At 40.5% G+C, this 118,030-nt stretch overlaps 10 protein-coding genes and 1 long non-coding RNA gene across 20 annotated transcripts; 4 read left to right on the forward strand and 7 right to left on the reverse strand.

Moving 5' to 3' along the window:
* Positions 1 to 2,824: 2,824 nt before the first annotated feature.
* Positions 2,825 to 11,522, reverse strand: sh3bp5lb (SH3-binding domain protein 5-like, b). The gene is made up of 6 exons (XM_028400889.1): positions 11,262 to 11,522; positions 10,916 to 10,978; positions 9,273 to 9,401; positions 6,263 to 6,424; positions 4,660 to 4,833; positions 2,825 to 4,097 (listed from the first exon to the last, which is right to left on the reverse strand). Exons 1-6 carry the CDS (start codon positions 11,520 to 11,522, stop codon positions 3,495 to 3,497), a joined length of 1,392 nt encoding a protein of 463 aa, XP_028256690.1. The 3' UTR covers positions 2,825 to 3,494.
* Positions 11,523 to 12,985: 1,463 nt separating this feature from the next.
* Positions 12,986 to 22,328, reverse strand: gtf2h4 (general transcription factor IIH, polypeptide 4). Its single transcript, XM_028397755.1, has 14 exons — positions 22,209 to 22,328; positions 21,939 to 22,057; positions 21,761 to 21,865; positions 19,612 to 19,743; positions 19,190 to 19,372; positions 18,547 to 18,655; positions 15,249 to 15,317; positions 15,077 to 15,160; positions 14,225 to 14,408; positions 13,931 to 14,061; positions 13,759 to 13,806; positions 13,587 to 13,665; positions 13,422 to 13,483; positions 12,986 to 13,214 (listed from the first exon to the last, which is right to left on the reverse strand). The coding sequence occupies exons 2-14, from the start codon at positions 22,052 to 22,054 to the stop codon at positions 13,104 to 13,106; spliced, it is 1,413 nt and encodes a 470-aa protein (XP_028253556.1). The 5' UTR covers positions 22,055 to 22,057; positions 22,209 to 22,328; the 3' UTR covers positions 12,986 to 13,103.
* A 518-nt stretch (positions 22,329 to 22,846) lies between these two features.
* polr1h (RNA polymerase I subunit H) lies at positions 22,847 to 26,267 on the reverse strand. Of its 2 annotated transcripts, none has more exons than XM_028398216.1 (5): positions 26,182 to 26,267; positions 23,925 to 24,044; positions 23,733 to 23,836; positions 23,259 to 23,368; positions 22,847 to 23,180 (listed from the first exon to the last, which is right to left on the reverse strand). In XM_028398216.1, the coding sequence occupies exons 1-5, from the start codon at positions 26,231 to 26,233 to the stop codon at positions 23,156 to 23,158; spliced, it is 411 nt and encodes a 136-aa protein (XP_028254017.1). In that variant the 5' UTR covers positions 26,234 to 26,267; the 3' UTR covers positions 22,847 to 23,155. The 2 variants fall into 2 exon arrangements, with proteins under 2 accessions (XP_028254017.1, XP_028254018.1); XM_028398217.1 differs by lacking the exon at positions 26,182 to 26,267 and adding an exon at positions 24,196 to 24,327.
* mgat1b (alpha-1,3-mannosyl-glycoprotein 2-beta-N-acetylglucosaminyltransferase b) lies at positions 25,554 to 36,228 on the reverse strand. 2 transcript variants are annotated; one of them, XM_028398215.1, is made up of 3 exons: positions 35,699 to 36,228; positions 29,911 to 31,046; positions 25,554 to 27,859 (listed from the first exon to the last, which is right to left on the reverse strand). In XM_028398215.1, exons 2-3 carry the CDS (start codon positions 30,772 to 30,774, stop codon positions 27,158 to 27,160), a joined length of 1,566 nt encoding a protein of 521 aa, XP_028254016.1. In that variant the 5' UTR covers positions 30,775 to 31,046; positions 35,699 to 36,228; the 3' UTR covers positions 25,554 to 27,157. The 2 variants fall into 2 exon arrangements, with proteins under 2 accessions (XP_028254016.1, XP_028254011.1); XM_028398210.1 differs by lacking the exon at positions 35,699 to 36,228 and adding an exon at positions 35,037 to 35,485.
* A 233-nt stretch (positions 36,229 to 36,461) lies between these two features.
* Positions 36,462 to 46,798, reverse strand: vars2 (valyl-tRNA synthetase 2, mitochondrial). Of its 3 annotated transcripts, XM_028399951.1 has the most exons (30): positions 46,577 to 46,798; positions 46,260 to 46,451; positions 45,950 to 46,031; positions 45,753 to 45,853; positions 45,458 to 45,579; positions 45,286 to 45,352; positions 44,611 to 44,708; positions 44,444 to 44,525; positions 44,003 to 44,122; positions 43,714 to 43,822; positions 43,543 to 43,631; positions 43,228 to 43,318; positions 42,995 to 43,122; positions 42,766 to 42,869; positions 42,238 to 42,319; positions 42,069 to 42,145; positions 41,795 to 41,882; positions 41,584 to 41,677; positions 41,200 to 41,270; positions 40,997 to 41,122; positions 40,778 to 40,882; positions 39,904 to 39,972; positions 39,733 to 39,811; positions 39,306 to 39,436; positions 38,542 to 38,694; positions 38,252 to 38,464; positions 37,837 to 37,948; positions 37,516 to 37,718; positions 37,225 to 37,374; positions 36,462 to 36,895 (listed from the first exon to the last, which is right to left on the reverse strand). In XM_028399951.1, exons 1-30 carry the CDS (start codon positions 46,604 to 46,606, stop codon positions 36,818 to 36,820), a joined length of 3,246 nt encoding a protein of 1,081 aa, XP_028255752.1. In that variant the 5' UTR covers positions 46,607 to 46,798; the 3' UTR covers positions 36,462 to 36,817. The 3 variants fall into 3 exon arrangements, with proteins under 3 accessions (XP_028255752.1, XP_028255755.1, XP_028255754.1); XM_028399953.1 differs by lacking the exons at positions 36,462 to 36,895; positions 37,225 to 37,374 and having other exon boundaries at positions 37,522 to 37,718; positions 37,841 to 37,948; XM_028399954.1 differs by lacking the exons at positions 45,753 to 45,853; positions 45,950 to 46,031; positions 46,260 to 46,451; positions 46,577 to 46,798 and having other exon boundaries at positions 45,466 to 45,579.
* A 239-nt stretch (positions 46,799 to 47,037) lies between these two features.
* Positions 47,038 to 53,566, forward strand: ppp1r11 (protein phosphatase 1, regulatory (inhibitor) subunit 11). 2 transcript variants are annotated; one of them, XM_028399981.1, is made up of 4 exons: positions 47,038 to 47,156; positions 47,232 to 47,345; positions 48,223 to 48,331; positions 49,579 to 53,566. In XM_028399981.1, the coding sequence occupies exons 2-4, from the start codon at positions 47,268 to 47,270 to the stop codon at positions 49,761 to 49,763; spliced, it is 372 nt and encodes a 123-aa protein (XP_028255782.1). In that variant the 5' UTR covers positions 47,038 to 47,156; positions 47,232 to 47,267; the 3' UTR covers positions 49,764 to 53,566. The 2 variants fall into 2 exon arrangements, with proteins under 2 accessions (XP_028255782.1, XP_028255781.1); XM_028399980.1 differs by having other exon boundaries at positions 47,043 to 47,345; positions 49,579 to 53,565.
* Positions 53,567 to 57,372: 3,806 nt separating this feature from the next.
* Positions 57,373 to 61,774, reverse strand: c2h6orf47 (chromosome 2 C6orf47 homolog). Its single transcript, XM_028400090.1, has 3 exons — positions 61,433 to 61,774; positions 59,788 to 61,166; positions 57,373 to 59,560 (listed from the first exon to the last, which is right to left on the reverse strand). Exon 2 carries the CDS (start codon positions 60,686 to 60,688, stop codon positions 59,795 to 59,797), a length of 894 nt encoding a protein of 297 aa, XP_028255891.1. The 5' UTR covers positions 60,689 to 61,166; positions 61,433 to 61,774; the 3' UTR covers positions 57,373 to 59,560; positions 59,788 to 59,794.
* A 357-nt stretch (positions 61,775 to 62,131) lies between these two features.
* LOC114432215 (uncharacterized) lies at positions 62,132 to 64,258 on the reverse strand. Of its 2 annotated transcripts, none has more exons than XR_003670234.1 (6): positions 63,963 to 64,258; positions 63,800 to 63,860; positions 63,554 to 63,594; positions 63,015 to 63,080; positions 62,784 to 62,824; positions 62,132 to 62,452 (listed from the first exon to the last, which is right to left on the reverse strand). It is a non-coding gene; the product is annotated as an uncharacterized LOC114432215 (long non-coding RNA). The 2 variants fall into 2 exon arrangements; XR_003670233.1 differs by having other exon boundaries at positions 62,784 to 62,821; positions 63,963 to 64,256.
* Positions 64,259 to 64,608: 350 nt separating this feature from the next.
* sacm1la (SAC1 like phosphatidylinositide phosphatase a) lies at positions 64,609 to 76,176 on the forward strand. Of its 2 annotated transcripts, none has more exons than XM_028400171.1 (20): positions 64,609 to 64,720; positions 67,578 to 67,675; positions 67,823 to 67,897; positions 67,978 to 68,105; positions 70,524 to 70,673; positions 70,844 to 70,903; positions 70,989 to 71,022; positions 71,138 to 71,239; positions 71,454 to 71,539; positions 71,611 to 71,697; positions 71,776 to 71,844; positions 71,920 to 71,999; positions 72,416 to 72,514; positions 72,594 to 72,732; positions 72,959 to 73,028; positions 73,127 to 73,199; positions 73,299 to 73,395; positions 73,608 to 73,700; positions 73,776 to 73,833; positions 74,291 to 76,176. In XM_028400171.1, the coding sequence occupies exons 1-20, from the start codon at positions 64,692 to 64,694 to the stop codon at positions 74,425 to 74,427; spliced, it is 1,764 nt and encodes a 587-aa protein (XP_028255972.1). In that variant the 5' UTR covers positions 64,609 to 64,691; the 3' UTR covers positions 74,428 to 76,176. The 2 variants fall into 2 exon arrangements, with proteins under 2 accessions (XP_028255972.1, XP_028255973.1); XM_028400172.1 differs by having other exon boundaries at positions 73,302 to 73,395.
* A 1,516-nt stretch (positions 76,177 to 77,692) lies between these two features.
* Positions 77,693 to 84,686, forward strand: LOC114428346 (tRNA selenocysteine 1-associated protein 1-like). Of its 3 annotated transcripts, XR_003669576.1 has the most exons (10): positions 77,693 to 77,840; positions 78,811 to 78,908; positions 78,971 to 79,085; positions 79,292 to 79,341; positions 79,470 to 79,601; positions 82,092 to 82,208; positions 82,284 to 82,485; positions 82,564 to 82,704; positions 83,932 to 84,245; positions 84,321 to 84,457. XR_003669576.1 is itself a non-coding variant. In XM_028396681.1 (9 exons), the coding sequence occupies exons 1-9, from the start codon at positions 77,817 to 77,819 to the stop codon at positions 84,479 to 84,481; spliced, it is 939 nt and encodes a 312-aa protein (XP_028252482.1). In that variant the 5' UTR covers positions 77,693 to 77,816; the 3' UTR covers positions 84,482 to 84,686. The 3 variants fall into 3 exon arrangements, 2 of the variants coding, with proteins under 2 accessions (XP_028252482.1, XP_028252491.1); XM_028396681.1 differs by lacking the exon at positions 83,932 to 84,245 and having other exon boundaries at positions 82,564 to 82,603; positions 84,321 to 84,686; XM_028396690.1 differs by lacking the exon at positions 83,932 to 84,245 and having other exon boundaries at positions 78,986 to 79,085; positions 82,564 to 82,603; positions 84,321 to 84,686.
* Positions 84,687 to 91,551: 6,865 nt separating this feature from the next.
* tmem200b (transmembrane protein 200B) lies at positions 91,552 to 92,799 on the forward strand. Its single transcript, XM_028396669.1, has one exon. It carries the CDS (start codon positions 91,558 to 91,560, stop codon positions 92,797 to 92,799), a length of 1,242 nt encoding a protein of 413 aa, XP_028252470.1. The 5' UTR covers positions 91,552 to 91,557.
* Positions 92,800 to 118,030: the final 25,231 nt, after the last annotated feature.

The raw sequence follows: 118,030 nt of genomic DNA on the forward strand, positions 1-118,030 counted from the left end.
GCAGTCTGGTCTCCTCAGGACAGTGTTCCAGGTGTGGGACAGTGTAAAAGTTCCCTCGTCCCGGTTCATTGTCCTATTGGCCCGCTTCCTTATTTCGATGGCTTCCTTAATCCACCGTTTGAATTTGTTGTCCTCGTTTCCGATCACTTTTGCCCCATCCCAGTCCATAATGTGCCTTTCTCTTTTGCAATGATCCGAGATTGCTGATTTCAGGTTTTCTTGTTGTGCTTTTTGTTTTGTTGCCCTTGTGCTCATCCCAGCTGATTCCTTTTCACATTCTGTTTTATGTTCTTTTTTCCGTGTGCTGAATGATCTTCCTGTTTCGACGATGTATGTTTTATTGCAGGACAGGCAGGGTATTGGCGCCACAACCTGCATAAGATCAGCTGGCAGACACGTCACATAACATCATGTGACTTCTGAGGAAGACTGCAGGAAGTAGTCGAAACATGTCAAGGTAAAACACAAGAAACACTGGTCTGACTAAAAAGAATTATATCATAGTTCATAAATAGGTGAAGACCAAATGAACCTTATCGAAATACATAGACAAAGACTCTGAGAAGATTCTGGCAAACTGTCAGGCAGCTCCTTGACTCTTGTTGACCTTGACTAGTGATCAGACAGTGGAAAGACTACTTTTAGGATCTTCTCAATCTTACAAACATAAGTTCCTCTAAAGAAGTGGACTTGGGTTGATTTGGCAAGGCCTGCCTATAACTGGAGTCAGTCGCTAAGATAAAAACTAGCACCATTACCTCTTCCTCAGCTCTGGATGTTGTGAGGCTGTCTTGGTCTATGCAACATTGAGTTGACACTAAGGGCAGTGCCTCTGGATTGGCACACCAGGGTTGTGTGATACAATACAGAACAACAAAGTGAGTTTTAATTGTGTCAGCTATTTATTGTCCCATAAAGTAACATTTAAATGTTAAATAAGATCCGATGCTTAGCAGTATTATACATTGTTCACAATACATTCACTCTGAACCAAATGTTAATAAACTCTTAATAAATTTACAGAATATCTCTGTAAAAACAAGTATGCCTAATATACTGATCTTGTAACCTGTTATAGTTTGCAGTTATTCTACATGTAGTAAGTAACACATTTGTGAAACAAGCACATCTTTTTTGGAAAATCACAAAAGCGATACTGTTGTAATAACTAAATGTCATTTTTATTTATTAGGATAACACTAATGTTTCGGCTTAGAGCAGCAGAACAGACTGACAATGGACAGTCAGGGCAATAAAACCAGTCAGCATCATCCACCTCTGTGCAGCACAATTCAAAACCTGCATCGCATCCTTTTTAAAAAGGGGCACATTACTGGAGACACACTCACCCTGTACTTTTGGGGACACAGCTGGAGTCACACACAGCCTTGGCATCACAAGGAAAACCTCTAGGTGGAAACAGCTTTGCAGCTGGCTCTGTCCAGTGTACACAAAGTAAATGTGTCATTATGTATAGCAAGGTAAAAAGAACGTGTGGTTTTAGAGGAATTATACGGTAGATGTACATATTTCAGTGTACCAAGGCAAGACTCTCACAGAGAATAATGGGTTTACCCTACGAAGCTAGATCCTTGATCTATGACTGGATTGACCTGCACTTGATCATTACACAGAATAATTGCAGAAAAACACTAACATGCTTAATTTTTACTGATGAAAGCCAACATGGACTAAAACATATGCGCTCCGTTCTTTTTTCTGTACAGACGTGTAGAGTATTTAATAGAAACATCTAAAATCCAGGGTGTAGTGTGTAGAGTGAACTTGAGTCTGCCCTTGCTGCACCATTCAGAGCACTATACCACAGAAGACCAACAAATCACAGTTTATTTTAAAGTGCAGCTCAACTTTAGAACAGAAGGACAGTTTAACTGCTGATATCAGCACTGTTGTAGAAACACTGATCATCCTGCCCTGGCACTAACCTGAGAAAAATACCAATGCACCTTAAACATTTCCAGAATAATTCCTGACTATTAGCACACTCCAGTTTCAATGGTTTTCAGCAGTAGTAATGACAGAGGCAAAAAAAAACACAACCCAATTCTAAACTTACAGGCACTTTACACAGAAGAAGATAAATCACCTTCTAGAACATTTGGCTTTATCCCAGTCTAACTCAAAGAGCAGTAGTGTTGTTTAAATGTGAAAATAAAGAAGTGAAAACAAAATACTAAGCACACAGTAAGAAAGATCCTTTAAATTAATCTTATCTAAATTATCTTCATTAAGTTTATGTCAGCCGAGGCCTTCCTCTGTTTAGAACATGTGATTACACCTGAGTTTCATTAGATTAACAGGTGTCCCAATGTGAAATAAATGCACATCCACAGTAAAATTTAATGGATCCCTGTTTAAAGGCATGGGTGAAAATGTCCATTCTCAGGTTCATCAGATATTACCTTCAGCAGCTAAGGGTACATCACAGCTTGTCTGTAGGCAGACAGATCTCAGTCTCAGTCTTAACAGAATCAGCTAAAATGGCACATACACCTCATTATTTTAACAGGCCTGAGCTTTAATTAGATTATTTACTGGAGGTCCTGGTGTAACAGCTGATTCTGTGAAACCTACAGCTTCACCTGACAGATCAGTATCTTTGTGGCCCAGCATCCAACTACACAGTAAGTGACACGAAATGTATGTGCTGTAACTAAAGACAGCCCAGTCACTTCATAAGGCATTGGAAATCTTACAATAAAATCACTTGTATAGTGGCAGGTAGGAAATGGGATAGATAGTAGTATTCATTATAAAAATTATATTCTATTTGCTTGTTTGGTTAACAAAATCAAGAAGATGATGACATTTTTAAATCTTTTATTTTCTCATCTGTTCTTTAAATCATTATTTTTAATGAAAGGCTGTGGAATGGATCCTAAATTGATCAAGATCTAGGTCTCTTTGAGAGAGAGAGAAAAAAAACACAGCCATTTACCTAGCTGATAGGTTGATATAAAAAATGACTCCATGTTTTTGAGTAATGAGGGATGGAGGCTGTTTCAGTAAAACTCACAGTTCTGGACAAACATAGGCTTGTTTAAACTTTTCTTACCACCTTGTTTCCGCATGCGTTGGATCAAAATTTGCAAAGTGACCCTCTAAACAAGAACCAACATTCCATCCTAAAAAAGCATATTTTAGATATATTAATGAAACGATAGCTTGTGTATTTGCACTGCTGTTAAAATGCATATTAATACTCTTCAGTAATTTGCTTCTCTCAGCTGCAAAGCCACACGCTGGATCCACACTACAATGTACAGAGTGGAGGTCAGTGCTTTCTCCGGGGCGGCTCTCTCTAGTTATTGCTGTCACATAAAGATTCAGCGTGTGCAGCTGATGTACCTGTCACCCTTGCCCACTATTCTTAAGCATAGCATTGGTGTGGTGCTGTGTCAATCACTGCTTGCCTCTGCATTTCACAGCTGCCTTCCACCTGTGATCATACACTCACTGTGATCTGCCAGCTGTCATAGACTCACACTTCTGTGGTGCTGCTTAACAAAACTCTCTTGCTTCTCTTTACAAACTGCTCCCTTCTCCTGGGGGGTCTCCACCTGCTGAGGCCCCTCAGTCACCCCCTCCTTGCCGACGGGCCTCTCAATGGGCTTCTCACCATGGTCCCACTCTTCACCCAGCATGCTTCCAGCATCACTAAGATCACCCAAGTGTTCAACAGAGTCACACTTTTCTAGGTCGGAGGCGATGGTCTGCAGGCTGAGGACTGACATGCAGTCTGAACCGGCCTGCTCTGCCTCCAGCCGCTCCCTCTGGCCCCAGCCACTCTCTCTGTGCCTCTCCACCCAAAGCCGGGTTTTCTCACCATCTGTCCAATTGCTCTCTATACCACTGACTCCCACACAGGTACTGACGTGAATCCCGATGGCAGCCTCAGCACCTACAGGGGAGCTCCGCCCCCCACAGACTGCTGGACGCCCTCTGTTTGCCCTGTTTCGCCCCCTCTGAGCGTGGATCTGCTCACTGATCTGCTCGAGGTTCCGCAGGGCCACAGAGTATCGTGTTTTTACTTTGGCCACCTGCTCCTCAAGCTGTACTACTTTAGCCTTTTGTTCCTGAAACACAAAAAACATTGAAAGCAGCACAAATAGATCAACAGACTTATAATATTAGATGTAAGTTGCTATTGTGTAGCCTGCATCAGTATGACATAGCCTTTAACATGCATAATTTTGTAAAAGTAAAAACTGAATGTAAATGAATGTGGTGCCTTCATGTCAACACCATAACTTAATATCATAAAGTATCTATCTGAAAAATCACATAACATTCAAACCCATTTAATTACCTCAACTAGGTTAAAATCTATAAACTTTATCTGAAAAATAACAAATTCCTAATCTGCAGAACAAGTGAGATGTTTATAAAAGACACTGAGGTTGACTGCTTGGACTAGCAGTTTGTGATACCTCTGGGCCATGTGTGAGAACATGTGGATGTGTCCATTGTCCATTTTGCAGACTATGCATAAACATAGCTGCTGAAAGTAGCCACGGGTTAAGTACAGCAGTGTAGGCGCTGCAAAATCAGAAGCTGTGTCCCTGTCAGAAAGTAATCTGTGTGTGGTGGGAATGCATGGTGTGTTGTACATATATAAAAACAACAGATTATACACACCTCCAAAATGTGATTGAATTGAGCCTTGACTTCAAAGTAAGGTTTGGATTTGAGGATGACCTTTCTTAGGGTTTTCTGGAGTGTCTGGACTCGAGCCTCTGCTTCCTGGCAAAGCTGAGTGACCCGCTGATGCTCCCGCTCGCTGCGGAGACGCTCTTCCTCTGCCTCATTCACCTGACCGACACCAGAGCATCATCACATAACTCATATTTCATTTATTGCTCATACCTGCACTGGTATATGGTATATGTGTCTTTTCTTTGTCTTGATGAGATATATCAACATCTCATGACATCCAATACATAAAATCTTTTTATTCACAGGGAAAATAAATTTTTTGTAATCTTATTTATCTCATTTTTGTATCTTATGTTAATGAAAGCTAATTCCATTTGCCACAAATTGTGGCCATATTTTGTTGATCTGGTGAGGAGCCTGTCCTGAGTGAATGCAATAATCATACAAATGAGGATGATGCTGCACATTTTCAGACATTCTCTCTGCATCCTCCAGCACGTTTGCGGTGTTGTACTTCACAGAGAAAGCTTCAGATTCCATCTGGTTTCACACAACATTAACAGGTGGGCTTCTATCCACTTAAGCACAGAAGCCTCAGTTATTGTGAAGTCCAAAACCATTTGAAGCTACCTTCTTTGAGTGGCCATCTGTCCAAATTGAGTAACTGAGTGGAACCTGAGACTGAGGACCTTGCAATCAGAGCTTCAGACAGACAGGAGAATGTTTCAGAAGGACAACCATCTCAGCAGTTCTCCATCATTCAATCTTTATGGTAGAGATAAACAGAAGTATCTTCTGATTGTTAAGATATTAGACATGTGGTAACCCCTGGGGCTGACAAATGGTGTCAATCCCCACAGAGCTTCATGTCAAAATGTCCAACTTTACAGCAAATATAAACATGTTTACAGCCTGGTAAAAAAAACTGTTTTATCTTGATAGATATTTGATATAAGTTTTGATACAATATACAGATTTGTATATCGTTTACTGCTGTATATGATTATATTAAGGTTTAATTAGGGGTGACTGCTTTAGGTGCCAAATAAATGATGACTCTGATTGTACACTGCCAAGGACTGCTAAGATGATCCACCTGGATGTTCCTAGCTTGTTTATTACCATAAGTCATTTTTACAAAGGAGGCCCACCACACTAAACCAGATGAGGCAATTACAGCTACAAGTGCTTCCACAAGAGCCTCCACATACTCAACATTTCATGCAAGATGAAGCAGGTAGCAGGCAGGTCAGCTGCTGAGGGACTACAGCTCCAGTTTTGGTACACAGATTTACATGGAATGAGAATGTTATCTGGAGTCCCAAAGGAATATATTGAACATGCATCCTTCTTCAGTTTATATATATATATATATATATATATATATATATATATATATATATATATATATATACATTTTTTTTTCCAATTAAAAAAGATACTGCCACAGCTAATAAGATGTGAATAATATCCTCACATTCTGTTCTCTCTCTTGAATGATCAGATGCATGTTTCCTACAGGTTTCATGCATGTTTCCTAAGCTGCCTAAAATGCATCACAATTTCAGTGAGAAGGGGAGTTTACCTTGGCAGTAGCATGGTTAAGCATCTCCTGCCAGGTTGGGTCCATAGTGTTCCTGTCAGCCAGCAGGCCCTGCTCTGCCACATACACCATCTCTCTGGCAGCAGTGTGCATGGACACAGCCCTCTCATACCTCAGAGCAGCCTTCTGGGTCTCCTGTTGTGCCTGGGGGGACACACAAAAGCCATTAAAGGGTCTAATCCCAAAAGCCACTACAAACGATGCCCTCCATGTGTGTTACAAGTTGATACAGAGATTCTTTCAGCATAAATGCATACACACACGTGTGTGTATTGGAAATGCTATATAACTCCTGATTAAATAGGAAGAGTTCTGTAAATAATGTCTATACTGTTTAGTTTACAATTAGAAGTATATGTTTAGTATGCTGAGGGCCTGTATATTGCTGCTGCAAATTAACCAGGTTGGAGCGAATAAAGTATTTCTATTCTATATTCTATTCTATTATATTATTAATGGCACACTCCCAACTTCACTCACATCATCTCGTATGTGTTTCATTCCACATTCAGTGTGGTGGTTTACCGAGGCCAAACACTAAAATACTTATTACTGTTCCAATATTTATGAACCTGACTGTGTGTGACCCTAATACACCATTGTAATAAACCAGACATCTGCATTGAGATCAGGTGAGAAAAGCCAGAGTCAGATCTATGGATACTACATTTATAGACTTGTGTGGTTCTGATGGATAAATTGCTTTTCAGAGGCTTAACCAGATTTGATGTTACATTTCACCTTTAATTGCAAACAGCAGCCTGCAAAATAAATATACTTAGCTCAGAAGCAGCTGTATTTTTTTTCTATTCTCACTCATAATCATCTGCATAGGAAGATAAAGATAAAGTGACAATAACTGAACTTTTTCTCTCCTCATCAAATATCATTTTGTTGTATTTTAGAAACATTGTAAAATTCATTTATTCACAATATTTAAAGTACGTTAGTAAAAAAGTTCCAAGTTCAAGGTGCCATGTAAATAGTCTGCACTTATATAGCTATCTACAATAATCAAAGGCACTCCAAGTATTTTACACTGCTTCACATTCACCCCTTTGCCCACACAATTACACACACATTCATACACCAATAACCACTGGGAGCAACTTCTGGTGCCTAACCCAAGAACACATCAGCATGCAGCCAGGCATTGAACTGCCAGCCTCACAGTTTATGCCTAAAACTGTTGTACTACCTGAGTGTGCATACAACTTGACATCACAGAGTGACTCAGCTGTATGCAAACTGCATAAAAGCATGAATGAGTAAGTGAAATCTTTCTATTGAATTTTTGAGAAACACTTTAATCTCTTCTTTTATGTTGCTAAATCAATAATATATATTGATCCCTGTGTGTCCCTTCAAAAAAAGAACAAAATCCTTTCAGACATGCAGTTCAGTATGCACTGTCAAAGCCTGTAGAGAGGGTGTATCTGTGTTAGTTTGCAATGTGCTGTTGAAGTGAAGGTGTTCTGATCACATGAAAAGGTGTCTCTGTATGAAAAGGCAGCAGGAAGGCCCAGCTGGATAGATAAGGACACTAAAAATGTAAGGTCAGTGCTAAAAGAGTAATGATGGAGTGGATCACTGTGTTTTATATGGAGTCCTATCACCATCAATGTGTCAAGGGTGCTGTGGCTTACATGACTATTGGAATCTACATATGAAGACCATGGCAATCCAGATATTTTTTTATAATGCCACACTAATGTATTTAATATGTCATAGGTTATTCATTACTGAAATGGCTTCTTATATGATGCAGCAATGTTTTGTCATTTGCAGTTTTATAACTGCAAACGTCAGAGCCTAACAGTTTATACTAATAACTTATTATTTGCTTTATTGCTTTCAATCAGACCTCTGCTCCCTCTTCTCACAATTTTCATTAGTTCAAATGACTGATTAAACATAACTGCCTCTGGTGCACCATTCCTTTAAGGGTTAAATCGTCTTAAACGATTAATTAGCTTTCACTGCACACCAGTCATTTAATCTCAGCCACCACTTGCTGATGCTCAATAGACAGCATATGACAGCATATTTACAGTAACAACCAGACCTGAATAAATACTTAATCCAACTCTCTATTCTAATGTAACAATATTAGTCTTTACAACTCTATATAATTCCTGTCAATCTGTATTCCTAAAAAAGGCATGTGTGTGTAGTTTTGAAACTTCTGCATGTTTATGTGCTGAAGGAAATGCGTTTGGCTGAAAATGCAATCTGCAGGTAAATTCAGTTTATAAATATAATATTAAAAATATATTTAAAACTGTACATGAATGTCTCTTTCATCATACTCATTTCCAGGAGTTTCAATCTAAGCAACTGGTCCCCTGAAACATTGAAAAAAAAAATCCTCGAGTCCAATATCAGGTAAATGCTTAGCTTATCTTGGAGGCCAACGCTAATGTGTAGGAATCCATACAAATATATTATTTAAAACCTGTTCAAAAGATGGATTGGAATCGCTATCGGCAGATAAATAAATTTTGTAGTATCGGTATCAGACATAAATAACTGGTATCGTGCCATCTCTACTATAAACACACTGTAGCAGTGGTGTATTTTAAAAAACCTCAGTATAAGTTAGCGCAGTATTTTCTTCATCAGTTTTAGCTGCAATAAACATCAAATATGTCATCTTTACTATGGTAGCATTTGAACAACATGCTGTTATTCAAATGCTAAAAAGTTCAGTTGTCCCACTGTTTACTAATATTTTGAATGTGCATGTTAAAAATAAATCATTTCTGTTATGGGTCCCAAAGGGAAATAGTCTAAATACGTACCACACTAGTAGATCAAACCAACCTTGAAAATTGGTAGGGAACCCACTCTACCACCTGAGCCACAGCCACAGTGCCTTTCAGACATAATTACACTGAATGAAGTTGAACAACACTAAGTAAACATTGCCAGATATTATATATAGGTGTTATAGTAATCCATGCAGTCTCCCCTAACCCACTACAACACGCACCTCTTTGGCAAGTCTGCGAGCCTCGTAATAGGGCCTTGCTTTCTCAATGCAGGCGCCGAGCTGGGATCCCTGAGCGTTGAGCTTCCTGGCAGAGTCAGTAAGAATCCTCCTGTAGCTGGACCTAGCATCCTGCAGCGAGCAAACACAAAACACTGCAAATCACATACAATTTGCAAAGCAATTACACTATGATAAGCTAATGATAGGACAACCACATGTCAAGTATACACACATTTTGAGCAGGGTAATTCTTTTGGGTCTAGTGTGACAGCAGGTGGACAATGTCCAAACGTCTCTTTTGATGAATTAGTATTAACAAAGGAAGATGTTGCTCACAGATTGGTGGTCTTAGATGACTTACTGCACTGTGAGAATGACCAGCTGAGCCACAAAACATACAAAAATCTGTGTTTGGTATTGTAACTTAACTAGATGACAGCAACAGTGAAGTGCAGGGCTTCTTTTGTGGCAGGAGACTGATTCCTGGGCCATCTTAAAGTGATAGCCTTACTGCTGTAACGTCAAGGATCCTTTGGTCTTCCCTGTTCATTACATCTGTACAGGGGTACGTTTACATACAACTCACCTGATATATTTATAATAAAGTTAACGTTTTGCCTTATTAAGGGCATGACTGCTTTGTGTCACAAGCCAGTGCCATCTTAAATCAGAAGCCTGGACAGCCGCCCACACACCTCAGCACCACTCACACGAATGGACACAGGCACTGTCAGGATTATGAGGACAGAACCATATAAAATTTGTTTTTCAATATTATATCTTTAGACTACAATAAAAAACATGACATAAAAGCACATGATGTGCATGTAATAGAACTGACTGAAGGATGACTCCCACCAGGAGTTCAGTGAAGCTCAAAAGTTACATATCAAATAAATCACTGTTAACATGCAGACAGTTCTGAGGATTCATTTAGGTTAAGGCCTCACTAACTGAGAACAACAATGGCTTTGTTTTCTTCAGAGCATTTGCACCACCACCACCACTACACCATTGTTTGGCATCAGTTTCCTTTGAACATCTGGTGATTCTCTCTATTGGGTCATTTTAAACACCATAATTAATATTGATATTATGCCAGTAAAAAAGATGTGAGTAACTTTTAGTTTACGTAATAAATCAACCATCGAACTAAATTCCATCTATTAAATATGTCCCACAAGTGTGTCAAGTGAATTTGGGGTTTGGGATTTTCTTGATGATCCCCTAAACAGTGGATCGTCCCCTCTCTTTGAGAAGCATGACTTCTGTCATTGAGGGCCCAGACACTGGAGCCATTCCTGAGCTGCTCAGTATAAATGATAGTTGTATTAGTGACACATCGTTTTATGTTTTTATGTTCATGAACAACCACAGACCTACACTGCTTTGCATGGATAACATTCACATCATTAACAAATAATGAAGTAAAGATTATTATTACTAAAGCACTGTTGGAGGTGAAGCAGATGACTGGATGGACAAATAGACATTCTAAGAGCTGTAAGAACTATAATCACTTCCAGCAATACCTCTGCTAACAGATTCAGAAAATATCTCACATCTAAAAGTGCCTAATCATTCTGAGGCATGTGATCTATGGGAGCCCCTGATTTCTGACTGGACACAAACAACTTGCTCACATCCAGCTGCAGCTCCAGTTTGTTGATCTCATCGCTGGCCACATTGAGATGCTCCAGCTCCTCCTGAAAACACAGAGAGGTGTGATGTGTTACAAACAAGAGCAGAGCAGACAGGATGGAAGGCTGCTGGTTATAAAGCAGCTCTAATGTTTCCATGCATTAGGACAGGGATGTGGGCGTGAGGCGGTCCATCCAGCCGGTCGGTCCCTGTGGAGGGAGCAGGCTGCTGTCTGAACTGGCATGTTTGTTAGCTGTAGCCCCGCTAAATAAACAACGCATGGCAGCAGCTCCTTTGATGAAATCACACGCTATATACATGTAGATATTCCCAGGTTTGATAATATACCTGAATCCTTGGGTCTAACTCCTCCTCGTATTTGCCGTCCTCCTCGTCCTCTCCAGATGTAATGTTGTTCTCCGCCTCTCCGTGACCCTCACCATGCGCTGGTACTTCCTCCGCGGTGCCCTGCTCCTCTCCTTTCCGCTTCAGCATCACGGTGCTCCCCTCTCCGCCCTTTGCCTCCTCTCCTGGGGTCTCTTCCCGCAGACCGGCAGGTTTCAGGCACCCCGCACCCTTCGGAATTTCACGCGAGGTCCCTGGCTTCATCTGCGGCCTGTTGTTTCTCAACTGTTCCGTTACATTAGGCCCCCCGGGACGACATTTAGTCAATGTTTACGTTACTAAAAAACTATAAATCACATAGTCGTACTTTGAGAATCCAAACGTTGCCTTGTGTCTACAACACCAACACCATCCTCAGGCTAACGCTACTGCGTAGCTCCGCTGCTTCAGTCATCCTGCTGCATCAGAGCTGCACCTGACACGGCGCGCTGCTGCACTCTCCCCTGCACTGCTTTGGTTTTTGTTTTCTCCCCCCTAAAAAGTCATTTATTTCATTGGTATGTCTCGAAATGTAAGACAGGCTAAAGATAATTCTATGTTACGTAAAATGTTTGTATGCAGGGCTGGACCTAGGCTTCCAGGGGTCCAAAAGCCTGACAGTGTTTGCCCCCCTGTGAGGTGGCCAAACACAGCTTGTAGCTGAAGTGAGTGTTAATATGGAAAGTGTATTTTATGGAGTTGTATATGAAATAATGTGCAAGACGTTTTGTTACCAATATAACATAACATACATACATACATATATATACATATATATACACACACATATATATATATATACACATATATATACATATATATATACACACATATATATATATATATATATATACACACACATATATATATATATATATACACATATATATATATACACATATACACATATATATATATATATACACATATATATATATATATATATATACACATATACACATATATATATATATATACACATATATATATATATATATATATACACATATACACATATATATATATATATATATATATATACATATATATATATATGTTATAATGCAAATGCAATACACTGCTCAATTTGTTGAGATTTACATTGATCATGTTTTTGTTATTTTGCTCTCAACATATTCCACTATGTAATGAATGAAAGTTACTTGGAATAACTGGAATATTTCATTCATTGAGATCCATGTGTTATTTTAGTGTTCCCTTTATTTTTTGAGCAGTGTAAATTTGCTTGTTGCTTACCTGAGAACATCAGGTAGGGATATATGGAGATTAATTTGGGCAATATCTGATATGTTGATTTTTTTAGCCTATGCTGTAGTGAACGTAACATATTAGGATGGCTAAAAAAATGTGTGGCAATGAAGACTGGGTGATCTTATTTGCTGATATCTTACTCTCACTGCCCTCTGCCAGTGCTTCATCTTAAAGCCAGTTTCTGCTGATCCTGCAGGTTATACAGTACATCCTTAACTTGCAGTGTTATGTGCAAACACACAGCATGGAGGTCACAAAGACCTCCATATGCGCATGCCTCTAACCCACCAATTCCAAGGTCATTTATATAGATATAGATGTTCCATCAAGGAACTTAACAGTGTAGTTGTAAACTAAACTAATGCTGCATGGTAGAAAACATAACTGTCCTGCAATGTAAAGAAAGACACAGTTGCTCACTTATCCAAAATACATGTAATTCAGCATTTTAAAAAACATACACATCCATTTCCACTCAGTGCTGCCAGCAGTGAATGCAGACATCACAGGAATAACAGTCTTTTTCTCTTCGGGTTACACGTGTGACCTCTGTCTTTTCCAGAACCTCTTGACCTCACTGTGTCCTTGGGGTGTCACCACCATCACTCGGTGGGCCACATCCTGCCAAACCAGACAACCAAGACCCTGCAGGAGAACAACTGCATTAAACAGCAGCAGGCTAAACGAAAATACCAACCTGTCTACATTTGTCGATAGTGTTTCAGTAGTTGTGTAGCATTAATAGGATGTTAAACAGCACTGATCAGTCACAGCAAAAAAACAGTCTTAGAACTTTGTCAGATATTTACGTTATTTATCAAAATGTATGATCATAAAAAAACAATATCAAACCTGAGCTCTGTCTCGTAGCACCTCAAAGTCAGCCTGGGAAAGGAACTGATTATAGAGCACTCCTGAAAGATACATTCAGGTAAACAGGTGAGAGTTACTTTAAGGGCCAGCCAAATACCAATACTCATCCTCTCTTTCACAGTGTGAGTGTGTGTGCATGCTCACCTTCTGTAAAGCGCAGTCGATCTCTCTCCAGCTCCCACAGTCTGATCTGATCTGTTATTGTTGGAGGCAGCACTGGAGTCTGGAGCACAAAGATTCAAGATGAGGAAGCTGTGCACAAAATCATGTGATTTATTTGAATCGAGTGTCAGAGGGTTTGACGAGGTTTCTGTACCTGTTTAAGCATTATGGGGTGAGCTCTGGTCCTCAGAAAGTGGATAATCTGGATAACAGATAATAACATACTTTCCTGTGATCTACATTGAGACTGAGCACTGTATATTAATTTAGAATACTGTGAACTTCTCTCCACCATTTGTGAGTCAGTGTGTGTAGTAGCCAAGTACCTGTTGTGCAGCGATGCCATTTGCAATGGCCTGTTGAACTGACTCCCGTGTTAGCTGAGCGACCACTACATTAGGGAAGCGATAGAGCATTTCACTGAAGAGAGCCACCAGAGCGATCTGCAGCTCTGAATCTGAGAGGGGAACAGAGACAAGTCAGCAAGGGTTCTGTCAGCAAGTACCAAGCTGTGCATGATTATGCAAAACCACAAGAAACCTCTACAAGGAATCCACTTTCTACAACTCTTTTTGTCTCTTTTAAATAGGAATGTGGTGCAGCGTGTTTATCAGACATACTTGTGTAAGCATAGATACGGTAGTTGGTTTCTACAACGATAAAGCCTGTGTCTCCGGTGCCAGGAGTGGATGCCAGGCTGGAAGTGGTGGAGGAAGAGGAGGGTGAGAGGGAGGAGGAGCTAGTAGTGACTCCTGCAGCCAGCGTGATTGCCAGTCTCGTGGGGTAGTACCGCCGTGATTTCCTCTGAGGACACAAACACACTTTTTTTGTCAAGAAGCCATCATATTGAGTCAAATAATGGCTTCTCCAAGTGCCCATTTTCCTTTTTGTCGGAACTCTCTGAAGATGTACGGCATACACAGCTGCACCCTGCCGAATCCTTACAGCTGTAATATAGCAGGAACGCTTACGTTCCTCTTTACTGATTTCTAAAGTAAAAGAATCAGAGTAGTAGCTCAAAGTAATATAAGGTCAAACCAACAAGTAAACTTGTATAACAAATACATTAAGATCTGATTGGATTTTGTGTAAAGGAATTTATACAATAGTGAAATATTTTTGAACACAAGCCCTCATCACACAAAAAAAAACAATTCAGTGTTGACAGGAATAATAAGTAGCTGCTTATGAACCTGTGAGTTGAAGAATAATTTTATATTAGAAATAATTTGTGCACAAACTGGTAGAGAGCAGTTACTTTAGTAAAGTTGGAAATATGTACAAACTTTTTGAGAGTGAAACATGTCTTCAATATACTGGCTGTTCTCTCTATAGGACCCTGCCATGGCCCCAATGACATGCCCCCCGTTACTGCCATAATCTACAGTATATGAATACATAATTGACATTTTAACATGATCTAGAATTAAATGTCAGTTGTATATTAGGACAAAATCACTTTGATGTCTCACCTTCCTCTGGAACACCAGTCCAAACTCTCGCAGGTGCTGCAGAAAGGTGAGCAATGACTCACTCATACCCTCCACTGAGTAATCCTGAAACACAATTTTTTTTTATGCATGGCTTCATTCATATGCTGCATTCACACGCTGATGCGAAAGTTTACTAATGCTGTGCACTTACTCTGCCTAAAGTAGAGAAGCTGAGCTGGAATAAGAAAGACAATATCTCCACCAGGTCCATCCCTCGGGACTGCAAGAGACAAACACATAAAGTGTGTCAAGTAGGCAGCCATTCACAGCTGGAGACAAAATTACTAGTCCCACTATGGAAATGTAATTTATTAAAAAAAATATTTACTATGTTCTCTTCAGTACTACATGTGTGTGTTTTGAATTGCTAACAACACCTCCCGATGTCACATGCCCTGTTTCTCTGACTGGCTGTATGTCTATCCAAAAGTATCCAGAGGCAAGTTATTCTGTATCAGGTGGCACTGCCCTGTGGCAATCCAACTCACAGAGACCAGACTTTCTTGTGTAGTATAGAAACAGTATTAGGAAGGCTGACCAGGCTATAGCTCCTCCAGATTTGATGGTCTCCTTGTATAGACCCTGGTGTTTAGTACACTCCTCAGATTTTTAAATCAAATTTAAGTCAGGACTTTGCAGTCTAGTCAGTAACATTCACTTTGTTCTCCTAGAGGTACCATAGTTATTCACTAGAAGAGACATACAGTCATGTGAAAAAATTAGGACACCCTTTGAAAGCATGTGGTTTTTTGTAACATTTTTAATAAATGGTTATTTAATCTCCGTTTCAACAATACAGAGAGATTAAAGTAATCAAACTAAACAATGAAAACTGAAGAAAAGTCTTTTCAAGATCTTCTGTAAATGTCATTCTACAAAAATGCCTATTCTAACTGAGGAAAAAGATAGGACACCCTCACATGTATTCCCTCTTAAATTGGCTCAGATCTCACGCAGGTATATCACACCAGGTGCACATAATTAGTAGATCGTTACTCTGCATGTTGAATGAGGCTTGCCCTATTTAAACCTCAGACATTTAGTTTGGTGTGCTCCTGACTGTTGAAGTGAGAGTGAGCACCATGGTGAGAGCAAAAGAGCTGTCAGAGGACTTCAGAAAAAAGATTGTAGCAGCCTATGAGTCTGGGAAGGGATTTAAAAAGATCTCAAAAGATTTTGAAATCAGCCATTCCACTGTCCGGAAGATAGTCTACAAGTGGAGGGCTTTCAAAACAACTGCCAACATGCCCAGGACTGGTCGCCCCAGCAAGTTCACCCCAAGAGCAGACCGCAAGATGCTAAAAGAGGTCTCCAAAAACCCTAAAGTGTCATCTCGAGAACTACAGCAGGCTCTGGCTACTGTTGATGTAGAAGTACATGCCTCTACAATCAGAAAGAGACTGTACAACTTTAACTTGCATGGGAGGTGTGCAAGGAGGAAACCTTTGCTTTCCAAGAGAAACATCAAGGCCAGACTGACATTTGCCAGAGATAAAGTTGACAAAGACCAGGACTTCTGGAATAATGTGCTTTGGACAGATGAGTGCAAAATGGAATTATTTGGACACAACAGCAGAGGACATGTTTGGCGTAAACCAAATACAGCATTCCAAGAAAAGAACCTCATACCAACTGTGAAGCATGGAGGTGGAAGTGTCATGGTTTGGGGCTGCTTTGCTGCAGCAGGACCTGGTCAGCTCACCATCATAGAATCCACCATGAATTCTACTGTGTATCAGAAGGTGCTTGAAGAACATGTGAGACCATCAGTTAGAAAATTAAAGCTGAAGCGGAACTGGACCATGCAACATGACAATGACCCAAAACATACTAGTCAATCAACCAAAGATTGGCTGAAAAAGAAGAAATGGAGAGTCCTGGAATGGCCAAGTCAAAGTCCAGATTTGAATCCCATTGAGATGCTGTGGGGTGACTTGAAAAGGGCTGTACGTGCAAGAAACCCCTCAAACATCTCACAGCTGAAAAAGTTCTGCATTGAGGAGTGGGGTAAAATTTCCTCAGACCGATGTCGGAGACTGGTAGATGGCTACAAGAACCGTCTCACTGCAGTTATTTCAGCCAAAGGAGGTAACACTCGCTATTAGGGGCAAGGGTGTCCTATCTTTTTCCTCAGTTAGAATAGGCATTTTTTGTAGAATGACATTTACAGAAGATCTTGAAAAGACTTTTCTTCAGTTTTCATTGTTTAGTTTGATTACTTTAATCTCTCTGTATTGTTGAAACGGAGATTAAATAACCATTTATTACAAATGTTACAAAAAACCACATGCTTTCAAAGGGTGTCCTAATTTTTTCACATGACTGTATGCTGTGTGTTGTTGTCAAGAAGGAAGAGAAAAAAAGTCGAACAAGATCCAGCTTTGCTGCAGATTGCTTTAGATTTTTGTTCAAGCCATTTTCATGATTCTGATTCATACTGCCACCACCATGTCTGACTGCATGAACCATGTTCTTTGGGTTATACGTCTCTCCTTTCTTTCTCCAAATGAAGACAGCATCTCTCTGTGACTAAAGAGCTCTTTGGTTTTTATCTTTAAAGGACACACTTCCAGTCTGTGTAATCTGTCTCCAGGTTGTCTCTAGCAGACTTCAGTCTGTCTTGGAGGTGTCTTTTCTGCAGATGTGGAGTTATTCTTGCAGTCTGGCAGTCCATTTCTGTGCAGGACTCTAGTGACTGTCTTCTCTGACTCGTCAGGTCCAGACCTGGTTAAATCCTTTACTAGTGTCTAGGCTCTTCAGACTTGTATCTCACTAGTTTTCTTTCCAGAACCTTCCACATGTTTCTCTTGCTGTCTCTGCCAGTCTTGTTCCATTTGCCTCTCTTTGAACTTCTTGATAAAATCTCTTCAAACTTGAAGCTCTTTGATATACTTGTAGATCGTCTCCTGCTTTGTAGACATTAACAATCCTTTTTAACAAGTATGAACTTATTTCTTTACTTTTGTCATGATGCTTTCACAAGTGTTTACACAAAATGTTATACTGTGTGAGTGCTGTATGATACCAGTCCTCACTTTTAACTGCAGATGTTTACAGGGTCACTCAGTTAAAGCATGAAACACAAAGTACATTGTACTAGGACCAAACAAAGAGGACAGTTCTTAAGGGGGATAATAATGCTGACTAATGCTGAGTTTGCCCGGTGTACTGTTCTGTGTGTTCTCATTAGATCTGTTTAACCCAGTCCTAGCTGTACTTCTTTAAGTGTGACTGCCTCAGTTGAAATGTTTCATGCCAAAATCTACGCAGTTTCCCCATTGTGATACAAATAAAGGTTTTTCTTCTTCTCCTTCCAATTCTATACAATGGATCTCTGCGTCATCTCTACTAGACTGTGTGTTAATGGAAGTAATGATCAGAGCCTAAACTATAAAGGTAAATACCACTTGTTGAACTTATTTAAAGCTAATCAGGTGCAGCAGATTTACCTGAGCGGTTTTGAGGTACTGCAGGGTGAAGTACCACAGCTGAGAGGCTGTGTCCAGTAGCAGGAACTGGAATCCAGCTGAGGTGATGTAAGGTGCCTCTCCTGCCTCACTGACAATCAATGAAGACCACAGGAGATACAGTCCACAACACAACAATCATTCAACATACAGCAACAAATAGCTAAAATTATCAGTGTCTAGTTGAAATTACAGCTTAGTGATGTTATTTTGTGATAGCAGTACCTTCATTTATGATGTTACAGCTGAAGGAAACTAAAAACATTTACCATATATTTACTCTGACTCGGATATGTTAGAAATGGGTTCAGACTTCCAGTCACTATACTGACCACTGACCGCATCCTTTTCCCTGACGTGTGACTATGCAAGCATAGCTAAGCATCAATTGTAGCAGAACCTGGTAAAGGTTGGTTTGCAGCCAGATCATGTATAAAAACAATAATCAACAGCATAACTAAACAGATCTAATTACAGCGTGTTACTCACTGGTGTGAGGCTGGAATTTATTTCTGTAATTTTATTACATAATACATTATATCATAAAAGCATGTAGAAAGTAATGCCCTAACTTCAGAAGCATTGGCTGAGGACATGTTAAAGTGTGTTAAAGATTAAGGTGTACCTTTTCATGAGGCCTGCTTGGACCAACAGCTGAGCCAGGTCCTGACTGACCGCACTGGGAGAGCCCACCATGAACTGCAGGATGACCTCCCAGCGCTCCATAGCATAGCGGTCGAGACTCTCAATGTCCCGTGCGTGGCGGTCAGGACCCAGACTGCTCCCCTCGTCAGCCCACACTCTGCCCCTGTGTGTCAGAACAGCAGTGTGTGGGTTCACTGGGCATACATTTTCTAACTCCAACCAACCACCTTACTGTAACATGTTTGATTTACAAGTATTTACAGCTGTCATTCCAAACATTGAACAGACAACAAACTCTCCATCTTCATTGTGTAGCTGCATCCCCACAGCGTTTCTGTAAAGACAGTGAGACAGAGAGACAGGGGCGAGCAGGCGTATGATGAAACACAGCAGCAGACGTACCCTCCGAGCAGAGCTGTCCTCAGGTTGTCTTTGAACACTGGGTTTAAAATGTATCCCTGCAGACCACCCTGCAGCTGCTGGCTGTGCCAGAGACGGAGTCCTGCCAACACTGAGACACATTCATCATGGTCCCTGCAGGAAGAAGCCAGAAGATTCTAAATAAATACCACAGCGCTCCACAGGAAACATTATATTAACACATTTCTTTTATGTTTTGCACCAAACAAAGTGTTCTTATTTTTGCCCTCAATTCAATTCTGTTTATTTATATCAATCTTATGTATATCTTAAAAATATACACACAAGGTTGAGAACACCTTTATAAACATAAAGAGAAAAATGTTTCAGTCCACAGCAGCAAGAAAAATTAATTTTTGAATTTGAGGACATTAAAAATGCATACTTATCATATATTTAATTACATTTAAAAATACTGTAATTATATTTACATAGTTCTTTGTATGTCTACTGGTGAGACTGCTGCCTTCTTCTGTCCAGCATTTGTTTGTTAAGTATGTATTCCATTTAAAAACTTAGTAACTGTGTATTTTTTTAATGTATGTATTTTATCAGTTACGCCACTGTTGGTGACCAGGATGCAATGTTATCTGTGTCATGTGACACACCTTCCTTAGAGAACTGTGAATCTATACTGAACATATGATGTAATATATTACGTATTATATATTATTATAATATCTAACATCCTGCACACTCACAGCAGAGTATCTTTCTTATTGTATTTTTTTTAATTTCTGTTATTATGCTCCTAATGTACCTGTAAACATAAGTGGCAATATGTCTCACCACTTCTTACTCTGAATATTGTTTTATCCAAATTTAACACTACATCCTGCTTTCAATGACTCGAAATTATTCAGTCACACGTTTAAATCAGGTGTGGTCTTAGGCACAGCTGTAACTAATGGGCTTCATTAGTTGCACCAGGCGTGCTTGAACACCTCAAATACCTGGACTGTAGATGTGATGTTTGATTGCACCTTAGAAACACAAGTCAAGAGATCATTGCTTTGCACAAACAATGAAAAGGATACAAAAAGTGTTTCTAGAGATGCAGTCACAAGCATAGTTCACAAGTTTAAAGTTAAAGGTCGAGTGGCTGCACTACCTGGATGTGACAGAAAGAGGACGCTATCAACAACTGTCACCAGAGTCCTGAGGAGGCAGCTGGTCAAAAATCTTGAACCGACTGCAAAAGACTTGCACCTGGTGGCAGCAGACACTGAGGTTTCAGTTCCCACAGTAAGGCGCATACTAACCACTGAGGGGGCTCCGTGCCCGAACCACAAAACATACACCACTACTGATCCAAAAGCACAAGAGAAGTCAGCTCCAGTTGCTAAGAAATATTTAAATAAGCACACATGAATGAAGCATACACTAAAACAACATCCTGCCTACAGTAAAGCATGGCGGTGGCTCAGTGATGCTCTGGGCCTGCTTTGCTTCCTCTGACACTGAAATCCTGCAGCATGTGGAGGGCAAGGTGGATGCTATCATCCATCCATCATCTGGACACCGCTTTGTGTTGCAGTGCAGGGTCACGGAGGGCTGGATCCTATCCCAGCTATCTACAGGTGAGAGGCAGGGTACACCCTGGACAGGTCATGGATTCTATCAAGTACCTTACTTGCAGCAGGGATTGAATAATCTGGATAAATTTGACTTTTAACTATTTAGCAATTAGTTTGCAGTTATCTTAGCTCAGCCATTTTATTATTATTATTATTATTATTATTATTATTATTATTATTATTATATGTGTAGTAGATCAGACTGCTCCTTGAGCCTGAACAGCCATAAAGTGTAAAGGTGCCTGCGCAAAGTCAATAAACCATCAATATTGGTTAAAGACTACAGCATCTCCCAGTGTCACCTGGAAGTTTGAACTTCACAGATGTTAAGGATCATCTTCAAAATGATAAGTACTGTGTGTCCTTTATCTAAGTCATGACAAAATGCTATTGTTGCTAATGTTATTACTTCATGCTATCTTTGTCTTCAATCTCTGTGGCTCAGTCATGTGTCGCATTCCCTGCACAGAGGGAGGGAAGTTACACTGTGATACAGTAGCAGTGGATTAGTTCAGCCCCCTGCAGGAAGCAATAGAGACACAGCAAAGACTCACTTCTGACTTTCTTTCTTCACCCACAGAGCCACTGCTGCCTGGGGGAGAGGCTGATCCAGGAACAGCATGCGCATCATATAGTTCTTGGCCAGAGAGGGCAGTTCCCTGTGGAAGATGACACACAGTGTAAAACAAAGTACTGTGCAGTCATACTCAGACTGTGATGCAGCCATCATACCTGTAGACAGCCAGACATGTCGCTGGATGGTTGTACAGTCTGTCCAAAATATCAGGGCTCAGCTCTCTCAGGTATTCATGCAGATTTTTACACTGCAGCTGGACCCGCAGCTTCATGTTCTGTCAAAAACGTCACATCATCATCTCACGTTCACACCAAACGGATGAGCGCAGCACTAAAAACGAATGTTGCTTAGTTTATCCCTAAACACACACTCCGAAATCCAAGGTATACATACTATAGCGGAAATACATAAAACGTGTTTTTTACCGTAAAGACAGATAATAAATGTCCACGAACTCCAGATTATTACTTTGCACAGAATACAGGCACTGTGATGTTCTGCATTATTGTTTAAGTGGCCATGTTTGCAGGTCATGTGACTTTAACACTAACGTCCTTATTGGTCGTCTGCTTCTTCGCCTATTTGCTACTGGGACAGTTGGACTCCTTGAAGGGCGCAGTACCGCCACCTTCTGCACCGCGTCTGCAATAACATGAGGTAAAGTTTTAATGTGAAACCAGTGCAGTCTCATACGAAAGTTCTACAAAATTTGGTAGTTTTGGTAGGTCAATTTTTATTTAAAATAACATTTTAAAATATTTACATTTTATTTTTAAATTTAATTTAAAATTTTATATTTTTTAAATGAAATAAAACACTGGCTTGACCAGTTCAGTTACTTGGATTCTCTCACTTTACTATTCTAACTTTACCCATGCTAGTAATGTCAAAAATGAGTTCACAGGATGTCAGAACTGGACCACCGGTAAAAGCTCTACATCTCAGGATGCATGGGAGCCCTGACTTGTGCATCCAACGCACAAACACCAACCTAAAACCACCATGACTACATTTAAGACATAATGCCAATGATTTGTTTACAGCTTGTGTGATAAGTCAAATATTACCAAGACTCAAAATTGTTTTATTAACACTTATTACCACAAAGTAGTATAAATGTAACACAATAAATAATGTTCATTCTGATTATGTATAACAGTATACAAAGACAGAAATTGAAATCTGAGGTTCTTTACAAAGGCTTTTGTAACATAAACCTGTATATAAATCATTCATCTTTTCTTTGAAGACCCGAAGCTGTGAAACAGCAGCTCTGCACTGCACAAACTCAAAAGACTCGTCTGAAGAGCATGCAGGTGACGTATCAGCAGCAGAACGGACAAATATGGACAGTGGGAGTGTACATTTCTTCTCAGGAATCCTCCTTCTCCTGATACCTACAAAGCCAATGTACAACAATCAGCACACAATCACATACAACTGGCACAAAAATGCAAAGCGTTCATACACATTACCTGCAGTGTATGCATGTGAAGAAAACAGTCTGTCCTTCATCTGCTGATCTCATTTGCCGTGTGTGGTAAATCATCCCCTCTTTGTTGCAACGAGAGCAGCGTCTGTCGATCTGGATGGAAAAGGTGGTGTCAGGATAGATCACATGCAGCAGTGTTGTGATGAGAGACTCCAGGTTTATAAACACACTGTATACGCTATTCAGATTGCAGCTGCCATTGTACACATTTTTCTAATGTTATGTTATAAAGCAGCACAAGACTCCTGTTCACTTCACTTCCATTTATTTGAACAGGATTCTTTCATAGGCTTTAAGGTCACTGCGCCCTGACATAACTATTATATGATAACTAATAACTATAAGTCAATAACTTGACGTGTCTCTAAAACTGCTGTAGTGGCAACAGCCTTTGGACACAAACAGTAGGTCTTGTACAGTGTCTTGTAATGTCCCCTTCTGTATCCCTGCTCCTTACCACAGGCCCCTTCAGCTCAGAGTCCTCCTCATCCTCCAGAACCACTGATGTCTGCTCCGCGGGGTTAAACACCACAGTAGAACGAACCTGCTGGCCAGCAAACTCTGTGACAATACATATTCCACGTTAGGTATCAATCAATGTATGGTACATCTATCACGCAGTGTGTACACCATCAGAGGTTCAGCGTACCTGCTACAGGGATACTGAAGGCGCAACGGGCGCAACGCACGATGTCCAGGAGACCTGGGAGAGGAAGGACGTTCCCACATTCTGGACAGAAGTATGGATCACCACCAAAACAGGACATCTCTGTATGAAGAAACCGACTGTCACCAAGTTACCTAACGCCACCAAGACTTACCACGTGAGAATAACCGCAGCGAATAAGCAGTTAGCTAACGCCCTTTAAACTTCGTCACATTTATAAACATTAGTTTTCAGAACAGAGATTAGTGCTCACCGAGTACCGTGGAACAGTCCACCTTAAACTGTGTGTGTAATGTTAGTGTGTGAGGGCGGCAGCTGCATGGCCATCCACTGCGAGGTCCTCACAGTCAGCTCAGCGCAGGGGTGACGTCACTGACATGCGACCATTAACGCTTTGCATTGTGGTCCATTCTGCGAACTGCAGTCACACACTAATGTGGGCAGTCTTTACAAAAATAAATCCCTATTTTACAATAATAAACAAATAAAAAATAAACGGAGGGAGACAGCATTGACATTTAAAGATTTCAATAAACTTTAAAAGTATCAATTCAATCAAAGTTTCTTTCATATTTATTTAGTAATTAGATTTTTTTGTGTCTTTAATTTTCCCATGTTACCAAAAGCTAAAGAGTTCCTTTTAAACGAATTAGTTGTATATAGCATATTCTTGTTTAAATGTATTATAATTATTATGAAATTATGAAAAGCAGAATATTACCAGGCAGGGGGTACACCCTGCAAAGGGGTTGCCCTTATTAGCAAATAAATAAATAACTTTATCCTTGTACTATAATATTTCTATTAAATACTACAATAATATTATTCCTAAAATAAGAATTAAAAAAAGGGTCCTGTTTTTTTGGTCATTTCCATAACTCATTACATACTGTTTGCTTTACTACTAATGCTACTCAAACTAAGGTTAATAGTACATTCGTAGATTTGTAGGGGAATATCTTCAGTAGCTAATTAACACCTCTGTTAACCTGACCATTTCCCGAATGATTATCAATAATAATAATAATAATAATAATAATAATAATAATAAAGGGTTCATTTACCCACTGTGTTTATGACATGAATCTCATTAGACTCTTGGCAATCCAGGCTATCCATTCACAAGGTAGATGTCGGGCTTTTTGTTACCCAGGTTTGATGATGGTGTAGGAGTACATATATGTGCTGGAGCATCAGATAACACCTCTCCAGTTTCATCTGCTGTACTCTTGTCATTAAAATGGTTAGTATATTAGTTTATAGTAGTTTTTATGTTTAATTGACTGCAAGGTGAGAATGGAACTAAAGTAACTAACATGAAAAAAGCACACCTGTAATCACTGCAAACACTAGCATTTTGCTGACAGGACATCCTCCCTTGACTAGACTGCTGTCAGAATTTCTGTGGTTATATAATTAAAATAGAGAATGCCATAAAGTGGTTAATAGTACATGATGTCACCAATAGATACAGGCTATTTTACTCCAATTAAAAATCCAAAACAAAATAAAACAAACAAAACAGGAAGTGCATATATTGACTTTGGTGTGCTCCTGTGTTCATTGTTCACCTGATCAGTGAATTAACTTCTATGAATAAAGAGAGACTCCTTCAGTATGTGGACGAATATCAAAATAGTTGATTTTATTTATAGTGTATTAAAGTTATAAACACATCAGGCAGTGGTTTTACACATCACCATACTGAAATGGGACTCAGTCCATCTTGTAGATATTAATCTCCAAAAGCTAATTACAGTACAGTGATAATCATCTCTCCTCAGCCTTCTCACAGAAACATTGGTTTTTCAACAAACCTAAGTTGACCAAACCACAGTTTGGATGTCACATAATTACAACGTATCCTGTCTCAGGCAGTTTGTAGTACTTCATCTTTTGTCCATCGCTAAAATGTCAGACTAGGTGATGTCTGCAGCTTTACAAACTGGTTAGAATTTACAGTTCAAGACACTAAAAATCATTTCAAACCCTTTCTGTTATAGTTTCATCCTTCATTTTTTTTTAAACAGCCATTTTTTATAGACACTTCATAATCACCCTACACATTTAGACAGCATTCACATGACAGCGCTGTGCTGAAAAAGCAGAAACTCCGAGAGCTGGGTTAATGTGCCATTTCCTTCAGCAACTTCAAATTCACCTCTCACACTGGAGTTAATCTGGGCTGCTCAGATACTTTAACAAATAATGTGAAGAAAAATTTGACTCTTTTCAATACCTGGAAGTCCCTCTGTGTGCTGGACTTTCTGGAGGATGACAAGGGAAGCCATTAATCACACGCACGCAGATGTGGTTAGAACTTCCCTCTAATGTTAATGTTCACATTTTCACTATGTTTGTCATATAATCTGACTTCCTCTTAAACTGTGTGTAATTCCTGCTCTGTTATTTGCCATTTGTCACAGAGTCTCTTCTGACTGTACCTTCATCTGTATTTACTCATCATTTATGAATGAAAAGTAATGTTTCTCCCTGTATAACTCTAAACAGCATGGTGTCTGTTGAATACAGCAGATCACACATTACTAGCCAGACAAATCTGGTTATTTTAAACCTCATTTGTCCCCAGTTGGAAAGGTTTCTTAAAACCGGGAAGAATTTCCAGTCTTCCTGTGAGAAACGTTATGAGGTGCTCAGTTCTAGGAGACAACAGAGCTCCTGGATCAGAATACACAGCACTGAGTGTTCACTTTTCTTTACACACAACTGCTTCTAATTAGTTTTTACAGGATCTGAGCTTCTTTCAAATTTCACTAAATTTAAAAAAAAAAACATTGACATAAAAACAGGTTTTATACATAACACTGATCTACAGATGCTTGTGTTTGGCCCTCAGTATCATTACTGACACTGTTAAGACAATCTTGTGTCTTCATCTACAGCTGCTGCAAATGTCTGTGATGTGAAGTCTACATTTGGACAAGATTTAAAAAATACAACAAACAAAACGGGCCCAGAAAGCAAGGCACATCGCCAGTAGCGGTTTTCTTTTCCTAAAGACTCTTTGTGTGGCTGAACCTTGCTGATCCTTAATGGGCACTCTTTGTGATCATCCTTCTATCCCTATCTGTGCTGCTTGACCTTCTTCGTGAACCACTGTGTAAGTGATATTCTTTGGTCTGAGAGGGTGTTCCTCTGAGTAAGGCTCTCTACCCTCTTCGACACCATTCAACTGTACAGTCTGGATCAGTCATTCAGCTCCAGCTGGTGTCGTACTGCGTCCAACCCTCTGGGGGAGCCAAGAACACCCTCCGACCACGGTAGAGGAAACTGACTACACCCCTGTAACCTGTACGAGGAACTCCAGATTTTAAGTCGTCCATCACCCCCAGATTCCGAGCGAAAACTTTGAAACTGTCTCTGCTGGAGTACTGCACTCTGTATGGTCCAGGTCCTCTTAAAGCACCCTCTTGTTGCAGTTCCTCCATCTTCACCAACGGGGTCCTATAAACCTCTATGATAAATTTTTCTTCATACTTATCTTTCAGCAAATAAGACAGATCTTGTTTGGTAAAAGGCACAAATTCAGTGTTTAGCTTAATATAGCGAAGGTACTGGTCAAAGAACTGACCTAAACTGACACCTTTCCGCCCAAAGGTAATAGTCCGAGAAATTTCGGGTCGGATGCAGGAGCGGTCCTTGCGCTGTTCTGGTTGACGCATCCAGTCATCCCAGAAGGCTGAGGGCCATTTGGGTTCCAGCTCGTCCCACATCTCTTTCAGCAGCATCCATCCCAGACCAGGGAAGAAGTCTGTTCTGTAGAGCAGCCCAGCTTTGGAGGGATCCACCAAAGCGTCTCTGCCATTATCGTTCCAAGCTGACACACACCACAGGCTGGGGTCAGAGCGCAGGATGGGGAACAGGGCTCGGAAATACTCAAAGAAGTCCGGTGCCACCTGATTAAACAGAGATTAGATTGTAGCAAACACAGCAAAATCTTAAAAATCATCACCAGAAGTTAAACACTAATATTACTATTCTCATGATCATATGACTTAAACAGCAATGTATTTTATGTAAAGGTATAACAGGTAAAAATCTAATGTTTGTCAAATCACAGGCTTAAAATTTGACTCATTCAAAAACACACTAATTTCACCATAAGGGAACCAGGAGTGTTTTCTGTGTTTTGGCACTGATTACTGCTTAAGGCATTGCAGTTCATTTATATGAGCAATCAGCGCTATTGTTATGGCTGCTCAAGGCAGTGCAACTTTATCCTTTGTCATGTGGTTCCACCAGTGTCAGGAGGTGTGACAAACATTTATTGTGCTACCCAAATTTGTGAGACTTCTTCATAACTGACAAATATTTGAACCTTTGTGTATTTAAATTATTTAAATAAAGAATTGGAGCAAGCAACAACTGAAAAAACTCCAGACATCTTGTTTTTATAGGTTTTGGAATATGAAAAAAGAGTCCCCTTTCTAAAATCTCTCTATTGTATATTAAAAATGCACCAAAAAACAATCCTGTGCATTTAAGCAAGTTGGCATAAGGTTCTAGAAGTGTATTGAACAGCTTAAATAAACTTTAAGTCTATATGCTTAGACAGAGCAAATGGCCAAACAAACAGGAAGAGTCAGTGCCTGAGTTGTTCATAATAAAAAAGAGGAAACCAGTGGAGTGGTTACATAAGTAAACCCAGATTTTCCCTCACACTGGCAAAATAATTGCTGACTTACAGGGCAGTTTTCCCCTCTAGCTGCTGTTCCAAGTTACTCTGAATTTCCTGTAACTGTTGAGGCACTGCTCACTGGTGTTTTGATCAATTCAGAGCCACTCATGATGTGCCAGCATGTCTGATAAGTGTACTCATGTCATCGTGTGAAGTGGATGTCCTTTCTGAATGTCTGATATTCTCTGTTCTTATTGTTTATAAGTTATCATACAGCATACTGCTGCACATTATGAAAAAGCTGTCTATGATGAATCCATGAGAAACATCCAACCAGTGTCTGCAGCTCAAACTACTATTAAATCTAAGCCACACATAGCTGCACTTTTACCATGAAAAGGCTATCCAACATCTTCAGACCAGCAAAGCAAGTTTATTACAAACAGCCTTTGATTTAATGTGACATCACTGCAGAGTTCCCAGACTTACCAAATACGGTAAGATTCAGAGGAAATGACTGTTCAGTCTATGGGGACTAAAACACATCTGTTTGTGTCACTGCTTCACTTGATCTGTTCTTTAGTATAGCACTAAATCAAAGAAAGAATACAGGACAGGTAAAAATCTTGTCTCTCTGTAGCACAGAACTGCTGCCTGGATGCAATTGGCCCAGCTTAGCATAAGCAAAACTGCAGCAGAGTAGTACTAGTCAAACAGGTTCTGTCCAAAGGCCAAAATATAACAAAGCCTTGACCTTTGCACAAAGAAAAATGTAGGACTGATCTGATGTTGTAACCGTCGGCCTGTGCTAAAAGGGCTGTGTCTGTTGCATCTGTATGTATGTATGTATAATATGTGTAATTTCTGTGTCTACAATGTCAATAGATGCTGCTAGATTGTGAACTATGAACTTCAAACAAGAAATCATAGGTGCAGGTGTTGGTGGCACATCTGAAAGTCTGAGGTCATCTTAACATAGATGTTTTTACAATGGCCACTTTAATCTCCATTCATTGTTGCCTCCAGTGTTCATCTAAGCAACACCTAACACAGAAACCCACAGTAAAAGTGGGGCTCTTGTTAACTTTGTTTACACAATGCATGATGTCATCTGCTCTGTCAATCATGCTTTGACCTTAGCTGTGCTCAGCGTTTGCTTTGTATGTTTTGTTTTGCTGTTTAATATGTTAAAAGTGAGCAGACCACGAACTACCCTACAACCTATCCTGTCCCCTGAGGACTTAAGACTCCTTGCCACCGCTGTTGTCTTTTGCATTGTGGATGATAATGCGTACTGTAAAGTGTAGATTTATTCCTGAAAATACTCACCTCCAGGTCATCCTCCACTATGACCACGGTCGAATGGGAGAATACATTGAACACTTGGTTGAGGGCCCAGCGGTAGTGTCTAGCAATTTTGTAGTAACCTTGAAACTTCCTGTGCTCTGGTCGGACTTTGATGTCCGACAGGTCTGGTTGGCTTATGTGTGTCAACTGATCTCCGTATGATGCAATCATGCGAGCTGTCTCTGCATGGCCACAGTCTTGGCTGACAATGATTGGATGTAATTCTGGAGAAGGGCGGTACTGTATGAGTCTGTCCAGGCTCCGTTTTACTGTCACTCTGTCACAAGCGATAACTAGAACAGGAATGATGACGTTTGGAGTGGAAGTGGAAGTGGTCACTTTGTTCGACTCGCTGATCTCCTCCTTTACTCCAATGGCCTGATCCTGTTCTAACTGCGAGCCTGGAGCTACTGTTTGAACAGGCTTGGGGGTGTGTTTTATTTCAGTCTGGTCCCTGACTTCCACACTGTTTTTAAGAGTAGGTAGAGATTTTGGTGGCTGAGGGACCACGCCGCCTCCATTCAAATCATCAGTTTCCCTTTTCCCAATGTCTTTCTGCCGAGCCCACACAGCCCTGTGGCTTTCAATCTGCTTTAGTAGCTTTTTCTGGGTCTCGAGCTGAACTTCCACCTCCTCTGCCAGCCGGATCACCTCACCGGCAAGGTTGGCAGTGCCTCCTTTTCCTCTGCCCGCGCCCCACTCCTCTTTTCCTCCTGGTTCAGCTCCACCACCTTCTCCAAGGCGGCCAATGGGAGGGCGACCCCAAAGATACAGAAGAAGCAAGGCATTCCAGGCAACAAACAGAAATGCGCCACATAGTATAAGAGACCCTTTCTTGCGAACCATGGCCCAACAATACTGGAAAAAGGGATGGGGTTGATAGGGAACCACAGTGAGAATCCTATTTCATTCTGTCTTTTGGTCAAGAGGATGTCAGAGGACTGTCCTATACAAAAAGCTTTTATATAATGATACTATGGAATGTATGCATTCCATGAAAACCCATAGAAACAGGTCAATGAGCAGATAAAGGACTGGAAGTAAAGAAAAGGGGGAAGGTGAAGTCACACTGGGTTGAGGGAATGAGGCTCCTTGGATGTTATCCTTCAGCCATCACACTGAAAACAGAAGGAAGAGAGACAGTTAATGCTACAGTCCAAGAAAAGGCAGCTCTGCTGTCAGTAACACTGCCAACAGGATTATCACATTATCTGCATTATTAATAATAATTACATTATTGCAATTTGGGATGGCCGAAACAATACAATTGAATTTATAGAACAAACTTTCAATGAATTCAGCAGGGAAAGATATTATTAAAACTGGTCTGATCACCAAACGGATCCACAGTTAACTGGGAGAATAACTACTGGATATTGATATACTCTATGGGTCTGGTCAGGTTATTAGTTTGATTGCTGTTGCTAGGCAATTAAACTATTGTTCTTCACCCTCTTTCTTCTTTTTTATTTTTCCATATGTTTTTTGGCACAGCGCATCTTCAGCATACATTGACCGATTTCAGCCATTCAACTATCAAAATGTTAATCTCACTGAGGACATTCCAGGTCACCAAAAAGTTATAATTTTTCAAATATTAAGCAATTTCGGTGTCATTTTTAACATGGGAGTCGAGCCCTTCAACGAGAGTCATCTTCCAATTGTATCTCCTACAAATTTCAAGCTACAGACTCCATTTTAGTCTTAAAACGCTCATTAGATGCTGCAGGCTCTCAAAGTTGGAGTGGTTTTTGAGGTCTCCTCTGCTGTTACCATGGTGACAGGCTGACACACAGAGGCATACAAAGCTCTGAAATGCTCTGATTCTCCAGCAATTCAGAGCAATCCTTCACATCAGCATTCAAAGTAATGCTTCAGCTGCAGCAATCAAACTTGCATTTTCTTCAGGAAATGCCCTTTTCTAGTGCATCTTGTGCTCTTAGTCTTCACACACCTGGAGCAGATTCTTTTACTTGTGACTTCAGAAAAAACAAATATTCTTTTAGACAGCTTTTAACTTAGCTCCTAACCTAAAAATTCCTAGCCAGGAGTCTGGGAAGAGAAACAAAGTACACAAAAGCACATTCATTGAGAAATATGTGGTTGCATTTCCATTTATTTATTCGCGTTGCTTGGTCAAATTTGCATTTTGTTGCATTATACTTGTGATGACAATAAAGTTGGATCTAATATAATCTTGATGTTTTAAAGAGCCACAGGTGCACACATTTACTGTCATTAAATCTATTCCGATTTTAAATCTCAAACCTTCACAACAAACGAAACATTAACAATACCAACATAAAAACTAAAATCCTGAAACCAAAACAACTAAAAATAAACATTTCAACAATAAAGACTGACCTAAAAAAATGTTGATCTGTAATGCTTCATTGTAAGGAGCCTATGTTTTATATGCCTGGACTTCTGTGGGTGGATCTCTAGTGAAACTAACATAACAAGTTGGTTGCACTTAAGTCCCTTTTGTTGGTTAATTGAAGTTGCCAGGGGGCGTGTGTTGAACTAGTTAACGGGCCATTGCTAACACTGTGTGAATTGGAGTAAAATCTTCTAGAAAGAGATACAATGACTGGCTTGTAAGAAACCCTCTTCTGATTGAAGGAGGGCAGCTGAGGCATCGGCTCTCACCTGCTTACAGCTCAGTTCTTGTATCTCTTCCTCGGAGGTTTCACTTCCATTATCTAGTTCCACACACTGCCCCTTCATAGTTTCAGGCTTTAGGTGTCCCTACTGTGATTATATGTATTGGTAGAACCGTGTGTCACAAATCACAGTCAAGAACCATCATGGGATTTAAAGTCAGATGATCCCTGCTTTTACACTACAAGCTGTCATTAAAGGTGTTATTTGTCATTTTTAAAGCATGTTTTTTAAGCCAGGCGGCAGGGTCAATACTACTGTCAAGTTTAAGGTTGAATCACCATGCCGTTTTTCCACTGTAGATACCAAACACAAAGTCATTACACTATCAAAGAGACAGAGCCAGAGATGGGAGTGAGAGAGGTCACTGTGCTGACAGGACTTCAGCATACAAGTTTCTCTTGTAAACAAAGATATCAAATGTTTCAGCAGAGCCTTCCTGCACAGCGCACTGCTTCATTTACCCTACACTGATCTTGACGGATTTGCTTTGGAGGGACTACTACTTTCTGTTTTTCCATTTTAACTTTACAAAAGTTCTGAATGTTTTAATGGATGTGATTCAGCACTCCTCACTGAAGCCAACAGAGGGAGATTACTGCTATCTGTTCCTGCCTACTGGTGTGGAAAATGACATGTGGCAGTACCAGAACTCACTGAAAATATATACTGAATGCTGATTAGTCTATTAGTCAATTAGTCTTCTAATAAAATCACAAGAGCATGATAAGATTAAGTAATGTAGTATAGAAAAATGAAGAGTTGATTTACACGTAAATATACTGTATCATAATCATTAATGTGAGAAGTCGGTTAAATACACATGTCAGGTTTTGGAGAACATTTAGAAATCAGCAGGTATGTACGGTCTAGTGTCAATTTGCAGTCCCTCATTGTGTCAGAAAGAGATTTTATATACGGTCTATAGCTTTCTAACAGTGTGGCTTGTCCTTGGTACTTTGTGTTCATTGTGATATAGTCACACTGAACTGCAGAACTAAAGAGCCACTGCAAATCTGAGCTTTCTAAAAGACCTGGATCCAGGAAAGGAGCACACTTTTGTAATTTGGATGAACTGCCATTTCAAATACGTTTTCCATTTAGTGTCTTAGTGGCTAAGAATTAACTGATGAACTAACACAGGCAAAATCAAAGTTGGATTGTTGAGATCCTGACCCAAGGCTGTCCAGTCCAATGAATCTGTTGCGTGTCCATATTTTTTTGTTGATGTAAATTGATGAAAGTTTCTGTGTGTGTGAGTGGAGAATCAAGGTTACAGCAGCTCCTATACAGGAGCTCCTTGGCTTGAAAAACACCTAAACCAATTAGTGTTGGTAAATATAGGCCCATGGTAATCTTGTAAGGAGGGATGAACAGATCAGTAATGGACCGGGGGTGTGGCTGTGTTTCATGGCTCTGGCTCAGGAATAACGGTTAGACCAGTTCATGCCCTCATCACCATCACCTTACTAACAGCACCATTCCCCACTGACTCACATTCCACAGACACATAGCTTAAAGAGCAGTCACAGGATGGAAAAGCAACATGGTGTGTGGGCACGGGGGCTGGTTATGAACCCCCTGCCACAGTATTATACCCCAACTCCCTATATCTAAGGCCTTTCAAGAAAGTAAAATATAGAAACTCCTTTGAAAAAAATATGAATAGTTTGTATGGCATCAATAATTTTCAGTCTACAATATTCTACATCTGTTTGAATCACTGATTCATTTTTTTAGACAACTGGATCAACTATTTAGCCTGTAAAGTTAAAAATAATTAATTAATATGCCAATCCCAGCTCCCTTTATCTACTTCTGTTTTGTCCAACCAACAACACAGTACTGCAAAATAATGAAGGTGAAGCTGAAAATATCATCAAAAATTTTTTTAAACAATGTAATAATCAATTACCCGACTAGTTGTTGCAGCTCTGATGTAACAAATGCAGAAATTCTAGTTATTTCCTTGTTCATCTTTGACATGGAAACTAGTCTCTCTTGTTATAGACATAAAAGACTCACACCCAACAAAAAACAGATGTGTGTCATCGGGTGTCTTTTTTCAGGTGTGTTCTTTTCAAAATGTTTTTCATTCTTCCCTCTACATTTTGCAGACAGAAGATATTAAAACACTAACAAGGGGGTTTAATAACAACATCATTCTAGGGTAATTTAAAAATGCACCTCAATGCAAAAATGCAATGTAGATTGACTACATGGTGTATTGCAGGAGGCATGCAGGGGTTGTTTTAAATTAGTGAGCTCAAACAGCAACGAACGTGAACATTGTGCCGACAGGTCTTTACTAAACACAAATCGATCGATCAAAGAAGCAAAGTTCAGTTATGAGGAAAATGGAAACGATCCAGTAAAATTAGCACTTTACAGAGATAAAAGTAAGTTTAATCCAGATTAAATTATTTTTTTAAATTAATTAATCGTACCTTGAGTAGCAGAAATCCGTGGCTGTGCCAGGCCTCCTTTTCAGTATAAAGTTTTGCAGAGAAGAGCTGCCTGATCGGGGGAACTGTTGCTCTCTTCTCTAACAAACTGTACCAGCTGTAACTCTGCTCTGGAATCCCCTCCTCCCTCCGTCAGACAACGTGGAGCTGACTGGTAGGATCACAGGAGAGCCTGCGGCAGGAGGCTTTACACGGCAGCGACCCAGCTCACATAATTATACCGTGACAGGACTGAGTTTACCATCATTACTACATATTATTTACTTTTTAGCTGATATTAGCTGATACACTGCGCTCACTCCCCAGTATGGAAGCTATGTGTACTGCTGAGGTTACACAGCTGTCATGCTTCACGTACTTCTCAGCGTAAAAAGCTGTTTCAAACTATCAGCCAGCTGAATTAAAACACCAGATAAACCTGACGTGAACCTGAATTGAACAGGAACTGAACAAAGACCAATGCTTCGACATTCCTGCAGAGATGTCTGAACATCTGGGACACGAAGAACGTATTGATACCCTGCTTACCCGTAATGCTGACATGCTACTAAGCTAGCAGGCTAACGCCGAATAGTAGCTATGAAGATTATTCATTCTCCAGTTATCCTGAGCGAAGAAAGGGGTGCAGCAACAGACTCACTCACCTCTCTCATGTAGTTCTGAGCGAGTGGATGCGACCTGCATCTCGAAATAAATTGAGGGTCATCAAGAGGCAGCAATGACCGGCTAGCTTGCTAGCTAGCTGACGTTAGCTAGTCGAACCACCCTCTCATTTCCTTCGATGTCACATTCTTAGCACATCTCTGTCTGTTCACAGTGGCTCCAGTAGTGCCTGCACCACCACCTCTTCTTCCCATTATTTCCTGCTTGGCTCTCTTTATCCAGCAGCTGCTAGCGTTAGCAGCACCATGTCTGCTCCACTGCAAACGTTACACTTCTGCATCCACGCTGACACTTTGCAGTGGTCGGTCTTCTACTCCGGTTCACTTTCTCTTCTCCAGCTGGTTCCACCACAGGCGGCTGTCTCTGACGTACAGACACGGCAGTTTGTATTTGACTGCACAAAAACACACTTCCGGATTACAGTCTTACACTCACATGTCACCTTTAACTTTCCATATACAAACAGCTGGAAGTCTCATGGGAGGCCCATTATACTGTAGTAGTCATACAGTCAGCGCCTGGTAGAATGACCTATTCGGTGTATTGTGAAACTTTATGATCCCACCACCTTGTAGAATGTTGTCCAGTGTAATTTATTGCAGGTTTCAGTAAGGCTGTTATTTTTACTTAATTTATTTTACTTATTGTGTCTGAATATGACACATGTATCTTCTTTTTTTTTTTTTTTTACAATCATTGTTTTTACTGGCAGAGTAGACTGAAAGATCACTGTCCACACACTAATTCCACCTTATATGATTCATTTAAGACCCTGGATACATTTATGGAAACATATAGAGACATATATTACCATTATTCAGGATTAACAGAAAAAACATTCTGTGATTGTACCTCTTAAACTAACAGGTTACAAAAAGCAGTGATCAATGAATTGCTGACAACATCGTTTGCACCACCATGTTTTATCAGAACAATATATTTAGGTATCCACAACTCCTGCAATATCACAGTTGGCCTGTGAGATACTGCATTACGTGACCAACAACTGACAATGTGCATCGTGTTATACCAGTGCGGAGAGTACAGACTCAGTCAGCATCATAAATACCGGTAGTTCCTATTTTGTCCATTCGCTGGAGTTATTGTGTTGTTTGTGTGTCGTGCAGCACCTTTAGCTGATCCTTAATGGTCTTCAGTTCCTGCTGCAGAGCTGACACCTGCACACACACACACAAGGCAGTGGCAACATGTGTGTAACACATGGTTACACACATTTTGTTTTGATAATTACTGGGCCACATAATCTACTAAATCCTAAAACATTGAAATATTGCTACAATGTGCCTTTATATTTTTTTCCCTCACAGTTTCATCAGGATATTTGCCATAAAAGTCATGACAAATAACCTGACCAAACGTTGTGGTCTTTCTTAGTGACAAGCCCTTGAAGTTCCTTTAGTGTGACAAAATGTATATCTTTACCCAGATCCGTCTGTCTCTAAATAATCAACTCAATTCTAAATAACACAGCGGCTCCAGTTCTCACCTTATTGTCCATCTGCTGTCTGATGTGGGCAGGAACTTTGGTCAGGTAGTCTGGGGATCCGACCCTGTAAAGGATTTCATCCAGCTTTGGAATGATCTTGTCTCTGCGCTTACAGAGCTGGAGGATTTGGTTGTCAACGTTCATCCCACTCTGACAGGAAATCATACAGTATTTTCTGTCAGACACAGCCAGCAAAAACGACTACACTGTACCACACATGACATCAGGAAATCTCCCTTTATAGCTGCATTTCAGAGAATGGCTAAAGAGCTGCAGCAGATGGATTCATACCTGAACATGAAGGTGTAGCTGACACGTGTGGTCCACCAAACCTACAAGGCTTCCTTTGGGTGGAGAAGCAGAGTGGGCAGAGAGCAGAGGGTCTACTGTATCAGGACAGTAGATTTGGAGGCTGGAGATACGGCTCAATGTCCAAACAGCTGATCCAAAGTGAAGGAGGACCTTGGCCTGGCTGGGTGTACACACTGCCCAAACTGTAAAACACACAACATGGAGATAATTGTGTCTGTTGTTTAACAAGAAAGCACTTCATGCTTAAATAAAAAAGATATTTAAGCATCCATAGTGTCATATGTTTAGCTGTTAACTTACTAACAGGTTTTTCTTTGGTCATGCCACACTGAGAGCGCAGAGAGCGGGCCACACGGATCACTTCCTGGACCAACAGGAAGTCTTTTTCCTCTTCAGGGAAATGCCAGTGCACCTGGCAGGATGGAGAGATTACCAAAATAACATCATCAGCTAAAACACATAGAAAGTGCAAAGTCCAGCAGAAAACAACATTTTATGAGTAAAAACAGACCCGACCATGAGTGCATGAACAAAAAGCAAACGGCCTTGATTATTTTGCCAGGTCTGCAAATATTTCTGAATCTGGTATATTGTGTAATGTACAGCAAGGTTTACCCATATGTCTAGTACACATAGTGGAACCATAGTGTAAATATTTCTATTAAATACTGTGAAGACAATATAATTGTTGTGGTATTGATGTGTTTTCTGATACCAGCTGAGAGGAGCGTGGATATGGCTGTAAACACAGGCTGCTTTGGGCAGCAGGTTCAGGGCTGAATGGCTGAAGTCTCTGCCATAGCTCCTCTGTGATAAACGGCATGAAGGGGGAGAGCAGGGCCAGGGACACAGACACGCAGTGATAGAGGACAGAGCGGGCCACCACTGCCCCCTCATCCTCTTGGACCAGCACAGGCTTTACATGCTCCTACAAAGAAAGGACAAACTGTATTTACATTGATTATGTCTCTACCCCTCATGCGCAGCATCAGCCATGCTCCCTACCATATAGACATCACACAGGTTGTGGACCCAGAAGGAGTACAGGGCAGCTGTGACAGCATGCAGCTCATACAGCTCAAATGCCTGCTCACATCGCAGTACTGTGCTGTAGAGCCTGGAGCAGATCCACCGGTCCATGCTGCTCAGACGAGTGGTCTGAAAGGAAAAATGTTGAAGTGTATCCTTAAATACATGTCACCTTGCACTTGTTGAATTATTCATACTGTTTTTGTAGTTTGTCAAACCTGCTGTTTTAGTGTTTGTTCAAACACACACAGCAACGCACACACACAAACAAAGGAACTATTATATTATAATAGTAAGTAAGTGTTACATTGACTGAGTGATAGAGCTAATACTAACCATGAACCATTGGTGATATTTTAAGACAGCTACTGAAAGCATCTAAAACTGCTTCACATCACAAAGTAATAGATTCTATAATACATGAAACGAGCTGTTAAACACATCCGTTGTCCATTTAATTGTGCATTGGTGTTGTGTGTTGGTACATTAGAGAAAGCCAAACTATGAGGACCAACTTCAAACTCAGCACTGCTCTTTCTTAGTTTGTCTAGCTTGCTGTTTTGCACCATTAAGTCATAAGCAACTCAGCACATTTCAGCCTTCAGCCATTTCTGCCCCAGTGGATGGCAAACACTGTCAGCTGGCAGGGACTGACAGATACACAGCTCCTCTCTGCCAAATATCTTTATTTGGGACATGCAGCCTTTTTACATCTACATAATTAAAAAAACATGCTGCACCTCTTCCAGCTTTTCCACTGGTGTTGTGTGTTTGCCCAACACTCCCAGTGTGAATCTCAGGCTCTGCCACATTTTATTACAGAAGTGTCTGTAGCTCAGGACCTGAGAGACGGAAAGATTAATGTCTTCTCCTAAAGAAACACAGAGAGAGAGGGTAGGAAGCAATTAACATAATACACACAGGCTCACAGCAACCATACTGTTACCGTATCTTGGATTGTGTTTCAGTGGTACCCTAAAAAACATGACATGGCTAAATTTGGCCTAAAACCTGATTCAGATAAGTAATGTCTTCTGATGTTCGTCATTACTCATCCACCTCATTTTTTTGAAGTTGCACACCATCTTCATTCCTATGTTTTGATTTCATTCACATTGAAAAATGGTTCTTTCCTGTCAAATACGGGGAGGAAGACAAAAGAGTTACCCTGCATCTTGTGTAAGCAGAGGGCGAATCTCAGAGCATCAGTCCCACATTCGGGGATTCCCTCAGGAAAGTCTTTCCTCTGTTGGGAAGCAGATGGGGGAGACAGATAAGAAAGACAGTAACAAGTGTGCAGCCATAAAAACAAAACAGACAGGAGAGAAACAAGCTGACTTGTGCTTCCATGGCAACCAGCTGCTCCCTTGGGTCAAGGTTTCCCTCCTTCACCTTCTCTTGAAGTCTCTAGGAGAAAAACAGGAGAAGAGATTCATAACAAATTGAAGCAATGAACTGATCATCTCTTATTTACTTTTGACGTAAAAAAATCACCCCTTGCAAAGTTAGACCAAAAAAATAATCAAACAACCATTTCTGCTAAATTTGAGGAAATGTCCTCAATGTGGACACATGAGATAAACACAAATGAAGTTTCCTGAGGTCACCACAATAACCTTTGACCATTAATTCCTGAGCAGTTTGTCCTTGAGTTAATGTGTACACTGCTGCTAAATTTTAAGTAAGGCTGTCAACGACAGAGAGGCATGAAAACATTCCTACACTGGGGGAAATAATTAAAAAAAGTTGACATCTGTGCTGTTTCCTTGAATCATTTGATTGCCTGTGTGTAAAGTGCCTCTCTGTGGCAACAAATAACATCTAAAAATAATAATAACAATGTCATTTTTCACACCTGGCCACTCTCATACATGAATATACAAAATGTAAATGTGCCAAATTTCTTTGTTGTTGACAAACACAAAACATACTAAGTCACTTTGGTAAACAACTCATTACCAGTTATATTTTTTTTATTTTTATTTTGTATTGTATTGTATTGTATTGTTGTATTGTATTTTGTATTAATCCCATAACGACTAGCAAGGCGCGCCACAGGCTACGGTGAAGTGTCTTGCCCAAGAACACACAACAGTGACTAGGAGTTGGGATTGAACCACCAACCTTCCGGTTACTAGACAACCCTGCTATACCACTGTGCCACTGTTGTCCCCCTTATATGTCTTCTGGACCCAGCTACTGTGGCACTCACCTTCAGAGAGACTCCCTGTATAACATCTAATGGGTCGATGACATTTCCCAGAGATTTACTCATTTTTCTTCCATATTTGTCTCTCACTAGAGAGTGAAACAGAACCTGAGAGTCATGATGGAAACAGGAAACAGAGAAACAAAAACATGAACTGACACTCTTCATCAATACTGTATGTAAAATACTATTACTTTAGGTTTCCTATTATTATAAATATACCTGTTTAAAGGGCAGCTGCCCAATTAACTCTGTTCCCAGCATTATCATCCTGGCCACCCAGAAGAAGATGAGGTCACTGCCTGTCTCCAGAATGGAGTTGGGGTAGAACTGCTGCAGATCTGGGGTCTGTGAAAAATTAAGGTTTTTTGAGGGATAGGTATATTTATGTTTATTTTCATGTTCTGCTAAAGGTAGGGCAGTACCTGCTCTGGCCAGCCGAGCATAGCAAAGGGGAACAGCCCCGAAGAGAACCACGTATCCAAGACATCCGGGTCTGATGCAAGGAAAAAACCCTAGTCAGACTCTGGGTGTTTTTTCTTAATGCAGTGTAACACAATTAGAGAGGTAGAAATCATATCAAAAGAAAATATTTAATATCTTGTTTTTAATTATTACAAAAAAAGTGCTGGAAGTATATTATATCTCTGTTGGCCTTGGATCAGCTGGGGATCCCCACAGACAAACTGGAGAAGGCTGTGCGGAGAGGGACGTCTCACTCCTACATTAAGCACACTTCTCCACTTGTGGATAAATAAGCTTTTCCCAATGTGAATGTGACAGCAATAATTAAGATAAAGGTGCAGTACCCTGAGTCAAAGTGATGGCTTCTGGCTTGACCCCATATTTGACAGCAGCTCTTTGTCGAGCCTCGCCCTCGCTCTCTCCCCAAACCCACTGCTCCTACAAGGCAATACATAAACACAGAAACATAAGCTGCAGTCTAAAACACAGCATGAATAAGCATGGGGTCCCATTTCTCCTCATTTCACTAATAAATGAGTGAACAGAGAGACAGACCTCTTGTTTGTCTGTAGAATTAGGAAGCTCCACTTGGTAAGCAGGGATCTGATGACCCCACCAAAGCTGCCTGGATATACACCAATCACTGTGAAGCAAACAGGCCTACATTGTTGACAGCCCATATGTCGAAACAACAGCTCATTCTTTATCAGAGTGGTGTCATTTCACGCACATGTCACACTATTAATGATGACACACAGTCCCATTGTTTCTCCTCACAACACTGTTCAAACACGTGACCTCTGTCCAGGTCAGAGCTCAGCTGATCTACCTGATGTTGGACAGCCAGTTCTTCCACGTCTTGGTGTAGTAGTGAGGAATGATTTCCAGCTGTCCATCCTCCACAGCCTTACAGGGACAGAAACGGTCATTAGAGTGTGATGACATGACCTGACTTCTCCCCTTGACCCATCATTAACATTTCACAGCCTCAAACTTACTTGTATAGCTTTTTTAGCCATTTCCTCACAGTGGACAAACCACTGCTTCTTCAGAAGAGGCTCAATGATATCTCCTGAGCGACTGACACAGGGAGGAGAAAAAAAACAAAGACACAGGGAGAGAGAAACCCCAACCGTGTTAGCAAAACACCACTTTAGAGCTGTTTCATTTCAGAAAGAATAAACAGAAACACTTGTGCTCCCACTGTTGGAAATACTTCTGGGGCTGCATATTCACCTGTTATTTCAATGTAGGAGTTTCTATACAAAATAGCGGTTGGAGGGGTGGTTGGAGGAATTTAGGCCTAAGGTATCATTTGAGGAAGATTGTGTTTTTCATTAAGCATTAGATAGTATGTATTTCTAATATCACCGGAATAGTAATTTTTTATTTATTAGATTAAATTATAGACCAGGACTAGATGGGCTATGGTGAGTACACGTAAGTACAACTTTTGAACTGAAGAACTGAAGAGACAATGCACCAAGAATACCAGTTTCAGTATGTTTTCCTGTGTTTTCCTCTACCTGCAGACGGGTAAAGTTGTGGCATGACTCTTCTTTCCTCTGAAAAGGTTTTTCTCAACCAGAGCATCCACAACAAGGTGTCTAGCATCAAAGCGTTTTACCCCCTTCCAAGAGACACAGTAGAACAAAGTGATGACTACAGACAGGACAAAGATAGATTGACCAATTAAGCAGTGCCTAAGAAGTTCTTGGACAGAGTTTACATATAATGACAAGGACGATCCTGCACCTCCAGCCACTGTCCACAGGATGGTGTCATTGTCCCATCTCCTCCAATCACAGTGAGGCGTGGTAGTGAGTGTCTCTGTGACAACAGGAAATCTGTGTGGTCATGAGCAGGAGTCACCTTCACTGCACCTACAAAAAAACAGATGATAGCATTTGCTGAACAAGTGGGAAATTCACTAAGATCAAAAGGCTGCTAGTGCATGTTTGCTTTGTTTAAAAGAGTGCTGCTGTCACCAGTTCCTAGTTTCATATCCACCACTGGATCAGTGATGATGGGCAGAAGTCTGTTGTTGAAAGGATGTCTGCACTGCTTCCCATGAACAGCCTGCAACAGAGTGGACAAAGCAGAGAGCACAGCTATCTATAAATGTCAGGATCAGCAAATAAGGTTACAGGGAAATCCTAAAATAAGGAAACAGTCAACGACTTCAATGACTGATGACCACCTGACTGGATTTTTTACAGTGAGGATAAGTGACCGTGATAAGTGATAAGTGAATACACTAACGTTAACACCGATTTCAGCTTACAGTTATAGAAACTACTAGCCTGATATCGAGGATCGTCAGGGTGAACAGCTACAGCCACATCTCCCAGCATCGTCTCAGGACGAGTGGTGGACACCTCCACCTCAACATCTAAAACATAAGGAAAGGCAGAACAATTTTACAGCATAAAGCATAATCCACACACCAAAACACGTGTCTCCCTCATACTCACTGTGGCCTTCAATTGGGTATGCAAAGCTAAACATTGTTCCAAACTCCACCTTGTTTTCATAACCAGGAACAGACAGCATGGTTTGCCCTGGCAGCTCCTTGGAGTCAACCTGATGACAAATCCACAACTTTCAAGTTTTACACAGACAGAGATGAAACACAATTCATAAAGAGCTTCAACCCTGTATCTAAAAACAGAACAGAATGCAATGATAAAGCTCATACTCATAACGTGGAGTGACCTCAAAGTCTTGTCCAGTCACTCCAGTATATGCCACAGGTTTTCTTACCTCTATGTCAGAGATGGCAGATTCAAGAGCACAGCTCCAGTTAACCAATCCCTCTGAGCGGTAGATCAGACCAGAATCACACAGCCTAACAAAGGCCACAGTCACCGCCCTGCTAAAATCCTGAAATCAAAATCAATTTAAAACTCAATGCATATAGTTCCAATGGGATCCTCTTGACATTTATTCATCATTCTTTATAGGCAATTCTATACTTCCGTACACTCCTACATACGCCTACACCAAACTCATATTAGGTTGGATCAATGTTGTATATTTGTTCAAATCTATAAGATAAATAATTTACCTAACTAGTAATATAAACAGTTCATTTATTATAGGAATCACACACTTAACAGAATAATGTGCAACACTCTCATTAAAGCTCTGCCTATATTACTTTTACTCAGATGTTATCCAGGTGGTATAATAATGGAGTCTTACTGGGTCCATGGTGAAACAGGCTCTGCTCCAGTCTAGAGAAGCTCCAAGCTTCCTCAGCTGGTGATAGATCTCGTCTCCTTTTCTGGGGCACATAGGTGAACGCATTCACAAACATGGTGCAGAATAGACACTAAATGTTTAAATATGATGTGAAAGTAAAGACTCACTCGTTCTTCCATTTCCACACCTCCTGTAGAAACTCTTCCCTTGTGAAGTCCTGTCTGCGCTTTGCTTGCTCCCTCCACAGTCTCCTCTCCACCACTGTCTAACACACACATTGGGGTAAATGTGTCAAATGCAGCTGCAACTGCAGATGTTATGATGAAGTATTAAACAATAGCTTCATTTTAAGTAGACATTATCTTTAAATTACTCGGTTTAAGAAAGCAACAATAAAACAATGTTTATTGTGAGACTGGAAAAGCTTTCAAAAGTAGAAAGAAAAAATCTGATGTTGAGTTGGAGCTACAGACAAAAAGTGTGACATGGCAAGTTTGTGCATTATTACGCACAGATTATGATAACATGAAGCTTTGAATTTGTCTTTGATTGGAGTAAAAATATGGTCTATAGTTGTTGTGTTTATTACAACAAGGAAACAGCCAATAATGACAGGCTGATTGCTGCATAACACAATCAGGGGACATTATAAAGTGTTTTTTTTTCTTCAACAACTAGTAGACGTCATTGAACTGCATGACTCCATGGTCCAGACAATGTGTGTGTTTTCTGGTTGAGCCTTCAACATGGTCTCAGAGTCCATGGGAAACTTAGTGATACTTGGGAAAATGTCATTTATTTGTTATCAAACTCTAAAAGACAAAGTAGTGAAGCCATCATACCTGTGTTGCAATACCTGCATGGTCACATCCAGGAACCCATAATACCCTGTGGCCTTGCATCCGTCTCCTGGTCATTATAAACCAACACGTTATTTCTCTTTAGATACTATTTTTCTCAAACATTTGAGCCTGATGCTTCACACAATATTTAGCTTATGTTGTTGGTGGTTACCATCTAACCAGAGAATCTTCTATGGCAACAGTCAGAGCGTGGCCCAGGTGCAGAGTACCGGTCACGTTGGGTGGAGGAATACATAGTGAGAAGGTCTGATCCACAGCATGAGACAACCTCTCCTGAAAGTACATCAAACATAGATCCTGAAAAACATCTGATTTGAAATGTGTGTGATTGATGTAATGACGTGAGAATATGATGGATAACTTCAAATCTAAAACGTGACCAGCTCAGTTTTTTCATAATTCTAAGAATTTAAGAAGTTATAGTGTGATGTCATTTTCTTGCTCACGTGTTGCTCGGGACTGAAGAATCCCTCTTTCTCCCACCACTGATACCAGCTGGACTCCACATAGTCTGGACTGTAAGAGGCTGGGAACGGCAAGCTTGTGTCTACACACAGAAAAACAAAATTTCAAGTCTGCAGAGAGACACTAAAGATAGACAAGCTGGTACCGGAAAGGTTGAATCACAGAAATAGTCAATCACCTTTCTTTGTACCAGGAGGTGTTTGAGCACTGTAAAGTATCCTCTGCTTGCTGCTCCAATTCACCGCTTTGTTATCAGCACTCTAGAACCAAAATATGAACGACTGTTCCATCAACTTTGATTTATTCCATAGTAACAAACACTTTAATAAGATAAAACACTTGGACAAGTGTAGACATAGGGTAGTCACACAATCAGTGACTATAACAGTCTGCAGTAGTATTTACCAGTATAACATTACATATTAAACCAAACATTTTTTGAATGTGAACAAAATAATGCCAAACAACTTTCCAGATTGTAAACTTACTTTAGTGTCTTGATTTGACAATATGGCCTCTTCCCTCTCTCGCCTCCGCCGCTGTTTCTCAGCTTGGTGCCGTGAAGAGTGACCTGAGGAAGACGGAGGTTTTGCTGCGTTGGTGGTACACAATCTGCCTGTCCCTGTTAGTATAACAGTCCGAACACGACACGACCTCCACATTTTCAGTAACGCAGTACGCTACAAAAAACACACAAAGGCACAGCCATGTCATATGAAAGTCACCACAGAAGCTGCTTTAATAGACTGGCAGCACACGACAGAGAGTTATTTGCGATGAGAGTTGACAGCACTCATGTACTTACAGTGGTTCCATTCATTGAATGTTCAAACATGCCAGCCAGGACCTTTCAGCTTAGCTACTTCGTTAAATCCGTAGGGTGGCTATATCATATCACATTACAACGCTATACAACATTTCAGAAAAGTGTGCGACTTCATAACACTATTATTACCATTTCCCCTGGTATTTTCAATATAGGAATGCTGTGTTAACCGGGAAAAGGAAATAAAGGAGGTCCGTCTGCAAATATCTTCCCAACAACACTAACTGCTGTGAAGTTAAACTAAAAAAATCAAACAACTTACGGAAATTAAACTGCTTACTGAAATAATTACAAGTAATTACAAGTAGTAATAATTACAATAATTACAAGTGCAACCCCCAGCTAAGTATTATTTCACGTTTTGCACGTATTGCACGTTTCAGTTTTTGAGAGACAATGGTTCCGGTTTTGACGTGAAAACATTACACTTCCGCTTTGAGCCTGGCTAACTCGCTGTGCAGGTTTAGTTGTGTGTGTTCATCTCATCACTGCTGGACACCTCGTAATCTTCGGATCATCATTTGTCTATTTTAAACTGCTTGTGTGTTAAAGGGCCACGGTCAGTGATTCTACCTACAATACCATTAACTTAAACATCACTGACGTTCGACAACGGTAATTTTGTGTTTTAAAGCTAGCTAACGGTAGCGTTAGCATAACAGCTTTAGGGATGGCTGAGGTTCCCGGGACATCGAGTGAGACGATAACGGAGACAGTTCAGACGAGCACACCGCCTCCGCCCCAACAGGTAAATGATAAGGAACTTGTCGCGAAGACATTTTGGCTGCTGCTAACTGGTGGAAATGTGTAATAGAGGGCCATTTATGTAGGCCGCGCTGCTTAAAGACAGTGTTCATGTATCCAGTCTGAAATTAAAATATGGCTTGCATCCCCACCCTCAGGAGCTTTGCGCAGCCAGCTGTTTTACTTACATCGGTCTCATTTTATTAGGACTACTTGTTATGACGTGGACCAGATACTCTTTACAATACGGTATCTGCAAATCAGGTAATGTGTAAGATGCCACCGCTTAACGTTATGCAACTCATAAGGGCAGGTGCGGGTTAGTGCTTTGACACACAGTGGGCATGAAGGTTTGGTTTTTGTGGACAGAAAAGCTATTTTATAGTTCAATCACAATCACACGAGGCAGTTCTACAATATTAATACTTAATGAATTATGCATCCTACAAATCTTTAACTATATACTTTAAAGTATGTGGACACCACATACCATAAGAATATTTGAATAATAATGTGATAATGTACTAATGTTCTTCCATCCCTATGCTCTGTTTCACCATGGCAATACTTTGACCGCCATCATAGATCTGTCCTTATTCTAGTGACTGATGATTTTTTTTTCTCTATTTCTTTTTTAATTTTTTGGCAGTCTAGGCCTTATTACTTTAGTAGTTCTAAGCCCTCATGTCAAGGCCAGTCCCAGACATGAAAAAAATCCAAATGACGCTGTTGAAAGAGCTTTAAAACAATTTTTAGGTTGAGCTTAGTATGGGTAAATACCTGTTTAAAGCTGGTTAAAGCCACCATTTTTTCATTTGTAATAGGTTTCATGGCATTCTTTTTTATGACACAGCTACCAGCAGATGTCTTATATGTTGCAGGAGGGACGAAGCCTGACAATCAAGCTGAGGAAGAGGAAGACCGAGAAAAAAGTGGAGTGGTCTAGTGACACTGTTGACAATGAGCACCTGGGAAGGAGGTCATCAAAGTGTGAGTTGATTTTCTCATTAGGACGTGAACTTTACCAGTTATCCTATCTGACACTAAAATATGCCCACTTCCAAAATTAGGTGTTTGAAGAAAGCACAAAGGCCTACAAACAATGCAGATTTAGAAGCTAAAATAATGCAATAGAAATGCACGGTTTGTTGTTTTTTAAATGCATTTTAATATGTTTATTTTGACTAAATCCTAGCCCATACATGTAATTCCAAAACATAATACTTCTTTGTATGACAATTTCTCAAGAAGATACTAAATCAATAAAATGTATGGTCAATTTTTTATGTTACATTTCTAGTGCTCAGAATCACAATCAACAGAAGTGATACTGTAGTAACCATATTTATGTCAGAAACATGTGTGAGGCCAGTTGGAAAGCTAATATTTATTATTTGAAATTGTTAAAAAATTCTAGAAACTGTACTAAAATTTGTGAAGTACAAATAACATGTCACATGATTGCATTCCTTAAGCCTGTGCCATGTTTCGCTTCTGATAGTTCTATTTAGTACACTTACCTGTAGTACACTGTGTACTCTGTCACTGAACTTATCAGGGTAGTATTGTCACATATCAAACGCAGCAGCTTGTGCACATGTGTAGTCAAGAGGAAATCTTGGTAGTATTCCCCCAGGGTAGTCAGAATGCACTGCAGGTCATCATAGTACCTGTAAGACTGGAAGTGCAAGTTTAAAATATAACAACCAAGCAAAACTGTTACCTTTAAGGTTTAAGTTGTCAGCATCTCTCGGAACACTCACACTTGTGTTCCATTTCTTTCAGAATTAATTCATATTAACACTCGTTTTTTTATAGTCTGAAACATTCTTGCATACACAGTAGGCATTCAGTTCTGCCTCTTCATCTTTGCTGCAAATGAAAAGCTATTTTTATCCCATTTTTTTCTATTTCTAGACATATGATTAGTCAATACAACTGTGTCTGTGTCTGTCTACCTCTGATCTGTCTAACTCAAGCAGTTAGACATAGAAGAATAGAGACCTATTCACACTGGTTCCAGGCTGTGATTTCAGTCTGAGGTTGACATTATTTATTAATTGAGAAGTATTACTATAATATGTAAGAGTTTGTTGTATTTTTTTGTCAAAAAAGCCAAACAATATTGACCAAGGTTTTATTTCTAAAAGAATAAAAAGGGAAAAACATCCAAATGAATACTTTCATAGATAAGTAGGTCACCTGGGTCAGTTGTAATCCTGCATGTTGTGTTCCAGGCTGCTGTATTTATGAGAAGCCCCGACAGTTTGGAGAGTCGTCCTCTGAAAGCGAGGGAGATGAGGATGACGAAGGGTGTGGAAGTGCTCACTGTATCCTGGGTCATGGGAGGAGAGGCCATGGACAGAGGGGGGGCGGAGGGCCTGCAGTGCCTCCAAACTCTGAAGGGGCACATGGCCACTAACGAGCGTTGCAGGCTGCTCATGGGGTTTGAGCCATTTTCTCACCATGACAATGACACATTTAAAAAAAAAAACTGCACTCTTTAGTTTAGTTCCATCATTGAGGTACAGGCAGGCCTGTTGCTGTGTTTTAGGTGTGAGTCAAGAAAGTTCCAGCTGCTAGGGCAGGATTATAGCCTCTGTACTGCTGCAGTATTATGGATTATTGAATTAGACTAATTGAAACCCCTGCTTTCCTTTCAGCAGCTGAAAGCTTGCTCGGCATAGTGCCATAACATAAAATGATCTAGTCTCAAATCACAAAGGGGACATAATGGATCATTTAGTTGAATATCTTTGCACATTTTAGCTGTTTTACAGCAAATAGCATACAGTGTGCATTACTGCTGATGCTCCAAAGCATGCTGTTGAATGGTAAACTTTATGGCCAATGATCTGTTAATCTGCCAAATGTTTTCTCAAATAATGGATTATTTATTTTTGTCAATAAACTTCCCAGTGCTTGGTCCTCCTAAACATTCTCACCAAAGTGATTGCCAGTAGAAAAAGTAAATGTATTAATGAAAACAAAACAATGACACATTAGTTTCACTTTTCAGTTATTTTCTCCACAATTATCACAACTGCTCAAATGCATTAAGAATGTCAAACATTCCTGCTTTGGAGCAGCAGTAGTAATGTGGATTTGTCACAATTTGGCTGAAACAACAAACCCTAATTGCAGTGTAACTGTAATTAGGTTACAGCAGAAGTTGTGTCTGTCATTCCTGCAAAAACAAAGCAGTAATGAGGCCACTCTTTCCCCAGCAGCATGGATTTTCAGAGTGTGAGGCATCTCTGGAGCACAGTATTCAGCATTTTATGTTATGAGGAGAGGTTGAGGCAAAAAATGCTGTCCGACTATGTATCTTCCTTGTGACAAAGCGACTGAGTTAAATGTATATAATGGCAGCATTTGTTTTTTTTTTTCATTTTTTTTTCTTTTGTTTTGTATTTTAATTTATTTGCTGGTCTTAATTGTGACCTTGAAGAAATTTGACATGCAGTCATCCACTGTCAATGGCATAACATTGAAAATTACAAACCAATATGAGAATTCTAATATGTGTCACTTTTATAGTTAGTTCAGTACATGCCTCTTTGGATTTGTACCAGTTTTAAAGTTTTGTGAGTTGCTATTCAAAAACAGTATTACAGGACCTGGGCCATGCTCCTCATATGTGGGTAGATCCATTAACTTGATTTCTTTTAAGTTGTTATCTAAGCTATTAGTACCCTTAAACCTGAAGTGTGCAGCTTAACTACAGTTAGCTCATACATTAGATCTTTTAGGATTAACCCAAAACAGTTTTCATTCATTCTCAGATAATGGTGACTGATTATATTGCATATTCAGTTTGAGAAATGCAGTGGTGTTTGAATGAATGTGAGCACTTTTTTTCTGTATTTCTGTAGTAATATGACCCAAAACATCAGCTGATTTTCACACCAGTCCTGAAAGAAGATAAAGGGAACACGATCAAATGAACCAGATATTATTCTTGTCATTCATTTTTTAAGGAAAATGGTCCAATATTACATAACTGTGAGTGGCTAAAGCCAAAATTAGAGTCTATCTAAGTTTCCAATCAGGTGTCAGTGAATGAACTGTTTTATTTAAACAAAGATCTCTCAAATTCTGGGCAGCAAGTGTATCGTGTTATGAACAACAACAAGGAAATTTCTGTGCACCACAGAAAAGGAATTAGTTCTTGTCAGCCTAGACAAGGTTACTAAACGATCTCTAAAGAGGTTGGACAAATCCATAGTTTAAAAATGTACAAATGGGAGAAATCGAAGACCATTATTACCCTCCTCAGGAGTGAGGTCACAAAGGAACCCACAGTAACTTCTAAGTCACTAAAGACCTCGCTCACAGTGTCTAATGTTAGTGTCCATATATCCACCATCAGGACAAAGCCACTGCTCTGAGACACATTGCTACTGTTTGCAGTTTGGGTTTTGTGAACAGATGATTCAAATTTTAGGTCCACTGTATATGTTGTAAATATCTAGTATTTAAGCATTAAAATGTTAAGAACTATTTATAGCCTACTTCTTTCAATTTTACACAAGATTTTAACTTAACACACACAGCACATTCTTTAGCAGACTGGGTGTAATCCTCTCTAGTAATCAGAACAGTCAATTCAGCATATTGCTGGTATGTTCTTCAGAAATGTTCTATCAATTACCCTGTAAAAGCCACAGACATACAGGCTCATTGAAGATCAAGTTAGCCACATGGTAAATTACTCAGTTTAGTACTCAGCCCTTTTGTTTATGTGCACACAACTGATGACTGATGTGGAGCAAATCCTGGCCTCACTATAAATTCATAATTCATAAATGAATTATTTGTCATATCCAAATGATGCTGACAATCTCTTTGTTTTTAACTATTATTTTTTGAATGTTTCCTGTCACACATAAGCTGAGCATACTCACAGTACTCTAACAATTATAAGGAGGAAAAAGTTTGATTTAAACATGGATTTCCTTTAAATAAGAACACTATGGTTCCATTAATATTCTTGGAAAATTCCTTTGATAATACTAGGAAATAATAAAAATAGAAAGAAGAAGCAGAATGTAAAAAAAATAATAATAATGCTTTTTCGGGATGGTGAAAATGCGGACATACTGTAAATCTGCTAGTGTAATAATAACAATTCCAATAAAAATATGTACACATGCATGCTAACATACAAATAGACTTAATGATTAAATAAAAAAAGCAATTGCTTCAAACTGCCACTGTATGAGTCCAGGTTATAATTTGCTCTCTTGTACATTTAGAGCAGACATGCTGATAATTTGGCCAATGTGTTCAAATATATAACTGGCAAATATGCCCCGAATTAGGTTCTCAAATCCAGTACATTAAGTTACTTATGCCAAATAATGATTTAACCATTTTGTTGCCATAACACTGTGCTATCAAATCAAGCTTCATGTTGCTTATAATTCAAAGTTGTCAGCTGGTGGATTACTTTATCCGAGATTGAATTATTTATGGGAGAATGTATAGCCAGATTGTCCTGTCTAATAGACAGTATATAAATCAAAATGACTTTGTGGTGAGCTATGTGAGCTTTGCAAACAAAACATACATGCAGATCTGTTAAAAGCAGATTCCCATTGAAGTTCAGACAATCTTACAACTCTTTTTTGCATGGGATGTTAATTTGGCAATATCATTGGTGACATGAGTGAGAAAAGTCCTATTTCATAATCCACTTTACTCACAGGTTAAATGAAATTCTGTACCATGGTGGTCAGAAAAACAATTCTATAAGTTGATCTTTTGAGCTTCATTTAAAGGTGATGGGTGTTAGTGCTTTTCTTGCTGTGCTCTGCAGTGTCTGACATGTTAAAGTCAGTGAGGTAAATCAATAAAGATGCAGTATTCTATACCTGGAGGTCCATTCCTTGACCAGAGTGTACATATGTAACTGGATCACAGCTGAGCTGGCAAACAACAATGGTAGAGTTGAAGATGCATGACTGCTGGCCTATGCTTTGTGCAGTTGTACCACCTATGACCCAGAACTCACTCGATACAGACTCTATCACATCACCACCACCACCATCATCATCATCATCATCCTCTATAGTTTTAGACCAAGTTTGATATATGACCGTTCTGTGGATTACCTTCAGCTAATGTATTCCACCACTATCTGTGCTATATTCACACATTGTTACATATGTACATTGTTCTTGTACTGGTAATGCACCTTTTTGTACATACTGTTAACATAATTCTAGCAGATTTAATGTGAATTAAAGTTTTAAACTGTGTTTAAAATGTCTTCTGTTATATATGTCATATAGTGTACAGAATCTTCACTATGCATTTAGGACATTGTGCATTTGATCGTTACATCGATCAATTTGGCTTCACGCAGCACTGGCAGACAGCTGTTTTCGATGCAAAAGCTCTTACAGTATTAGCAACACCACACAGCTGAAGAGCCAGGTGCCTAGGAGTTGGTGAGCTAAAATGAGACAGAGTCCTACACGCTCCGGATAGGAGCAAAGATGAATGCTAATTATGCTGAAATGCAGGGCACAGCTAGAGGTTTTAGCTTGATTCACCACTAGTGTATAAAAGAACAAATGCTACCTTTTTAGGCTCTTATTTATTACCTGAAAAGAACCTCAGTGTCATGATTGAATAGCAAGATTAGAATCACAATGCTTCATCATTCATAGCCTAAATACCCATAGAACAGTATATGGACAAGTAAAGTGCCAGCATATACAGATACATACACAACTACACAAATATGATTCAAAAACAGAGTGAAAGTTGTAGTTCAGTTGCAACCACTTCAAGGTGTAACATACCTGTGATGTGTTTAAGCTGCTGTAGGCTTGCCTAGACAATAGAATAGAATAGAATAGAATAGAATAGAATAGACTTTATTAATCCCTTTGGGAAGGTCCCTCTGGGAAATTCGGGTAAGTACACTCAACAAAAATATAAACGCAACACTTGTTTTTGCTCCCATGTTTCATGAGATGGACTTGAAGATCTAAACTTCATTCCAGATACACAATATTACCATTCCTCTCAAACATTGTTCACAAATCTGTCTAAATGTGTGATAGTGAGCACTTCTGCTTTGCTGAGATAATCCATCCCACCTCACAGGTGTGCCACATCAAGATGCTGATCTGACATCATGATTAGTGCACAGGTGTACCTCAAACTGCCCACAATAAAAGGCCACCCTGAAATGTGCAGTTTTGTCTCACAGCAAAATGCCACAGATGCCACAAGCATTGAGGGAGCGTGCAATTGGCATGCTGACAGCAGGAATGTCAACCAGATCTGTTGCTCGTGCATTGAATGTTCATTTCTCCACCATAAGCTGTCTCCAAAGGCGTTTCAGAGAATATGGCAGTACATCCAACCGGCCTCACAACCGCAGACCACGAGTAACCACACCAGCCCAGGACCTCCACATCCAGCAGGTTCACCTCCGAGATCGTCTGAGACCAGCCACTCAGACAGCTGCTGAAACAATTGGTTTGCATAACCAAACAATTTCTGCACAAACTGTCAGAAACCGTCTCAGGGAAGCTCAACTGCATGCTCGTCGTCCTCATCGGGGTCTTAACCTGACTCCAGATCGTCGCCGTAACAGACTTGAGTGGGCAAATGCTCACATTCGATGGCGTCTAGCACGTTGGAGAGGTGTTCTCTTCACGGATGAATCTCGGTTTACATTGTTCAGGGCAGATGGCAGACAGCGTGTGTGGCGTCGTGTGGGTGAGCGCTTTGCTGATGTCAATGTTGTGGATCGAGTGGCCCATGGTGGTGGTGGGGTCATGGTATGGGCAGGCATCTGTTATGGACGAAGAACACAGGTGCATTTTATTGATGGCATTTTGAATGCACAGAGATACCGTGATGAGATCCTGAGGCCCATTGTTGTGCCATACATCCATGAACATCACCTCATGTTTCAGCAAGATAATGCACGGCCCCATGTTGCAAGGATCTGTACACAATTCTTGGAAGCTGAAAATGTCCCAGTTCTTGCATGGCCAGCATACTCACCGGACATGTCACCCATTGAACATGTTTGGGATGTGCTTGACCGGCGTATACGACAGCGTGCACCAGTTCCCACTAATATCCAGCAACTTCGCACAGCCATTGAAGAGGAGTGGACCAACATTCCACAGGCCACAATAGACAATCTGATAAACTCTATGCGAAGAAGATGTGTTGCACTGCATGAGGCAAATGGTGGTCACACCAGATACTGACTGGTTCTGAGTCCCCAGACCGCCAATAAAGCAGAAACAAAATGCACATTTCAGGGTGGCCTTTTATTGTGGGCAGTTTAAGGTACACCTGTGCACTAATCATGATGTCAGATCAGCATCTTGATGTGGCACACCTGTGAGGTGGGATGGATTATCTCAGCAAAGCAGAAGTGCTCACTATCACACATTTAGACAGATTTGTGAACACTGTTTGAGAGGAATGGTAATATTGTGTATCTGGAATGAAGTTTAGATCTTCAAGTCCATCTCATGAAACATGGGAGCAAAAACAAAAGTGTTGCGTTTATATTTTTGTTGAGTATAGATAATGTTGAGCGAGCACTGCAGCAATTATATGTTTTTTAAGGTTTGACTGCTGATACTTGACTTGTTTATACGCTTGACTTGTTTATATGCTCAAAAAAATAAAGGGAACACTTAAAGAACACAATATAACTTTAAGTCAGTCACACTTCTGTGAAATCAGCCTGTCCAGTTAGGATCAACACTGATTGTGAATCAGTTTCAGCTGCTGTTGTGCAAATGGAACAGACAACAGGTGGAAATGAGGCAGTTATCAAGACAGCCCCTATAAAGGAGAGGTGCTGCCCAGAGACCATTTCTCTGTTCTCATCCTTTCTGCCTGATGTTTGTCAGTGCTCTCACCCCTAGAGGTAGCATGAGGTGGTGTCTACAACCCACAGAAGCTGCTCAGGTAGTGCAGCTCATCCAGGATGGCACATCAATGAGAGCTGTGGCAAGAAGGTTGCATGGAGGAGATACCAGGAGACAGGCCAGTACACTAGGAGACGTGGAGGGGGCCGTAGAATGGCAACAACCCAGCAGGAGGAGCGCTGCCAGAGCACTGCAACATGACCTCCAGCAGGACACTAATATGCATGTTTCTGCTCAAACTGTCAGAAACAAACTCCATGAGGGTGGTATGAGGGCCGACTTGTGGGGCTTGTGCTTGCAGACCAACACCGTGCAGGGTGATTGACATTTGAGGGTGAGAACACCAAGATCGGCAGATTCACCATTGGCAGTAGAGAATATTTTTTTTCTGTTATAGTTTTTCCATGCCACTGTCAAATCAATCGCTGCTTGCTCAGAGGTCAGGCACTGGGTAACACCCATATATATTCTTTTACTACTTAAAGAGCAGGGCCAAACTCATATGGGTGAAGAGAGGGTGTCTGCCTACCTGACTAAAACAAGGAGAACATTTTACAGGAGAGGTGTCTATTTAAGATTATGTATACCAGCACTCCGAGAGAGGAGAGTTCTGTTTATACAGTCTATGAAGGCCTTACAAGTGAGGATAAGAATTTTAAGATACAGGTAAAGGATGATTGTGATCTCACCAGGGTTGCACAGGTGAAAGATGGCCTTCTTAAGATACTTGTTGAAACTTGTTGATATGCGAGTAAAATGACATCCAAAATTCCTCACATTACCAAGGGAAGCATGTATAAGGTGAACAGGACCATCACAAGCACAGAACCCTGTGAAACTCCCATGACTGAGCCCTGTATATGAGGGGACCCTTCACGAGGACAAACTGCAATCTCTCTAGTACATAAGATATTAAACATTTATCTGGGAGACATTTTATTTCCTGTCTTTTAACATCTTTCTAAATTAGAAATCTATTTTAACATCCTGGTCACATTTTCTATGCCAGGTGCATCCCCTTTTAAGGACGCTGGAAGCATTTGCGTTTCATTGTGAGGACATGCGTTCAGACTTCAAACTCACTGTACAAAAGCAAGACAAGCAGACTACCTATTATAAACACATCCTCTTTAATTAGCCAGTGGGTGTACATCATAAACCTCAGTGTAATGTTGGCTTCCAAGTGGTGAAAAATCACATTGTGACAACAGGTGACAGCAGATGCTTGCTTCCTTCTTACTAGGGCATAAGTGTATCGCTCCTATAGTGACCCAGCACTACATGTTGGTTGTTTATATAAAAATATCTTTCCTTACAATAGTTTTTAGTGTAAATATCACTGCAGACGAGCATATAAGCAGGCAATGCAGGTAACACAGAGCTGAAGACACTTTTTATTGATTTGCAGTCATGGCCAAGACATTTTCAAAGAATCTCAAATAATATGGCTGCCAATATTGTGATATATTATTATTATTTAAAGATACTGTGATAAATAATTTTTGTATACTCTTAAGAGCCAACCAATACTGACAAGGAATGTGTCAATTTCCCTGACACAACCATTCCATTACAATTTAGTGTCACCTTGGTGGGATCACAGTATACTAATAATTATTTCTCAATAAGGTTAACTTGTCATACTACATGTGCACCACACCTGCACATTTCAGCTCATTTAGTTTTGACGTGAGGCACATGTCGCAGGCTGTCACACAGGTAAGTGAATTCTAAATTCATCATCTGTTTGAATACACAGATAAGCGGTACATGCATGCTTGATGCAGGTCAAATGTGTATATAACAGGAGTGCTGAGTGGGAAACATGCTGTTGTGCTTGTGCACAAATCCTACAGTGTATTGTTCCTCAGATTACCCTGCCTTTAAATATGTATCCACACGATGATGTATAAATTAAAAAAAAAAAGCAACACACATTTTTGGAGTGTAACCAACCAAATAATATCATGGCACAGGAACTGACATAAGGCAGAATATGAGTGTACAATGAATACAGTAAACTACTGGTATTGTGTTGTAAATCTCTAAAGGTTGTAGTTTCAATGTATCATGTGCAGGTTGTAGCTTTTAGGACATGTCATTATGCATACAATCATTGTTTAGGCCACATGTAAAAGTATATAAAGTACAAAAAGTACTGCTTCAACTCACATTTATGAACAGTTGGTGTTTCGCAGTAGAGAATGAGCAGCAACCATCTCCGCTGAAGCCACTTCCTCTATAACTATAAAACACAGTGCCAACCACTGATTTCCATTCTCATAGTCTTTATCTCAAAATAAACTGTTTTATTACAAATCTGAACTCTTATGGCTTTAATATAATATATTCTACATGTGCTTTTGTATGTGACATTATGGGTCTCAACCTTTAGTTCAGAGGTGGTTATTAATAAGAGTGTGCCTCCTGTCACTTGAAGACATTTAGATTTTCACAGCAGTACTGTAAATAAAGGCTGTTACACTCTATTCAACAAGATAATCCTGCACTCTGGAAATGTGATGTCACATGTACAGGTAATGAGCAGGAGAATCACACACTCTACACAGTGAGTAACTATCTTATTGTCTGGGGGCATGACATTTATATGGTAATGACGTGATTTAGTTTCATTTAATCAGACTTAGCATAGATTGGTTGCAGACAGGCTGAACACAGTCCTCGCTATCTGTAATGTGTTTTTTTTTTTGCATTTTGGTGCAGCTGGTCATCAGTAAAAGTGGTAATTCTGTAGCACTAAGGTTTAGTTATGTCTGTGCCCTTCTATCCTCAGCTGCTGAGTCATTCAAGGTCTTTGCTTTTCATTGCAATCATCATATTAGTTATTTGTTTTCCCTGGTGGAGATGATTTAAGTCTAGTTGTGTCTGGATCAAATGTAATTTGAACATTTCTTAACAAGGTTACACTGAAGACAAACAACATGTCAAACCCAGCGACTGTCGCATAGTAACCCAACAAATATAGTGTCATAGGAAATGAAATAAATGATAAAACATTTAGAACCCTTATTGTTTCTAGTATTATAACAGTTACATATCTCTGTAAGGCTCTCAATGCCAATGCCAATGGTCTAGTGACATTAGGATTGATCAAACAATCAATCTGTTAAAGGTTGATTGTTGTAAAAAATAAAGTGACAAGTATTACTTTAATGTGCTATGAACATTTAGCAAGTGAGCAATACAATTCTGAAGTCACATTGCAGAACACACTGGGTTAATTAAAATATCTGTGTGGTTCCACTGTTGTGATGTCAGCGTGGAGTTCACTTCTCACCATCTGTGGAAAAGACATACACTAAATAAACAGCAGATCACAAGACAGTAGACTGACCTACAGTCAAAGAGTACACAGCAACTGGATTTCACCTCACACTACAGTCCAAGTATGAACCCATCAGTACTCTTATACTAAAGGTCCTCTTTCAAGATAATGTAAACCTTTTTGTTTTGTTTTACACTGCAACTTATCAATTTTACCAGGAGAAAATGAATGAGGTGGCTCACCTTAACTTTAATTTGTCTTCTTGTCTACAGCTACAGGCCTTTCTTGATGTCCCCTATTGTCTCTTGTTTCATCCAGTTCCTTCACCTCCTCGTTATTTTCTTCTTTTTCTTCTTCCACGCCGAGGATCACACTCTGTTTAACGCTGACAGAGATCACTAACGCCTGAATGATGCCATAGATCAGAGCAAACTGCGGGAGATATTCCTGAATCAACCAGAGTAATCCAGCCATTCCAACTGTGGACACAAAAAACATGGCCATGCCATGAAGCCACAGTCTTAGAGCTCCCTGGACCCCCAACACCTCCAGGATCAGCTTAGTAGGAGGGGACACAGTCCACAAGAATCCAACAACAAACAGGTCAAACAAATGACGAAGGAAGTTGAAGCAAATCTCATAATGCTCTGGCACGATTTCCACCTTAAAGCTGTCTGCGAAAAGTCGAAAGGGAGATGTCAGATGAGAGGGAGGTGTAGGAGATGGAGGAGGTGTTCCGTAGTCAGAAAAGTCCCCGTCAACGTCATGGTCTTTACTCCGACCATCACACTTCCTTCGTCTGAGTCCACCTAACTGTGTTTTTCTTTGCCAAGGGTAGGATATTGGTAGATATTTATTCCACCACCTGGAAACTTGTACATTTGCATCTGTCTCGTGTTTTCCAAGATCTTCAATTTCCATTGTCTGAAGCTCCTGCGCCTCCCAGTACTCCTCTACTGGACTACTGTTGTCACTTTGACGTCTCCAGCCACCCCAGATCCAAGAGGTCCACCCGCTGATGCCCCAACCCCCGGTGCCTTGCTGCTTTTGGCCCTCAGCTTTTAAAGTTGTGGTATTCACTGACACTGCATTGTTGCCCCATGAGCGCACCCACCCCCAGGCTCTGCCTACCACAGCTGTCATGCTTTCTCACAATTTGCGGGAACTGATTTAAAATCTGCAGATTTCAGCTTTACTTGTTTGTGTGTTCCCAGCAGCTTTATGATTTGATGGGAGAAGCATGCAGAAGTTGAAATACTTGTTCACAGGGACTCAGGCCTGGGTGCAGTGAGTCCTCAGGCCACAGACACACCTGTGGGTGTGATGAAGCAGTTCAGCAGACAATAGGGGCGACCTGTCCCTACGAACATTACTGACTAAGGCCTTGATGAATTTAATCTTATTATTCACGTCTTTGGTTTAACCTGCTATACTTTGGTGGTGCCAACTCAGTATTACATTCAGACATGCCCAACACGCAACTTAGCACTGGCTACATGAGAAAAGTGGTTGAGTTGACTGAGTACTCAGCCCAATAATAGCTAACACTTGATCTTCTTCGGGACAAGCATAGTTGAACTTTTTCCTAATCCCCCGCAGAAAATTACTTCATTCTTCACACCTGCAAAAAAAGACATGTATATGGTTTAAACATGCATCTCTCTTTTCCATTCCATGTCAACATCAGTGCGAGTTAGCTAATGTTAAACAGGCTTTTAGTAGTTAGCTAACTGGCAGGCTTTTGCTACACAACAATTTTTATCTTCGCTTCCTGACATCGGCTGATATATTGTTAAAGGTAAGTAAAACGTGTAAGAAATTCTTTTTTGCATATTTGGGTGTCTCCATCCAAGCAGTTAATCAGATAAAGGACAGCTGAATGCTCACCTTCGGCGACGTTAGCCGGACTTGGGTCTGTCAGATTGTCGCTAGCCTCCTTATTAGCATCAAATAACTTGACACACGGTCAAAGTTACACGACTTCGAGATACCATTATGTAATCCTCGTGTGACTGGAGTAGAAAGTCCGCATCCAGCCAAAGTCAACCTACGACAGGTATAATAATTGCTATAACTGCTAGCCAGCTCTGACCAGAGTCAGGTCGGATGAAACGTTTCCTTCATAAGAGAACAAAAGGAGACGCACTACCGGTCCAACCTTCAAAATAAAAACATGGCTGTATGTACGTCCCAACACTCCTGTACTAAGATTTTCCTCTTCGATTCCTACTTGCACATCCAGTGAGTCAGTCTAACGCAAAGCTTCACCTTGACACACTTCCACAGGGTATTGGACATATATTAGTAAGATGGGTGGGGCTCAACTGTACAGATGCAGCTTAGCTTAATATGAATTACTCACATAGGATGTACACCTGTAACCAACACTGAAGTGCATGTGTTCAACTGACAAACATCTCACAGGTAAAGTGTACTTTATAAACTGTGCATCAAGACTTTAACAGGCTTGCACCAGAATCTGCTTCCCCAAAGTAGTAGTACATCATTTGTAACTCCCTGCAATTAGGCTCAAGACACTTTCAGCTATTCATTTTTATTGCATTGAACATAACTGAACACAAACAGTCATTTTGTTAAACCTTTATTTGAAACGGTGAATACATGAATATCTGAACAGAGAAGAACCAAGTCTTTATTTAAGAAAGTAAGCACCTTCACAGTGACAGGCAATCAACGTCAGCATATGGCACAATATTAAGTCATTACGCTTAGACTTTTGTCTTAAAGTGTAGTGTTTATCCAAATGTGAGAACTTATTTTTCAAGTGTAACATAATGCTCAAATGACAGACTGAAATTAAAACTGCAAAGCAACATTGTTCACAGCTATACCTACCTGGTCCCTGCGATGGGCATAGATGTTGTCCAGCCAGGCTGTCAGTCATACCTGACAAGAAATAAAGAGTTAGCTAAAGAGTTGCTTTAACACTTCCACAATGTCAACAGACTCCCGACAGTCCGAGTGGTCTCAGTGCGCTGCGAGTAGACTTCAGTTAAAAATCAGTCGAACCGAATAGTGAATCATCACTGACCAACTCGTTCACCTTTTAAGAAATTCATCTAATGAGGTGCAATCTGTAGATCACGCCTCATACTTAATTTCCCCACAAGGATCAATAAAGTAATTCTTAATATGCGTGGGACCCCCCCCCCCCTTCTACACTTAATTTTGATCCTTCAAATTATTATACAACTCAGGCTTTTACATCCAGACTTACCCTGAAGGGCTCTGCCAACTTCTGCCATGCGTCAACACCTGCTGAGTACAGAGGACACTGTATTAGAAACAATTCTAAACACTGCAGTTTGTACTGAAAAATCAGTACTCTGCATGTTCAGTGCACTGTGAAAGAGCTTCATTGTATAATCAGAGACTCTAGTCTTGTGAATCATCATAGTTACATGCTGATCATTACAGCGTATCAGTGGTGTTCCATTCTGACACTCACCATCACATTGTGGCTGCACACTCAGCGCTTCATTTCGATCAATCTACATCCATTTTTGGCACAATCCTGGTAAAAAAAAAACATTTTACCTTCAGTAAGGTTTTATTCTATACCAGGGGAAAAACTAGACATGTCTGCAGTGAACATTTGCAGTATACATTTCATTTCTTAGATGAGGTCACACTGGAGGGCCTTAAGAACATGCTTAGCTGTTGAATTAAAGCACTCACTTTTAATATGTTGACTTACAGTTTATCAAACATTTAATGACCCCCACTCCTACATCACTGTAAGTGAGCTACACTACATTGTTGACTAAAGCAATTTCTGCATCAACAGGGCAGGACAATGTCTTAACCTTTTCCATTGACTTTCTCCTTAAAAGTTACAAAGTGATAGAGTACAACTTGACTAGAAGAAAAAAAAAATTGTAGTTTTAATTTACCAGATCTGTACCAAATTGATTACACATACCACATCATTTGTGTGGTTTTCTTGTCAGTGGACTGTAAAAATCCTCATAAAAGTGAAAATCTTACCCTGAATTGCGCTCTCGTTGTCGTCTGCCACGTTTCAACACCTGCAGTGTACAGAGAAAACTATTAGAAACAATTCTAAACACTGCAGTTTGTACTAATAAATCAGTACTCTGCATGTTCAGTGCACTGTGAAAGAGCTTCATTGTATAATCAGAGACTCTAGTCTTATGAATCATCATTGTTGCATTGGGTTTTTTTTTTTTTTTTACATTATATCCTTTAGTGGCGTTCCATCCCAACACTCACCTTAGCTCCTGATATCTGAACTCTTCACTCTGATCGTTCTACAGCAATGACTGGTGTGATCCTGAAGGAAAGGGCAAGTATGCGTTATGATGTGTAACGTGCTCAAGTGTTATGGAATTATGATTAAACCAAAGCACTTAATCATAATTTAATAAATACTCACTTATTCCGCCATCTCCAACTGTAGTATCAGCAGGCTCGGAAAACTCTGCTAGCGTCACTACAGTAGTTCTGACGCCACGTGCTGAGCACGGAAGAGCCGCAAATACTGCTGCGTTTAGCCTAAAGCCTACTACATGGTCCCAAACTTAAAATGGGGTTCCACGTGTATTACCTTTACCTTTCCCTCATTCTTTTTCAAATTCAAATTGTATCAAATTAAGAACACTCCGCATACAAGCAGCCCAACATCCAGCCTGTCGTGTAGACACGCCAACCAGAGGCCGAATAAGCGTCCTCACACGGCTTATATATATGAGGGTCCTTCACCAGCAACGTGCTGGCGCTTTTGGTGTCCTAGATATTGCCTGTTTTGCAATTCACCGAAACGTTAAGTTCAAAATGTTAAACGCAGAAAATGCGCGTTTCTGTTTATTTCTCTGTTCTCAGTTTTTCATAATAAGTGCATCGTCCCTATTATTATTATTATTATTAGTAGGAGCACGTTATAATTAAGCAATACCACACACATACGCTAGTCGCGCTTTTGTGGCGATTAACCCGGAATGTACTACAAGTACCACCCATCAAGCCTTTTAAGGTTGCCAGGTTGCTTTGGGCAGGCAAGCTACATTTTAACAACAGACTTTTCTACGGGTTCTTCTTGTATCTGGCAACACACACAGAGCCCACTCACTGCTTTCGTCACTGAGGTCAGGTAGACAGAGCGAAGATGGCGACCGCCTACGAGAGATACAATTTGTAAGTAGCCCGACTAATGCTGTTAACCGTTTTCCTTCGATGCTGTACTGACTTTGGACTGCGTTAAAGGGGGAGCCTAAGGTCAGACAGGAGCTGCAGCCCCGAAGCAGCGTTAGGATAGATGACACGGCGGCTAAAGTTTGCTGACACGCTCAGCTGGTAGAGCTGGAACCAGAGTTTCACTTCACAGTAATTCATTATAAAGAATATAGCATAGCATCGTTATGTAGACAGGCTGTGTGTGTATATGTGTGTTTGTGTGTGTGTAAAAACCAGCAGCGAGACAGAAAGTTAGTTTACCCAGCTAGCAGCGGTAGCTCCTTGTTGTAAAAGGGCTGTTAGTCATTTCCAATTTACACAGCAAGTACAACAGTAACAGATTTGTACTTTTCCAGACACACCCTTGTTCATAAACATAACTTTACTAGCCACAACCCAGTTCTACCAGTCCTGCACCTGCAGTGTGTCCATTCACATGAATGGAATGCACAGTTGGTGAGGATGGACAGTGTCCCTAAGCCTTTCAGAATCCAAATTATTAGTATTAAATAAATGGGTTAAATAAAAACATATTATGTGAAAAATACTGTTATAAAACAAAACTGACTTTTGAGAAAAGATATTTAGAAATAAAAATGACTCAATTTATGAAGTAAAATAAAACTTCACAAAGTCAATTATCAGTGGTTGCTCTATTCCACAGTTACAGATGTGACTATTTGAATTAATTCCTTATATAATTTTGCACCTCCACTCTGATCATTAGTCTCATTTCTAAACTCTAAAATCCCTGTCTTCACCTTGGAACATGGAGAGTGCTCTGAAATGAGATTTGTGAAAATCACAGGAAAATGTGTAAAGAAACAATACAGGCTCAGCATTTCTTAAAATCTTAGCCATTCAGTACAGAATGTAATGACTGTCACAAATAAATTGGCAAGATGGACATTCCGCTCTCCTCTTGCATGTGAATTGTTTGTTGAACTAAAATCTTTTTGTAGCATTTCGTGTTTCATAACTCTGCATCGTGTTGGTGTCGCACAAGCATGGTTGAGATTATGAAAGGCCAACAATAGAGTGGCTGTGTCGTTACAGCAGCTGACTGTTGCACTGCCTCACCCTAAGCTCCGAACGTCACTGAGACTGAATAGGAGGTTTGCATTTTTCTGCTTCAGGGACCTAATGCTATGTGTTAATCAAGCTGTTGTCGCCAGCTCTACACCATTTTGAATCAAGAAGTTCATATTAAAACATATCATACAGGTCTGAAGTTTAAGAATGAAGAAGAATCAAGAATCTTTATTGTCATTATACAATGCACAACAAAACCTTGTTTAGCAGCTCTTGGCTTAAGACACACGTGTGATTTAAGTATTAACACGTGGTCTTAGTTAAGTTAGGCTGGTGTTTGGTTATACCTGTTCTATACATGATTTTGGCTGTTTTACTGTTTAGGGTGACAGGGAGAAAGTCCTTGTGCATTTAACAACAGCAAGTTTTGCATTCATTCCCCTAAAGGAGTTTGACGTTCCAGCTGCATTCAAATGTTATACATTCAGATGTAGGACTCGGCGATATTGCCTGAAATCAACACCGCGATTAATTGACGCTTTGCCTCGATGATCGGTTATTGTGCCTGGCGCCGTGTGTGTGGGACCTATTGCTCCCAAACCACTGATAATTGCCGCGCGTTGCATTGCATCGCATCAGTTACTGGGCATAAATGTCGGTTTTGATATATTTTCGGTTAATTGCCCAGCCCTATTCAAATGTTCCTTCTGTGCTTCCTGCACAGAATCTCAGTAGGTTGTAGGCAGTTTGGAGTTGAAACCTGTATCCTATTGCCTTTCAAGTTCTCAGTTGAATTATATTTTTAATCTTTCCTCACCACCAACGTTACAGCAATCGTTTTCATCACAGTGAACAATGTGCAAATTCCCACAGCTTTGGTTTTCTTTGGGACCAGATAAGTTATTTGACAGTTTCATTGTGCCTTGCAATTTGTTGTAGAATGGGTGTGGTTAGCTTTAGGACTTCAAATTAAACATGTCTCAACTTGGGCAGCTCAGTGGGGCTAGCTGTTATGGCACACAAAGTTTCCCTGTTTCTCCACATTTCCAGTCACTCTACACTGCCAAAAAAGCAATAAAGATGTCCCAACTTCAGACTAAATTGAACATGACATTACTGAAAAAAAAACGTGTTTTTATTTGAGTGGTAAGTATTGTGATAGTCACTCCCACCAGGGGTAATATGTGCACCTGAGAGAGCTCGAATAGCGAATATCTTGAAGCTTCTAGGGTGTGGCAGTAGACACTCGAGAGTACCAAGGGAAATGTTGACTCGGTTGTCAAACTAGATTTAGCCTTTCACACCATGGTCCACACAGACGTTTTGTTGTGCATACAAGATACAACAACATAGCACTTCTGGTCTGTGTTTCTGTCCTCACCACACATCATAGTGCCATATCATCATTTTTGGTAATGGGCCAGCCCACACACACGTGTAGAGGCGACTGTGATAGTCTTAACATGACTGTTGTAAGACAACAAATTCCTAAAAATGTCGTAGGAAAGATTTTGTTTATGTATTTAGTGGCTGAAGTATGTTAAATGTCAGGCTACATTAGCTGACATGCATACAGGAACTAAGGTGAAATGGGAAGAGGCACAGTCTCCTGTTGTAAAGCTCTCCCATCTGCATATGTTGTGTTATTGGTGGTACCTCAAGACAGTAAGAGTGATACAAGATGTCTTCTATCATCTGGTATTGTCTCTCCTTTGATTGACAAAAGCTATAGATATTTTCCAAAAACTTACTTGTACAACCCTATTCCCTTTGTGTTCTCTGCTAGACACACAACCCCTGAGAAGTTCTTCATTGAGGCCTGTGATGAAGGAGCTGATGCTGTGCTGGCTATTGACAGGGTATCCAATGAGATGACCCTCACAGGTAGGGGGAATACATCCTGTACACCACTCAGAAAACCACACAAACAACACACACACAAACCAAACTATTGAAGTGTCAGCTATTGCGCTAGCTAATTACTAATAATAGCTCCTAATTTTATAATGAGTTTTTGTGATGATTTTACAGGTAGAAAGGATGTTCCACCTTCAGCAGTCACCAGGCCTATATGTGGTATCATGGGAACTATTCGCCTAGTTGCAGGTAGAACCACCGCAATGCACCATTATGTTGTTATTGTTCTGTTTGAACCTAGACGGTAACAGCTATGACTTGACCTATAGGGATGTACTTGATCGTCATCACCAGGAAGAGGAATGTAGGCAGCCTACTGGGACATGCTGTGTGGAAGTGTGTGGATTTCGATGTGATATCTTATAAGAAGACATTGCTGCATCTCTCTGAGGTCCAGGTCAGTAAGACTGTCGAAATAAATATATAATATAATATATAATATAATTTAATAATAAAAGCAATAAGAACAAAAAGTTAAATTATGTCCTGTGGAATTTGCAGTTAATCTTCAACCTACAGGACATTTACATTAAACTTAATTACACTTTGTTGTAATGCCAGGCCTCAACTTTAATTTCACTGTTTTTAAATCAGAAGGAACTGGGTGGTAGTTCTTACCCAAACTGTTAAGAGTTCCAAAGTAATGTTAGCATAGCCTATATACTACCCTTGAGCTGACTATTGCCATCTCCCAATGCAAGTTTCCAGTTGTTGCCATGTCAGAACTGTCATAGTCCACATAAACTCCTGGTTAATCCAAATACAGGCACGTGGTGGAGCATCAGTCAAGCTAAGGTTCACGGGCCCGTGCAGAAAAAGGAAACCCACAATCTCGGCACTGGCCTGTTACTCTAAGCAGTCATACCCCCTAGTTATGCAAAAAGTCCTTCTGTAATCAAAACGAATGATTCATTTATCCTCCTTTACCATTTTACCAGGCTGTACACAAGTTTATTATAATGTATTATAACATTGGAGAGTGACTGAGAATTGCCATTGAGATCTAGAGAAGGCTTCAGAGTCAGAACAATAAAAAGTTGGAGTATTTAAAATACTTCTGTTTGGGATAGATTGTTCCTTCTTTGTTCTCTTTTCCTTACCCTATCTGATCTGGCAGCGCAACAGGGTTTATGTGACATATTTTTTAAAATACTGTTAGTGGTACTTGTTTGATAGCTTAAGATGACTGGGAATCCAGACAACTTGTATGTGCATCTGATGCATGTAGCCTTGGTAAATGAGACCTCATGTTTCAGGATTCAGGACTGTGATATCTCATTTCAAGCAGGCAGTGCATTATTAATCTGCTTCTGTTTGTGGTATACTAATTGGAAGAGCAGCCTTTGCTGTATGATAGTTTGTGCAGAACAATTGGTATGAAGAAGACAATATTTTTTATGGTATTGGAAATCATAAAATAATCACAGATATGATTACAGGTAAAACGAGATAGAGCAGTGGTAACTTGGTGAGAAGGTAGTAAGAAAGCAGATGGAGTTAGTGAGTAGTTGAAGGATACAGCTGTAACATCTGGCATCACTCCCTGAGCTAAATGGCTTAGCAGCTTGATCCTATTAGCCCAGCGGAGATGCACGAAACTTAAAAAAAATAAAAATCTGTTTTAGTTGCCGTGGGTGCTGCCTTTGTCAGACAGACATCAGTCTGTCACGTTATTGTGGAGGAATTTTGGTCCATTCTTCACCACAACATTCCTTCAGTTCATTGAGGTTTTGGGGTATTCGCTCATGCACAGCCCTCTTAAGGTCCCACCACAACATCTCAATTGTGTTAAAATCTGGACTTTGACTAGGGTCATCCTAAATATTCTGATGTATATTTGCTTCTGTGCTTTGGATCATTGTCCTGGTGCATGGCCCAGTTTCCACCAAGATTTATTATTGAACACATGCTTTGGCTTTATTTTTGCTAAGTGAAGTAATGGCACAGTAAAAACTTAATGTTGTTTGTCGGAACTTGTATTTGCCTAAGACCCACTACCATCAGATAATTTTGTTTATTGTTTATATATATATATATATATATATATATATATATATATATATATATATATATATATATATATATATATATATATATATATATATATATATACACACTCAACCAAAATATAAACGCAACACTTTTGTTTTTGCTCCCATGTTTCATGAGATGGACTTGAAGATCTAAACTTCATTCCAGATACACAATATTACCATTCCTCTCAAACATTGTTCACAAATCTGTCTAAATGTGTGATAGTGAGCACTTCTGCTTTGCTGAGATAATCCATCCCACCTCACAGGTGTGCCACATCAAGATGCTGATCTGACATCATGATTAGTGCACAGGTGTACGTCAAACTGCCCACAATAAAAGGCCACCCTGAAATGTGCATTTTGTTTCTGCTTTATTGGCGGTCTGGGGACTCAGAACCAGTCAGTATCCATCCCACCTGTGAGGTGGGATGGATTATCTCAGCAAAGCAGAAGTGCTCACTATCACACATTTAGACCGATTTGTGAACAATGTTTGAGAGGAATGGTAATATTGTGTATCTGGAATGAAGTTTAGATCTTCAAGTCCATCTCATGAAACATGGGAGCAAAAACAAAAGTGTTGCGTTTATATTTTTGTTGAGTATATATATATATATATATATATATATATATATATATATATATATATATATATATATATATATATATATATACACAACTTTTAAAAATGATTGTATAAGTTTGCAGTTCCCAGCACAAAATGTATTATATAAGTTTTTTCTAAAAATGAAAAGTTTTTCTCTTCTTTTCTCCTCTAGTCTCAGGAGAATAAGAGCTTCCTGTCCATGCTTAACAATGTGCTGACTACAGACGGCTTTTACTTCTGCACTGACTTTGACCTGACACACACACTGCAGCGGCTGGCCAACACCAGCCCTGACTTCCAGGAGATGAGTCTGCTGGAGAGGGTGAGACAAAACACAAAAGTATTAAGTTGAAATTTCAAAATTATTTATTCTTTATTATATGTATAAATCAGTTGTTTTTTTTAGCAAAACTTGTTTCACAACCACGTGAGATGGTCATTAAAGTGTCCCTGTCAGAGATGCACTGACATCTTACATGCTGTGTCCTACAGGCAGATCAGAGGTTTGTGTGGAACGGAAACTTACTCAGAGAACTGGCTGGGCAGCCGGAGGTAACACTAATCAGCTGTGGCTTAGTCATGTAAATAGATTTATTTGCACTAAATTTGTTATCTAACTGCCTGTATTTCTTCTTAGCTTCATAAGTTTGCACTTCCTGTTGTCCATGGATGTATCCTTAACACATTTTCAAATGGAAAAAAAAACGTTTTTTGCTTTTTTTTTGTTTTACACTGCACTGGAGATGAGATCTTGAGCAAAGCCTTTCCTTGACCCTCCTGGTGCAGACATTGTCATGAAGCCATGCCGTATAAACGGGAAGATCTTTGAGTGGATCCTCATATCCAGGAGAAGCTGTTTCCGGGCCGGTGTCAGATACTACGTAAGAGGTAGAGCATTCATGCAGTGTCTTTATTGGAGCACAGTGTGGTGTTACATCTTGGCTAGGGGTTAGGAGCTGATATCCAAAGCTGTTCAAGGTTATTCTCAGAGGCCTCGCACTCTGAGACCTAAGATCAGCTTCTCTTGCTCTGTTCAGCAGTAACGGAAGGAAGAGCTTGTCCGACTCACTGCTGACTTCACATGAATGTTTTGTTTCCACAGGCATCGACTCTGAAGGCCATGCTGCTAACTTTGTAGAAACTGAGCAGATAGTTTTGTATGAGGGGGCAAAGGCTTCATTTGTACAGGCAAGTATTGTTTAAGTAAAAAAAAAAGATTTTAATGAGCTTTTAAAGATCAACTTTTTTTCCATCCATAGACACGTGGTTCGATGCCTTTTTACTGGAGTCAGAGGCCCAACCTCAAATACAAGCCTAAACCTATAATCAGCAAAACCATGACTCATGTAAGAGCAGGCAGTTCAACATGTTGGTATTTTAAATGGTGATAATTCAGATACTAATTTTTTAAAAACATTGTGTAGCTGGATGGGTTCCAGAGGCATTTTGACTCGCAGCTCCTCATCTATGGAAAGCAAACCATTCTGAACCTGGTAAGGACTCCTTCATCATTTATTTAGAAGCACATTAATGATGTGGGAAACTTACCTGTATGTTTGTTCTTCCAGGTGAATCAGAAAGGCTCAGAGAAGCCTCTCGAGCAGGCCTTTGCCAAGATGGTGTCTGGCATGAACAATGGTATGCTCAAGTAAGTGGAATCTAGTGCCTTTTCCACTTCTGTTGACTGCAATCACATTTAAGACTCATTTTAAGAATATTTTATGTCATTCCCAGACATGGTTTAGTCCATTTACGACCCTCTAAGTGGCCCTGCCTACCCACTATATGCAGCTAAACAGTTTTCATACCACATGGTCAAACAAAGGAGAGCTGACATTTGTGCATCTGTTTTAAATAGATCAGATCATCATCATTTTAGGCAGTCACGTTCGGTAACGCGCTAACTTTCAGTAACTTTCAGTAAGTCTTCTTGAGAAGCATTTGGACTGAATCTATATCTATCTATTTCTGGCAGCTCAGAAAGTCTTGATCAATAAATAAAGTTGAATCAGCATCAAACCCTGTAGGACGCTCACACTGTCACAATGCATCTCCTGTCCCCAGCTACATTGCCTTTGATTTCCACAAAGAGTGCAGCCACATGAGATGGGACCGTCTGCAGATCTTAGTGGATGCTGTTGCAGAGATGCAAGATGAATACAGGTAACATGACATGCAGTTGCGCTGAGCTAAGGTTTAGCCAAATACTGTGAAGAGCACTCAGTCTTTTCTCTTTGTCTAGTTACTTCATGGTGAACTCTGAGGGAAAGACGGTGGCCCAGCAGAGGGGAGTCTTCCGCAGTAACTGCATGGACTGCCTGGACAGGACCAACGTCATCCAGAGCCTTCTGGCCCGACGTTCTCTGCAGTCTCAGCTTCAGGTATTTTTACACCAAGACTGCTACACATCTTAAAACAAAACAACCCTTACTTGCCCCCCATCCTGGCACATATAGGTGTGCAATAGTGTCCAACATGGAAAATACCCAGCAATGTCAAATATTTCATTGACACTGACTCGATAACCACAAAAATGACAAGGAGTTGGATGTTAGCTCAAATTAAATGCAATGGACGAGCACAGATGTTGTTCCTGTCTGTCCACAGAGGATGGGGGTTTTGAATGTTGGTCAGCGGATTGAGGAGCAGGCTGAATTTGAAAAGATCTACAAAAACGGTAACTTCATCTATTTAACTATTAGCATGTGTCATATGAATAGTACAAACTTAGTACCTGAGTGTCCCCTCATGTTTTTGTGTGTGCTTTCTAACCAGCATGGGCTGACAATGCCAATGCATGTGCTGTACAGTATGCAGGAACGGGAGCCTTAAAAACAGATTTCACAAGGTATTGTAACATGTTATACCACACTAACTAACAAGTACCATATTATTTGCCATTATACTGTTACCATGACAACTGTTTATCCTGAGTCATGTCTCCCAGCAGGACAGGGAAGAGGACCAGGTGGGGGCTGCTGATGGATGGCTGGAACTCCATGATTCGTTACTACAAAAACAACTTCTCTGATGGATTCAGACAGGTATGCCATCTATGTACATAGCCAGAACAAACATGTTCTCAGTCTTATTACAGACTGCTTAGAGAATATTGCTCTAAATAAAAAAAACACAGTGCTTTCTTGAAATTTGCATGGCTACACACATTATAATTTAGTTAAACAAACAGAAATATGGTTTTGGAACAGTGTCTGTGATCAGTGCAGTAAAGGTGTGAGTGTGGTGTTGGTTTCAGGACTCGATTGACCTATTCCTGGGTAACTTTGCTGTGGATGACTCAAATGGACCTACTCCTCTTCGTGTCCAAAAGGACTGGAAGTTTCTAACAGTCAGTATATCAATGTTCTCTCTGTAACTGGCAGCAGTGAATTGCATTGTTCTAACACTTGAGTTCATTTTACAGCTTCCCATTATTATGCTGGTGGCATTTTCTATGTGCATCGTCTGTCTTCTTATGGCTGGTAAGTGACTTTCCCACACAATTTAGATTAATTAGAATGGTTTAAGCAGTTGTTTGTTTGTGTATGTTTCCCTGTGATGGACTGGTGACCTGGCCAGGGTGCACCCCCAGGGATGATTGTGTGAGGTGCTATATAAATTGAATTGAAATCACTTGTAAGGCATACCGTAGTTGTGTGATCAGTTACACCTCCTCACATCTGATTGGACAGCTTTTAATATCTGAGGCTACACAGATTGTGTGGTGAATGGAGGTCACAGCACCTGTGTCTACACTCACACTACATTGTCGCTGCATATGTCAGAGCCCACACATGTCCACACATGTAAAAAAAATCTTGATTAGGTTTATGTATTGATAGACTGAGAAGAGATGTGTGTGAGGCAACATCTGGCAACAACGTCTGTTGTGCCTGGTGTTTTGTGAAGCAGTGTAAGTACTTGTTGTTTGTCTTCCAGGTGACACATGGACAGAGACTCTGGCTTATGTGACATTCTGGGGTGCTGCTAGTGCAATCACAGCCACAATCATCCTATTTAACGGTCAAGACTTTGTGGATGCTCCCAAGCTGGTTCACAAAGAGAAGATGGACTGAGTGTGTGTGTGTTTATGTGGGGAGCAGCTGCATCTAGCTGACACATATACCTCATCTTCACCATCTCCTTCTGCAGGTCTGGACTCTTGAATGAACTGCTGTCTCCATACTGCCCTCTAGACTTGCTCATTCAGTTTTTTGTTTATCTACAACAGGCCTCATCTTCTACAGTTGTACTGCACACTCTCCTTCTGGTTTACATTGAATTGCCAATGTTCACCATACTGTATCTTTAGATTGATTTTATTTGTTGGTGTGTTGGTCTGACCCTGCCTACAAAAGATATATTTTTTTCAGTTACAGTCTTTTGTTTTGTTTGTTCTGTTTTTAGTCATTACACCCCTGTAGTCAAACTTAAACACTTACAGCAAAGCCACCAACAACGATGTGGCACTTAGAGATGCACATATTCAAACATACAGCATATAAAAGGATCACTCTTTACTGTATGCACATTGAGTGTTGAATGTAATGAAACGTACAGTGTGTGGAAGAAATATAGTTGTAATCTATACTGAGTTAGCGTGTCTTCCTTTTAAGCTAAAGTGGGAGTGTATCTAGAGTAAAGCAGTTTATGTGCTGCCTTCACATAGATGCATCTCTGAGCTCCTTGGCTACATCTATGAAAGATGACTGTGTGGATAAAATGTACCAAACTATAGTTTTGGAACATCTATATTTGTCATAGGTCATTTTAATTGAGGAATGAGATGATTTTTTGCATACCGTCAGTGTTGGTCAGCCTTCTTTAGGTTCAAGTTCCCCCATAGGATAGTTCCACAGTTCACATCTGCCCTAGACATTTGCACCTTTGATATCGTCACACGTCTGCCTGGGTTCGGAAACCTTCTTCTTTAAAACAGGAGTGATATGTAAGGGGGGGATTGATCACAATGCCTTCTAATTTCTGATTCTACATAGTGTATACATGAACTTTGTGTGACCAAACTGTGCACACAACACATGAATGTGAAACTATGTTTTGGGAGCTTGATCACAATGATGTAGTTTGTGTACAGGATGATGACATGTATGTGATAATAGCTTGAGCACACCAGAGCCTTTGGCTTGGCTTAGTATTACTTTATATGCTCAGCTCGTGTGCAGTTGCTAGTGAGCTTCTAAAGTCAACTGACTTTAGAAGATGAAATGTAATTGATAAACTGTAGGTGAATATTTTTTGTGGATGTAAATCCTACAGCATATGCATTTTCATATGCAGATGTAACAGATATGACAGAGCAGGAACAGTCAGTCAGCACCTTACTTGCATTACATACACCAATAAATCCAAAATAAGTCTCTTCTTCTTTCTATTGTTTTGATTTGGAAGCTTATGATCACGGAAGTTTTGTCATTTAAGGAAGTATAGAAACACAAAAAAACACAACTATAACAATAGTAAGAAACAGTTTCAGATGTAAACCTGTCAGTGTCATGTCAGTCACTGTTGATAAACTAATAGAAATGGGATCTAACTATGAAATCACTGGGAACTCATCTCATTGTAACAATAACAAACAAATGGAGCACATGAAGAAAAAAAATGTTATTTTGGGCTTGTATGTCTTTTCCACTCTACATTAAAATAAAGCTTAGATAAGGAAACACATTTTTCTAATCATTAATGATGGTTGTATGCTTTAGACTAAATGTCCTATCTTTTTCCTTTTGAGTCTGTTTAAAAAGGTTTATGAATCAAGACCATTTATGACAGAAGCATACAAAATAAACCTGAATGAATTCAAACCTGTCTCTGACGGTTCCTCTTCTGAAAGAATGTTTAGTTTAGTGGGACAACTTTGCAGCTATATGCTGCTGCTGACTTGTACTGCACAGAGACGGGCTTCAAAAGGTCCGGACAAATATTTGTGACGACATATGGCAATATTGTTTCAACAGCACCTCAAACTGCAATGGTTGAATAATGGTTTTCTTTTAGAGTTGACAGCATTCAATTAGATGTGTGGACCTAATAAGTGCTTATTACAGCTCTGATATTGCAAAAATTTAATATGAAGGAGGTGAATCCATTATTATTTCCCAGGATGCCATTTGCAATGGCAGCACCAAATGAAACACCACTACCAGCTCGTTTCATGAATTAAAGATGTTATTTAGCCTCACATACTATAACCACAGACAGAAAGATAGAATGTATGTGAGAAGGATTGCTCAGTGAGGTCAGAGTCTGCCTGTCTGACATTGAAGAAACATTTGTTTTTATTTCAGACAAATACCTTCTAAATAAAGACACACATTGAACTGTCACATGTGAAGGGTCTGCCCTTTCATGCCACTTTGGTCACTGTTTTGACTGACTCAGAGATAAGATGGGAAATAATTCTTATTTTTATATGTGTTTATTCTGATGTTATCAGTTGTGTGAAATAACCCTCTCCTGCCTGCCTGTTCTTTAATAACATTAGGATGCAGTGGCAATATTAGCCACCTCGGGGAATGGGTAGATATTACTGATGTGTGGTGTTGCTTCTCTGGGGTCAGATCTGCTGCCCCTGCAACCCAATCCCGGATAAGGAGAAGAAAATAAAAAGATGGAAGGTAATGCAAAAATATGGTCTGATAATTGATCTTGATTTTCATTTAAATGGTTGGAGCAAGGCGTCTGGACTTGTAGAGTTTTCTTAACTTTAGAAGTAAGGACAAAGAGGGCTGTATGATGGAGTATTAGGATCACTGTGAAGAAAAACAACAACTTCACGTTTACAAGAAAAAAAGTTGTAATATGAGAATAAAGTTGTAATATTATCAGAATAAAGTCATCATTTTACAAGAATAAAGTCGTAATACAAAATGAGGGATGTGGAGCATCTTGTGGAGTTGTATTTCAGTATAGGTTTTGTGAATAAAGAAATACTTCATCTTTTGGCACATCAGCACCAGTGTCAACTATCCCAGAAATGCACAAAACTCTTAAAAAGTCACCACACACACACAAATAGCCTACCTTATTACAGACACATCATTTGATGTTTAAATGCAAAAAAGTTAGTGTGCATCATCAATCTTAAAAACTGTGGTTCTGCAGTGCACGTGTTCATTTTGGGGCAGATTTTAGCAGTGGGGCAGTTTTAAAAGTCCCCAAATTACAACATTTTTCGCGGAAATAAATATGCCTACGAAGTTTGGTGAGTTTTTGAGCATGTTCAGGCCTCCGAGACTCCAAGACTCCAGTCCAATGGGTGGCGCCACCGCACCTTTGAGCTGCGAAAGAAAAAGAAAGCGTCATCGTGACGTAGGCACGTAGTGTTGATTTACCTATTTCCGTTGCTACCGTGCTAGTTCGTTTGTATGCGTTTGAAGCTTTAGTTCAGTGTAAACTGAAGTAATCGGTGATTTAAAAGCTGAGTATTTAGACCAGCAGCACAATGAGCACGCTATGGATGGGGAACGTGAGTTTTTACAACTTTCTTTTATTTACAGTGATGCATTTGTCGTGTGTCCAACACCGAGCTTAACTAGCTAAACACGAGTCGCAGACATTCAATGAAAGTTGTATAGTAAAAAACTTTATACCTGCTAACTTAATATGGCGTCATCCGCTGTATAGGAGCCTCTGTAGTTTGATTAGTGAAAAGATTTCAGTGTTTTTTTAGGGAATTTCGTTTAATATGTGCTGGAGGTAGGGCGGTCCAGCGCGCCACTGCGGCCAATAAGCTAGCTTCACCTTTTTTTAAAAAAACCACCTGTATATATTAGGCACAAGAAAGTAAATTATATGGTGGACTTCATTAGTGAGGATTATTCTGCCTTAACCAAACATGTTGGTTTTTTTCCTGCAATAATCCAAGAGGAAACCTTTTAGACGCTGGCCCTTACAGGACAGCATTATTTATGAAGTACCGGGTAAATGATGTCACATACAAACCTGTTATTAAACACACATTATTTGGGATTAATCATGCACGTAACCACGCTGAAATCACTCTTAACAGAGGATTTTATTTGCAGTTAATAAACTGTATGTCTGTGGCCGCTCATCAGTCTGAAACAAAGAATTGTTTTGATTATTGTTAGGGATAATTTAAAATAGATACTATAAGATGTTGATGAAGATTCTCAGTCATCCAGGTCATCATACGTAGAGATGATTGAAGCAAGGCGTCTGGACTTGTAGAGTTTTCTTGAAGACGCTTTGCTGCTCATCCAAGCAGCTTCATCAGTAGATACTATAAATACTGTGAAGCATTGATTCTGTTTGAGAACAGCACAATGCCCCTTTTCATATGTATACAGGTTAAAGGCTTCACACAGAATAGAGTTGTAATTCCATTACTGAAAGCATTATGGAGGAGAGTCAGTCAGAACAATTGTCATTTAACTTTAACTGCAATGTGCCATATGTTTTTCTTTGCTCTGCAGCTGGAAACCTACATGGATGAGAAGTTTATCACCAGGGCCTTTTCCACCATGGGTGAGCAGGTGGTTAATGTTCGGATCATCCGTAACAAGATGACAGGGTAAGTGCTAAATCCACAAGCCATTGTTGTTTTTGCAGATACTATATTATGACGTTAAACAGTGTGTCATCACCTAGGGGTGCTCTAGGCTACTGTTTTGTGGAGATGACAGATGAGGCCACAGCAGAAAGGTGTCTCCGTAAGATCAATGGAAAACCCTTACCAGGAGCCAGTCCGGTATGTAGATAGCAATTTGAGTGTATGAATGAGCAGTCTGATTTTCAATAACTAAAAACTATAAATACAGAATATATGTATTTTATTACTTTCTTAAAAAGTGATATTCTAATTTTTTGAGATGCACCAATATTATTTATGACAGGCCTGTTTAATGGAAACAACTAAGGAATGTCATTATGGTTTTCAACCTCTCTTTCTTACAGCCCACAAGATTCAAATTGAACCGAGCCACTTTTGGGAAACAGGACAGTGGGTAAGTTGTGTCAAAGATGATTTTGTCCTCTTAATGAAAAAAATCATTGATTTCTCTTGTCATTTTGCTACATCGTTGACGTCTTCCCTGTATAGGAATAAGCAGCTTTTGTCTTTTTTTTCTTGTAGTCAGATGTATTCACTGTTTGTGGGTGATCTAACTCCTGAGGTGGATGATGGAATGCTTTACGAGTTCTTTTACAATCGTTACCCTTCCTGTCGTGGTGGAAAAGTGGTGCTGGACAGCATGGGCAACTCCAAGTAAGTTTGGACACATTTCTGCACAATATTTAACATTGAAGTAAACACAGTGGGTGTTACTTATTATGTTGAGTGCATATTGAGTTTTATGATCTGAGGTCATCTAAATCTCTAAATGAGGTCATCTGGTGATCAATGGATTTGTTTTCTTCATGATGGCACTTGCACATTCTAAGATGACGATGTCAAGATTCATCTGGGTCAAATTGTCAGTGTTCAGACCTTAACCAAAACATCACTGTTTAGGATGTGCCAGAGAAGGCTTTATGCTATGATATGCATGAATGCATGCCATAATCAAAGGCTAAACACTCATGTTCAAAACTTGGTACTCCCTCTCTGCATTAGCAAATGCCCAAAAACTTCAATGTACTAAAACAATGTTGTGAAGAAAAAATCCTCACCAACCATTTTACAGGCTGATAAAGTCATTTAGTCAGTCATTGTAGCTAAAGTTGGATCTACAATTTCTTGAATGATGGGGATACTTAGTATTGTCCATCATCATGTTTTTTTTTTCTTTTTATCGTCACTTTTGGAAATAAATAATGTTACATTTAAAAAATAATTTTTCACTCAAAACAAATTAAATAAGGTACAGATTTTTGAACACGACAGTATGTCCAACAGTATGGACCAGGGGTGTCCAAACTACGGCCCGCGGTCGGATTTTCTATGGCCCGCGGCTTCTCTCTTAAAATGTGTTATTTTTGGCCCGCCAGCCAAACAGAGTAAATCATACGAAATCAACAGGCAATTTTTGTTGTTGTTTTTAACCTATTGTTTAATGTTTGCATGATTCTCTGAGCAGAACATTATCACTCTTTCGCTGTCTGCATCGTGGTGCGTCACGCGGTGCTGCAGGGCTTGGTTGTTGGTTACAGCTATGCAGAGGACTCTGAAGGTGCAAAACACCGGTTCAGCACTTCGACACAATTCACTACGAGACTAAACATGTTTCTGCATACAGCCTGCTATCAGAGAGCATCTGTACAAGTGAAGTTCTCCAAAACTACGGAGCCCCTCTGTTACATGGTAAAAAGAAAAAAAAATTGTGGCCACGAATTATGTATAACGTGCACACTAAATATTGTTATTATTAATTGTAGTATAGAAGCCCTATTGGAATTCATGGACGGGGCGCATGGGAGCGGGCTGCCCGGCCAGAGAGCAACCTCCCTGTGCAGCAATGAGCGTCCCTCTCTGGGGAACGTGCCGGAGTACTGGGGGGCTCCAGGAGCGCAGGGGAGTGGAGCGGAGCGTCCCTCTCCCTGTCCATCGTGTCGCTCCCTGTTGCCCGCTCCTGCCCGCGCCGGGCAGCAGGGAGCGATGCTAGGGCAATTAGAGAAGTTAAAGCGACATGATGGACAGGGAGAGGGACGTTCATTGCTCCCTGCTGCACGGGGAGGCTGCGTCCTGGCCAGGAGGCTGCGTCCCAGCCGGCAGCCTGCTCGGGCCTTTTTACCGGCAGCTGGATAAAAGCAACCCCCCAGAAATGCGAACATTTGTAAACCATGACTTAGTTTGTGTCGTGTGAGCAGACTGTCTGTGATAAACTGTGATGTTTTATTGGAGCAGCAGAGCAGTCCGTCTTTGCTTGTTAACGTTCTCTGTTGTTAAACTGTCAGCTGTACAGAGACGCGGCACTTCTCTCAAAAAGACTCCATCATTCAATACGCATCTGTCGTAAGACACGTCATCACGTTTTTACGTCTCGTTGACATGCACTGCAAACCTGTGTAAACATTAAATTACCAGACCCTTTGAGATCAGCACTAAATGGCTCCCATCTAGTCTACCTGACATTTTACTGATGTCTGCTGCTCCTGCCTTATAGGATCAGATCTCACCTTCACAGTAGAGTCAATAACTTGCCTGTTGCTCTGTTATCACAACCACAGAGTTTCTGAATGTTTTAAATTTATGCTGGAAATTCAGATAACATTTTCTGATCTGTTCATCTGAAAGCTAAGATGTTATTTTGTTTGCTGTGTAAGATGTAATATGTTAGAAAACAGCATACACGGTTTTTATTGTTTAAAATAATGACATCAGGGACTGCTGGCCCTCGGAGACTTTCGCATTATCAAATCTGGCCCTCCCCGAAAAAAGTTTGGCCACCCCTGGTACGGACTTAGTAGTCAACAGTAAATGATGTAATGTTGGTAAATGATGCATAACTTTGCACAAGCCAGATTATTATATATGGTGGCCTCATACTTTTTATTCATGACCCTCAAAACACATAGAGCAAAGTTATGTACTATTTCTATTCATTACCATATGCCTCAACAGCACCTCCTAGAATGAGACCTAGTCCAGGTCTGGCTTACATGGCCAGAATTTGGCACAGATATGTATAGGATATGATTTTTTAAAAAGCCTTTTTCCAAAAGGTACATCTTGAAAAATGGGGAGCTGTCTGATAATCGGACTTATCTTATACTTAAAACAATTTGGTAGAACCTTTGCCTGTGTGTCTCTCTGCAGGGGCTGCGGCTTTGTTCAGTTTCCTGATGAGCGGCTACAGAAGCGAGCATTGGACGAGTGTCAAGGTGCTGTAGGACTTGGCAGTAAACCTCTGAGGCTGAGCCTGGCTGCCAACAAGTGAGTCTCCTCTTAGTCTTAGCTTCTTTTTGTCTGCGAGCATTAAGTTTAGCATTGTGTTTTCCATTCCCAAAGTTTAAGGAACAAACAGCAGCCGCAGCAGCAGTCAGACCCCAAGTCCTGGCAGTCCAGTTCATCATACAGACAAAGCTATGACCCTTACAGTCAGTACCAGCAGCAGTATCCTGGGTATTACTCCTCTTGGGGCTATGACCAGACTGGAATGTATGGCTACAACTATCCTCAGTATGACTACACACAGTATTCTTTACCACAGGTAAGCTCTCTCTCTTTAACAGCCAGTTTGTTGGTCAGTTTAAATTGATATTAAGCATTCCTTTTTCTCTTTTTGTAGGAAAGTGAAGCTGTTCAAGAAGAAGAAGAAGGTCTTGAAGGTTAGTGACAGCACTGATTTTAGTTATTAGGGCCCGAGCACTGAATGGTGCAAGAGCCCTATTGAAACCTTAGGAATTATGGGCCTCAAAGTTGACCATTCGCCATTACCATAGGCGTCGCTACCATTATATCAGAGGGGGACGTGTCCCCCCCACATTTTAAAACGGCCCGTTTGGACCCCCCCACATTTAGTGAGTAGGAAACTCCACCTAACGCTGTTTCGATTGCTCGTGAAAAACTCCGTTCCACTTGGTTCATAAGAGAATAACCTCACCGCTGAATCCACTCCATGTTTTCCTGGTTACCACAGCGCTGCAATACCGTTACTATAGTAACAGACCTAACAAAGCCAGTGGTCTCTTCGAGCGAGCGTAAAACACCGTAAAGAGAACCGTCAGTGCTGGTCGAAGCTGGAGGAGGTAACGTCAGTGTCATCCCACAAAGTCCAGCTCATGCTGAAGCCTGACTGTTTGTCACATGGCCCCAGACGTTAGGTTGATGTTAAATCAACTTAGAAAAGTTGGGAGGAAGCTGCTGTTTACTTTTAGTTACAGTAGACGGTTTTATTTGTCTGACGACATGTTGTTGCCTTTTCTGCTCCCTCCCCACACACAATGGACATGAGGAGATTCCTAACAAAGACACGGAGAGTTAGAGTTGTTTTCAGCATTAACCCATATTGTAATAAGGCCAGGTTAGCTCCTGTTAGCCTGCTAGCTTCAGCCTCGCCGAGCCAGTGCACATAGCCACCTGCTCCTATTCTTATCAGCAAGAATAAAACACATGTGATGGACCGTCAGGACACAGTGGTGCATTATATGAACAGGGGAACACTGATGTAGCAGATGAGGCAGCGCATCATTATAAACACATCCACAAGGTTTGTTGTGAATTAAGTAGTTTTATAAGCAAATAAAAATAAAGACATGCATTTATTTGTAAGTTAGTATTTTTAGTGTTTCAGTATTATCTGCATTAAGCAGTTTGGTTCATTTTTCTATGGGATTTGCCAGTTTTTTGTCTCTGTAAATGAGAGAAGGCCTCAGATATGGAGGCTGTTAGTGTAGTAGCACCAGTATGTTTGACAAAACTGTTGTTTCACTTGGAATTAGTTTGTTTGTCACCGAGTTTTTGTTGAATCTGTCTCCGAAATAGTCATGAAGTGTTTACTTCTGTAGGTAAAATAGTTTAACAACCTGCTAAAATCCACAGGAAAACGCAACTACTTCATATTATATTATATTTCATAATATACTGATGTACTTTTTTTCACCACCCACCCACAGAAGGTGTCCCCCCCACATTTTTAATGCTTCCTACGCCACTGGCCATTACAAACGAACTCGCTCTATTTTCTGCAGTACCACCAACATACTTCATGCAATGTGGACAAAATCTTACAGTACTGCAATGGACACAGGTCTGAACATATATGCTAATAGGATGATAAGGTCATAGGGCCAGGAACTTTGTCTTGTAAACGTGTGTTTGTTGTACATCTCTGGAAATGAGAGGAAAGGACAGCTTAGGAGACAAGAGCATACGAGACGAGAGGAGTCAGCGATGGCCCCGTGGATCGCAAAGGTGTGCGAGGGCCCGCAATGCTGCTTGCAGCTTTAATTTTCTTTTCCACTTGTACAGGTACCGTGTAATAACATGTACTGTATGGGAAAGTAGTAATTGTGGTGTGGAAATAAACCCTTTCTAATCCTATAGATCCTGGACTGGTGCTGGATGTGATGGAGGCCAACAGGCAGTACATGGAGCTCAGTGAGGAGCTGTATGATGCGCTAATTGAGTGTCAGTGGCAGTCTGCAGAGATTACCTCAGAACAGGATCATATGACATCAAGGCTACCAGAACCCATTTACTGTTAAAACTGGACACTTTCTATTTGGTCTTCAGCTCCTCTGGATTTTTTTTCAGCTACAGATGTTTTAACCACATGGGTTATGTTATTTTAAAAACATAACAGACATGTATGTGTGATTATTTTGAGTGCATAAACCTGTTTAAAATAACTGTTTTCAATGTGAGTTGAACCAAAACTTTATTAGCAGTCATTAAAGGAGTCATTTGTAATCCTGGTGTAGTATCTTTCTTTAGAATGGTGTTCTGTTTAAAAAAAACTTGTTCATGCTTTTGTTACTTCAAGACTGGACTACTGCAACTCACTATTATCAGGATGTCCACATTACTCCATCAGCAGCCTGCAGCTGATCCAGAACGCAGCAGCAAGAGTTCTGACAGGAATCAGCAAAAGCGATCATATCTCTCCTGTTCTAGCGTCTCTTCACTGGCTCCCAGTGGGCTCAAGAATAAGCTTCAAAAACCTTCTTACCTCATAGCTCGACATGGACTTGCTCCATTATATCTGCAGGACCTGATAGTCCTGTATGTTCCTAATAGGACACTCAGATCTCTGAGTGCAGGTTTACTTGTAGTTCCTAGGATTCATAAAAGTAGAATGGGAGGACGAGCGTTTAGCTACCAGGCACCCCTGGGTCCGAGAGGCAGACACCGCCTCCACCTTTAAGACTAGACTTAAAACCTTTCTGTTTAGTAAAGCATCAGCCACAGGTATAACATATCATATTAGTTATGGTGCTATAGGCCTATCCACTGAGCAGTTTCCCCACCTCCTCAATACCACCCCCATCTCTATTCGCCCACCTCCTTTCCCTCTCCCCTCTTCGTCCCTCATCAGGCTGACATATGATCCATTATCAGATCAGAATCAGAATTACTTTATTTATCCCTGAGGGGAAATTCTTGTTTGTTACAGACAAATAGAAGCCAAAGAAAAATTGAAATATGAAATAGAAATATATAATAAATATCTAAATACCTAGATAGCATTTAAATACCTGAGTTGTTTCTAAAGAAGAAGAAACATATTTGCTACTGTATAAAAACCTTTAAATATTAAAGAGCATGACATGAATGTACCAGTATGAATGTACAGTGTCTGAGTGACTGTTGAAGTTCAGAGTTCAGTAGTTTGATTGACACAGGCAGGAATGACTTCCAGTGTCTCTCAGTGGTGCATCGTGGGAGTCGGAGTCTGTTGCTGAACAAGCTCTTGTAGCTGGTCAGCACAGTGTGGAGCGGGTGGGAGGGACAGTACAGTATAGTCTTTATTTTGGACAACATCCTCCTCTGACACACCTCTGTCAGTCCAGGTCCTCTCCTACAACATGGCCGGCCTTCCTGATGATTCTGTTGAGTCTGTTTATGTCCCTCACCCTCAGACTGCTGCCCCAGCAGACAACAGCATACACGATGGCACTGGCCACCACAGATTTATAAAACATCCTCAGCATCGTCCTGCAGATGTTGAAGGACCTCAGATGCCTTAGAAAGTGGAGGCGACTCTGGCCCTTCCTGTAAACAGTGTCCACATTCTTACTCCAGTCCAGTTTGTGGTCCTAGTACATTCCCAGGTATTTGTACTCCTCCACCACCTCCACACTGACCCATTTGATGCTGGTAGGGGTCACTGGAGCCTTCTTTCATGGAACTAACTGTATTGTCCAGTTTTCCTCGTAGTTTTGTCTTTGGTTTCTGTAAAGCACCTAGAGACAATGTTGATTGTAAAAGGTGCTATATAAATAACATTGAATTGAATTTTTAATATTTTAGAAGAAATATAAGTATGAAACAGGATTGTGCAACTTGAGATGGAGATGTAACTACAAAAGGGATGCTGGGTTCTGTCTATGTGAGCTGTGTTTAATTCAGCAGGAGTGGATAGACATATGTTTGTGTATCCTTTGTTTTTGTGTGGCATGGGGAGTGATTGATTAAAACAGATAATGAACTTCAACTACTGTACTGTTAGTTGACTTAAACAGTGTGGTCTCATTTGCCACCAGGTGGAGACAAAGAGCCATGTCTGTTTACATTTACTGCGTGTAATTTGGGTTTAAAGACTTTATTAAAACAGGAGAAAACTTACCTAAGAGAATTATATGATACTCCACAAAATTCAGAAACTTAGATATCAAAAATGATACAAACTGAGTTTCTGAACAGAATTAACAGGGAACCCATTAGGACACAATCAGTATCATGTTATGTTATTTCCTTTTTCATCAATTTTTGCCTCATTTTTGGCTTGCCCACATTTATTACTCAACATGTGGAGTATAGAATCTAAAATAGTAATCATATTTCAGGATTCTTCATATATGGTTTGCAATTTAAATCCATGTGTCATTTAACAATGTATGCAAACAGTGTATTCTGACACCTAACCTCACCTTTTGGACCACACGGGCCTGCCTTCACCCCCACACGCATCAATGAGGTTTAGCTGTCAATGACCCTGTCACCGGTTCATCACTGTTCATTACTTGGACCACTTACTGACCACTGCAGACCAGGAGCACCACACAAGAGCTGCAGTTGTGGAGATACTCTGACCCAGTCTTCTAGCCAGCACTATTTGGCCTCTGTCAAACTCACTTAAAATTCTTCTGCTTGCTCATTTTCCTGCTTTTAACACATCAACTATGAGGACAAACTGTTCACTTGCTGCCTAATATATATATATTATATATATATTCATCATATAATCATATAAGATATCAGTGTTATTTACTTTACCTGTCAGTGGTCATACATCAAGACCCTTATGAGCAAAACACCTCTAATATAAAATAATAATAATGAGCACAGAAAACTAGGCTGCACATTATTAACCTGATTGTGATTTTTTATGCTGACAGATAGGCTGTTTTTAGTTTTGTTAGATCTAATAAAGCTGGAACAACTACCAAGTTTAAATTTAATTTATATCAATCAATTTGATGTATTGGTTTGTTGAAATTACCAGCCCACAGAACATATATCAGTATCAGTGCACATGACCAATAATGCTGTATGTGGTTTCATTTAACTTTCAAACGTTGACAGCATGCAGCATACTGTATGCAGCAGTGTTAGCATGACTGCAGAGCAGGTGATGGTGCTTCTCAGTACAGCTCAGCATCTCTGTTATAGCTGGTTATATTAGCCAGCAATGTCAGCAGATATAGGCTTCATTTAAAGAGTAGCAGCCAATGGATTGACATCAGAATGTTATACTCCAAACTGGCATTGCTCTGTGTTAATTTGCACAGTGATCAGCATATGTGTAGGTGTACAAATAAATAATCAATAATAAAAACCTCCAGCCCCACCCGGCTCCTGAACATACACAGACTTGAAACTTTTCTTTATGTCCTTGTGGCTGCCTGTCTCTATGCAGGCTGACAGTCTTCAGAAGGTCTACAGGTCACAGGATCCTCCACAGGCGGAATGTTCTCAGAAAAGTATCAGGTGTCACATAAATTGAGTCAGATTCGCTTCTGTACTTATTAGCACTTATTGTTCAGTTGCTGGGTTTGTACTTTTATTTTGAAAAACACGTCACGCATTGAGAAGCTGCTGCTGCTGCTGCTGACTTGACGGCGCTGGTCCGTGGACGCGGCCGCGGTGGAGGCACGGAGGAGCAGAGCAGAGCGGAGGGGCTGGGCTCTCTGCTGGCAGAACTGTCCTCTGGATGAAATGAGATGAGCTCTCTGTGAGGAGTTTACGGTGGCAGTGCTGGGACGATCACAGCCTGGAGGTCTCACAGGATCTGGATGTTGTTTCCCCCTAAACTATGAAGAAGCTGCAACAGGATCAGAAGAATACAGGCAAGTTTTCTGAAGTGAGAGCTGATGTTGGCGATGCAGATTCTCTGGGTTAGTTTGAGAGAAACAGCATTGTTGCCGAGGGATAGTGTGTGTGTGTGTGTGTGTGTGAGCTGCTGTGTGTTGTAGAGGAATGCAGCAGCTCGGTCAGGCAGACACATTCCTGTCTGTCTGTAACCTCCACACAGCAGACACTGTATCAGGGGAGACAGTCCGGCACGGCGCTGTCCATCATAAGGTAAAGATAAGACTGTTATTTCTGTCGGAGGAGGTAAATGTTGATGCTTGATGCGTTAAAATGATCCCCGGGCTTCAGTCTGTGTGTCTGGCTTTTATCAGCTTGTTGAGCCCGTGCAGCTTTGGAGGCTCGGGTCCACCCTTCACTCTCATTATCTCCTCCTGTTCCCTTCATGTAGCAACTTGTGGATCCCGGGGACTGAACTGACTCCAGAGCATCACATCCTCTGATTGTGTCTCTGCACACTGAATGCACGCTGCCTGTGTCACACGGTCAGACACACACATAAAAGTGCAATCAGTCTATCACACACTGCGCTCGCGATCATTCCGCTATAATCACATGAGATGACAGTAACGTGGCGCCGTGTATTTACAGTCAGGTGCAGCCTGCTGCATAACACACCCTCACTAAAAAAACTTATGTCAGGGCGACTGAACACAGCCAAATATGAATCAGCTGCTTGTATCATCTCTCCTCCAGCTGACGTGTTTATGTTACTGCACTGGAGGCTGTACTGTGGAAAGAATGATGCAGTGAATCTCAGCATGTATCATGGATGATACTAGCCTCAGCTCAGATTCATGAAAAAAGCTCCAACACACATCAGAGATGAATGTGTGTTTGATGAAATCCTCTTAAATAGAAACTCTGAGTAATCCACTGCTGCTTTGCTTTGGTTCATGTGTTTGGTCTGAAAAATATTAAGCATTTTCAGGTGTGTGTAGTGTCTCACACTCATCAGTCCTCTCCTTCAACATAATGTTGCACAGTGGTAGTTGAACACACACTGTGTAGTTGCTAGTGAGGTTTTTGTTGTGTTCCTTCTCCTTTTTCTGTTACTGTTGGTTAGAGGCACTACAGGCAGACTGTAAAGAAAGATGGACGGACCTTCTGTGATGTCAGAATAGGTTTCTGAAGAGCAGTTCTGGCCATTGCCATCTTGGCAGGTCCCCATTAAATCAAATTAAGAGAGTTGGAGCAGACGTGGAGTTGAGGTGGGCCATGCAGGAAGCTTTAGGACAGAGCTGGCCTCCGCCTGTCATAAAGAATACACACTGTTAATTGTGCGAAACCTTAGATTTTGTGTAAATGGTTGTCTCTGTGTGTTAGTGGCGGGTGCAATCTGCCTCTCACCCAGTGACTCCTGCAGCAGGCTCCAGCCTCCCTATGTCAGGTCATTTTTTAATCTTTAATCTGTAGAGTTGGACAGTTTAGCATGGAAGTCTAAGACATTAGTTTTTGACACAAGCTTTACTTCTGCTGCTTGATCACAGCCTTCTACTGTGATAAAATGACAACATAAAAAAATCCTGTCCCCTAATTGACTTGTGACTAAAAGGACTTGTGCAAGTTTTTGACATTTGATTTTGGATTTTAAACACACAGGTTTCTAGATAAAAACAGAAATGATGATAAGATCTGGTTAGAACCTTAAAAACAGGAGAGTCATGCTCCACAAACTCATAGAACCAGAGCTGTAGCTCAGTCTGCTGACACGAATGCACAGAAGAAAAGAGGACTGTCTAGTGAGAAAATGTTAAATGTTATAGCGTCTGAAGCTGTTTTTCCATTTCACTCTTTGTTTATGACCATTTAGAAACTCAGGAAGAACAGCACATGTGCGAGTGTTGTACCTCATTGAATTTACAAGCTGCTCACAGTTTGGAGCAGTTTGATTCTAATTATTTACAGTGGTGATTAACACTGAAAAAGCACAGTGCATGCTGAATAACCACAGACTAATGGGTGACCATGGTGATGTGAGGCAGGGTCAGATATTTTGGGGTTTCAGGCACATGTGATGTGTATTGTTTCTGCCAAAGTGACAGATAAACGCATTTCATCAGGGAACTGTTTGGTTGTTTCTACAGTAAACTCATGCTCCAAAGCCAGATGTTTGTCAGTGAGGGCGTTGCAGAGGCTCTGCATTCATGGAGCTTTCTCAGTAGTTTGCACAGTATGGCTAACTCACTACTGAGGTACAACATGGAGATCACAAAAAGTGTGGCTGGTAGAATACTAATCCAGCCAGAATACAAACTCTGATATCTGATCTTTTATCTTTTAACACTGGTAAGCTAAGCCAGAAAAACCATTTCCTTATCACATGGCAGAAAAATTTACTGGATATTACAGGTATATTACAAATGTAGGCAGGTCTTAAATTTTATAAGCTGAAGTAGCTACAGCAAACATGAGAAACAAGTTACAGTCTCTGTGCTGGTGGCAAACATGGCAGGAGGCATCATGTTTCCATTTATCCAACCTCCAGACATGAAGCCAACACAGACTTCCATATTAAAATGTCAGAATTTGGATAGTATATATCACTTATGTTATTGAATGTCAGGTGAGAGGCTGAAATAAGGGGCTCAGGTGCTGCAGAGATCCCGACAGTCTGGGCCTCCACAGTCTTATTTACTGTGTTTATATGTATATTAAGAGGTCATTTCTTCAGATTTGGTACAAATGTTCACTTGGACAGAATAGATAATAGTTAGAGGTCAGAGGTGAAGGTCACTTCTTTAAAAGTACAATAAATCACTTGAACAGGGACCTTATGTCTGTCTTATCTTGTAGACACCTCAGGAAAACCTGGAAGGTTTCATTTTATGTGATAATACTGACAAAACAACAAGGTTTGAAAATAAAAAAAAATGTGATGTTTAAAGGTTTCAGGTAAACTTCCTTTAAAAACACCATTAGACAACAACTGTGAGATTGTTTTAGTATCTGTCACTTTGGATGCTTCTGCTTTATCACAACCATTTGCAGACTACATGTATACATACATTGAGACTGCCATGTGTACTATTTCTGTGTGATGATAACATATAATATTATTCTAATCAGATCAGTGTTAGGTGCAAAACATAGCTAATGTTAAAGCTAATGTTATTTTGGGGACTGTATTTGAATTGATTGATGTAACATATAGATACAGTGTTGTTACTGCATTAACTCTTGAAATGTCCCTCCTAAAGTCTGCTGACAGGGTGAGACCAGGAGCAACAGCTCTGGAGTGACCTGTACCATGAAGGCCCCGAAGTCCAGAGGAGTTACACCAGCCTCACCATCCTGCCCACGGAAGTCTCGTTTCACCTTAAGAGGCAGAAAGAAAAAGGATGGAGTCATTCAAGGCAAGCTTCGCATCCGCTCCATGCCTGGAGCATTCCTGGTGCTGGGGGTCATCGTGGTGGTCGTGGGCACCGCTCTGGCTGTGGCGGGGTATTGGCCCTATCGGTTATCAAGATCATCCATCCTGGAAGCTGCAGAGGAGGAGAGCATCTCTGATTCACAGACATCCAGCTGGAGTCTAGGAGCGAAAGGGCTCTTGTCCGCGGCCAGCCTCATCCACAGTGAGCGGATGAAGCTTTTGGGGCCTGTCATCATGGGGGTGGGACTCTTTATTCTCATATGTGCTAACACAGTCCTGTATGAGAACAGAGACAGAGAGACTCAGATGCTGCTGGCACAGATGCGCAGTGTTATCTGTTCTGTGTCTGCGGCTGTCCCCTCAGCAGACCTTAAAGAAATAGCAGCAGCTAATTCAATGGCCAAACACTATCAGTGGGTGAGCAGTCTACCAGCTGCTCATCTCAACATCCTCTGTCTGCAGCAGCTGGCCAGCTCCGAGCCCCTGCTCCAGACCGGACACATCAGAGACCAGGAGGACAGTGTGGAGGGCATGTACCAGCAAGCTGCTCTTCAGACAGAGGCCCTCCATCACAAAGAGTCAGAGCCTCAACCTTCCCCCCACTCATGTCATTCTAGTCAGACAAACTTTAATAAACAGCTGAATGCTGAATTTGGGGACACAGCCAGCCACAGTCTACAGGCTTCTCCTCTTGTCAAGTTCAATGTGTCACTCATGTCTGCCAGCTCCATGTCCACCCTGGAGGTGGATGAGGTGGATGTCCCAGTTGCACAACCGAGGCGCTGCCACAGTATGAGTTACAGGACTAAACCTTACGTAGTCCAAACTGCTGTGCACATGGAGAAAGAACTCCTCACAACCAGAGAGGAGGGTCAGGAAAATCAGCTAGTAATTACTAACACAGAAGCTGGCTCTCAGATTTGCATGAACATCCCCGGGCAGGTTACTGACTCTCTGGAGGAGCAAACCCATCGGAGCTGGCCTCGGCTAGACCTGGGCATTGGGAGACGATACCTGAAACTGGAGAACAAAGAGGATTCAGTGGATAAACTGTTGGACCAGCTGGAACAGCAGTGTTCTCACTGGGACAAGAGTTTTGGTTCTGGGCCTTTCCAGTGATGTCTGCTGTTTCTTCTGGATACGTACAACTTGATGACCAATTGTGTTCCCCTGGATTCCAAAACCATGTTTTTCTTCTGCAGGACAAGGACAACCAGAGCAACGGTTATTTGGAGTACAGTATTTCACAGAAGAAAACCTGAGCCTGTTCTCTGGTGTAATATTGTTACACACACTGTTGGAACTGTACTCTCTCCTACACTGCCACAGCTGAGCGAAGCAAGTTGACAGACTGTTTACTTCTGCAGTTCGGGTTGGCAGCAATGTGAGAAATCAACTTGTATCTTGCCAAAATGGGTTTGCCTGTTTCCAGCACACGGTGTGCACAGCCCAGGGAAGGGGAGTGGGATGGTCGCAGGAGGACAGGGTAATGTTTTCACTGTGCTATCAATTTTGAACCAAACTACCTGGACTCCTGAGCCCATTAAGTGCTGAAAGCTCTTGACAAATGCAACTATAAACACAGACCTTTGTTATCAGCTGAGGTCTCATATTCCAAATGCAATGCATGGCAGTGATGTACAGTATAATACATCCTAATACATATGCAAAGTAATGTTATTGTCAGTTTCATGTGTACAAACTAGTGATAGGGGTATTCTGATTTATCAGGACTTGGATTTTATTTTCTGAGGTTTGGCCATTACTACTATGGTATCTGAAAAAGTAACAGTTTAACTGTGTACACCCAGCACTCAGGACTAAATGCCATACATGGTCAAAGAAACCCTGCACACCATGTATGGGCTATGTTGTTACTTTAGTTATTTCAGTTCTATTTTGGTTTATGTAAAAATCATCTTTATTATCTAAGGCTAACTCCTGGATGAGGTGATCATTAGTGACAGCATGTTCAGGTGTTCATTGTTTGTTAATGGTGTTAAAGGAGCAATATGTGATACAAACTGAGAAGACCTGAAAAAGGTCCAGCTGTACACAGCATGGGATGCCTCAAACCTCTATGTATTGGGTTGAAGAGATACAGTGCCTATAAAAATATTTGCACCTTAGGATGTTTTCTTCTTTTATTACTTTTTATATGGGATCAGGGATCATGGTCAATATAATTTAGCCTTTGACAAAAATCTAGAGGCTTACTCATATGGACACCGTAGTTGTACTTCAAACTGCTTGAAGTCTGTCAGGTTGCACAGGGATCAGGTGTGACCAGGATCTTTCAGATTCTCTGTTGGATTAAGGTCTGCTCTTTGACTCTCCAGAACATTCACCTTGTTTTATTTAAAGCATTTCTGTACTTTAGGACATTGTTTTTACTGTAAAATCAAGGTCAAGGTTCTCTGTCAGACTGAATCAGATGATTCGCCAGGATTTCCCTATATTTTTCTGCCTACATTATGCCCATTGCCTTCCCATGTCTTCTAGAGCCTCTGCCAAGGAGCATTCCCACTTCAGGATGATACCAACCCCATAATGTGTCCTGGTAAATTCTTGTCTAAGATTGTCTTGATTTCATTTATAAAAGCAATTAAAGTGGAAAATATCCAAGGGCATAAATCTTTTTATAGGCACTGTACCTACTAAAGTTAACTAACCAGTTAGCTGCAAACCATATGGTCCATCATCTTGTATGAAGAGTTATTACACAATAATATTTTATAACACTTTAGGGAGTCACTGTAGAAAGGAATCCTGGCTGAAAGTGGGGGTTTCAATTAGTCCATACCACCAGCTTTCCCCTCTGAAAAATCTAGACTTTGCATCACTGGTGGAGTACCGTAGTGGAAAGACTTTGCAGGTCCTACTTACTATATGAAATGGTGAGTTTAATAAACCCATATTTATATAGCATATGACATCACAATGAAGGTAACGTCAGCATCTCAGAGCATTCTAACAAAGAGAATGTTACCTGACCACTACCTGAATACAAATTGCTCCTTTAATCCACCTGTATGCATAGCACATTCAATGAGAAAGTTTTGTGTTTACAAGGTAAGGGATTATTGTTCCTCAAGGTTTTAATTGCAAAGGCCTTTTGTCTTTAAGTGATACATCATTTGATATAAGAAGCTGATGCCATTTAGCCAAGTAAGGTATCTTATATTTCACTTGCCCTTGAATCAGGCCAGAGAGTATTAAATATATATATTCAAGTTAATGTTTAGCATTGCTTTCAGCATGCACGTGATTGAAGGTGATTAATAATGTATGTATCATTTAAACTAATCATAGGTTAAAAGAGGGCCTTGTCTTTTTTGCAGTATGCATCTGAATCTTTATCTTTTTGAGTCCACTTTATGCTGACATTTTGTGTAAAAACTGCAGCTGATGTGCAGTTTCTTTATTTCTTTTAGCAATCTGGTCTGTAAGCTACATTCCAAATTTTAAGCAGTTGGTGTAGTGGTGCAGCTCAGGTGGCAGAGCAGTTTGGCGGCCTCCCCCCAAGGCATCCTTGGTCATGATAATAAACCCCAAGTTGCTCCCAGTGGCAAGCCAGATAGCTCACTGTTACTCTGTGTGTGTGTGTGTGTGTGTAAATGCCTGAACTTGTGAAGTAACACACTAAGCTTAGAGCTATATGTGTGTTAACCATTTTTATTACATTTTTATTCCGCGTATGATTTGCACAGTTTTGGTATTTACGCGTACAAGCAGTACATAGATGTTTAATAAAGGCTTTATAACACATTATAACATAGATATAAGCAGTAATTGTTCACATAATGAAACAACTACACACTGCTTGTGGACACAGACAATCAATGACAATTACTGGTGTACTACAACACATACTGTAAGTTGTTCTTATAGCTGCTTACACCTACATTATAATGTGTTATGAAGTATATATAGTCTTTAGTACTAACCTGTCTGATCTTCTCTGATTAGTGCCACAATTACTAATACCAAAGATGGCCAAAACTATGACAATAAGACCCAAGTTTAAAAAAAAACAAAAAAAAACAAAAAAAAAACAGATCCTAAGCAATGAATGAGAATAGTCTGTGTCGTCCTTCTGGTTAATGCAGTGTTATGGTGTAGTGAAAGCAGGGATGCCTTCTCCTGCTTGTTTCCTGTCCTGCTGATTGTCTCCTTTCATAATCAGAATTTATGAGAAGGGTCACTCTTCACCCCCCACCTTCTGCCAGCCTTTGATCAATGGACAGAATGGATTGTACAGCTCCACATAGATTTAGTGAGGTGTTCAGTGTTAATGCATAAAGCTGGGTGTGTGTTGTAGAGAAGGAAGAAGAATCACTCTATTCCTGTTCCATGTTTAAAACCAAGACTCTGCCTGTTCTGTATGCCATTTGTGACACTTTGTGTTCTATATGTATACTAAGCAATATGAGCAGTCTGACAGAACAATCAGTGGCTGTGTCTTGCCCTGTGTTGGCCACCAAATTACACAACATTGCCATGCCTGTTTGCAAATATAAAGCAAAGTAAAAGCAATTCCTGTTTGCAGTTGTCTCATTTATTCAAGTTGTCAAAAATAATGGCTCCTAGTTCTATATGTATGCAGCATGTATAATCATCTCTCCACATTATGCTGCTGACAACCCCAAGGACGCATTTCATCCAGGTTCAAAACAGCCAGATGGGTTCTAGACCAATGCAGTATATGATCTGATGGATGAAAATGTAAGAAGTGTGTTTTTTCCCCATCTCCTGCTCCACAGAATAAGCTTCATGTTTTATAGTGGTATAGGAAAGAAGCGGAGTGGCAAGGAATTCCCCAGTTGCAATTATCCACAGCAGAGCCTCATGCACACACCAAATTTTTTACCCTCTTATTGGATTTTATGGTTCCTGTAGGGCAGGTATGTAGTCCCTCGTGGTTTCTTTTCATTTCATTGGTTGTTTACAAGATGGCTTCTGGGTCTCTAGCAGCTCATAAAAGCTTGCAGGCAGGACCTCCTGCCTTGTGTGGCACAAATACAGGAAGTTAGTGGCTACATGGCTGCACAAGGAAGGTGCATATGTGAGAACTCGGGGAGCCTGATTTACAACCCCAGTACCAAGCATCATCTCTGTTAAATGTGGTGAAAAGACTGCCAACCAGACCACAACATGCAACCAAAATCATTTGCACTGGCACATAATTGTTATTGTCCATAATCTAATATACTTAAACACACTAACAGCTGGCAAGTACTGCATAGTGTAATAGTGACATCTGCAGAATGAGGCTACAGCAGGATAATTATTACCACATTGTCTGACATTTATGTTTTCACCCCAGTCTTCAGCTTCAGTAAAAAAGTAAACGGCTTGCACTACTCTAACTTGCATGTCATCGAAGCACAACAGTTTCTGAAAAGTGGCATTATAGTTTTTCAGCTTCTGGTTCCCAGAGGTCCTCCAATATCTTTGTCTGCTTCAAAGCACAATTCAATCACGGGGTTGTGACGATCCCACAGTATCAGTGTTCTGTTATGTACGTTTTGGATACTTAAGCTTCACTGTGCATGATTTCTGCTGTGCACAGCGAAGGCTGTTTTCATCTATGCTCATCTTAAATATCAGTTTAATATGACAACTACAATGCAGTTGCACTAGAGAATCTGTAAACCAGCACAGCATACACAAAAGGAGAGTTGCAGTTTGATTAATGTAAAAAACTGATGTAGGCTATGTATATTTCAAGAGCTATGATGTGAGTGTCAGTCTGAGGAATGAAGCATTTGTGATGCCATTGTAATTCATGTGGTAGTGCTTTGGGCACAGAGTGCACATTCTGATTTCAAAGGTTAATCTTATCTTCGGCCAAATGTTGCAGTTAACCTTTGAGATGTGTGCATTCCTTCGTAGTTACTTTGCACTGCTGAAATGTTGATCTTGGCATATTTGTGTTAACGGCACTACAGAGGTTTCTCTGGCTCCAGTCAGTGACCAAAGCTAGACATCCACTGACTTACATGCTTGCTCTCCAGTCTGCAGTTTACAGGCTTTTCTGTAAAGATGTGAAATTAATGGGAACACAGTGGACTGACTTTCAATTGAGGGTCTAAAGTAAAAAAAAAACATGAAATAACATTGGTATTTCATTGCTTGTTGGTGGTGAAAAACTACTAATAAATAAACTAGGTGTTTGTAAGTCTGTTCTTCTCTAGGTGTCATGGTGTCAGGTGGGAGGAGTCAGGACAGCATCCTCTGTAGTAGTTGCAGACATCAGATATCATGACATCGCAACAAAAAAATTGGATCCAACAACTTGTAAACTAGACTTGTAAACATTAGCTTGCAATGCATACCCAGAACCTCTGAGAGTTTGGATTAAAGTTTTCTGCCACGACTGGCTTTAATTCGATTCGATTGTGATGGATGGTAAGGTTGATGCAGGCTGGAAAAAAAATCCTGCATGTCCTGAGACTCAGTCAACAGACCTAAGCTGTTGGCAGCAGCCATAAAATGCTGAGAATGCTGTAGTGTAAATGAGGTGTTTACATGCAGCTGGGATTGTCGTACTTCACTTGTCAGCAAGAAAAGGTCATCAGAACAGGGTGTTTACATTGCAATGTCTCATTCATAGTATGCTCCTGTTTAGGTTAATACAATAGTAATGCTGTGCATGTAAATATAGTCTTTCAATCTAAACTATATGGTTACAGTCACCTAAAGTAGAGTCCAAATATCACTGTTAGCTTACAAAACACATTCGGTCGTAATTGCAGATTTAAGTCCATTCATTTTACTGTGGTGGAATAAATAAAATCAGAAACATCTTCATGGTGATACAGGCCTCCACAACACTGGTCATTCTGTGCTCCAGCAGCGTTGTGCTGATGTAATAAATGGCTACATTCCTGCATGTGTGACATGGCTTTAAACAGTGACTATGGGTGTTGGGTCACTATTAGCCTCAGGAAAAACTGCTTCTGAGCATGTCCTTCATATACTGTCATGCACACAGCCTGGTGTGTGCGTGAGGCCCTGCCTGTGACAGAGGTGCTGTCTGATGGAGCTCTTATAAACATGCTGAAGTTGTATTATTAGGAAGATTATGTGCTGATCTTTGTTTATGTCGAACTGAAGATGATAGTTACAGTCTATTTATACATTTCAGGATGTATATAGTTCAGAAATTCTCTCTGTTTTCCCAGTCATCTCAGGTTTGCAGTCATGAATCTCTTAAAGCAGAATGGAAGGGGCAAGAAGAGAAGAGAGGCAATCTTTCTGTTCAAACTGAATAATCGAGCAGTTTGCCCTGCAAGCCAGCCGTTATCTCTGCTCCATGCAGCCTCTCCCTTGCCACCTTATATAACACTATTAATTTTGGAAGCATAATGTCAAGATATCACCAGAGCCCGTGCTTGGCAAGTGTCTCAGAATCACTCAGAGAGCGTTATTGATGAAGCTTTGATTTTCAGCAAAGAATGAGTGCCAGCGTTTTATGCACCACTGCTGCAACAAATGTTATGAGGCAGGATCTCTGATAACTGCAGTCTGAAATCTATGGAATATACTCTTTTAATATACTGCATCAACGTTTTATATAAAAAATGATCAGGCCAATATCAGTGCCACTTAAATGTTTCAAGTATTGGATTCAAAATGATGAATTGAAAATGATTCTTATCCTATATTGTGATTTGAATTTCCTCAATAGGCATAAGACAAGCATCAAGTGAATGTGTGCAAACAGTCAACATTACACAGACCCAGCAGATATCAAATGAGTAAACCATGAAACACGTTGAACTGAACTGATAACACAATTACACTGCTCAAAATAACAAAATAAGGGGAACATTAAAATAACAAATCCTAGATCTCAATGAATGAAATATTCCAGTTGAAAATCTTCATTCATTACATAGTGGAATAGGTTGAGAACAAAATAACATAAAAATGATCAATGTAAATCAAAATTATTAACCCATGAAGGTCTGGATTTGGAACCATATTCAAAATAAAAGTGGAAAACCACATTACAGGCTGATCCAACTTGAGTGGAAATCCTCAAGACAAGTCAGAATGAGGCTCAGTAGTGTGTGTGGCCTCCACGTGCCTGTATGACCTCCCTACAACGCCTGGACAAGCTCCTGATGAGGCGGTGGATGTTGTCCTAAGGGATCTCCTCCCAGACCTGGATTAAAGCATCAGTCAACTCCAGTCTGTGGTGCAACGTGGAGTTGATGGATGGAACGAGACATGATGCATTGTCATCATCAGAAGGAACCCAAGGCCCACTGCACCAGCATATGGTCTCACAATGGGTCTGAGGATCTCATCTCAGTACCTAATGGCAGTCAGGGTATCTCTGGCTAGCACATGGAGGGCTGTGCATCCCTCCAAGGACCCACCACCAAACTGGTCATGCTGGAGGATGTTGCAGGCAGCAGAACATTCTCAAGACTCTGTCTTGTGGACGTAGGGCCGTCATACCATCCTCATGTTTCCACAGTTTCTGACAGTTTGAGCAGAAACATGCACATTTGTGGTCTGCTGCAGGTTATTGTGCAGGGTTCTGGCAGTGCTCCTGTTGTTCCTCCTTGCACAAAGGAGGAGGTAGCGGTCCTGCTGCTAGGTCTCCTGGTATCTCCTCCATGCTTTGGACCCTGTGCTGACAGACACAGCAAACCTTCTTGCCACAGCTCTCATTGATGTTCCATCCTGGATGAGCTGCACTACCTGAGCAGCTTCTGTGGTTGTAGACACCGCCTCATGCTTCTTCTAGGGGTGAGAGCACTGACAAAATGCAAAAGTGATCAAACATCAGGCAGAAATGAGAGATGAGAGCAGAGAAATGGTCTGTGGTCAGCACCCGCAGAACCTCTCCTTTATAGGGGTTGTCTTGATAACTGCCTCTCATTTCCACCTGTTGTCTGTTCCATTTGCACAACATCAATTCCAGCAGCTGGAATTGATTCACAATCAATGTTGATCCTAACTGGACAGGCTGATTTCACAGAAGTGTGACTGACTTGGATTTACATTGTGTTGTTTAAGTGTTAAGTGTTTCCTTTATTTTTTTGAGCAGTGTATAATCAATGTTAATTTCCTGTCCAAGAGCAGTGGTAGTCTGACATCCACTACATTGTGAAATTATACAGATATGGTTGCATGAGATGAGATCTACATGTCAGAGCATCTCAAACAGCAGCTTTGTAGGGTGTTGTGGATCTGCAGTAGTCAGTACCTATAAAAGTGGTCCAAGAAAGGGAAGACAGTGTACCACTAAACACAATAATCAAAGTCTGGCTGGAATGATGAAACTGGCTTTAATCTGTTATACTAAACTACTTGGGCAATAAAATGTAACATAAAGTCAGAAGCAGATTCTTTCCCCTCTTATAATGACACAATCTCCTAGTTTCAGTAGACTGAGCTGTACAGACAAACAAAATTATAAAAATAAAACTGCTGAACAGAAAAAAACATGAACGTATACCCCTCCCCTATTGGTGAATGGGGGAGTGAAGATATTCAGCTTAAATTTAAGCATGCCAAGTTATGCTAAAACTCTGTTATTACAGTATTTGATTTTTGCTTGCACATCAGTCAAGTATAATCTGTCTTTTCAAAGCACAGTAGTTGCAGCAGCGTTGCATTTATTCAAATTCCCTCAGTGTGAGTAAGCTGTCCTGACATGCATGGGCAGGCATGACAACACAAGTAGCGATGTGATGTGATACATGAATTAATGTAGTGTTATCCATACACACTTGGATGTCCTGTGCCCAGACAGTCATCCCTATATGTCCAATTGTGTGTGACAGTGTTTAACTACCCAGCCTCTATTGGATTGTCCTGCCAGATGAGCATGAGATGGGATGGGGTGCTCATCATGTTTGTTAGCTGGCTCTAGGACTACTTAGAATTGAGCTTTTCTAGTGAAACCTGTACACCCTTTGACTAAACAGCAGTTAAAGCTAAGGACAACACAGATGGTCATACACTTACATCTGGCAGACATTTTTCAGGTCTCACAACACTAGACTGCTATTGTAACCACGCAAACAACATTGAGCAGGGTCTTGACTCTTCCAGTCAAAAGTTTGGAAACCGATCTCATTCAGCAGAGTGAAGAGGAGGGGGCTCAGCACACACCGGGGCTCCCCAAGGATGTGTGCTGAGCCCCCTCCTCTTCACTCTGCTGAATGAGATCGGTTTCCGAGCTTTTGACTGGAAGAGGCAGAGGATCACCGGCGTCCCTCTCCCCTCCCTCCAAGACCTCTACGACAGCCGTCTCACCCGAAAGGCCCTCCGCATCACAGGAGACCCCACCCACCCTTCACACCGCTTCTTTAGTCTGCTGCCATCAGGAAAGAGACTGCGCAGCCTCCGGGCCAGGACCAGCAGACTGAGGGACAGCTTCATCCACCAGGCTGTCAGGAAGCTGAACTCTCTCCCTGCTGCGCCCCACTTTCTCCCCCTTCCCTGACACCACCCACCACCCCCATCCCCTACCCCTACCACCATCCCCCCACCCCTACCACCACCCCACCACCCAAGATAGGAACTCTTTGTACCAGCCACTTTACCAAAGGAACTCTGTGCACCAGCCACTTTACCCTGTGCATTCTCTTGCACCTTAGTCATGTCATACCAGTCCCATATAAGCTGCTATAACTTAAACTATTCCTGGACTGTTTACATTATGCCAACTGCACTGTCTTGCACCATTACATCTTTTTCACTCTCATACCAGTCTCAATAAGCTGTTATAAGTTAAACCATTCCTGTTTATATTATGCCAACTGCACTGTCTTGCACTATACATCTTTTGCATTCTTACTGCATTGTGCCTTCATTATGTGCCTTGTATTTTGTGTGTGCCTCATTGTAGGTACATTTTTTTACACTTTATCTTTAGTTTTTAGTTACATGTTATATGTTGCGGAGTGAAGAGTAACGCAATTTCGATTCTCTGTATGTCCAGCACATATAGCAGATTTGACAATAAAGCTGACTTTGACTTTGACTTAATGTTTTTTTTTTCTGTCATTTTGATTATATTCTACACAGGTATTCTACATATGTATATTAATATGCGGTAATTGAGAAACCACAGAGGATACAGAGTGGCTGTGCCTGTGGGTACATGCTCCACAGTATATGAATGATGTGCGTACCCACTCTCACGCCTTTATTGATGTTTTCCGCTGTTTCCTCATTGGTGATTGCAGCTTTGGGTTGCTGTGTCTCGAGGTAGAGATGGTCCTCTGACACCCGAGGCTCCAACACATGCACATTAGCTCAAGAAGCAGTTGTATCAAACCCCTGTACCAAGGCGATGTTTGAAGCAGTTGAGTGCTTCAACTGCTGCTGTCAGTCAGTTGCCATGGCCTCTAGGCTTCCCCGGAGAGGCGTTTGAGTCTCCAGAGGTCTCATGTGATAGGACAGGGCCCCACTCGGGACACTCGCCGCTGTGATCAATTAGAAGATTGGTTAGTGTGTGGTCAGTCACAAGGCCTTGCCCACAGACACACCACAACTGTTTTGGTGCATCTCATGAATGCAGAGAAGAGCTGCTTGACGCCACACAGGTTGGTCGAGCATTTGAGGATTTGCCTGAACTTGGACACCATGAAGGTGTGTCTCACCATCAGGGAGTGCATAGGGCCTTGTCTTTCTCAGCATGCTGTGATAGCTCTAAGTGCCAGAGACTGCTGGTTCTCCTTGCCGCAGCAGCCCAGGTTGTGCCTCTGGATTTGCTAAACATGCACCGCTTCAGCATTGGTTTCTCTGTCAAAAGCTCTCCCTGCCAAAGGAGAGGCTGAAATGACTTACTCTGTCTCAGTGTACTGGCATGGTGGGGAAGCACCAGAGAGGTTTTGAAGGGTGTTCTCCTGGGCCTGGGGGCCAGGGTGATGTTGACAACAGATGGGCCAGTTGGAATGTCTTAGGCCGCCTGCAGGCTCGATGCGAGTGATGAGCACAAGTGATGCGTTTGATGCATTTCCTTTCAGAGTCAACACATTGAATGCAAATGTTAAAGTCAATACATTGCTCGTGCAATGAGGGGTAGCAGAGTTTGGTACATTCTGAGTGTCTGGGTGGTTACTATGGGTGGCTAATGTTGGGTGATGGGGTTTTCTCTCTCTCTCCACACATAAACACACATGGCATTGACTGATCAGTCTACATACTGAAAAAATTGTATGTATTATGTTTTCATTCATCCAGTTTAGCCGCTTTAAAATCTGCCTTGCACCACTCTTTGCAGTGTTTTCCATCCTGTACTTTTTATTTTAGATACTTTAGTAATCCCAGAGGGAAGTTGTTTAAGGCTGCTGCCAAGCAGTGTCATACAATGACTAGCAAGGCGCGCCACAGGCCACGGTGAAGTGTCTTGCCCAAGAACACACAACAGTGAGAGGAGTGGGAGGAGTTGGGATTGAACAACCAACCTTCTGGTTATTGGACAACCCTGCTATACCACTGCGCCACTGCTGTCCCCCACTTTGTCTTATTCTTAAATTATTAAGAATAAGTTAAAGTGTTAAATTAAACTACATCACTTGCATTTCCCCTGCCAGCGATGTATGGTATTACACTTGATGCTTCTTGAGGTCGGGAGGTCGGGAGGCGGAGTATATGAGTGTGGTGGACAGCTTTGTGGAGTGGTGCGGACAGAACCACCTGCAGCTGAATGTCACAAAGACAAGAGAGCTGGTGGTGGACTTCAGGAAGCACCAGACACTCCCTAACCCGGTCAGCATCAAGGGTACCAACGTGGACATTGTGGACAGCTACAAATACCTGGGTGTCCACATTGACCACAAACTGGACTGGTCCACAAACGCAGAGGCAATATACAGGAAGGGACAGAGTCGCCTGTATCTACTGAGGAGACTCAGGTCCTTTAACGTCTGCCAGACCATGCTGCAGATGTTTTACCACTCGGTGGTCTCCAGCGTCATCTTCTACGCTGTAGTGTGCTGGGGCAGCAGGATGAAGGCGGCCGACACCAACAGACTCAACAAGCTCATTAGGAAGGCTGGCTCGGTGCTGGGAGTGGAGCTGGAGTCTGTGGTGGAGGTGACGGAGAGGAGGATACTGAGGAAACTCCTCAGTATTCGTAACAACACGTCTCACCCCCTGCACGACACACTGCTGTCCTACAGGAGCACATTCAGCGGTAGACTGAGACTACCGAGGAGCAGCACAGAACGCCACAGGAGGTCCTTCCTGCCAGTGGCCATCAGACTGTATAACTCCTCCCCTTTCTGTAGGGAGAAGCGCTAGATAATCATGTCAGGCATCACTGTCATTCCTATATTATGTTTACTTAGCACCTTACATCTCCATATTGTATCCATGTATCATATATTGTGCTCATACCGTGTACTGTACTCTTTTTGGATTATAGTGACACTTATACTCTGTACTTAACTGCATTTAATGTAACTTAATACCTCTGGCACAAGAATTTCCTTCGGGATTAATAAAGTTTTATCTTATCTTATCTTATCTTATCTTATCTTATCTTATCTTTGCGTAACAAAAAAAAGGACAACACATTTTGCAAGCATGAATGATGGCAGCAATGCGTCTCAATGCGTCACAATGCGCATGTTTGCATGTAGCAGAGTATTTCTACAGATCTAGGGAAGTACACTTGGCTAGTACATGCTTAGTACACTCAACTTAGTTTACCAGCCATCTTCAAGTTTTCTTAGCTACACAAGACACAAAGAAGAGCCTTTCACTGCACACAACCAGACTGCAGTGAAGGCTTTGCTTAAAGTTTAGAGAGATAATAGTGAGGTCACTGAGGTTAAATTTGACTTTTTGTTTGAAGGGGAGTAGCACAACAGTGTCAATGAAAATTGCATTTGTTTCTCTTCTAGCTGTTTTCTGCAGTGCTGCTGTGCAACTGGGGCCCCAGGCATGGTATCTGATGAAAGTAATTGAATGACTTTGTAATACTGTGAGTGGAGCAGCATCCCTGCGGGCAAGTTCAGAGAATGCTCAGCCATGGTTTAGTTCAAAAATCCCACAGCTGCACACAGCTAGTCTCTCTCACATCCCACTGTTCAGCAGGACACAGCAAAACCATTTTCTCTCTTTATTATCACCATGATTCTCTGAAAAATAGACTGCACAGAAACAGTGCAAGCTAAGCAGCACAGCAGCTGCAAATTGTAAGGTTGAAACACTGTGAGTGAAAATCCAAACTGCTGCAAAGAATCAGTATCAGTTCATTCTTCAGTTTCCACAGGTTGTGAAAAAAAATCATCATTAATGCATAGTACAGCAGCAGCTTAGGGAGCTCTGACAGGAAATCTGCTGCAGTACACTGTAACTGCAGTGCTCACGGATTTAGTTTTATGACACATGTTTGTATTGCAGCTGTCAAAATTTCAACACCAGAGTAATCCCAGTGTCAGTGTTGAACTAACAGTCTTTATGACGAGTTAAGTACTGAGTGTACCAGCTTCTATTCACAGCCCTATAGCTCCACACTGATCCACACGGGCATACTGTTTAAGTGCCAGAACAAATATTGGTGGAACTGATAACTCTTACCACCAGAGCACACAAGAAAATGAGTACATCCATGGACAATACGACAACATAACATCAGAATTGGTGGTGTTCATGCATTGCTTACGAATCATCCAACAACAACCTGTATGATGATCTGCTGGATAAGTTATATGATTTCTACCTGCTGGTGCAACATTATTGATAGAGGCCAAAGCCAGTTTTTGTACCAGGCTGAGGAAACCACAGCCACATCACCAAAGGGGTGCCTGCAGGCAGAGAGAATGAGCAGCAAGGTCTAAACTGTGATGACAACCAAGGCCATGTGCCACCACAGGGCCAGTGCCGAGTGCAAACCCATCCCAAAATAAACAGTTAAAGGGTAAAGAGCTGAACAAAAGCACATTTTTTGTTGTACTCATTGCCAATCAAAGTGTATTGATACTGTTGATTATTACAATCACTCAGTAGTGATTTAAAAACAAAAATCTATTCCCTATATTGTCAGTGGATACAAAATTATTTGTTGGTCAGTGGGCAGTCCTCTAGCAGATGTGTTTAGGTCAATACTATATAGTCCATTTCACATAGAAATTGTGCTATAAAGCTGCATTGAAGACTGGCACTTTATTCCCCCTTTGCCCATTTCTCTGATTTACAGACTAAAAACGAAGTCAGCTGCATTGGTGAGTGCTTTTGAAGGTCATGCTGGCACTGTGCTGTCAGAAGTGTGGCTCTGTGTCAGTTGCTTGCTAGAGAGCATTCTAAAATGCAAACACCCTTCTGCCTTTATGCCTTTCACACTGAACAGCGAGGTTTCACGAATTCTGGATACTATATTCCGCTCATTTTGACCGGATCTACACCTAGTCCTGATCTGTGTGCTGGGACTCACTTACTTCTTGAATTTAAGGTTATGAGATTTGTCAGAAATGGTAAATGTATGTGAGTGGTTGGAATGAAACACAACATTTGTTTATTCAGTACTTAAAAACCAATGCATACAATAAATTATAAATTATATTATAAATATGATGCAGAGGGTGGCAGCACTCATTTTCAGTCCTCTTGTCTGTGTGTGCCCTTCAAGCACTGCCAATCCAAATCCCAGCCAAACATTTTGACCTTTTACTTGACTACATCCATCTCTAACCTCATTTAAAGAGATTGCATTATTGCATTATTCTTTTTTTTTAATTCTCCCAGAACACGTATTACTGCAGCCTTTCAGAAAAGCTGATTCAGTTTTGGCCCCACACAACCAAACTGCTATAAGCAGGGAGGAACATACTGTAGTGTTTCTGAGGACGCTGGGAGCAAAATGTTCTCCATTCAGTTAATTTACGACACTGAAAAACAGCATTGTGTGGTTTGTGTGTGCATGTATGTGTAGGTGCTGGCAGAATTTTTTCTGACACTTCTAATAAGGCTGATGGTGCTTCTTTTCCTCTAAGTCTTTGACCTAGGTTTATACTGTATATTACATAAGTCTGATGGGCTCACATCTAAATGCTTGTGCAGTGGTTGTATGCTTCATGTCTCCATTTGACAGTTCATTCAGAATATAAAATTTTAAATAAGCTGTTGCTCATTATCTTTGCTCTATGATAGATGCAGACATCACAGTAAATATATTGTTTTAATTAGACTCATTTGTGTTTGATTAATTATTCAGCTTACAGTTATTCAGGATAGGCAGACAGTTTAACTTAACATCCATAGTAGGGTGGCTTGCTACTTTAGCTTAGTTACGTTTGGTGACATAATTCCTTCAGGTCTTTAAGATATATTTTATTTGGTGATATAGCATTGTAATTGGATGTCAGATGTCATTTTTCCATGTTGCGGCTGTGGATGTGATAAAAAAATGACACAGTGTTATGGCTCACTTGGTATGACCATAACAGACGAAGGCATGCTACTAAAATAAACAGATTAACAACAATTTATTTGATCCAAACGAAACAAAAAACAAATATGAGGAGGAGAATAGTCCAAACGAGCAATCTGATAGCGTGGCGCACAACATGGAGTCAGGGCGCAGGAACAGGCAGGGGCCGCATTGCGGGATCAGGCAGTGCTCAATACCTTTCAGCACCAACACTGGCCAGGTGCTCTGCCTTACTGATCAACTTAGCTCCACCCTGATGGAAACCTGCAATCGAAGCACAACAGCACCACAACACCAGTAGACCCTGTGGCAGCCACACACAGTGAAACACTGTGTTTAGAATCTGCTACATATGATTGAAACATACCGTATTACTTCTCCACTGTTACAGCGACCAAGGTCTCACTCCTGTCTGACTTTAGAGTTAATCATTTTGAAGTGAAGAACTCATCGTTAAGGACTCTGACAGCTTGATGCTTTCATGTGTCAACACACCAAGAAATAAATCACTGTCTGTCCTAAAGCTCTCTAGAGCCAGAGGACTGAGTCATTTGAGCTTTAAACACTTCAAAGGCTGTTTTGAAAGTGGCTGTCTCGGTGTTTAGATTTAAATGGAGCTGGTTTTCTATGGAGCAGATGGAGGACAGGAATGACCTGATTTTCCATAATGTAATGAGACAGGCAAGAGATTTGTCTTCATGGAGAGGACTGGACTTAACCGCATTAATGTTAAAAAACAAAATATGGCAATCCAGATGTTTATTATAGAATCCTCCTGGCCTCCTACAGGGAACATCTGTCCAAGCCTTTATTCAGCTGTACCTGTAAACTTGCTGTAATGATAATGAAGTGAATCAGCACAAAGGCCATGCGTGTTGATAAATGTGTCTGCAGAGCCAATTAAGTGCAAGTAGGAAGAGCAGGAAATGTCTGAATCAGCATATTGTAGGAGAAAGGCTTACATAATTCAAGCTGACAAAAAGGAAGGTGCAAATTACTTTAACTAGTAAGCTCATAGTGATACACACACAGGCAGATTTCACTCCTCTGACACATGCCTTTGATTCAATACAGCAACAGCGAAAAGCTTTGACTGCACAGTTCCACTTCCCCCAAGGGTAAATAGCTGCAATGAGCAATGAGACTTGAAACAGTCTCTGCAGCCTAACACAATGAACCAGATTCCTTTTGCCAACCACTGTCCTTTAACCAGTGTCAGGGACCGGGCAGTATGAGGACAGACACACATTTTCAGTTTCAAAAAGAGAGGGACTTTATTTTCCCTGATTTAAGTTGAATTACAACAAATGAGAAATAAATCAAATTAACAAACAATTGGGCCCTTAAAAGAGGTCAACAGAACACAAGTCTACTTAGAATAAGACAAAAGAAATGAGACCTCAACTCAACAAACAGACCTGACAACCAAGACAAAAGGGGGACATACTGTATATAGTGGCTTGATCAAACCATTACAACACAAAAGGGGGAACAACTAAGACAAACACAGAATTGTCTGGTCCAGGTCTCACCCATACATCCAGCTGACTCCCCCCTTCTCAGACCAGGAAGTAATGATAACTCAAAGACAAAGAAACAATGTTAAGTAACTTATGACAATACAATGTAAACCAAATGTCCGCGCCTCATTTAGAATACAGTGCACTGCCAAAACAACAAACTTAAATGTGAAACTAAAGCGAAATAAATTACCATGATTTGGTGTGGCTGGGCACAGCCATCACAACCAGTGTATGAGAACATACAGTAATACAGAACTTATGCTGTCCATCTCGTGCGTTGGTGTCTGCTGCTCTGTCTCCTTGGTTTTTTGTGAAATTTTTATCATAATTATCACAACTTTAAATGCTAACTAGAAAAGGGCATTTCCTGAAGAAAATGCAAGTTTGATTGCTGCAGCTGAAGCATTGCTTTGAATGCTGATGTGAAGGATTGCTCTGAATTGCTGGAGAATCAGAACAATTCAGAGCTTTGTATGCCTCTGTGTCAGCCTGTCACTATGGTAACAGCAGAGGAGACCTCAAAAACCACTCCAACTTTGAGAGTCTGGCGTGCGGAAACGATTCGGAATTAGAAAATTCTGAATACAAGTTTGATAGAGCAGCATCTAATGAGCGTTTTAAGACTAAAATGCAGTCTGTAGCTTGAAATTTGTAGGAGGAGATACATTTGGCAGATGACCCTTGTTAAAGGGTTCTCTCGTAGAGTTTGATTGCCTAGCAATAGCAATCAAACTAAATATCCAACATGTTGGACAGTCTATTAACCACATCAGGGTGTCCCTGGGTCCAAATAGGCTACAGCACACAAAAAGGCTACACACAACAACAACAAATTAACTTTAATAGTAATGTTGAATAAATAGACACTATTACAAACAAGAATTTAAAGAAACAAAACAAAACATATATAGTGCAAACAACTCAATGGCACAGAAACTGTAATGAAACAAACCACACGGACAAAAACAGGAAGTACAAGAAGACTTGTAAAAACAATGGATCATTACGTGGAAAAATACTGACAAAACTATGCCAAAAATCAGTCCAATTCTCATCTAGTGTGTTTAGTTGTAAAACCTTTACCAAAATGTACCAAATAAACTGGCCAATCCTTCAGACTATGAATTTATAAGCCTGGGCAGGCAGCTACGGTCCTTAGCAGCCATGCTGATTTTAATAGTGCCCTCTAGTGGCTATTGCAGCTATGACATTGTGAAAAAAAAACAAAGTGAGCTAACAGAGTTAAAGTAACCAAGGTATGGCCGGATAGCTAAGAGGCGTGACATGACATGCTCCACAGAAATTAGGTCAAAACATCTGGATTGCCCTCTGGTGTTTGGTCCCAGTTTAGTCCTACATGTTAGTGGATGGGACACTAAAAAAACTGAGAGTATACCACCAACAAGATTTTCCTGGAGATAGTTTATGGCTTGTAAGTTAGACCATATAATTCTGATCTGTGTTCAAGTTTCATTGTTTAAAAGGTTCACAATTAATTAGTTATTGTTGGCTAATAAATAGTGTGTGAACAGTAAAATCCTTAATCTTGGATTTTGTGGTTCTGCCAACAACTCTAAGGTGGGACAGAAAGAAAAAACACCACAGAATACTGAACATTGTCTAAGACTAGATGCTGAGACAATGAATAAAAAAAACAACAAAAAAACTTCAATAACCACATACTGTGTGTATCGTTCTTCATAGACACATTCTGGTTTTACAGTTAAACTACAGCCAGATGTTTACAGTTTGGCCTTGATATAACCTCTCCAAACTATTGCATCCATTTTCCTAGGTTGCCATTAAACAGGCAACTGATTTATTGCGCCTTTGACTGCTTAATTTAATTTCCCAGAGGGCTATGAAAATAGATTGCATCTTATTTATTCATGTCATAAGGGGAGCTCATAATACGACTAAATACACAACAGATCCTTTTGTATAGGAGCTGGGTTCGCTTCAGCAATTATATTTGGGCTGTCTAATGATCTAATGATACTGTCCCTCTTACATTTGTGGATTTCTACAGCTGTGGAAATGCAAGCACAGAGGTTGCCTCTGTTTGAGGTTCTATACAACGCACACCATGTCCAACTACATGGCAGCACATGTCGTTGGACAGAGATGTTGCTCTCTATGGCAAATAGAAGGAAATGCTTCCATTTACCTAAATGTATTTCTGTCACTGTCGGTCACTATGAGTCACTTACATAAATACCTTTGCAGACTTTGCAGATACATTCCAGTAGCTTATTTTATGCATTCTGTGACTAGTAGCATATAGGGTGCCTCATATAAGAACCCTGGTAAAACGAGGTCAATATTTCCACCTACTGTGTATGTACAGTATCGGCCACCCATGTGTTGTTGAGAGTGGACTTGCTGGACAAAAATTGCAGATTTGCAAATTTGCAGTGTGAAGCATTTAATAAAAATGAGACAATAGTCCTGTAGAAAGGATATAGCAACCATTACAAGCTTCTAAATCAGACTATTACAGCTGTATTGGCCCCCTGATCTGATGCCTTGGGGATGAATACACAGATGTGTCATTCTGGCCACTTGGCTGAAAACATAGCCAAGTGCTGTATTCATTGTCTCCTCTATGATGTAAGGACCGGAACGCCCTCAGTGATGTCAGAATGATTTCTGAGACAGAAGAGGCCAGAGCATGGAGTAGAAAGCACAGGAGGAGGCATAAATTAGCAAAATGTATGCTTCTATTGATTAGTTATTGATTAATTGGATTTGGAAAAACATAAGTATAAGACAGGACTGTACGATTTACAATTAAAAGAACAGTCAGGATTTGTAATACTGTAACTCTACAGTTGTTCACACAGGAATATGGTAATAAAATTAAAAACAACCAAACAAAAAACTTCACAACTTCATTTTTTTACAGAACCTTTTCTGTTATACTATATTCTTATTTTTCATTTAAACCACACCTGTCTCAGAAAAAATAAACAATTATAGGCAGCCATTGAATTGAATTGAACTCCTGAAATTGACATCAAACATAACATAAATACAAATTAAATATGTACATTCTTTACTTTCACTGCATCCAATCTTTAAAGCAACTTCAGACCTATCCATTGATATAAAGTTTGTTGTGATTTTTTAACATATTTTATGTTTTTATATGATTTATGTAATTAATAACCTGCGATTTTATTTTTCTACTATAAAAACACAAAATATGCAATATTTTCAAAAATTGAGGTGCCAAGAGAGTTACTTGCTATGGGGCTCTTACAGCCTTAAGTTGGTTAATAATTGATAACAACATTGATTTTGATGCATTACTATTATTGAAGTAATAAGAGATTGTTTTTAAAAATTAAAACTTACACTTTTTATTCTTAGGCTCCAAACAGGTCCCTCCCTTTCATAAAAGTGTTATAAAAAAATGTTATAGACAAGTATGTTTTTTCACTGCTAAAAAACATGGTAAGAATGAAATAGATGAATTCTGACACACACACACACAGAGAGAGAGAGAGAGAGAGACATGCATGTAAAAACAAAAATATTTTCTCATCACTCATCACTTGTTTATATACAGAGTCCATATTGGACTTTTGGATGAATTTTGACACACACAGACACAGGTCGGATTTTAAAGATAATTACAAAAAAAACATCTTGACCAAGTTTCATACATTTAGCCTTTGAACTGACATATTTTGAAAATCAAAAAACAAAAAAAAACAAAAAATGTTTGGGCCCAAACAAGCCTTAAGGGCAAGACTGATCCCTCCTAAACGCAGTGCCACAGGAGGTCATCCTTCCTGTGGCCATCAAGCTGTACAACTCGTCCCTCTAAGATCAGACAATCTGACCTAACACACTGTCTTGTAATTATATCTATATGGGATATCTTATAGTACTGTTATATTTTACTGTTTACAGTATTCCAGTTGTATTATTATATATTTCTGGTAGAAAGATGATGTCTGAGTCCACCATCTCTGTTAAGGGAAGCTTTTTCCAGCTTAACATAGATGACATAGACAAGTCCAGGTGCCTTGCTTCAAGCTTCTGAATGAAAATGACCTGAAGGACTAAGAACCTTTATTGACTCCTTGTAGGTTATTTCTTCATCACTTTCTGTGACTCTAACACTGGTGCTGGAATCTGGATTTCCTCAACAAGTGCAAGCAGGGAGGGAGAGAAGGGAATGTTTCCTCTGTATTTAGGGTATTTATGGAAGTTAGACCCCATCATTGTGTTTGAGTGGGAGGAGGTGAGGCTGAACACCTCACAGTGTCTAAACACTGTTGGTTATGATGCTGAGAAAGAGGAGAACGCTGATGATCAGGTATAGTGAAGACTGGACTCTGTGGTGGAGGGTTTTGCCAATTTAGCACCAAAAGAATGTATGTTTTGAGATCCTTAAAACCAGACGGACGATAAGCTGAAGATGCAGGTGAGTCCACTCAGCCCCGGTGTATTGCCCAGCAGCCACCCCAGCCTCTTCAGGAGCACCTGTGAGGAAGACCAGAGAGAAGGAGAGAGCCAGGCAACTGAATTGTTAATAGTAAAACCCCCAGGGGGTGACAAGGCCACCACACCACACTAAGACCTCCATGTTTCAGTGTTTATCCTCCTTTTATTAAGTCATTTTGGACATGTTGGTGAGCTAAATGAACAAATGTAAATGTAATATAATGTAGCAAAGTAAGATGGGAAAACCAGTGTGTATCTCCATCCAGAGCAGCTAAAGGTCCTACTATGATAAAGAATACTGGAAACTAAATAGTAGGCAGTTATCACCAAGCAAGGAGTGACCTGCCTTTAAGTCTGTTGATCATTTATGTACCTAATATTGAGTGCAGTATGGTGACAAAGCCTCTTTAAGGGACATATCAAACCAATGGTAAAAGAAGCGTAACAAGGTTCTCCTCTTCTCTTCCTCCCTCACATCCTGGCTTTTCTCTTATGGCTGTGCCTTTTCATCATTTTTTCATCCATTTGCCTGGACTGTCCTACCAATTACTCTAATCTGTCCCTCACATGCTGGCTATCAAGATACCCAAGTGCTCATGACATGCCGTTAGCAACAGCCTTATCTAACCAAGTTGTTTTGAAACAAACAAATCACCAGCTGTTATCTCTCTAAGCAGTTAAACCTAAAATATGATTTGTGCCTGGAATACCTAATGAGCAATATTTAGCCATAGTTTATTTGGTATTCTATTGGTTGGGTGCATATAGACCCTAACTTTATGATCAAGCTCTTTTAAACCCCTAACATGCTTGTCATATTGTTGGTAAAAACATTTAGGCAATGTTATTATCCGTCCTGTCTGTCAGTAAATACTGCACGCTCTGTAAACTTGTACACTTTACATGTAAATTCACTCCAAATAAATTCAGCGTTTATTCTCTTTGCATAATTTGTTTTGCTCACAGCTTACAAAACATCGGAGCTTCTCTCAATTCTCTCATTTAGCCATTCAGAAATGGCCCCCTGGCATCACAGATAGCCTGCAGCAGCACTGCAGGGAAATGTTGCTGTTTATGTAACATTTGTTCGGTTGGAATGCAGAGGGAAGGAAGGAAGCTCATGTGGCACCGACAATGTGCACTGTGTAGTGTGTCTAAGTGCGGAGACACAATAATGTCTCCACATTCTTGCATTATGAGTGTATTATTGACCAAGGTTTACCAAGCCATGCTGTCTCTGTGGCACCTACATTGTTGTTGCTGAGGTTCTTCTGCTTTTGTACCTTTCACAGTACGGACTGCATTTCTGACACAGCTAAACCCCTAAATCTACCCTTACAAACTACAGTTTTATCCTTACAGTTAATGATCATACAGTGGAGTCTTATGAAGGTACCATGGCACCCACGGTTACATTATTGGACCTACAAGACAGAATATGGAGCATTTAAAAGGACCTTGATTCTTTAATGTAGAGGTTGTGTGTGCTATAATACATGCCTCATTTTTATCTAAAATTCAGAGCATGTTGTTCAAACCCTATGCTTACTCCACTGCAATGCTGACATCATGAGATTTTTAGTGCCAGAGTCTAATTTGCTACTGATAAATATATATACACTGCAAAGCGGGATACAAAGCTTACAATCTGTTCCGCTGCACTGCCAATGGGCAGAGAGGAAATAAAACACCAGGTGGCAGGTCCCACACACACACAAACACACAGAGAATTATAGCAATCCAACCCATCCAGAGTCAAACAGGCACGTGATAATTAAATACTGTGCATGCAGTCCAGTGCAGTAAGAAATGGCACTGCAGCAGACTATAGGTGTGTCACAACTCTGTACCTGAGAGTCACTGCATCATTACATTGGAGTGTAAGTGTGACCACTTCAAACTTGATTTTGCTAATAGGAAAATAGAGGTTTTATGAAGTTAACCTAATAACATACAAACCATCCCTGATTTTCTGTTGTTTTTTTCATCTTTAGGAAAAAGTGGCATCACCCACTGAGCCGACAGGTGCAGACTAGAATTGAATTGCCAGGAAAAGCAGTCAGTATATGTTAGAAAAGATGGACACACATCTAGTAGCCAGTGTGTGTGTGTGTGTGTGTGTGTGTGTGTGTGTGTGTGTGTGTGTGTGTGTGCAGAAATTTTAATCAAGCATCACAAGTTTGACTTCAATCAACGTTTTAACTGGCAGTAGCAAATTTGGAGTACAGGCCAAAACAAGAGAGAGAAAGTGATCATGTAGACATGTGGAGTTTTAGTGCTGATCTCTGTCAGACGGTGTGGAGCTGGATTTAACAGTCTGGCTCAGCTAAACATAAATGGCCAGAAGTATATTTAGGATATTGGAATTTTGGAAAAAGTCTACACTATTTCTAACTTTCATCCCATGGGTCACTTGGTACTGAGTTAAATATTCCTCCTTGTTCCATGATAGATCACAACTGAACACTTAAACCAGACAAGTTTGCCTTATATATTAAAACACTGACTAAAGCCATATTAAACAAAGCTCTTAGTAAAGCTCTGGTTTTGAATAATAATTGCTTGCACTTAATATCAGAGAATCAATGTGAAAAAGAAAAGCGATAGTTCGAGCCATTTATAATATTATACAATATACATATTCTATAGTGCAACTTATATTGTTGTTCATTTATGAAGCAGCAACACTAATGCTACACCATATTGGAGAGCTTTGCCACATTGTGCACAGACCTTTGGCAGATGTACAGTGTGAAACACATTACGTCACACACAGTATCCTGTCATGCTTTGCAGAAGCTATTTTCACTACTGTCACACAGTGCAGTTTTTGAACCCTGGAGAGCTGCTCTGTCCGTTAATTTGAATTTACAATGTTTGGTAGGAGGGAATGTTTAATGGACAAGTTTGTCATTAGAAAGAAAAATCCAGAATCTGTGAACTGTGTGGTGTTTTAACACGGTTTCATTGAAAAAAATCCATGCCATGTAAGTATGTCTTAAACAGTTGTGACAGTAATGACTGCTACACAGCCAGTGACTCTTGTTTGAAAGACTGACATATGGGACACCATATATATATATATATATATATATATATATATATATATATATATATATATATATATATGCCTGTGGAGGTCACTGTCTAATGTTGAACTTTCAGGGCTACTTCTATGAGCCAGACACAAAGGAATTAGGCATAAATAGGAGGAAGAGGCTGCCACAGCGCTTAGTCAGAGGAAAGTGGTGCAGCGCTGCATGGTACTAGGCAGGGCCAGCAGGGGGAGCCACTGTCTGCAGTGTTTCTTTTGGATAACACTTGTCATTTAACATTACTAGTTTTTTGGCTGATATCACATTTTAGCTTTTTATTAAAATCAAATTAATTAATTAAATGGATTTATAAGACTTAGCTATAATAATACAATTGAATTCTCTGTAAGTGGATGTATTGTAACACCTATCGGCATTTAATACAATATTATTATTGTTTTTATAAGGTTATTATAATTAGGACAATTTCAGTCAGTGCTCCAGTGCATTAAGTAAGCAACTGGTATCTTCAGCAGCAAATGTTAGCAGGACTAGCCAGGAGTATGCTGCTCCCAAGGTGAGTGCTAGAGTGCTGACTACAGGATCATATAGCTGGGAGGCATAATGGCTGTCCTGCTACACCCAGGTGGCAGTGGCTTGTGTGAACTTGGGCAAGGCACATTACCCACATTGCCTCCAGCACACTCACTGGTGTATGAATGAATCGGTGGTGGTCCGAGAGACTATAGGTGCACATTGGCAGCCACGTCTCTGCATTGTTATCATTATTATTATTCAATTTGAAGTAAAGGAAAATGTGTACATTGTGAGGAGATCTTAAAATAGCTGCCAGTACCACCAAAGGTCTGCACCAGCAGAGGGGCAGCACTGATGGACAGAAAGATAGGTTTGCAGGAATTTGTGAA

This window comes from Parambassis ranga, chromosome 2 (assembly GCF_900634625.1).
Source record: "Parambassis ranga chromosome 2, fParRan2.1, whole genome shotgun sequence".
NCBI classification, from domain to species: domain Eukaryota; kingdom Metazoa; phylum Chordata; class Actinopteri; family Ambassidae; genus Parambassis; species Parambassis ranga.

Excerpts from the sequence above, each read along its gene's own strand:
- sh3bp5lb (XM_028400889.1), bottom strand. The coding sequence starts at position 11,522 with ATGAAGCCAGGGACCTCGCGTGAAATTCCGAAGGGTGCGGGGTGCCTG. Across the intron at positions 9,402-10,915 it reads AACTGGAGCTGCAGCTGGAT|GATGCTAGGTCCAGCTACAG; the intron begins GTGAGCAAGTTG and ends TGCTCGCTGCAG. Across the intron at positions 4,098-4,659 it reads AATTCAATCACATTTTGGAG|GAACAAAAGGCTAAAGTAGT; the intron begins GTGTGTATAATC and ends TTTGTGTTTCAG.
- gtf2h4 (XM_028397755.1), bottom strand. The coding sequence starts at position 22,054 with ATGAAGCTGCGGGTCCAGCTGCAGTGTAAAAATCTGCATGAATACCTG. Across the intron at positions 15,318-18,546 it reads AGTACCTCAAAACCGCTCAG|TCCCGAGGGATGGACCTGGT; the intron begins GTAAATCTGCTG and ends TGTCTCTTGCAG. Across the intron at positions 13,215-13,421 it reads TGCTACGAGACAGAGCTCAG|GGTCTTGGTTGTCTGGTTTG; the intron begins GTTTGATATTGT and ends GTTCTCCTGCAG.
- polr1h (XM_028398216.1), bottom strand. The coding sequence starts at position 26,233 with ATGGCTTCCCTTGTCATCCTCCAGAAAGTCCAGCACACAGAGGGACTT. Across the intron at positions 24,045-26,181 it reads GCACACAGAGGGACTTCCAG|AGATGTCCTGTTTTGGTGGT; the intron begins GTATTGAAAAGA and ends TTCTTCATACAG. Across the intron at positions 23,837-23,924 it reads CTTCAGTATCCCTGTAGCAG|AGTTTGCTGGCCAGCAGGTT; the intron begins GTACGCTGAACC and ends GTATTGTCACAG.
- mgat1b (XM_028398215.1), bottom strand. The coding sequence starts at position 30,774 with ATGGTTCGCAAGAAAGGGTCTCTTATACTATGTGGCGCATTTCTGTTT. Across the intron at positions 27,860-29,910 it reads TAGTGGAGGATGACCTGGAG|GTGGCACCGGACTTCTTTGA; the intron begins GTGAGTATTTTC and ends CTGTTTAATCAG.
- vars2 (XM_028399951.1), bottom strand. The coding sequence starts at position 46,606 with ATGTTTGAACATTCAATGAATGGAACCACT. Across the intron at positions 43,123-43,227 it reads GGATATGAAACTAGGAACTG|GTGCAGTGAAGGTGACTCCT; the intron begins GTGACAGCAGCA and ends GTTTTTTTGTAG. Across the intron at positions 39,437-39,732 it reads CTGCTTACACAAGATGCAGG|GAGAAGACATTAATCTTTCC; the intron begins GTAACTCTTTTG and ends GTGTTTCTTTAG.
- ppp1r11 (XM_028399981.1), top strand. The coding sequence starts at position 47,268 with ATGGCTGAGGTTCCCGGGACATCGAGTGAGACGATAACGGAGACAGTT. Across the intron at positions 47,346-48,222 it reads CACCGCCTCCGCCCCAACAG|GAGGGACGAAGCCTGACAAT; the intron begins GTAAATGATAAG and ends TATATGTTGCAG. Across the intron at positions 48,332-49,578 it reads GGGAAGGAGGTCATCAAAGT|GCTGCTGTATTTATGAGAAG; the intron begins GTGAGTTGATTT and ends GTTGTGTTCCAG.
- c2h6orf47 (XM_028400090.1), bottom strand. The coding sequence starts at position 60,688 with ATGACAGCTGTGGTAGGCAGAGCCTGGGGGTGGGTGCGCTCATGGGGC.
- sacm1la (XM_028400171.1), top strand. The coding sequence starts at position 64,692 with ATGGCGACCGCCTACGAGAGATACAATTT. Across the intron at positions 71,698-71,775 it reads TCAGCAAAACCATGACTCAT|CTGGATGGGTTCCAGAGGCA; the intron begins GTAAGAGCAGGC and ends AACATTGTGTAG. Across the intron at positions 72,515-72,593 it reads GAGATGCAAGATGAATACAG|TTACTTCATGGTGAACTCTG; the intron begins GTAACATGACAT and ends CTCTTTGTCTAG.
- LOC114428346 (XM_028396681.1), top strand. The coding sequence starts at position 77,817 with ATGAGCACGCTATGGATGGGGAAC. Across the intron at positions 79,342-79,469 it reads TTTGGGAAACAGGACAGTGG|TCAGATGTATTCACTGTTTG; the intron begins GTAAGTTGTGTC and ends TTTTTCTTGTAG. Across the intron at positions 82,604-84,320 it reads AGAAGAAGAAGGTCTTGAAG|ATCCTGGACTGGTGCTGGAT; the intron begins GTTAGTGACAGC and ends CTAATCCTATAG.
- tmem200b (XM_028396669.1), top strand. The coding sequence starts at position 91,558 with ATGAAGGCCCCGAAGTCCAGAGGAGTTACACCAGCCTCACCATCCTGC.